The sequence below is a fragment of the Mastigoproctus giganteus genome, chromosome 12 (genome assembly GCF_048544385.1).
Source record: "Mastigoproctus giganteus isolate SK-2022 chromosome 12, ASM4854438v1, whole genome shotgun sequence".
In the NCBI taxonomy this organism is placed as follows: domain Eukaryota; kingdom Metazoa; phylum Arthropoda; class Arachnida; order Uropygi; family Thelyphonidae; genus Mastigoproctus; species Mastigoproctus giganteus.
Genome location: NC_143586.1, coordinates 147,037,388 through 147,161,642, shown reverse-complemented (window position 1 = coordinate 147,161,642; position 124,255 = coordinate 147,037,388). Strand labels below are relative to the sequence as shown.

At 38.3% G+C, this 124,255-nt stretch overlaps 1 protein-coding gene across 1 annotated transcript; it reads right to left on the bottom strand.

Annotated features, from left to right (window-relative positions):
* Positions 1 to 20,080: 20,080 nt before the first annotated feature.
* LOC150077493 (uncharacterized) lies at positions 20,081 to 73,552 on the bottom strand. The gene is made up of 2 exons (XM_090386982.1): positions 73,186 to 73,552; positions 20,081 to 20,833 (listed from the first exon to the last, which is right to left on the bottom strand). The coding sequence occupies exons 1-2, from the start codon at positions 73,424 to 73,426 to the stop codon at positions 20,577 to 20,579; spliced, it is 498 nt and encodes a 165-aa protein (XP_090243108.1). The 5' UTR covers positions 73,427 to 73,552; the 3' UTR covers positions 20,081 to 20,576.
* Between the last annotated feature and the right edge of the window lie 50,703 nt (positions 73,553 to 124,255).

Sequence of the window (124,255 nt, the reverse complement as noted above, 5' to 3'; positions counted from 1 at the left end):
CTCCAATTTGTACTGCAATCTTCCATGTGCAACAATATCAAAAGCTTTCTGAAATCCAATTATACAAATTTGTATTATATCAAAATTATTTTTTGCATCCAGTTCCTTTGTGACCACATTGTAATATCCAATCAAATTGGTCAAACAGGATTTCCCCCTTAAAAACCCATGCCATGTCTAAAGTATAATTGCGGCCTTGTCCATTATTTTTCCTGAGACAGAAGTTAAAATTAACAAATCTGTAATTACTCATGTCATCCTTGATTATCCCCTTTGTGAATTGGAGATGCAGTTCACACACTACAAGGCATTAGTATTATAACTACTGTTTCCACTAGTCGAGAGGGTGTAGAAAATTAGTACTGAATTAAAGTAAAACAATGTAACAAAGTAATTTCATTTGTCATAAAAGAAAAAGAATTCCAAGGTTCAGTTTTTATCAGGTTCTAGACCTTCCAAGTGGACGCAACCTTGAGATAATGGTTATAATCAGTGTCATTCCACACCAGGTGGAACAGCCTGAGTTCGAATCCCCTATATAGCCCCAGTAATTTTTATGGGCCTTTTCACAACATGGCTGAATTAGTTGGGCTCAGGCAAGGGTAACATAGTTAGATGTGGGTTCAGCGCAAAAGCAATTGAGGCTACGAGACAAACCTGGGTTTTTCATCCAATAAATCGAGCAAAAAATGAATGCAATTATATACTGGTGTGCAAAATTTAAGGACCAGTCAGGTTTTCACCTGTAGCTTCTAATAGAAGCCTGGATATGGGAAAAGCATACCAAAGGAACCTGGTGAGGTACAGAAATGATGAAGGAAACAACATCGACACAACAACAGAAACAAAACTGTACAGAGGGACTTCATTCAAAAATGGCAACATAGCACTGGTTGCCATGATACAGATGCATCACTGCCAAAGATGGAACAAAGGGAAGAGATGGTCCTCAGTAGGAGATATGGCCACCCCTAATGTCGATGCAGGCTTTTCACCGCCTGTCCAATGTTGTTGATAAGTTCTTGCAGTAACGTCGTCCATTCCTTTGTCAGCGCCATCTTCAGCTGGTGAAAATTTTCTGGTGGGTGTGGACGTGCCGCTAGGCGCCCCATATGTCTTCGATGGGATTTAGATCATGAGAACGGGCAGGCCAATCCATACGAACAATCCAAAAGCATATCACAGCTGCAGTGCGATGGGGTGTGGCGTTATCATTCATAAACACGAACTCGGGGTCAATGACACCTCGGAACAGACGCGCTTGAGGAAGGATTACCTCAGTACAGTAGCCTGCACTGGTTACAGTACCGCCTTCCAGTACCTGGAGCGGTGTGCGTCCATCCAAGACAACGCCTTCCCAGACGAGAACACCTCGACCGCCATATCGATTCCTTTCAGTGATGCTTGCGGGGTGATACCGTGTGCCAACCTCTCGCCAGATTAGCTGACGTCCAGAATCGCTGGTGAGACTGAATCTGCTCTCATCAGTAAAGAGTACCTTAAGTAAAGATTTTATGGTTATAACCTTTAGAAACAGTGTTGGTCCTTAAGTTTTGCACACACCAGAGTAGAAACAATAAATTTACATCTAGTAGCCTTATTTCTTTTGTACTTAACACACACCTGTGTTGTTGATGTTTATGGGTTTTAGTTTAGTAGTATCAGCGACTAAGGCTATGCTGTTCCGTATGTTTTTTTCGGCTCGTGACTGGTACTGGAACCAAGTCCATGAGGTGGTTGGGTGTGTCTTGTTACTATTATTATTGTTATATTACTGTTGATTGAGTAACTCTCTTACTATTGTTATTATTATAAAAAAATAAATAAAAGCCTTTTTCTCCTTTACGAAGTTTTTTTTCTAGTCACTCGACGGGAACTTGTACCAAAAAAAAAAAAAAAAACTTTTTCTCCTTTTACCGGATTTTTCCGCCTTATGTTGTGATGAAATTTAATGACATATAGGCTGCTAGCCCTATGTCGGGTACTGGCAACAAATGCATGAGGTGATTGACTATGTCCTTTGGTTCCTATTATTTTTGTTATTACTGTTGGTCGAGGAACTTTCTTACTGTCATATAGGTGTTCAGGATCGCTACATTCTAGAGTTTCATGTAATGTTTTGTGGGAGACCTATTTCCACTAGGTTCTTATGGAGGCTCTTTGGCACCACTCTTTGACAGGGTGATCGGATTGGTCATTATTTGTTCCATATGCCACATAGCTTTGGGATGCTGCCTTAAGTCTGAGTACATTCTGATCTTTTTCGTGTAGTCTGCGTGGGTAGCACAGTGGTATCGTCACCGTCCTCCCCACACCGGGTGGAAAAGGCCCGGGTTCGAATCCCGTCGATGACGCGAGGAACTTTAGTGGGCTTTTTTCACTCCGTGGCTGAGTTAGTCGGTCTCAGGCGTAGATAGCAAGGTTTTTTTTCCCTCAGAAACTGAGGTTTTTTTCGTCCAGCAAAACAGGCAAATCGACCAGAGAACACACGCAATTTACAGACACGAATACGGGTTAATGTAATCATTTACGGGTAACCCTAATATAATAATAGTAATAGGTGATCTTTTTCGTGTATGTTTTCTGGAAGTTGCTGATGTTGGGCACTGCTATGTCGCTCAGGTAGCCATTTATTTGCTGCCGATGAGGATTATGTCTGGTCTGTTGTTTGGGGATCGTCTGTTCCGTTATTAATGATAAGCTGGTAATTTTGTGCTATCTTCTGATGTATTATTTTTGCAACCTGGTCGTATCTGTGAGCATACTCCATCTGGGTGATCACTTGCATACTGCGGTGATGAGCTGGATTGTTTCTGTGGCCAGCTGTCATCGACAACATGTGTCATTTGTTAATCCGGAGTCTTTGCGATGTATTCCCTGTAGTTCCTGGTTTGTCTGCGAGGTAGCACAGTGGTATCGTCACCGTTCACCCCTCACCGGGTGGAAAAGGCCCGTGTTCGAATACCGTCGATAACGAGAGGAATTTTAATGGGCTTTTTTCACTCCGTGGCTGAGTTAGTCTCAAGCGTAGATAGCAAGGTTTTTCTCCCTAGAAACTGGGGATTATTCGTCCAGCAAAACAGGCAAATCGACCAGAGAAAACACGCAATTTACAGACAAAAATACGGGTTAATGTATTCAACTACGGGCAACCCTAAAAAAATAATAATTTTATTTTGTAGTTCCCGGTTTGGATTACCTGATATTGAACGGCTATCATGAATCCTTCGGTCTTCGGCCTTCCTTTCATGAGACAAGTGTTTGAAGTTATCCTATCTATGTATCCTTGATGGAGGTCATGCAGTGTCTGCCGTAGAGTGTCCTTATTGCCCATCTTCTTTCGTTGTTTCTTCTATCTGTGTGGATTGTGGTCTCCATGTTGAGGTTGAGTGTTGTGTGCCATTGGTACATTTTTCTTATGGCTTGGTATATTGATGTCGTGTTTTCCTAGAAGTAATCCTGCAAGTTCTAAATTGTCTTCTTCTCTTGTTCAATGAGGCTGGTCTGTCCTTCCCTCCTTCTTTACGGGCTATGGTCAATCTCACGATGGTCAACTTAGCATTACCATTATCAGAGGCATACGATGCAAGAAAGCAAGCTTACGCAGCATCAGCCAAAAAAAACCCTCCCATTTCACCCATCCATTCGTTTCAAATGCTTGTCAAGCTCAGCCTTAAATTTATTTAGCCTACCAACTTAAACAACAAAAGATGGAAGTCTCTTCCACCGATCAATCACCCGCTGACTAAAGGCAAATTTCCGCACATCTATTCTACAACTGTCTTTCCTCAATTTCCCACTCAGGTTCTTAATCTGAGTAGGAGGACGAATCCCATCAGCATTCAGCTTGCTCAACCCATTCAAGGCCTTATACATCTTAATCAGATCACCTCATAGGTGCCTACTCTCCAGGCGCTGCAATTTGCAGAACTTAAGCCTTTCTTGGCAAAAGTACCCCTTTGTTCCCCTCAACAATCTTGTTGCCTTTCTTTATACTTGTTCTAGCAACTCTACATTCTTCCTAAAATGAGGCCTCCAGACCTGTACACAGTACTCTAGGTGTGGCCTGACGACTGTCTTGTAAAACGGGATAATCACCTCCCTGTCCCTGCTAGCAAAATTCCTATATATCATTGACAAGACTCCATGACCTCCCTGGCAGCTCGTCTGCACTGCTCAGCGAACTTCATATTTGACTGCACAATTACTCCCAGCTATTTTGCACTTTCCACTTCCTTGAGTGTAGTATCACAGAGTTGGTACGTTTCCTTCAGTTATCGCTACCCATATGCAGTACTTTGCATTTGTCAATGTTAAACTTCAGTTGCCACTTCTCAGCCCATTTTCCCAACTTACCTAGATCCAATTGGAGTAGCATACTGTCTTTACTGTCGTTAACAACCCTGTCAACCTTTGTATCATCTGCAAACTTGGACATTAATCCTCATATACCTTCATCAATATCATTGATGAATTGTTTTGTGTATTCATCAATATCATTGATGAATACACAAAATACCACAACACAATGGACGCAGCACCGAACCCTGGGTAACTTCATTAATAACATTACTCCACGAAGAGCAGTGTCCATTTATTATCACTCTCTGTCGTCTTCCACTCAACCATCTCTTTATCCATTGTAGAAATTTACCCTTAATGCCATACTGCTTAATGCCAATTTGCACAGCAATCTTCCATTTGCAAAAGTATCAAAAGTTTTTCTGAAATCCAAGTATATGACATCAAAATTATTTTTGAAGTTCATTTCCTTTGTGACCACGTCATAGTGTCCAATCAAATTGGTCAGACAAGACCTCCCTTCAACAAACCCATGCTGTGTCTTAACTATTACTGCAGTCTTGTCTAGATGATCCTGCAGTGCTTCTTTAAACAGTTACCCCATTATTTTCCCCGGAACACGTTAAACTAACAGGTCTATAGTTACTTGTACAAATGTATCACTTTTTGAACTCTCTTTGTGAATTGGTGATACCTTTCACACCTCCAGTCCATGGAGACCTCTCCTGACTAGCACTTCAAGCTCTGATAATTATGGCTAACGGTTTGCTTACTTCCTTTGCTGCCTCCCTTAATATAACTGGACAGATCCCGTCCCCCCCAGGTGCTTTCCTTATGTTTTACTTCAACAATTGCTCCTCCAATTTGCTCTCAGTTATTACAAAATCACTTAGCTCCTTGTTAGAGTTTGATAAACTTATTAGCGTTCCCCTCTTTAAATAACTCTCCATGTATGAATGTAAATGCAAAATACTCATTCAGTTTATCAGCTAAATGAGCATGATTATCAATAGTCAACCCATCAATGTTAAGTGGTCCAATCTGATTCATCCCTTTCCTTCTAGAGTTTACATAAGTAAAGACCTCTTTGCTGTTTTTCTTTGCATCCTTTGCCAAGGATTTCTCGCAATCTGCCTTTGCCTGCCTAACCTCCTTTGTGACTTCATTACAGACGAGTTCATATCTGCCATAGACTTCTGTGTCACCACCTGATACTTTATATGCATCCCATACATTTTTCTTCTCTGCTACGAGCCTCATTTGACATCCATTTAGGCCTATATCTTGAACAGTATTTCTTAGTTGGAATGAAAAGCCTAGTAGCCTCCAAAATTAAGTCCCTGAAGGTTTCCCATTTAGAATTCAACTGATGATTCAATGAATCATCAGTTGATCCCACTGTACAGAATTTAAAAACTGTCTGAGGACCCCTTTAGTCACCTTTAAGAAAGGAAAAGCCCTTCTCTTTAGCCTTGATGGTAGTTACATCTTTAAGTAATTCCCATATCAGTACATTGTGATCACTGTCATCCAGTGGTTCCTTTATCTGCAAATTCTTAATGTATGGATAATCATTGCTGATAATCAGATCAAGAGTATTACTTCCTCTGGTTGCCTCTCAAACGTGTTGCTGTAAAAAATTATCATCCAATAAATTCACAAAAGTCGTGCTAGTGTGCGAGTGACCACCACGAGTTCCAATCAATATCTGGAAAGTTAAAATCCCCCATTATAAGACATTCTCATTTACTGACCCACTCTATTTCTCTCCACAATTCCTCATTATTTCTCTGTATTTCTCAGTCAGTCAGGCCACCTTGAGCGTCTGGGCGGTAGCACAGTGGTATCATCACCGTCATCCCCAGTCGGGTGGAAAAGGCCCGGGTTCGAATCCCGTCGATGACGCAAGGAACTTTAATGGGCTTTTTTCATTCCGTAGCTGAGTTAGGCGGTCTCAGCTGTAGATAGCAAGGTTTTCCCCTCAGAAACTGGGGCTTTCGTCTAGCAAAACAGGCAAATCGACAAGAGAAGAGGACACTCAATTAACAGACATAAGATACACTGCACGGCAGATGAATTTAATTATTGGGGTGGCCTAAAAATAATAGTTTGTTTGTCAAGGCCACCTTGACCTTCTTGTGTTCTAACTGGTGGGCCGCATCATCCCTAGATAATTTCATGTCTCTCTCTCTGTCGTGGCTTCAATCTCCTCACTGGTCTTCAGCTGGTGGTTTTGTCCAACTGGATGTTCTTGATGCAATCCATGGGTCTTGCATTTGTCAAGGAAATATTACATCCTGATGTCAGTGCTTTTTGTTTGGAGATGTTTTCTTTCTTAAGGATGGTTTCACTTTTCTGGTAAGCTTCTTACTTCTTCTTTCTGTTATTCTGTTACACAGTTGGCACTAGGTCAGTTGGTCTATCTTTACTCTTATCTCTGTCTTCTGTTGTAGTCTTCTTTGCCAGGCTGGTAGTTCCTTGTCTTTGCGTTTTAAGTTATTTTGGTCCCTAGTTTCCCTTCCGTTCATCATGGTGGCTATTACAGCGGCACAGTATTAGCATTAGCAGAGGCATAGGATGCAAGAAGGCAAGCTTATGCAGCATCAGCCAAAAAAAAAAAAAAAAACCACTTCCACTTACCCCTCCGTTCGTTCGAAATACCTGTCCAGCTGAGTCTTAAATTTATTTAGGTTATCAACTTCCACGACAAGGGATGGAAGTCTATTCCACCAACCAAATACCCGCTGGCTAAAGGCAAATTTCCGCACGTCTATCCTACATCTGTCTTTCCTCAATTTGAATTTATGCCCTCTCAGGTGATTATTCTGAGCAAGAGGAAGAATTCCATCAGCACTGAGCATGATCAAACCATTCAAGGCTTTATACACCTCTATCAGATCACCTCGCTGGTGCCTAGTCTCCAGACACTGTAATTTGCAAAATTTAAGCCTTTGTTCGTAAGAGTACCCCTTTGTTCCTTCAATAATCTTGTTGCCCTTCTCTGTACTCGTTTCAGCATCTCTACATCCTTCTTGAAATGAGGCCTCAAGGCCTGTATACAGTACTCAAAGTGTGGCCTGACCATTGCCTTATACAAGGGAATAATCACCTTCTTATCCCTGCTAGAAAAATTCATGTATATCATTGACAAGACACCATGAGCTACTCTTACAGCCCGTCTGCACTGCTCAGAGAACTTCATATCTGCCTGCACAATTACGCCCAGGTCCTTTTCATTCTCTACCACTGTCAGTGTAGTACCACAGAGTTGATACGTTGCTCTGGGGTTGCTGTTTCCCATATGTAGTACTTTACATTTGTTAATGTTAAACTTCATTTGCCACCTCTCAGCCCATCTGCTCAACCTTTCCCGATTCTGTTGCAGAAGCATAGTGTCAGTAGTGTCCTTGACAACCCTGTCAACCTTTGTATCGTCTGCAAACTTGGACATTAAGCTTGATTTACCATCATCAATATCATTTATAAATACAGAAAACAATAATGGACCCAACACTGAACCCTGAGGGAATCCACTAATTACATTAGTCCACAATGAGCAGTGTCCATTGATTTCCACTCTCTGTCTTCTCCCCCTCAACCACCCTTTTATCCATAACAGCAGATTGCCTCCAATGCCACACTGCTCCAATTTGTGCAGCAGTCTTCCATGTGCAACAGTATCAAAAGCCTTTCTAAGATCCAAGTATATAATATCAAAGTTATTCCCTGCATTCAGTTCTTTTGTGACTGCATCATAGTATCCAATCAAAATGGTCAGGAAAGACTTCCCCTTAACAAAACCATGCTGTGTCCGAGCTATAACTGAAGTCTTGTCTAGATGATCCTGCAGTGCTTCTTTAACCAGTGCCTCCATTAATTTTCCTGGAACGGAAGTTAAACTCACAGGTCTATAATTACTTGTGTCGGCCTTTGATCCTCCTTTGTGAATTGGGGTCACATTTGCTCATCTCCAGTCTGTGGGTATCTCCCCTGAGTCCAAGGAACTCTCATAATTATGGCTAAGGGTTTGCTTATTTCCTTTGCTGCCTCCTTTAATATAACTGGATAGATGCAATCCATCCCAGGTGCCTTTCTTATGTTTATCTTCAACAATTTCTCCTCCACTTTACTTTCAGTTATTACAAAATTCTCTAGCTTACTGCCAGAGTTGAATATACCTCTGGCATTCCCCTCGCTGAATAACTCCTCATGTGTGAATGTCGATGCAAAATATTCATTTAGTTTGTTAGCTACCTGAGCAGGATCATCAACACTTGACCCATCAATATCAAGTGGACCAATCTGATTCATCCCCTTCCTTCTAGAGTTTACATAAGTAAAGAACTCTTTGCTGTTTTTCTTTGCATCCCTTGCCAAGGATTTCTCGTAATCTGCCTTCGCCCGCCTAACCTCCTTTGTAACTTGGTTGCATATCAACTTGTATCTATCATAGGCTTCTGTGTCAAGTGTTAATTTGTATGTATCCCATGCATTTTTCTTCTCTGCCATATGCCTCATTAGTTCATCTGACATCCATTTTGGCCTAAACTTGAACAATATTTCTTAGTTGGTATGTAAAGCCTAGTAGCTTCCATGTTAAGTTCTTTGACTGCTTCCCATTTTGAATTTGCTGTTGGTAACATCTTCAGTTGGTCCCACTGTATAGAATTTAAATACTGTCTAAGACCATCGTAGTCGCCTTTACGAAAGCAATAACCCTTCCCTTTACCTCTGATTGTAGTTACCTCTTTGAGTAAATCCCACTTCAGCACACTGTGATCACTGCCACCTAGTGGTTCCTTTATCTGCAGATTCTTAATGCATGAAAATCACTACTGATAATCAAATCAAGAGTATTACTCCCTCTAATTGCCTTCCGAACAGTAAATGGCTGTGCAGATGGCATCTAGTGGTACTTCGTTGTTGTTGAGATGATCTGGTATTATTCGCTTATTGAGGTGGTCTGTGACTTGCCACAGGATTCTGTTGGGTCTCTGTTTCGATATGGTGCGGGTCATTGTGGAGCTGATTCGCTTGATACTGCGATCTTGTCTGTTTCCACTTCAGCTGTAGTAATTGTAGTAGTAGGATTTTAGGAGCATCGGCGACTAAAGCCATTTTGCTCCTTGTATATTGTCTGTAAATTTCGTGTGTTCTGTGGTCGATTTTCTGTTTGCTGGATGAAAAACCACAGTTTCTGGGAGAAAAAACCATGCTGCCCTCATCTAAGACAGACTAACTCAGCCAAGCGAGAGTAGCATGGTTCTTCCCCCCCCCCCCGGAAAATCTGGTTTTTCGACCAGCAAACAGAAAATCGACCTCATATCACATGCAATTTACAGACAATATACACAGAGCAACGTGGCCTTCGTCGCCGATGCTCGTAAACCCTGTTTCCCTTGCGCCGAAAGGCCTACAACAAAGAAACAAACAAACTCCTTCTTCAAGAGGAGTGTTTCCATTTATAATGGGTTTCCTCAGCCTACAAGTTATTTCTTGTTAGAAATTTTTTCCCACCATAAAATACGGTTCTGGGTGTCTTGGTCGGTTAAGCCTTGGGCTGTCATGCACTCCCGTACTCCATCAATCCATGTCCTGCTAGGTCTTCCTCTTCTCCTTCTTCCAGGAGGTATCCATTCCAGGATAGCCTTTGGATATCTGTTTTGGATATCTACATGTCCATACCATGTTAGACGCTTTTCTTTGATGGTGTCAATAATAGTCTTTTTCACTTCCATTTTTATCCCTTATGTCTTCATTCCGTTTTCTGTCTCTTCTAGAAGTTCCTGCTGAGCGTCTCCAAAAATTCATTTCTATGGAGAGCAATTTGTTTTTTTCTGCTCGCCTATTCAATGTCCAGGTTTCCGCTTCATACAATAGAAGACTTTGTACAATTGTTTGAAATATGAGTTTCTTTGTTTTATTTAGGATATTTTTGCTCCACAGAACAGAGATTAACATGTCGATAGCCTTTCTGCCGTCTGCAATTCTCTTATTGATCTCTGCTTGGGATGATCCATCACTTTGTAAGATTGATCCCAAATATTTGAATTTATCGACTTGTTTGATTTTAAAACCTGCAATATTTAGAACGTGTCCTGGTCCTGAAGACAACATTTCAGTCTTGCTAAAATTGATTTTTAGACCCATTGTTTATATTCCTCAAACAATTGAAGAAATGCATACTTTGCATCTTCTAAGTCTTGTGCTATCACCACCTGATCGTCTGCAAAAAGTAAGTTGTGAATATAGGTATTCTTATTAATCGGCAATCCCATTTTATTGCATTTTTTTGACCAGGATCTTAGGCAGATGTCGATGTAAATTTTGAAAAGTGTTGGTGACATGCAACAACCTTGTAATAAGCCTTTTGAAGTGTGGAATTCAGGTGACTAAGCTGATCTCACTTTAATTCTGCATCTATTATTCCTGTAAATTGCCTTAATAATGTTAATCAGTTGGCCATCAATATTTGCCTCTTTCAGTGCTTCCCATAAGAGTTTTCTTGGAACACTGTCATATGCCTTTTCAAGGTCAATGAAAATCATAAAGATTTTTTTTCCTTTTGATTGGCATCTGTCGTACTGTTGAGATATGGTCTATACATGACCTCCCGGCTGAAAAATCACTTTGTTCTTCTGATATCTCAATTCGGGCTTCTAAATGGTTCCTGATCCATTTTCCAAGGATCTTTAACAGCGGGTTCAGGACGCATATTCCTCTGTAATTTGAACAACTTTTCCGATCGCCCTTCTTATAAATTGATGTAATATATCCTGTTATCATTTCTTTCGGTATTTCTTCTCCTCTCAGTATACTATTTAACAGACTTTGTATCAGAACAGCCACTCCTCTTCCTCCATATTTCAGAAGTTCCATGTAAACTCCTCTAGGTCCAGGTGATTTGCCATTTATTCCTTCCTTTAGCAGGAGTTCCACTTCCCTAACAGAAATTTTAAGCCCGAGTCTTCTACACCAAAATCCTCCATAGTCTTGAACTCTTCCCGGTCTTCTTTTAAAAGTCCTTCATAGTACTCCGTCCAGTCTTTCAAAGGTATTAATTGCAAACCAGCATTGTGTTTATTCTGTTTTCTCAAGTCTTTAAGGACCTTCCACGATTCCGCTGATTGCTTGAAGCCCAATTTGCTATTAATAGTTGCGCATTTCCTTTCCCATTCTTCATTTTTCGCTTCTACTACCAACCGATTGGCTATTTTCTTCTTTTCAACATAAATGTTCCTATATGCATCATTCCTATCACCCAGCCATTTCTGATATGCAAGTTTCTTTTCCTCTACAGCAGCTCTTACTTTCTCTGTAATCCAAGTCTTTTTTGGTCCTTGGCTGTTCTTTTTGCCTAGGATTTCATGAGCTATTTTTTTAACAGTATTTTTTTAAATATTCGTAGATTTCTTCAGTATTACCTTTTATCTCTATGTTAATTGCAGCATCCAGTCTCTGGGTGAAGTTGTTTCTAATGCTGTTGTCCTGGAGTAGGTCAACGTTAAATTGATCCACTTGTAGCATTTCTCCTTCCCTGCATTGTTGGTTGTCCACACATATTTTCTTAATCCAGTTTCACCTCAGTGTTGTTTTAACAAGAAAATGGTCAGATCCACATTCGGCTCCTCTATAAACTCTGACATCTTTCAATACATATGTCCCTGAATGTTTTGAAATAATGTAATCTATAACTGATCTAATTTGTCTTGTCTCCTGTGATCAAGTATATTTATGGATATCCTTGTGTTGGAAAAATGTGTTGTTTATTCTCAAGTTGAACTGTTCACAAAGGTTGCATAGTCTATCTCCGTTGTCGTTCCCCTCTTTCTCTCCAAATCTTCCAATAACTTTGCTATGTTGTTCAGTTCCTACTCTTGCCTTGAAATCTCCCATTAGAAATATCTCTTTGTTCTTAGGGATTTTTTCTATTAGTTCTCTCAGATCCTCCCAAAATTCATCCTTCAAGGTATCGGCGGTGTCATTAGTCGGAGCATATATTCCCAAAATACATATTTCTCTCCCATACATTTTCAGTTCCAATGAGATCATTCTTTCATTAATAAACTGCCAGTTTTTGATGTTGTGTCTCAATTTCTTTTTAACAGCAATAGAAATTCCTGTTATTGCTCTTTCACTCTTATCGACTCCACTCCAAAAATGGTAGTATTCTCCCATTATTTCCTCTCCACATCCCTTTTTCTTTGTCTCTGATAACACGATGATGTCTAATTTGAATTTTTGCAGGTCATCCGGAAGAAAGTTTCTTTTAGTTGAAAGGCCTTGAATATTCCAGCTTCCCAAAATCATAGTCCTTTTCCGTTTGCCGAGTCGTTTCTGAAAACAAACAAATAAGCTCCTAAAACTCAATAACAGCCAACCAGTCAACCATGCACTTGATACCATTACTTGTTACAGGGTATGAAAATCCCACAAGGCTTTTAGTCTTAATAATAATAATAATAATCAGTACTTTTGTATGAAAGGCATGTATAATAATAATAATAATTACTAATTTTTGTTTGTGTACTAATGAAGTGTATTACATTGTACACTCACTGGCCAAAAATTAGACATATTTTGCAATTGGCATTAACAGCTAATTACACATACTATATGCAAATGTAAGTTGTCACATTCTATGATCACAAGTCTTTGGTATCAGATAAATACTGTGCACTGTCCTGGGAATTCTTAGTCGATTTGGTCATGGGAATAACTGGTGATCTTTCAGATTTTCAGAAAGGTGTTATTGTTCAAAGACGTTTAGCAGGAGCTGCAATTGAGTAAAACAAAAGAAATCACCGGTGTGTTGAAAGAAGCCTCTCAGAAGTACGTAATGAATGGATGACGAAAGAAGAATGAAGCTCTAAAAGGAAGAAATGCAGCAGAAAGTCAGTACTCCGAGAAGGAAAGCGTACGAATTTAAAGCTAATCGTGTTTTAGAACAGAAAGTCCAGTGTGCAGCAAATGACTGAAAAATTCAATTTAGGCAAAGAAAGACCCATTTTCAACCAAACCATGCGGTGGAAGTTGGAGAATCTAGGATTTGGTAGCCATGGGCCTCTACGAAAGTCACTCTTTTCTGTTAAAAAAAATCGAAAGATTCGATTGGGTTGTGGAAAAAGATCACATGATCTTTTTCTACTACCATGTGTGGCACAAATATCATAAAGCCAGAATCTCATAAATCTCACAAATCTTATATGTCCAGACTGTCCTGTGTCCATGCTTAGGTGGTTGGATGCGGTATCATGGTATGGAGTATGTTCTTTTGGTACGGACCCTCGTGAGTAGTACAGTTTGTAGAATCGCTGGCCTATTCACACTGGGTGAAAAGACCTCCCGTCGATGACGTGGGGAATTTTTATGGCACTTTTTTCATAAAGTTCCTGAGTTAGTCGGTCTCAGGCGAAGGAGCATGGTTTTCCTCCCGGAAACTCGGGTTTTTTGTCCGTCAAGCAGAAAATTGACCACAGAACACACGCAATTTTTTTTACAGACAGTGTATACGGAGCAATATGGCCTTAGTTGTCAATGCTCCTAAAATTCTGTTACAGCAACAACTTTTAGTATGGACTGACTACGCTCATACCGGTAGAAGGTTTTTTTTTTTTTTTTTTTGATTTGGTAGTTGTTGGCGCATCGGCTTCTGTGGCCATATTGCACCTCCCAAGGTTTTTGCAGTACTTTGATCCAAGCCCGAGGCGGGAATCGAACCCGCGACCTTTGGGTTGCCGGGCAGGTACTTTACCCACTCGGCTAGCCCGGTCGGCCAATCCGGTAGAAGGTGTATTACCTCCAATGAAACTAAAAAATCCAAATTAAAACATAATTAGCACATTTCGGTTGAAGGGCCTCCGTAGTAGAGTGCATCTCTGATGCACTTTTGCTTGTTTTAATTATATTTCAATTCAAATTTTTTGCTTTAATCATTTTTTGGTTCCTCACTTGTTTTAAATTTAAATTTCATAATGTTTTCAAAATAATAATAGGAAGTTTATAAGGTAAGTTTAGACCTATAGAGTTTTGAATGTTGCCGTTTATTAGTAATATTTCTAAACTTGTGGAATTTTCCAAAAGTCAGATAGTTGTACAGTATATGAATACAAAAACCGAGGATATTGAGATAATGAAAGATATTACCCATCTTGATTGGCCTCCAAATTCGCCTGACCTAAATCCAATTGAACCCCTGTGGGATGTTTTGAAACGAAAGGTGAGGTATTTGAACACGCAACCGCCATCTATTCTGACAATGTTTAAAGCCTTGCGGGCAGCATGGCTCCAGATCCCTATGGACTTCTTCAGACATCTAATTGAGTCAATGCCTAGGCGAATAACGGCTGTTATCGGTGCGAACGGCGACCCATCACGATGTTAGATTGGTGGTCACAATTCAGTGATTACAGAGGGTAAACTCACAGCCTCAATTTATTTATAATCTATCTCAGAAGAGCCCAGTGTTGCCTTTCAATACAGCAACTCGCCTTGAGAACGCGGAACTGCAACGTTGACAGAGGTGGTCCCAAGTAGGTGTCAAAAGGGCTGTAGTCCCCTTTATGATCAAAATAAAGCAATTTTTTTTTTCCTGCTACAAAATGATTAAAGCTTAATGATTCCTAAGAACATTGCTTTAGTCCTCCCTCCTCTACAAGATCCTGGGACTGCCCCTAAATATATGATGCCGCTTTATGCAAACTTTGTTTGCTTATATAATTTAGCTATGTTTTAAAAGCCCTAAATTTTTATGGATTTAAAATGACACATCTGGTAGTATCGCTCATATATTGTGGAAATAATACATTGTATCAGTTCGTCCATTTTTCATGAAGAAACTGGTAAAATAAACAGTAGATTTTTTTTTTAAATTTCATATTACTTTTCATTTTATATCTTTCTTTATGTAAAAGTGATGAATTGATGATACTGTCATTCGCTTTTTGGCTTGGAATAGAATTCAACACTGAGTTCAAAATCGCCCGCGAATTTTTCACTTTTTATTTTTTAAATTTTCTACTCATAAAAGATTACAAGTGATAACATAAATATTTATTTTTTTTAAATATATATTGCATGCTTTTATATTGTTACATTGGACAAAATCAGACAGTGACAGAAACGAGCAGGGCGTATTAATACATTATGCCATTTCCTGTGTGATGAGACCCAGCACCTTTTTCAGTAGTCTCGGCTTAGGTTGAAATGGAGTATAGGTGAAATAAAATAAATTTTCTGTTTATACTTCGGAACGACTACACGATCACAGGAGTTCAGAAGATATGATATTAGGGTCCCCTGTAAATGTTACATCTTCCCATATATTTATTTTGTCTGTAAATTGCATGTGTTCTCTGGTCGATTTGCCTGTTTGCTGGACGGAAAAACCCCAGTTTTTGGGGGGGAAAAACCTTGCTATCTACGCTTGAAACCGACTAACTCAGCCATGGAGTGAAAAAGGCCCACTAAGGTTCCTCGTGTAATCGACGGGATTCGAACCCGGGCCTTTTCCATCCCGTGTGGACGGTGACGATACCACTGTGCTACCGCGCAGACAGTTCATAAGATAGAGAGAGTAAAAGAAACAGCCCCGTATTTAGCAGTCGCGGGTTTGAACCTCATTCACTCAAAGCACATGTAGTTATGTACCCTCGCGCCTGACCATTCGGCTACAGTGGCCTTAGAGCCCTGGCTCATCTATTTAGAAACCCTAAACCGTCGTCGACGTCTTGAACCAAAAACAAACGTATTGTTCCGTTGTCTACGAGTTCGAGTCCTGTCGATGACGTGGGGTATTTTTATGGACCTTTTTCAAAGGTGGCTCAGTTAGTCGGTCTCAGGCTAGGGTAGCATGGTTTTTTTCTCCCGGTAACTCGGATTTTTCGTTCAATAAATAGAAAATCGACCAGAGAATACACGCAATTCACAGACAGTACATACGGAGCAATATGGCCTTAGTTGCCGATGCTCCCCAAATCCTATTACACCAACAGCTCCGTGGTTTCAAGCGATCTTGAGAGGGTCCTGGAGAAACTGCGCCACTACATCTCATCAAATCCGACCATGTCCTGCAGTGTTGATTTCTGACTTATATACTTAAGCAAGCATTTGGGTATTCAAAATCTTGAATAAAGATTTTGAACACACAAATAATAAAACCTAAATATTCGTAAAAATAAAGCTGAATGACAAGCCTTCAAATTTGATCCAATGAAGATATAGTTTGAAATTGATTTGAATTTAGATATGTAGCCTTTTTAGTTTCTAAACGTATTTACATTTTCATCTACTGAATATTCATGTTGTAGCTTTGGACATCAGTTTACCTAAGAAAATTGTGAACTATGGTGATGATATTATCACGTTTCGTGAAAGGGTTTTATCAGTTTTTTTTTTTTTTTTGTAAGGTTTTCATAAGGTTGATAAATTTTTTTTTTATTGGTTTAGTGAAGGTCGTGGTGTGAACTAATGTTAAACATAGGGATTCCAGGAGCTTAATCATAAAACGTGTTTCACAAAAGCAATGGAACATCTATCTTGTGAAGCCTATACCCAAATTCGATTTCCTACTCTTCTTAAGCATTACCAACCAATCTTCAACGCCTCAAGTCTTCTAAAACTCCTTGAGAAGGTACTCCTCCTCATTCTAACTAAGCAACTTCTTCCACATCAGCCTCCCCAAATCCATTACTCCCTTCCTCATAGATCCACTGTGACTAACCCCTTAGCCACCACCAGTTCTATCCTCTGTGTTTGAATCTCAAGCGAAGTTTGCAATCACATATGTTGACCCTGAAGCAGCTTTCGACTCTATAAACCTTCCTGCAATGCTGAAGATACTTTCAGGCCATTATCAGGTCATGGGAGATACTCTACAGTTCCTAACATCACTCATTCAAAATAGAATAATCCGTCTTACTGTCCATGGGTACATATATGAACGATGTCTTCTGGCGTCCTACAGGGTGGTGTCTTATCTGGGCCCTTGTTTACAACGGTTATTTCTCCACTTGTTGAGTCCAGGCATGATACTTTGTGTTATGAAGCTCCTCACACCGATTTCTCCACATAATGATCTTCTTGTGATAACAGTATCAATTAATAATGCACCCATGGAATTTGCAAACTACCTCAACCAGTTCGGATTAAAAATAAACTCAGAAAAGTCTGAATTCATGATATTCTCCTTAAAGAAAACGCCTTCCTATATTCAGCCAACGCTGTGTAATTCTCCTATTTCCATCGTCAATAAGCATACTGATCTTGGGGTTTTCTTTGATCCTAAGCTCTGCTTCAGTTAACTACACGGACAAACTGCTCACTCTGGCAACTCGACTCCGATGGATAGCCAAACATTTACATTTTATTAATGAAGTTACAACTACTAGAAAAAAATATAAAAACCACAATATACCCTCCGCTTTTACATGTTGCAGAGGTATGGACATCCGCTGCCCATAGCACAATTAGGCCACTTTTTCTGCTGAGTTTTGGCTCTTAAAACGGACAACTGAAATGGCCAGTTTGATACATATTCACAGGCTCCCCAATGCCTTACCACAACTGTCAAAATAATCATTGGCAAAATTTCGGCACCATCATTCTGGGATTTGTGCGGTTGGAGAGTCCCTCAGCCTTCTCTCAGAGAGACTCCATTTCTGTGCCCACACCTCAGCCGTTTCCACGTATTCGATCGGTTTCTGCCTTTTCAGTACTCTCATGTGCCCAGATGCTGACTTTAATAAGTTTGTTTGTGACAGGGAATGCAGATACCGCATCCTTGAATTGTACTTCCGTTTCTGATCCTTCTCCTCGAAGCTCATCTTAATGCCGCAAGCCAACAATACCATCTGATATGAAGATGACTTAGTAAAGTTTCAGTACTACAGTGAGTAATAATGAACTAACTAAAAACTATTATTTTTAGGCCACCCGAATAATTAAATTCATCTGCCATGCTGTGTGTCTTATGTCTATTAATTGCGTGTGTTCTATGGTAGATTTGTCTTTTTTACTGGACGAAAATCTTACTGTCTACGCCTGAGACCGATTAACTCAGCCACGGAGCGAAAAAAGCCCATTAAACTTCCTCGCGTCATCGACGGGATTCGAACCCAGGCCTTTTCCACCCGGTGTGGGAGGACGGTGACGATACCACTGTACTACCGCGCAGACTCTGTTCAATGCAAAGAATATTGCCTGTTTTATATTACTCATCATCATCAACAGTCATCGTTCCTCTATTCCAAGGATCGACATATGAAGCCTCGCCACCATGCCCTATCCATGTACTTTTCTCCGTCGTTGATTTCACTCCAGTTTCCTCCTCTCTTTATGACCTCAGTCTTATCATCATGTTTTGCTACCTCATTCTTGGTCTTTTGTCCCTTAATTGTAAATCAAATATTCATCTTGGCAAAAGCCTCTCATTCATCCTCTTGACATGTCCAAAACATTTCAAACGGGACCTTTGAATCCTATTCTGGTGTTTTTCAACCTAAATTCTCTCCCTAATCACATCATTTCCGATTTTGTCGCGTCTTGTCTTTCCAGCTGTGCCCCTCACAAATCTTATTTCTGTCCCCTGCATTCTGCTTTCATCCTTTTTTCCTCATAGTCCAAATTTCAGAAGCATATGCCACAATTGGTACGTAATGGATCTGGTATATAGCCTTCTTACACTTCAGTGGTACGTTCCTGTTCCATATTTCTATAGGCAGATCTCTTGTCTGCCTATAGAAATTCCCACCCGCTTGTATCCTACTTGTTTCTCCGTCTATCACTCCAGTCTTTTTAATGGTGCTTCCTTGATACTTGAAGTTGTTAACCATTTTTAGCTCTTTCCCTACCATCGTCACTCCTCTTTAGAACCATTACTTCAGTTTTCTGACTGAAAACTAGTCCAAATTCATTGGCCATACTAGCCCACATATCAACTTGCCGTTGCACTTGTTTCCGGCTGTCTCCCCATATCCAGAATTCATCTGCGAAGAGCATGAGTTTCATTTGGTCTTGTTCAAGTTATTCCGCCACTCTACATTGCACATCATTCATGACAGCTATAAATAGTAGTGGTGACAGGACGCCTCCTTGCCTCAAACCTGATGTTATTTTGAAACTCTCCATCAACCCCATCACTGTTCTTACTTTGCTCACCGTGTTGGTGTACATATTCTCAATTCTCTCCACAAGATGTTTCTCTATCCCCAAGTTTTTCAAACCCACCCACACTTTCTCTCTCTCTCTCTCTCTCTTCAAAAAGCTTTCTTTATGTCCAAAAACGCCATCCATAATTCTTTATTGTGTTCATAAAATTTTCCCATCAGTTTCCTGATGCAGAAAATTATATATTACTATATATAATTATTTGTTTCCATCTGTATCTTCTCTGTGTATTGTGATGTATATAACTGTATTATACTTTGAGTTTTGAGCTGTATTTCCTTTTATGCGCCCAAATACCTTATGTTTGATTTATCAATGTTCTCTATTTATTATTATATTGTATTATCACTGTTAACCCCTGGCCTGGTAGCCGTGAAGGGCAATATTGCAATGTATCGATATTTATTATTATTGCAATAAAGATTTCTTAAATGAGTCCGAAAAAAAAAAAATAAATAAATGCAGTAGTAGTAATAACTTAAAAAAATATTCTAAGTCTATTATGTTCAAGATACCCTTACTATTGCCAGTAACGTAACAAGCAATGATTAAAGGTATATATATTTATTTGTTTTATTTTATTTCTATTAATTAATTCTATAAACGATGAAAATCATGCTGTATTCATTTTTATTGTTTCTTTTACAGTTTTAAAACAGGTACAAAAACGGATTTCAAAAACTCGCGTACTATGAATAAATAAAGTTCTATTAAATTCAACTATCTCACAACCTTATAATTTCGAATTGTGTGGTTACAAAAATTGTACTCACACAGAAATTGTTCTGCAGTTTGTAATAACCGTTACTTTATATACAGTATTACCAATATTTTGGACACTTTTTTTACAGGAAGATTGTTTACTGATTTGTTTTAGTATGTCTTCTGTAGCTGCCCTTTTTAAAAATCGCCCGATTATTTTGATAATTTTACAGCTAGATATCAGGAATCGTCCAATACAAGATTGTACTATACAATTAGAATATTATTATTTACGTTTTTTCTTGCTTTTTTTGACATTTGAATGTACACTGCAGTACACGATCCGTTATTCTAACCGACTGTTATGAACAGTACGTATTTTCCTAAGTTCAGTCATTTACACTGAATCACAGAACCTGCGTCTTTAAAACTCCGTTTTTTTTCGCGTCTGAATTTGCAGGGAAAATAAAATCATCTTCGGCCACATCCGTTGAATCGCTATGGTGATCACTAAACATTTCCAGAGTCCAAATGGCCCGTCGACGGTTTTCCAAAATCTCATCCAAAGTCAGACGTCTGTCAACAGTTGCAAGACTTCCCATGAATTCGGTGGAATCAAAGCGATCACATGAGCCAGAACGACATCTGTTGGAAAGATCCAAACCTATAAATGAAAAATAATAATTCGAAATTTATAATACCCAAAATTTTCATATTTATTTTGAAAAGCATGCTATCAAAATAATGGAAATTACTGAAATATTGAAATTCAGAAACTGAAAGAACGTTCTTTTGCTAAATTTCTCGTACTACCTTGGTATGGCACTTCTATTTGCTTGGTATAAGCGTTATGAGAGTCAGCTAGACACTTCTCAAAAGAAATAAATGAGTTCCTTTTTTTCATACGGGAGTCATGCTGTTTTGAAGGTCATTGCCAGTTCCTCATAGGGTGTGTTAGGTAGGGTTGCTGAGATTAGTGCGATGCAATTCAGGAGATGATGCGTGTCAGCAAATTGCATGTATTCTAAAGATCAGTTAAGGCAGTAAATTACCACTTTCAAACATAGTTGTGGACTACCGATAATTGCATTTTATAAGGATATAATTACCAGAAACTCTGCTCTGTAATTGTAGGGAAATTGAAAAATAAAAAAATAATAAAAAAAAGGTAACCACCATACAAATTCTATATCACCTGTATACAAAGTTTCTCACACATGAGAAATGTTATTTACCAGACAATCTGTAGAAAAGAGAGAAAAAATTGGAGATATATTCAAAGTCCGTAAAAACATTCAGATGTCCATAAAAATGTAGCACTTAAATATGGTGTTTAGATATATTCTTTAAACGACGGTTTAAAGAAATATTCGTGAAGGGAAACACTTTACTGCCTAAGGGGAAATATTTTTTATTAGATATCCGTACTTTTAATCCCATCTGGAGGGGTTTCAACAGTGGGTAGCCAACAACAGCTACATAACATGTAACTGTAAGGCATGTGCAGTAACAAAATATTAAAGTACAATCAGGGCCTATCTCAGGCCTAGGCAAACTCGACATGTGCCTAGGGCCCGTTCTAATATTTATTTTTATATACAAATAAATATTTATTACTAATATATATTTTTTTTATTTATGTGATCATTTTATTTATGATCGTGGAAATCATATTTCAAAATTTCTGGTTCAGTTTCACTGAGGTAATATCATTTAAATTATCTCGAAGTCGCTTTTAAATAAATATTATGATAAAAATCTGAATTTATCATAATCGGCGTGCTACGCCATGCCTTTCATGACAAAAGAAAGGATGTTTATAGGTTATCTGGGGTTCTGTTTAACAATTTCCCTATCATCAATCCAAATCTTCAGATCTTGGTATTCAGCGTGACAGAATAAGAATGAAAACATTAAGTCGTTTAGTTGTACTGTATATTTTAGGCAGATTTTTCCCTTTCTAGAGAATTAGCAGGAAATGGGAGAGCTATAGACTATTGGGCAACATAAGCATTCAACTACACCTGGAGACAACAAATGTGGCATAAAATGATGAAAGTACATGCGTGGAAAGAGGTGTCCTAAATACCGTTTGGTTGATTTTGTTCTTTGTGTGCATTCGTATATCGAGATTAGTATAACCAGCACGTCTGCTGTGAGAGCACAGATGATAATTAATGCAGTGATTAGCATCAGTGCTAATAAAAATAGATCGCCTAATTAATTCTTTTTTCTATTCTGCCACAGAGCTGCTATCAATGATTTTTAACCTCTTGATATCTGTCATCAGCATAAAATCAGAAGCATAAATAGGTCGGCAGATGATTTCTTAACATTCGGTACAAGTTCGTTTGCTAAGCCGATCAACCAATTAAATTAGTTTATTTTATCAAAAATCATAATTCGAACTAAAAGTTGGAATTTAAATATCGCATCAGGAAAGCACTATCGGGCAGCATAAAATGCAGTGTATTTAGGATACCTACTCGAGTACTATATAATTCATGGAATGTAATGTATGTACGAGTAAAATCATAATTATATATTACTGTATTCATAACAAACCGTCGTAAAAAGAGTTCATTGTATTTTTAAAGAACAACTCAAAGTTTTCATATAGAAATTAATAGGTTTTCATGTGGGTTCTATTTGTGGTGAGCAGAATGTAGAAACGATATTTAATTTCTCGGGAAGCGTTGTCCAACATCTGTTGTGTCACAGAAGCAGGTTATTATGTGCAAGGAGTTATTTGCGCTCTGAACTCGTTTATACTTCGGTATCGACCATATAAGTCGGAAGAGTTTAGAACTAATCATTTTTACAAGAATGCAATCATTAACCGTATTTAGCAGTCATGTGGCTCAAACCACGGTCAACTCAAATGTTTCCGCTAATGCATTTTTGCTAGACTACTCGAATAAGTGTAATACACTTTCTCTTTAATATAACTTCAGGAGAAAAAATATTCAGGGGTTATATCTTGGGAGCGAGAGGTCAAGAAATGGGTACTCCTCGTCCAATCGATCAGTCTGGAAGTATGTTATCCTACAGTTTTCTTGAAACTGTTTCAATTACCGGATTGTCTTCAGGTGCTTTCTCTTCATGTTCCAACTGATAACGTCTTTGCACTTGAGCACTCTAATGAAATATTAAAACTCCCAGTCACGCACACACAACACATCACACAAATTGCAGAAAACACCATTTTCAGATTGCGCGTTTTCAGCCATTCGTATATTACAGGGAGATCACTTTTCGAGGGTGTGGAAGCCGAGGCGCTTTGAGTGGAACGTAGTTCAAGCCCGTGAAGCTGCCAAATACGGTTAATGAATGGGTTCATTGTCAAAATAATTAATGTAAACGCTTCTGACATAGTGGTCGTACTGGAAGATAAACAAGACAATTTTTTTTCTACAGAGTCCCATAAAACGAAGTCTAATGGCGACAATCTTGCCATCATGGTAGCCATATTCCTTTTTAAATCATTCCATCTCCGAACAAAAGGATATAAACACACGTGAAGTAATAGTATTTGCCATAAGAAATTGCAAATTATGTGCTTCCCTCCTCACATAGTTTACCTTTGACTTTATTCAAACTGTCAGCTTCAACTACCCGCGAAGGTAACTTGTTCCAGCAATCAACGACTCCCCGGCTAAAGAAAACTTCCTACAGTCTACTCTAACCCTCATCCCCTGAAGTTTAATTTATAGTCCCTGGAATTCTTTATAACAGTGAAAATTCCAAATTCATTCATATTACTGACTCCTCTCAGTAAGTGTGATGTGTTGCGTTGTCCTACTGAAACAATTTCATTCACGTTAATTCAGCTTCACGCTGTTGACAAATGGCGACACTATGACAGAATAAATTTCATTAAATTTATTTCATGTCCTAGTACTCTTTTATTCGAAAGTTATTTCCAGTTTCATGGGTTCTGATTTAAAACGACCGTCCTGCATTATATGTTTTCAACACTACAACACGCTACAAAACAAATTGTATTACGTGGGCCCTATTAACTGTTATAGGGCTCACGAACTAACTGCTCCACGAAAAATGCATGAGAATGAAATGCTTTGAATATTTCTGTAGTTAATTTATACTGTACATACTATACTGTATATAACAATATAAATTAACTACAGAAATATTGAAAGCATTTCATTCTCATGCAATTTTCGTGGAGCAGTTAGTACGTGGGCCCTATTAACTCGGCCATCAGTTGAGATTTTCCCAGTTAAATTTTGTCGCCAATCCAATTCTTGGGTTTTACACATAATAATTAGAGTAGCACGCGTCCCGAAAAGATTAGGCACCGCTGGTGGTACATCGTGATAATCTGACACAGTACTGTACTAGTTTTTGTACATCCAACCAGTTGGTCGTAGGAAATGAAGTCATAGAAGCTGCCTGTTATTATAGGTGTTTTCGGTAGAGGTCGCTCCTCTCCCAATGTACAAAATGACTATCTATGTTTGAAAGTATACATTTATTTATTTATTTAATATTCACTGATTTTTCATAGAATCTAGAATTAGAAAGAGTGGGGTGGGAGGAGTAACTGTTTCTTATTTATATTCAGGCATTTAAAAATCGTGATCATAAAACTGATTAATTTCATGTTTTAATGTTTATGAACAGCTGAAAAAAAAAAAAGAATTTGGGAAAAACCAAGTTTAAAGAAAAAAAAAACAAAAACCAGACGTTATTCACAAGCTCAAACTAATCCTTCAAAGGTATAAGTGTTAGGAAAACTAACTGCAGACAGTACTGAAACGGAAACAAAAGAACAACATAGGGCTGGTTTGAGTGCTATCCTTTACTTTCTTCACTTGACAAGCAATTTTACGCAGGTGTTGGTGTTCACTCCACCCTAGCCAACCGGAAAAGCACGTTTTCCCTCAGCAAGTTTGTGTGAACAGACTTACAACATTTACTTCTTCTTCACTGTCCTAGTTTGGTACCACCTTGAAACTTGAATGTCTCAGCATTATTTATATACCTTTTGATCGTAGGAACATGGCTGGGTGGAGGTATTTATTTTAAAATTCCCAAGAGGATCCAGACAGAAGTTCTTAGGTTGTTCGGTAGATGGCGCTACAAAGACAAAAATTGTACCTCAGGCTAATAAACACGGTAAGTACTGGACTGTATATACAGTATATATATATATATTGACATTGAAGAAGATGACAGCAGATCTTCAAACATTTTGCATGTTGAAATAAGATACAAATTGGCACTAAAATCTCCATGAAAACTAAACTTGATATTTAAAGTCAAACTCTCATTTTAAAATTTTGAGCAACTATCTAAAACCACGCAAGTTTTGATGGAACTTTCAATTTATAACGATGCAACACGTATTATAATTATGTTGCAGTGTTCCTTTTCTAAAAGATAAATAAATGAATACATTTTCTGTTTATATAACCTGGGACAGCAGCAGCATAGGGCCAGAGGAGTTCACAAGGTGGAGAGAACACTACAACATAATTATAATACGTGCATCATACAATAACGTGACTGCTAAATACGATATTTTGCAGTCACGCGACTTGAACCACGGCCAACTCAAACACGTGTAGAAATCTATTCTTGCATTTGATCACCCGGTGGCCTTATAATGGAAGGCAACATACTAATTTCAACAATAAAAACGTATGAAGTATGAATGTAGATTAGATGATATTATCTTTACTAAGCTACAAAATCGAATCTGGGCCTCTATCGCGCATGCGACTGCTTTTGAAGATAAAAGATTCTGCACCAATGATAAAGGCACTTTTCGATACAATATACTTGTGAGAAAATGAGACGCTTTGAGTTTCCTGTTGTTTTCTTCCCTACTTTAGAAATTATTTGCACTTTCTTTAGTTTCAGGATAAACAGAGTTTGTAAATTAGAGGAATCTCATTAAAAAGAAAAAAGTTCTGTTTACACTCCGACGCTACCACGTTTGGTCAGAGGAGTCTATAACTAACCATTTCGAGAGGAATTATTGGCCCTCGTGGATAGCACAGTTGGTAGAATCGCCGTCCTCCCAACACCGGGTGGAAAAGACCTAAGTTACAGTCCCGTTGATGACGGGAGGGATTTTTTTGGGCCTTTTCACAATGTGGGTGAGTTAGTCAGTCTCAGGCGAGAATTTTTTATCCCCGGAAACTCTGGTTTTTCATCCAGCAAACAGAAAATCGACCACATAACACACGCATTTTACAGACAGTATACACGGATGCTCTTAAAACCTAACAATAGCAGGAATTACTGCACTTTATTTGACCACTCGGCTAAATCAGTCTTATAAAAACACTTTAAAGATTTTGGAAAGCAGTTATCTGATCCTATCTTCCTCATCAGACACCGAAGGAAACAAAGAATATGGATTTCAGAGAGTGAAATTAAATATCTGACCCATCATACGGATTTTATTACGCTGTGGGAGCACATGCTCATCATGATTTGTGCGAGATAACTGGTATTTTGCATCATATCCCTAGGGAAAACGGCTACTTCATCCATAGTACTTGAAGTTCTTAGACTACTTTTTGTTTCTACTCGAAAACATTTGAGAGGTTCAAGTCGATAAAAACTTTCACTCTAGGATAGCCAAAGAAATTTTGGCTATCCTAGAGTTAAATCCGAGTTAGTTGGTCTGTGGAGATGGATGCGTGGTTCTAAATTCTGTAAGCTAACTCCAAAAAGAGAGAACACCAACCACAGAAATATTTAATTTAAGTAGGACCTTCCTACCTTTACCTGCCTCGGCTCTTAATATTTCATCCCTCACTCTCTGATTTATTTATTATTTAATGGACGTATTTCATTTAAGAAGAATATAGACTTTTGAGACGTACACTGCAGTTATGCAAGATGTTACGAGGTTTGGCATGTTTATTTGGTAAAAGAAGGCATGCTAATTGTTAAAAGCATAATTGTGGACAGGTAATATGTTACCAAGCAGATATCAGCACTGTCCTGGTAACAGTAACGAAATAACCCATTTCTCGAATCTTGTGTCTCAAATTATCGATGTCCACACTAAACACAGATCTGTTCTTTGACAGATGTTATTAACAGTGTTTAATAAGCAAATACAGGAAGTTTGCTCTGCTATTAACCTATATGCAACTTGTTTCTTTATGTTATTTTACAAGGTATGGCTAAAATGAAACGAGAATCGTTGCTTACCAACGCTTTACTATTGCGCATGTCAACACCATTCATATCTTCCTGCAGCTTGTTTTTTTTTCACGTATAGATCAGTTTTTGTTTCTTTGCAATTGGTTAAGTTTTGATTGACCTGTGCCTCTTTAAGTGAATCAGTGTTTTAATCTTTCGGCGAAAAAATAAGTGATCGTAATTTAGAGCGTAGAATTTTTATTGAATTTTTGGATTCAGTGATAACAGGGGATGAATCCTGGGTATTTCAATATGATCCACAAACCAAGCGTTAAAGCATGCAGTGGCAAATTCCCTCTTCTCCCCGTTTAAAGAAAGCAAGAATGCCTCGATCGAAGATCAAGTCCCTGCCTGTCGTTTTCTTTGATTGTCGTGGTGTTGTGCATCATGAATTTGTCCTGCCAAATCAGACTGTTAATCACACACTCTACATTGAGATTTTAGGAAGACTTCGTAAAAAAATCGAAAGACACGGCGCAGTTTATGGACGGACAAATGGTTTTTGCATCATGACAATGCGCCTTATCATTCCTCAGTCACAGTGAGAGTTTTTAACAAAAAAACAAGATCACAGCATCAGAGCACCCACCTTATTCTGCGACGTGCAATTTTTTTCTGTTCCAAAAAATTAAAATCCATCTCAAAGGAAAACGATTTGAGGACTTATCAGCCATTCAGAAGAACACAATACATCAATTAAAGATGGTATCTTCCGAGGACTTCCGCTGTTGTTTTAGATCCTGGAAATCGCGAATGGAGCGCTACATAGGCGCGGCTAGAGAGTACTTTGAAGGGGAAAAACATCGAAATTGATGTATTTAAAATAATAAATGATTTAAAAATATATTTCTCGTTTTTATTTAGCCGCACCTTGGACAATAAGAAAAAAATGTTTGCAAGAACAAATTTTAAGCAAGTTTCTTTGAATCTCAAAATGACCAAAAGAAACAAAGTTGCTGTTTTTAGCTCGTGCAGTTCACAGTTCATGAAAATTTACTCTTCCGGCAACCGTAGATTCCTTAGGTTTAAAGTCCACTAAGCGATCGCCTGGGGTGGAAAGACCAGATGTGATTCACAGAAGAACTGTACCTAAATATGGTTACAACTTCAAAGTACTTTTCAATTAAAGAAGAACTATTTTCGACCACTCACACATGGTCGAAAATAGCCTTCTGTTCTCCCATGGAATTCTATTTAAATGGCACATTACCGTTGTATTGTAGACGCCTGTTTAATGTTTTACTTTAAGGAATTTTAAGAAAGTATTGTTTCTGTCTCCTAGTGATTCTAAATACATTTTGTAGACTGTATTCCCTGCAAAAATCAGAAGTAAGAGGAAAAGAATCTTAGAGGACATCTAAAAATCTTAGTAGGGCATCTTGATTTTCGAATGTAAAACAGAAGGAAATAAAGGCGGCCAGAAGTTGAGATCAAAGGCTTTAGCAAGGGACCAGAAAACCCTCCTACCATTTGGAAAACAGGCAAGTGTCCTATTCTTGGAATTTTCAAAATAGAATTTAAATTTATTAATAATTTAGTTACAGTTATTATTGGAAGCATTACAGTGGATTTTGGTGCGAGCCAAATGCCATATTCCCCTCCCCCACCCAGTTGAAGATGTTTTTAGAAATTTCTCCAGTCTATGACAAAACTGCAATCTAAACTTTTCCAGTTGAGCGACAGATGGCAAAACCACTATGTAGTAACGGAAAATATTTGATTACTGTTTTTTAGCCGAACCTTAAAAAACAAAAAGACAATTGGAATGCTGAAGACGAACGTGTATAATTTGAAACCGAATTTCAAATTATACACGTTAATTTGAAAGGATATTTTATGGCATTTATTAGAAAATATATGCTTGTAATAAAAATGTAAATTGAGATTATTACGCAAATCTCAACGTATAATGTTGTTTCCCCTGGAAGAAACAATGAAATGTGCTAAAGATAGCAATAAGGACTTGTTGAAAAGGGATAGGGGAGTAGGGTGGCAGTAGCTAACAGGCAGATGGATGTTATTCGTGCCAAAGGTAGAAACTTGTGCAGCTACAGGGTAGTTAACAAGGGTGTAAAGGTAACAAAAACACTCAGTGAAAAGTGGGTTCACAACGAGGAAGAAACAGAAAACCTTAATATCAAAAGAATGGCGAATTCGGAAATTAGGACAGAAAAACACGAAGAAGATTTAAAAGGTAAGATTTCAGTTGTTAGTAATGAAATAATAAATGCCAATAGTCAAGACAACTTAAATTTTTAACGACTGGAACTAAATGATGTTACATGAGTAGCGGTTCCTGGAAGTAATGGTATTTTGTTTCTAGATTGAAACCTAGTGCTACAGGGTGATTAAAGTCACACAACCCATAATACATTTCAGCTTTATTCCAATTATTATAAATTAAATTATAAGAGGTTACAAAAAATGTTGAAAGTGTCGTCTTTTCTTTCTAGCACAGTGGCTTGGGTCCCGTCTAGAAGGGAGGAACTTTATCGGTTTTTTATCTCACATCATGACTGAATTAGTCACTCTGGGGAAGAGATCTGGAAATTCGAGATTTTCATCCAACGAAGAGGCATTCTGTATTTTATAGTAGCAACGACAATAGAATGAATGATTTAGATACAATACACCTACGCCTCGTGTCCTCGGTTACTTTTGTGCAAAGTCAGAACGTCAACTTTTTTTCTTGACACTCAAACTTGAACGTTTGAAGAGTTATTTTTGATCCTACATCGATACTGGCTTTTAATTCTTCCAATGCGTCAGAGTTGCTAATATATACTACTCCATCTAAGGAGCCCCGAAATAAAAATTGCATATTTTAACGGAAAGATATGCTATGATTTTATTTACAAAGACATGGTTACATGACGATATTTACAGAATTAAGTTCAGTAAGGTTACACTGGAATGAGGAAAGGCAGAACTTTGGACTGTACAATAGAACCTCACAAACCTGGACCTGATCGATGCTAGATCTTGGAGTTGTATTGTTCAGATTTCAGATGGTCATATTATAATTTATAAAAAAAATCGCAAGAAGAATTGCATTTTTATACTGCGTAGAACTGTAAAATTGTAGCCGATTATTATTATTTTTTTTTTAGAGAGAGAGAGAGAGAGAGAGAGAGAGAGAGAGAAGTAACTTATAATATATGGAATAGTGCAGTAAATATATTATACAAATACAGTCAAAATAAAATTGTTTTCTTTTCGAAAATGTAATATTTGTTATGTTTTGGAAGTGTAGAAGAGAAAAGTTTCACAAAATCGCTCCACCGAAGTCCTAACATTGACTCTTTGGCAAAACAACAGTTTCCGCAATGTGTTTTGCAAAGACACTGCCATCTGGGCTACTTAATTTTATTTTAGGTGGTATGTGGATAATTACAGGTGGATGAAATTCATTGTATCAATGCTGTTTACAAACAACTGTCCAAAAGTTCTAAAATATCTATGTACTTATAGTGAAACTTGGAACACCATTTATTATGAATATTAATAAACCGTTTATTATGTCTAATATTTATTAGACAACTCTATAATGGAAGAAATTTATCGATATCGAGACAAAACATGGATTTGAGGTAAATCTCCGTCCTACACAATCAGCCCTGATCCACTGCTTTGGTGAGTGCCTAATCCAAGAATCAATTTGTCCCTTGTCGGATGGTTTGCTGAATTCACCCATTTTCTTAATCGTCGTCGGAAAGCAGGTGGTCCAGATTCATCGGGTGCATTATACTGTCTTGTAATGCTCCCGATGAATTGTGAGGACCATCTTGACGATATTTATAATACGATTAATATAAATTATTGCGGATAGCCTTTATAAACAAGAATAGGCAAGGCATTCACAATAAATGCATGCGTCCAGTCTTAAAATCACTTTAATTTGTCCAGTTAGAAGCATTTGGGTATCGAATTATGCCAAATAGTAGTAAAAGATATCTCCAGTTGGGTGCAGCAATTAAAGGTCAGGCGAAACATTATTCTGTTATCAGTAACAACTGCCTACATATGAATGCATGACGTGAGCCTGTCTAGAAGTAGTTTTCCTTAAGAAAAATCCGATATCTCATTCACACCACGATGATAACAGAGGATTCTTGAATTTCTTCTGGAGTTTTCTTATTTTGTGGTCGGTGTCCTTCTGTATCTGCATCAAACACGCAAGCAAACTCACTGTTCACGCCTTTTCGCTTCTGTGGAGTAGTCTGCCTAGCGAAACAGAATTGCGATACCAGCATCCGGTTCCAGGATGTTTTCTTTCCTAATGAATTCGACACAATTCTCACCGGATTGGATTTCTGTCTACGTTCGTAGAATGTCACACACGTGAGTGTATGTGTGGGTAAGATTAAAGTATTTATTCGTCCCTGAAATAAATCTCCTTCGGATCTCTTCCCTACACTGCAGAAAAACTCGTTAGTAGGTCACTCAGATCCGGTACACGCCCATTAATACTGCAGAGTGTTCTAGTCGTGTTGTGGAATAATAGATCTTGCCTATGAATCTAACTCGTGCAACGGTGGTTTAATCCAGCCAGTGACCGTAAAACATTCACTTCCTGCTTTTCGCTTGGTAAAAATATAAGGAAGTTTTCGGTTTTTATCAGAGTACTCCGGTGAAAGTGGTTTATATTTTTTATTCCCTCTTAAGGACAGCTATTAACTGTTTTATTGGGGATTTTTCAATGTACACGAGCTACCATCAACAAAAGTTATATAAAGCGTCCTCAATTATAACCCCAAAATTTAAAACTAATAAAAATTAATCAATCGAGATTTAATGATATAGTTCGCTGTGTGGAATTTTTTTTTTTTTTAATTACATTCCCAGTTGATTTTATTCTTTAAGGTTCTCTTCAATGGCGGCTGTATTTAGCCGATTTAAACATTACAGCGAGGTCGTAGACTCTTCTGGATGCTGATGAATGTACCGAGATTAAAACAAAACAAGATGGTTAATGTACGCATGTGTTGCATTTTATGCGCCTTAGCAAATAGTAATAATTCATGAGTTATAACAAAATAAGTCAACTCATCGACATGAAAATTTGTTACAAAGTTGCTAAAATATTCTAATTAGATAGTATGAATCAGAGCTGTAATACTCAGTATGTTCTACGTTGATAATGATATTAGTAAATTAATAAGAGGAGTTTACCTCAATATAGTACGTGGAACACTTCCGTATGATACCCTCCAGAAATTAAAACGGAAAAAACGAAAAAATCGACAACTTACCGGTACATTAAAGTAAAATATAAATAATTAAAGTAAATTATAAATAATTAAATAATCAATTTAACACAATTCAAAATCAATTCAAAACAATTAAAATTCAAATTAACGCAATTAAAAGAAGCTAACGAAAATATTCAAAACGATTTTCCTTCCTCGGAAGGAAGGAAAATCGTTTTGAATATTTTCGTTAGCTTCTTTTAATTGCGTTAATTTGAATTTTAATTGTTTTGAATTGATTTTGAATTGTGTTAAATGTGTTAAATTGATTATTTAATTATTTATAATTTACTTTAATTATTTATATTTTACTTTAATGTACCGGTAAGTTGTCGATTTTTTCGTTTTTTCCGTTTTAATTTCTGGAGGGTATCATACGGAAGTGTTCCACGTACTATATTGAGGTAAACTCCTCTTATTAATTTACTAATAAAATATTCTAAGTAAGCATTCAAATTTTTTTACAAATTTATAGTAATAAATCTATAGGGAAAACGGGGGAGGGAATACTGTGAAATCGGAATTGAACTTAGGACTATATCATGAATCAAAAGAATATACGTTTAAAATTTAGTAGCAATCCGCATTCTTTTTTCTTTTTCAGTCAATCAACGCAAAAAACATGCTTTCATTTTTGCAGGTGGGAAAACGAGGGACCTGAAATTGTAATTGGACCCTAAAATTTTTCCAAGGAATAACAGAAGAACATGGGTTGAAAATTTGGCTCCGATCCGACTTTTCGTTCCAGAATAATACCCAAAATATACTTTCATATACACGAATTGATTTCTGTGCTCGAAGGCTCTCCCGGATGGTACGTGGGCATGGCTCCTTTAGAAGAAAGCTACACGAATTTGGTCTCACAGACACCCCCTATTCTGTGCCTGTGGACAAGAAGAATCCTGGGAGCACCTCCTTCATGAGTGCGACCTCTTCGAGGACCTGCGTGGACAACTATATACGACTATCCGCTCACTACTCAGGAATGAAGAGCACTTCATTTTACAGGAGCAGGACAACTACTGGGCCTTCACCCACTTTGCCCAGCTGCTGTTTACAAGACGAAGAACCCTTTTATCTCTCTAAAGAAAAATGACACACCATAATAGGAATAGAGCCCATCTTTTTGACCCAAATACTGGACATGACACTATCAAGTTAACATCTTGCCACGTATAGAAGGCCATTTGGCGCTCTCTACCCCGCACTAGCGAGGTATGTTTTAACTCCTTCCCCCGGCGGGGGGAGAGGAACTTGTTCCCATCCCCCTGTCTCTCCCATTTCCCTTCTGGTGGGGCACGGGCATGGTCCACTGCTAGCGGGGACCATATACTCTATCGGCCCTTACTTTCTTTTCCTCCCTCTCAGCCTTCAATCTCCTTACCCTTCTTCTGCTCCACCCGTCCAAATTTAATTAACACCAAAATTCTTGCCCGACCTTATTAGACCTCAAAGCATAATATTTCCAGCTTTGTTTGAACTTGTTCCCCATCCCCCTGTCTTTCCCATTTTCCTTCTGGTGGGGCACGGGCATAGTCCACTGTTAGCAGGGACCATCTACTCTATCGGCCCCTTACTGCTTTTTCCTATCTCCCAGCCTTCAGTCTCCCTACCCTTCTTTCACTTCACACCGCGTCTGCCCCATTCGTCCAAATTTAATTAACACCAAAATTCTTGCCCGACCTATTAGACCTCAAAGCTTGATATTTCCAGCGCATAACCCCATCTAGAGAAATTTCTAAAGTTATTGGCATAATAGACTGCATTCATCTTTTACTTCTTAGGTCTTAGCCACTGAAATCTCAGGAGAGTAGGTGGTAGGACCTGCCAGAGTAGATTTGTCTTAATGGTACAACCGGTCGACCTCCCCGTGGCTGGGTATGGTAACATTGGGTCCCACCAGGGGCCCGGCGGCTAACAGACCAGATGAACAATGGGCACAACACACTACATATCACATGATCCATACACTTTTAAAATCTCTGGCTTTGACAGGGTACTGTCACTCGACATAGAACATATGCTGAGTTTGGAGAAATCCCAGGAGCCATTAGACCCTCAACATACCTATACCTATACCCCCGGACGGGACTCAGTCTCATGAGTGACTTTCTATTCAGCTGAATTCCAACCAGCCGAATGAGACCGCAGAACTTTCTGCATATGCCAGCCATGATGGCAATCGGTGCTGGCTCTCTCCATCTTTCTTTCCCCCTCCCTCAGCGGCAGGGGAGGAGGCGGTCCCTTCTGCCTTCTCGCCAACCCAGATTTCCTCGTAGTGGGGCATGGGCATGCCCCACTGACTTCTAATGGGGTCGTCTCCTCTATTGACCCCATTTCTTCTATCTTTCTCCTCCCAGTCTTCAGTCTCCTCTCCCTCTCTATCTGCACGCCAGCGTATACCCCACAGGTCAAAATTTACTATCATCCAAATTAAATTCGCCCACATTTCGGTCTTTAAATCTAGCGTTCAACACACACAAACGTAAATTTTTTTTAGGTCCTAGCCACTGAAATCTCAGGAAACTAGGTGGCAGGACCTGCCAGAGTAAACTAAAACTACTGGGTATCTGGTCTGCCTCGACGGGGCGAAGTGTGGGCAACGTCGGGCCTCAGCAGGGGTCTGCCGGCTAAATGGCTAGAGGAACAACGGTACATGACATCACACACCTCAAGATCCATATACTTTTAAATCTCTGGCCTTTACAGCGAATTGTATCACAGAACAATGTAAACTATGTGGAGTTGGGGGGAAACTCCTGGTGCCGTTTGACCCTAAACACACTTTACCTAAACATCATTGCTGACCAGGCGCCATTACACCCTTTCATGGCAACGGTCTTTCCCTCTGGCGGTGCCGTCTTTCAGCAGGATAATGCGCCATGCCACACCACCGCCCGGATTACTCGAGACTGGTTCGCGGAACACGAGAAAGACTTCCAGGTATTGCCCTGGTGGCCTCCAAATTCCCCAGACATCAATCCCATCGAGCATATGTGGTTTGTGTTGGAACAGCAACTCCGATCTGCGACGTCTCAACCACGAACCTTTCAGGAGTTAAAGGATCTGCTGGTTACGTGTTGGTACCAGATACAACAAGACACGTTTAGAAATCTTGTAGCGTCCATACCTCGCCGGGTACGAGCTGTTCTGGCTGCACGTTGAGGACCAACGTGCAGCCAGATAGGTGGTCATAATGTTTTGGCTCATCGGTGTACATCTATGCTAACACGCCTAAAAAAATAATATTTATCTATCTGAAGCTGTAAACGCACTTGAAGAAATATTTCCCTCCTTTCTAGTAAGTTCCATTTGTTATTTTAGTGCACCCGATTATAGTTTTTATAAGGTCAAAAAGGAAACAGGAATTATTACTAGGATGGTGATTTAAATAAAATAATACCGATAGATGGAGCGAATATCACACTAGGCTGTTTAAATCACTTGACAGCTGCTATGGTTTTATTGCTACTTTCGTTCGTCCTCTGAGGGTTATCGAATAGGTCAACATTAAGCTAGTTGGCCACAGATGAACCTCTGTTCAGCGAAGTGTAGTTCCTGTCTCTGTGAAAAGCTGTGCGTAGAACGCAAGATGAACGATGCTCCTGGGAGGGAAGGTTGAAAGTGAACGTCTTTCAGAATTTCCAGAATGATTATCATTCTGGAAATGGAGAGAATTCTCAAAAGGAATTTAATGCTTGCTCGAGTTCTTTGTGTGTTGAGGTTAACTGAAGTACTCGTAGAATTATTAATAATGACATGAATGATAAAAAGCGGGTTCCTGTATGCTAGATATCTAACAGAGTTTTTCCTCAAACAGATTCAATTTGTTGAAGTGCTCCTACAAGTATATTCCAGAAAAGGTAAAGTAGGGCGTTTACTCGGTCGCTGATCAGTGGAAAAAGGGAATTAATATGGTACTGATGGTCTAATAAATTTTATGGTTTAGAAGTTCGGAAGGAAATTACTGGTCCGTTGCCAGTTAGCTACTGATTGCTTTTTTTTTTTTTTTTTTTTGACCATGACTGTTGAAGTAGACGTTGATCTAAGAGGTGGGGGGGCAAAGAGGATAACAAAAATGTTGTTATCATCAGAGAAACATGGTTAGTTTCTAACTTGGGTCTTTTCAGTAGTAGTTGAGAGGATATTGATGATGTATTGAACAATGGTAGTCCCAAGGTAGATTCTCGAGGAACACGCTTGTCGATATGAGCGGTTTATATTGTTTAATCAATGATGACTGAATGTATTCATTGAGAGAATTTTGAAGTCCTCAGAGCCTGATCATTAAACGTCAGTGAAGTGGATGCTGGATACCATAGACCAAAGAAGGCCATTAAGGACTTCGTCAAATGCCTTCGAAATGTTTCAGTTTGAATAGCCGTAGGGGTTTATGGTAATATGAGGGATACTTACACTCACCCTAAAAGTTTGGAATCACAGCGTATGTGACAATGTAAGGTCTAATATTAAAAAAATATATATAAATAAAAAAACAAAAAACACGCACACTACAAAGTACTTTAAGGTTTTCTGTTAAGCGCTGAAAAATTTAGAGCAAAAAATATTCAAATGGTTAATATTAACAACTACATTTTTTCATCAAAATATCCTCCACGAGATTTTATTATCGCCTTACACAGACGTGATATTCTGGAAATTAATTTTGCAATAGTGTCTTGACTAACATTATTCCAAACTATCCGCAAGATTTCCCATAATTTTTGTGAAGATGGGTAGACTTCATGGACTTGACGGTCTGTATGATCCCATAAAAGCTCTGCTGGATTTAAGTCAGGCGATTGGGGTTGCCACACCGTAATTTGCAATACCTCCTCCTGTTGTTTAGTTGCTAGAATTCCTGCACATCTTAGAGCTGTGCAGGCATTCCTATTTTAATAAAATCTTTAAAAATTAAGAAAAATGAAACGTGATTCCAAACTTTTAGGCAGGAGTGTATATGCCTTATACTGTCAAGATTTTAGCAGTGCTGCGATTGGTCTTTAGTTGCGTGCTGGGTCTTGAGGACCTTCTATGAATATACATATGATGTTGATCTGTGTGAAAATAAGAAGACCAAATAAATACGTCTTACGTTCCGTTCTAAAAGTTGCAATCCTTGCTGCTACTGTATCTGATATCGGATGCGCATGCGTTTAGAATCAACACGATGCCCCAAACTATTGAATATTAAATAAAACTGTGTGCGGGTGGAACAGCATTGTATTTTTAGTGCATCAGTACTAGTGTCGGCTCGTGACTCTGATGTTTGGGGGTTCTGCGTCTTAAAGTTACATTAAATTGCCTTGGTTATAAGACATACACAGTAATAATAATAAGCAAGTTAAAAATACTACAAAACATTAACAAGACATTTACCATTAACAGACCTGAACTTTTATTTAAAAACAAAAGCCATTCTTCGGTTTTTATTTGTTGAAAATAGATTAATAACTTTTTCATTCAAGTTTGGTGCACTGTTGACCAAGCTTCTTCAATTAAAAGCATTGCTTGAGCATTTAGCCTTTCCTGATTCATAATGCTCCTTAAAAATGTTTTTATTCTTTTTAATGTCAAATGGCAGCGTTCGGGCTCTGAAGTAGTCATCGGAATGGTCAAAAGAACTTTAGAGTTTTGTAAGTTCACCAAGAACTTCAGATAGATTATTTTCTGAGATAAATTTCAGCAAGTCAGTTAATTTGCAATAATTGTGTAGATCATGTCTGCTATAGAAAACTTGTAATTCCGTAAGAAGTTTTTCTCTTTCAATCATGGGATATGCCTCAGTAGTCTCCCGTACCTCTTCCATGGGCATTTTCTTAAGAAAAATAACAAAGTTCTCCTTGTCAAACAATTTAGCAGCAATTAATTGCTTAGTAAAAGAATATCTCTCACCTATGTCAACACTTATATAGTCGCATACTTCCTTCGCTTCAATCATGAGTATTTTTGAAGGATTTTCACAGTACATTGAATTCCTGATTTTTAGAATGGCATTCTTAAAGTTTCCTATATATTCATGTATTTTAGCTGCCTCAATTTCTCGAGATTGCATTTGATTATAAATAACTTCCACGTGAGGCCATTATCTGATGGAAAAGTTCTAACCAGAATTCGAATTTTTCATTACTCAAGATGTGCAAAATTCCAGTTGTTTCTGAAATCGACCTATCTGGGTTTGCTGTCTCTTGTAGTTCCTCCATGCACTTTAAGGATTCAAAATTTTCATAAACGGTGTTCACGGTGCGTATATTGAAGTTCCATTTTGTAGGGGAAGGTCGGGCAACACGGCTGTCCATATGCTCTCTGAGAACATAGAGACGCTGTGGTGATCTCGAGAAAAATGTTGGTATCGACATGAGGTTCGAAAAGAATATTCTTGAATCCCTGGTACTACTTGCTGCATTTCTCATCATTAGATTCAGTTGGTGTGCATAGCAGTGAATAAAATGTGCAGTTTTGTACACTTCTTTTATTTTAGCTTGAACTTCCCCTTTCTTGTCTTTCATCACACTTGCGCCATCAAATGTCTGAACAACCAGTTTTTGAATATTTCCTTCGAGGATTATGTCTAACTGATCTAGAATGCACTTCGATATTCCGTCCGCCATTTGGTTTTCCGGAGTGAAAAAACCCCCAAAAACTCTCAAAAAAGTCTCCATTCAGTTCATATCTCAGAACAATAACCATTTGTATATGTTCTGAAACATCTGTTGCGTCATCAGCCATGACAGCTACGAATGAAGCTTCTTTAATTTCTCTTTTTATTTCATCCCGGCATATTTGCAGCAAACAGTCAAGAATATCATTCCGAATAGTTTTTGAAATGCCTCTTAAATGCTGCATTACTTTCTAAATGGTTCTTTAAATTGGAATCTAAGTACAAGCGAAATTTATTAATCCTCTGAATACTCCTGGATTTTTAGAATCGTATTTTTCTTCATGTCCACGTAAAAGGAATTTCAAACTGTCCACAAAATTTAATGCAGTCTATTATTTTTTATAATTAACCCCGGGGGTTCACATCTGGTGAGTATGGGCTTGGCACACCCAGGGTCCTGAGCTGGATATCATCATTCTTCTCTTTCTTGGTGATTCCCTTCTTCTTTTGACTCTCTCTCTCTCTCTCTCTCTCTCTCTCTCTCTCTCTCTCTCTCTCTCTCTCTCTCTCTCTCTCTCTCTCTCAGAGTAACTCGGGAACTTTTTTTTTTCCTGGTGCAGCATAAGCCTCAGGATTCCTTGCACCATATGGCTATTAATAATAATAAAAATAATAATAAATAATACCTCACGATTCTTGGTAACTTTTCTGTTATGTTTGCAGATCGAAAGTCTGTAGGCCTCACTAAGCTGTTCTTTAATATTTACGCTTTCTAACAGCGATAGTGAAATCACATTATCAATATGATTCTTCGAACTCTCATGTTTTAGAGGTTTTTATTTTTTTTTATTTTGTTGTTTGTAAACCCACTTTTTGTCCACGTTAAGTCACTTCCGAACAGTAAATATGGAAAACAAAATGCATTTTTAACTTCACAACCACAAAGCCAACTTTTCCTTTGGTACCATTCAGTTTTAAAACTGCGAATATATTTCTTATTATTACTTATTCCCCGCTGAGAAATTTGAATCTTTGGTGTGAGGCGGCCTTCTTTTTCAATCGCATTTTTTTCTTGGAGAGATAATTGTGAAAAACAAAGTTGCTGAAGTTTATTCACTGTCAGGCGATTTATTTCACGGAGAAGCATGGAGGCCACGATCGAATCAAATTTCACAAAATCGTGTGTCGTAGAAATAATGTTTTACTTATATAACTTCAACTTACCAAGTTCAAGCTCAATTCGCAATTAAGCTGTAATCACATAATTACACTTTTCAACGTTGAGTATTGACTTAACACTGATATTACTTAGTTACTTAATTAATAAGAATTCCAGCGAATAACAAAAAGACACCGACATTGTGGCTACACACCCATCATGGTCAACGATGAAATCTGCACTGCGCGTTTTACAGTGACTTGGATTCGTTTCACCTATAAAAAATGTATATTGGCAAGTTGGCAATATGCTGGTTGCCTATGGCAACCAACTACCAGATATTCACTGGAATGCAAAATGCACTGCCTGGCGCACAGTGAGGCCTACGGTTAATTAAACTTCAATGTTGGAAACGATTTCGTGTTTTTATTCGTTTATCATTGAAATGATTACAGGAAATAGGGGATGCGCATACTATATGCGGGTTCTGTTAATAAAAATATTCATTGCATTGCATTGTTCTTCACAAAATTTCATATAATTCCGTTCATTGTATATCTAGATGATTTAAATAGCTGGGGGTGCTGCAGTGCCTATGGACGAGCCGCCCCTGATCAGTACGTATTCAGGGAAACCAACCACTTCAGTTTCATCTACGAGCGGTTCTTCAAAATTTTAAACTATCGCACAGTACCTGGTCAGAATAAAACGAACACCTAGTCAATTATAGTGACATAGTTGGTGTGGGCATGCTGGAGAAGTAGGGATAAATGATTTGACACAAAGGACTACAAAAGCTTAAGATCATCAGTGTATCGTGGAACCGATATTATGCCACTGTGTCTATAGGACTGTTTGTTCACTGGCCAGGTTTCATGTTATGTGGGCTGAAAGTCCTGGAATAACTCACGGGATAAAATCCCAGTCCCTCCTCCTGAGATCGGCTAACTCTAACTAGATTGAAGAGATGCTTAAATTCCTCCAGTAATCAACCCCAAACTAGTCAAAAGTGGCGAAACCACTATACTGTCATGGAGGACGGCAAACTCTCCATCGAGTGAAGGTCGAAGACAAGTTGATTGGTAGCAGTAGTTACTAACAATGACAAATATTAAACATCACCTAGCATCGGCTGAGTTGAGGCACTGTGGACAGTTTGCAATTTTCACTGATGAGTTTTTTAAACATAAAAATACATGGATGTCTTTGACTTGCTAAAATTTAAGTACTCCTGAAATAAATGAACATAGCGATAGAAATCTTTACATGAGTGCTACTAATAAAATGGAAAGTGTGTATATTTTGCAACTTTTTTAAAGAAACCACGCACTATCTCATTAATTTACCAAACGTTCAAGAGAGTGGTTGGAACGTAGCACCCTCTGGTGGCAGTGTTCAAACATAATAAAGAAAAGGTGAAAATATGGGGGTTATTAGATGGGTAAGCACGCTATAGGAGAGGACACACGTGATTTGCTTACAGCGATTGAGGTAATTACAGAGATGGTTATCACTCCTAGAAAAGAAGTCACAGTTACGTCTGCAGACCGCTCGAGGGCAGAAGATTTTCTCAGACGCATTTATTTCGCGAAACAGCCCACAGTCACGGTACCAAAGTATATGCTGGAAGAGGATCCGGACGAATAGTTCATCATTTGTAAAGTAACGAGAAGAGTACCTTTAATGTCTTCGAAGACACCACTATGGGCGAAATGGCATAAAGTAATTGCATAAAAACGTTCAAGTTATAAAATGCTGGTTGAGAATTTGGGAATAAATTACAGTCATTTAAGTATGCAGATGATAATGTAAGAAAGGATGTAAGTAATGCTTAATAATGATAGCAGTGAGTCAAGAGACGTTTCTTATCACTTACTTGCTTCAGGACCAAGGTCACAATGATTAGAGTGAAATCGTTAAGATCGCAGAGGAGACAAGTGTCCCAAGGGAAGGAACACGCGGTTTATTTAATCACAGAAGATGGTTTGCTACAGTGCTTTTCTGTGTAACTGGAACTACAAAAAAAGAGACTTTTTTGCTTTATGATACCTGGTTGAAAAGTCATGTATGTATTGCTGTGCTGGCAGGAGGCGGTTGCATGGATTAGTGTCATGTCTTTGGAAACGAGTAAAGTAAGAGAAAACTTAAGATTCTTCAGTGCTATTAATAAACATTATTACCACTTCCACTATCTGACTATTTACATGAAATCATTGGAGTGGAATTGAAGAAGGAAATATTCATAGCAATTGTGATGAGCAGATTTCGCTCATGGTCAATAATATGTGGTCTTCAAACTTCTTCCCCCTCCCTCATCAATGACTGAAATAGTTTCTAGATGAGACTTTCAAGGAAATGGCTGCATCTCTATCAGTAACAATATAATAAATTTTATTTTTATGTTTTTCTCCTCGTTGGTACCATCGGAAGTCTTATTAGATTCATTTGATTTTTCTCAAGGCAATGGCGGTGACTTCACCGCTGGTACTTAGTCTGCAGCAAAAAGTTGGATGCATTTTAGGAATCAGTTTATCCGATTGGAGAGGTGAAAAATCGTAGTTTCTTGATAGAGTAAAAAAATCCTACCCGCTCTCCAGAAATCGATATAATCGGGTAATCGTAATCACACTGCAGGAGGGAGGGAGGGAGAGAGAGAGAGAGAGAGAGAGAGAGAGAGAGAGAGAGAGAGAATTCATGTATCAAGCATCGATTTATCACAGAAGTTTAATGATGACAGTTACCTGTCCAGAAGTTAGCAAATTAATCATCAGTAAGGAAAGTGATCATTCGGAAGCTGATGTTGGAGACCAAAGTACTGGTATATCTGGAACCTTCAGTTAGTGAACTTATTAAAAGTGAATGGTACCAACGATACAGAAAAGGAATGCTGATTTCTGCTGATTAAGAGAGTACGATATTCCAACTGATCTTATACAGAGAATAAGCGAAATTTTCTAAGTTAAAAGGCAATTATACAGTGATTCATAATTGTACGTCATAACTTCTGCAGTGGATTCCTAACAACAAAAAGAATCTTAAACGTTTATAGGAGAGTCGATGAAATCCGAAGTTAATGCGCTGTTGGGGGTGTTGTTTAATCGATTCCTTTCAAGAAAAGAAAAGAAAAAGTCAAGCTGTATGAATTAAGGCAGCAATTGAAACTTTAATTTTTGACAGGCAATTTTCAATCACCCTGTATAATTTAGTTTTTCCAATAAAATTTTTTTTCTGTATTTATGATTTAAAATGACAACGGATTAAACATATTCATCACTGAGCACGACAATAATCTAACTTCATAATACGTACAGTAAATTAAGTCATCAAAGTCATACGCCCGTTGTGTTATACCACTTTAAAAAAGCAAAGGATGTAAAAAAGCTTTTTTTAACCCACTGTTGTAATGATCCTTTTTAATTAGCAGCAGTCTTAAATTACTGATCTTTATTTAAAAAAAAAAAAATGAGCAAAGCAGCGTGATAAAAATTCCCACTAAGTTTATCCATTCTTCTGGAAACTCATCTGCTGCGCATCGCGGAGGGCCAACTTCAACCTGATAACCTTAATTAAGCGTGACACCCGCAATAAAAAACATTCATTTAATAGAGGTGCTTTGTATTTCTTCAAACATATCCTCCAAGGATGAAAACCAACCTTTTGCATGTATTTTTCAAGTTAAATTCGGAAGAAACTGATTTCAGCTTGTTCGAGGAGAAAAAAATAAATAAAAAAATCGATTGATATAATTATTTTCAGGAATAATGACGTTTAGATAAACGTCTTAATTAATTTACAGTGCTTTCGACTCTCTTGATCATTAAGAGAAGATCAGCTGGGACTGATTGCCAAGGGTGATTTTTGACATGTTTAGATAAACGATTTTTTCGATTTCGATTTTTAAAGTCCCCACTTGTCTTTGTGTCCGATTCTACATTCTACCCAATGGCGTAGCGGAGGTCCTGCCATTTGAGGCCTCCCCCAAGGTAGTTTAATAAATATGACAAAATAAAACATCTCAAAAATGATACTGAAATATAAAATATTCATATAGATTCCGTTTAAGGGTAAGAATATACGAGTGTATTTTTATATCCATATTTGTTATGTGATTAGCGAGAGTTTTAGCTTTTTTTGTCTTTAAAGAGAAACATATTGCCCTCTGGGGTAGCACAGTTGGTAGAAGTGATGTCCTCCCCGCACGGGGTGGAAAGATAATATAATAATAATATTCGATGCCTCAGCTAAAATGCACAATATAGTAATAGTATTTGCCATATAGAACAAGGAAGCTACAGAAGCTCACAGAAGTAACTATCCAATCGACCTTTGGTCAGCGCCAACTACCTGCGAGGGCAATTTGTTCCAGCAATCAACGACTCACTGGTTGGTTAAAAAAAAACTTCCTACAATTGAATCTAAATCTCAACCTCTGTAATTCGAATTTATGTCCCCTAGTTCTGGAATTCTTTACAACAGTGAAAACTATACCTTCATTCATTTTACTAATCCCTCTCAGAGCCTTGTAAACCTCAATCAGTTCGCCTCTGAGGTGCCCGGTTGCCAAGCTGTGTAGCCCACATAATCGGAGTCTTTGCTCATACGGTCGTCCTTTTGTCGATCTCACCATTTGAGTTGCCCATCTTTGGACCCTTTCGAGAAACTCAGTCTTTTTTCAGATCTGAGTTCGAATCCAGCTGATGACAGGATGAATTTTTATGGGTCTTTTTCACAACGTTGTTCAGTTAGTCGGTTTCAGGCGAGGATATTGTGGTTTTTTCTCCCGGAAACTCAGGTTTCCGTACAGCAAATCGACCACAGAAATATGGCTTAAGTCGCTGATGCACCTAAAACCCTACAACAAACAAACCAAACATTGACCCACAGGCATAGGCCTATACAGAGTGAGGAATCTGCGTTTCCTTTAGTACCCCGTGTGAGATGGCACATGCTATGCGCGAAAAGAAACAGGGCAAAGCAATCTGTAGTTTCCACAGAGAAAGTGACCTACTTTAACTAAAATAGGTAGGAAGTGGTAATTGTCTAAGCATAGCCTACAATATCCCCCTCCCACCCTCCTCTCTCGCATACCTGCACCTGTCACATTTAAGTGTTCCATTGTTTTTTTTTACATACACTACTTTTCCGAAGTGAAGAGCGATTCGGGTAAAAAGTAAGAAAGAAGAAAATGTGATCAAAATTAAAGGAAAGTCCAAGGTTTGACGTAATACAGCCATAGTACGATCGGAATGGGCTCCTGAGAACTTTAAACGTTACTTTAATCGCATGGTTGAGTTGGGCCAAAAGTTATTTTTTTATTCTTATATTTTCTACTTTGGAATTGATTATTTAATGTTTAGCCTCTTGCGTCTACTCTATTTACCAAGAAAACTTCGAACATTGCCCAGGAGCAACTACTGGCTATTGATAGTCTAACATGGTGTTAGTTTGTAAAGTTTTTTTTTTCAATATTTTTCCATCTTCCTGTTGTGTGGGTTTGTTTTCATTACGCGATTCTTAAATTAAATATAGATCTAAGCTTCACGCTTATTGAAATCGATAAATCATTCCTTGATATCAGTTCTGAATTTTGACATTTTAAGTGACTGCAAAGTGAGATGGATATAGCGCTAAACATAAAGCTTTAAATTCAATATCCCAAAGGCCATCACAACTGAATCATACAGACTTTAACCTAATGACTTTTAAAAAAAAAAGTGAAAAAGAAACTTGTATTTTGAGAGGTGTGCAATCTACCTTAATTACTCAAAATATACACTAAGTTGAATTTGCGTTAGCCCCCCCCCCTTTCCTGTGTAGGAATGGAATAGTACGTAACGCTGGTGAAGGCCCAAAGTCGGGATCGGCTGATTGTAGTTCGCACAAGTGGCGATCAATATTTGATGGTCCGTGTCGAGATCTTTCCGATTTCGAACGTGGAATGATTGTGAGGACAAAACGTACAGGTGCATATTTTTCGACAACATGGTTACGTGCTTCTGTGTGCAGTGTCACGAGTTTATCGTGGCTGGATGAAAAGCGGCCGAACAACAACCGAAGGTCACACGTGGAACAACCACGTGTTGTTGACACCCAGGGTGAGCGGCGCGTGTCTCGTATCGTAATACAGCAGCGACGCATATAACCACTCAGTACAACATATTAGTGTTACAGTTCAAGCGACACCAGGGTTTTCTCCTAATTGCTTATATCCACATGGAATATATGGCCGGACATTACTTCGTATAAGCTATGGCAGTTAATGGCCGTCACAGGCCATGCTTACCACAAGACACAAGAAACTGCGCCCTGAATGGGCACATCATCATCAATACTGCATCATCGCCATGTGTAAATCTACCGCTCGCTTAGTCTGATGAATCCCATTTCCAGCTCTATCATGCTGATGGACATATTCACATTTGGAGAAAGCAGCAATATGAGGCGGGGTACCTGGATGCATTGTTAGTGTTCGGCAGGCCGGAGGTCATGGTGTTATGATTTGGGCTCTGTTGTTGTGAAATGCTCTGGGTCATCTAATCACTGTTAGTAAGCAGCTCGATGGGACGCCTACCTTTCCATCGTCCGCGACCAAGTACTGTACACCCCTTATTCATGAGAGTGTATCCAGACAACTCCCACGTCTGTCAACAAGGCTTGGCAGATTGCTAACTGGTTTCAAGAATATGACAATGAATTCTCCATCCTCCCATGGCCGCCATACATTGGCGGCGATGGGAGGATGGAGAATTCATCTAACAATGCATCCAGGTACCCAACCTTAACCCAATTGAACATATTTGGGACTTACTGGTAAAGAACATTCGCTGCTATGTCCATTGATCCGACAATGTGCCGGCATTACTGGACACATTGCGCAATGCATGGGTAGCACTACTACAGGACACCCGCGCCAAGACCTGTACGGGTTGTATTACGAGAAAATGGTAGCCCACGAGGTGTTGCTAATGCAAACCCAACTCAGTATAAATATTGAATGTTTGCAGACTCTGAACTCAACAACTAAAGGCGAAAATTTTTAGTCATTAACAAAAATTAAAGCAAAATTATTGTATCTTTATATTTCTCTAAACAAAAAACTTCAGACACTGCTTAAATGGACATTGAGTTCTACTCTACATTTTTCTCTCTTTCTCAAATTCACAGATATATGAATCTGCAGAGACTTTGTGTACACACATTTCGATTGATTTAATAGCAGGCTCAGGAGCAGTTTACCCTACAGGCTAATAAGGTCTTCGACCTTCCACTCCATATTGATGTACTAACACTCTTAAATATTCATAGATTAAATAATAGGTTCATTAGCTTTAGACCCTCATAATTATGACCCATCACTAACAAGATTTCATAGTTTCATGTCTGAGGATTGAAGCACAGGTGGTTTCTTTCAGCATATATCCTTCAGAAATCTAATGGCCTAAAGCCTGAAGAAAGCGCTTGGCGGAAGGAGCAACCGGGAGGGAGCTCCCATTTTAATGGGCGCACATGTCATTCTCCTAAAGATAAATAGCAAGCAGATGGATTAATTAAGACAATTTCACAACCTCGTACCACATCAAGAGTTAAAATGAATTTCCTAGTTATACTCTTCTACTCCTAGGTGGCCACATAGGAGTTCACAAGATATAGTTTATACTAGTTATTTTTAACATAAGATCACATAATTTATTGCTAGAAATATGTATGTATAACAGGTAATATATTCAGCAGTTTGGTCCTTAATGGCCAAAAATCCGGGGATTTTACAAGAAATGAACTGGTAAGGTGGAACCCAACATCAAATTAAAGGAGTCCACAAAAATGTTTATTGTTATTTCATTATAAATAGCTTCATTAGAGCAACAAGTGCAAGAAATATCACAGTTGACCTCGTTCTCTCCTACGATAGACCATTAAGTCCCATAAAGAATTTATTAAAAATAAAATGGCTATTTGGGCTGCTTGGAGATCATGCTGGCTACTCAAGATCGCTCTGAGCCTGCTTTATATGACATCTATTTAACCTTGAACAAATGTACACGGAAAACGAGTTATACTTGTTGCTTATAAGTGGAACCCTCATTAATAAACGAACCAAATGTTTACTTTCAAGATTAAAGTACATAAATTTAAATCAGCTACTGACATTATTTATCTTTACAGAATGCGTCCAAACAAAAAAAAAAAAAAAAAAACAAACAAACAAAAAAAACAATCGCGCTTAACCCACATCCAAAAAGAAGTGCAAAGTTCAATCACTTGAAGTGTAACAGTGCTTGTGAAGAATTGCTAAGCATTGGTCCCTCTCGGGCAGTGCAGTGGATAGTGTCGCTGTTCTGAAAGCGTATGAGAAGCCTTGGAATCGATTCCCTTCGCCAGCCGAAGTCCAGAAGTACAGGGTGTTAAAATTAAAGTATCCCTATGTAGAGGGCTCTGGAGCGAGTTCTAAGGCTCGTACTGAAGAAAAATTTAGATAACAGGTACAATAAAGAATGCCCTCGCCATTTATTGGGAAAAAAAAAATTAATTATAAAATTTGACACTATATGGCGCTGTGGCAATACAAATCACTTGAACAGTGCTACAATTGTTCAATGTGTCCTCCATTTTGGTCAACAACAGTTTCCATTCGAAGAACAGCATTTTCTACAGCAGAACGTAACATGTCAACTGGAATAGTGTTGTTCTTCAGATCTGCCAGAGTTTGACATCCTTTCCGATACACCTGGTTCTTCAAAAAACCCCCACAACAAGAAGTCGCATGGGGTGAGGTCCGGTGATCGGGGTGGCCAAGATGTCTGGAAACAACGGCTGATGACCCGTTCGTCTAATAAAGTGTTGCCTTAACAATCTTTGGACACAACGGTGGATGTGGGGTGGCACATCATCTTGCATGAATCCACCATCTATCCTGAAGATACCCATGTTGTTGCAGCTCTGGTATTGCGAAATTTTCGAACATTTCATAATATCGCCATCCAGTGACGGAACAGGTGTGGCGTTACCTGTTCAAAAAAATATGGCCTAATCAGGAATGTGGCCGCAAATCCACACCACACTGTCACTTTTGGAGAATGCAACTGAACTTGGATAACGGAGGGGTTTCTGTTGCCCAAAGCGACAGTTGTGTATATTCACTAGTCCATTTAAGAAGTGGGCTTCATCACTCCAAAGGATGTTCCATGACCAAGTGATATCCACTGTCATTCGCACCAGAAACTGAAGTGCGTATGTGAAACGAATATCTGCATAATCATACTTTAACATGTGCATCTTGTAAGAAGAGCACCGCAACACCTGACGCATTACTAGCCTTACAGTGGAATACGGCATGTCCACTTCACGAGAAACAGCTGGCACACTTGCGCTACCACATGGAGATTGACTTGACAAATCCACGACAGCCATACCACATCTTCAACACGAGAGGAGCCCACTCGTTTTCGACCTCTATCTGGTCGAACACCAAGATGTCCTGTCGTTTCAACTTTCGCAATCATTTTGCAGACAGCACAAACAGTCACAGGTCCACGCCTTCTAACGCCGGAATTCTCTGATAGCCGCAGCTGCATTGTTGCTGTTCTGATAATACAGCTTCACTAATAGCGCCTTTTCCTGAAACGTTGTTGGCATTGCTGCTGCAGTGCAGGCAAACATCTACTGTATGATTTTGAAGAGACTGCTTTGCTTTTATACAGTACAGTAGAGCTGAGTAGTGGCGCTGTGGCAATAACTTACTATTATGCAAATAACGTAAGTTACGCGCCAAGTAACGTAAGTAACAATAGTTACGCGCAACACAGTGACAAATTTTGCAACTAATTTTTTTCCCAATAAATGGCGAGCGCATTCTTTATTGTACCTGTTGTTCAAATTTCTCTTCAGTACGAGCCTTAGAACTCGCTCCAGAGTCCTCTATATAGGGATACTTTAATTTTAACAACCCTGTACTTCCACCGGTACGGTCGGAACTTTTATTGGCTTTTTTTCGCGTAATGGCTGAGTTAATTGTCTTGGGGGGTTTCTTCCGGGAACCCCCTTTTTATCACGCAATACCAGGGAAAAGGAACCGTAGAATACAAGCAATTTGCAGACAAGCTATACTGATTCCTGATGGCCTTAGTTACCTCGGCTTAGTAGACAAAAATACCCATCCGATGTGAAAACGACGGATTATTATATCCTTCCTTCTATCTGAACCAACCAATTAGCAAAACCATAGTCCTCTCCAGATTGATAAGAAAGGTGAACCGCTACCCCTTTTATAATCTATGATAGCAATAGATTTCCCAGTTATTGTCCTGTCTTCTTAAAGACAAACAATGGCAATTTCTGTGTATACAGTATGTTCCAAAACGAAGTATACCGAAATATAACAGTGCTTCCATTGACAATCTCATGCGTGATGAAACAGGTTAAAAGCTGTCAGCTGTAACCCGTTCGATTACTATGCAAGTAGACCAAGTGCTGAGTAAATCCGATGTGATCCCACATGAACTCTATTGCGAACAGATAGAAAATTAGCCACCAGTACGTGACTCATTCCGGTTTTCTGAATGTCATGTTATGCTATGGAGATTGATTAACATAGAAATGTAAGACTGCTTGTGTTTGAACGATTATACTTCACAGTTAAAAATAACGTTTTCAGTTAATTAGACGCTTCAGTCGCTCTCGTAACTCAACTTTTGGAGTGCTCCCTACGAGCACAATGGTTGAATGTGTGAGAAATCACATCCAAGATCGTAAAATGCGCATTCGAATCCACGTAATACCACAAAATACGGCAATGATCTTATGTTCTAAAAACCCCAGACTTCCTACGCTGAGAGGCTAACTGCTGCCCAATTGAACAGACTTTTAGAAATCCCTCCAACCTATAACAAGACTCGGACTGAGACCTCTCAAAGCGAATGACAAGTAGCAAAACTACCATACGCTGGTGGGGGACTTTGAGCTTTGTCTCAATCCACGTGTGATGCACCCATTGAAAGATTTCAAGCTGTGGCATTGATTATCAATAAACTTATTAATTTTTTGCAACATGCTGAAACTTCCTGTAATGCTGAAATGCGTTTCAAGAAACTGTGTTTAAGAACACCACGTTGGGGATATCAGACACTAAATATTCGTCAATATCCACATTGTCCGTTGTTAATTTTTTCTGGCCAAATAGATCCATTATCTTACCAAAAAACTGCGCAGTAATTAATGAAGTAGTTAAATTGGAATGTGATAAATGATTTCAGATGCAGAACAGCGCACAATCGCCGGACTAAGTGTAATAATTTGTTTCTCCACTCTTCGTTCATGCTATCATTTATTACCACTCTCTGGTTTTCCTTTTTTCATTATTCTTGACATCCCTCGCATTATAAACAAATTACTGAAGCTGGATGTCACCAAATCAATCATTAATTGCGAATATCTCATTAAATAAGCGTCAGATCAAAAATATGTTCAGAATATTTTCGATTTATTTGAGGCCAAATAATCATTTTCTGGGCCGGTTATGTGCCATTAACGACACATCTAAAAGAACTGCATTTTTGATCAGAAAATCTTATAACTGTACCTAATGTCCTGGATATTGATATCAAATACCTCATTATTTTTCATAACATAAAATCAGAATAATAATCGTGGACTGCGAGCAGTTATTTTGCACTCAATCTGGCAAATCCTGAATGAATAATATTCAAGAAGAGAGAGGAAGATAACGGGTGTTTCTTTCTGGAAATAACGCGCACACGCACCTTCTGGCGATCAATTCACACAAGCTATGCAACATTGTCAACTGATGATGTCTTTTCTGATTTTAATCGCGTCATCGAGAGAAGAAAGTCTGAAAGACACCAGGCGTTTCCTTTTCCGTGATCATATTTGGCTTTTGACATATTCGAAAACATCTGTCAGAAACAAATTATTGAGCAATGCGGACGTTCACTTCCGATTGTACACCTACAAGTCTCATTCTCTGAAGCACCATCTGCGTTATTTCCGTTGGACAGAAATAAATTTGAATACTGCAGTTGAACGCTGACCTTGGTTTTATGGAATAGATCCTTTGACTTTGAACTGGATATGTTCAAAGAGGCAGCGTTTATTGCTCTGCGATGAACTTATAATTTCATACCCAACAGTAACGAATATTCTCCAATTTCAACAAATAGTTTTATTTATCAATGAACTGAATTTCAAATATCATTTGAAACTTGTGAAATATCGTGTCCGATTTATGTGAATTTATAAGCTTCTTAGTATTTAAAAGTTTGTAATTTGCTAAAATTGAGAACAAAATCGACAGATTCAGATCAATGGATAATAATTGACAAATTTCAAATCGGATTAACTCGGACTTCTTAATTGGTAAAATATGACACTTTATTAAGAAAGAAATATTTATTATTTTCCAAGTGACGTGATTCAGTATCAGATATTTATGGTAAAAAGGAGAATTTATTTTTATTTAAGAATGTCAGCAAGAACAAGTATTGTACGTGAAAAAATCATATATTCAAAGCAATACCTACTGCATTTATTCATTTTTTTTAGAGAAATGGTTTAAGAATGGAACACGTCCATTGGCGCACTGATCCAGCCTTCTTCACTCTTCTGGTCCTCGTAGATTTCTTTATGGATCTTCAAATATTCCATAGCATGCAGAAAGAGCTTAGTGCAGAAAGGCACAAAGTAACATTGGCCGCATATTTCAAGTTTCAAACGTGGCTGCCAAAAAGTGATTCGCAGGCAGTTCTAAAAGCGAATTATGGCTAACCTCGGTCTTGTTAATCCGTTTATCGGTTGCTCATGGAAAAGAAGAGAATTGTCATTGGATATCACGTCCAAAATCCACCAACCTAGAAAGTGTTAAGAAAATCTCTATATCCATACCACCTTATTGAAAAATGCAATCCACGAGTGTCATCTACAGTTACAAATAGCCTTCCCACATATTCTAACGCCCACTCATCACCGAAACCAAATGTTGAAGAATGCTATCGTCTTCTTCCATCTAAAAATATACACTTACGTTTCGTCTTACATTCTATAGTTATGAATTGCAAATCTGTAGTTTGTAAGGCTTAAGAAGTAAACGTTGACTGTTTATCGCCTTCTACTTCTGTGCCACTAATACTCTAAAAGTTTCCTTAGAGAATTTATACCAAATTGGACTTCGTTTCTTCCAACCGAGAGGCGAAACAAACTTAAAATAACAGCTAAATTTACCATCTTCAAACATAGCTTCAAAAACCAATTCACCCACAGAACTTCAAAAGAAAAAAGTTCACCAATATACAAGTTGATAAAGTCGGAAGTTATTATGAATTCAAGTCTCAAAAAAAGTAGGTTCAGTACACAGCCAGCTATTATTATTTCAAAGGTACAAGGAAGAAATCGGCGGAACGATATTTAATCATCTTGGATCCACAAGCTGATATTTTGTCAACTAATGAACCATAAATTATAAGGAAATGCTCAGTACGCTCTGCCATTATTTCCTTCCTTTAAATTGCGACCTCAAATTCCATTTTCTTGATTAAAATTTCTTTCTCGGTTCAACACGTGCTAAACGAACCACTAATTTCTTTGGAGATCTGACTTAATCTTTGCCGATGGTTAATTATCGCTTAGATAGGAGATGACAGAAAGTGCTAAGACGTATTCGAGCGGATCTGCGCTTTAGAAGATAACAAGATGTTTTGATTAAGTCAGTTACTTTTTAAGTAGAATTTTTTTCGTTTAAGAATTCCCCAAGTTAGTCAATAAAGGCAGCTGATGACCAGCCTGGAATACAAAAGAATTATGAAGGCTTTCATACGCTTGCGGAAGCAGGAAAATTGCAAAGTACCATAATTATTTATCTTTACACAACAGTTCAGTGGAAATTAAAGTAGTTGCATTTACAACTGTTGCAGATTAAAGTATACAATAATGGCTGTTTTGATTTAATCTCCGTGGTGGTCGTGATGGACATTGACTGTTCGGGGGTACATTCAAATAAAACGGACAAATTATCCTATTAACTTTACGACCGACTTCCAGTGTTTTGTTCCAAATCCTCTATAGATTAGTGGTTGTTAACCGGGATTAATGACCTGGGTACTTCGTTTCAATTACTGTATTCCCTAAGAGGATACGCTGAGCAAATAAGGATTTCATTCTATCACAATTGTTCATAAATCCTTTTGACTTGTTCGTCCCATGGTGCTTTTTTTTTTTTTTTTAATTTAGGCAATAAAGGAAATTATATACGCATATATATACAGTGCAACCTCAATATAACGCGCCTCTTCATACCGTGGTTTCGGATGTGACGCGGATATGATCATGTCCCCCAAAACGAATTATGAAAAAGAAAAGCAGTGTTCAAAGAACTAGCAATTTCATATTGGAAAGTGGAAAAATGAACAGCATAGGCATTTAAAGTTCATAAGCTACTTGGTGATGATGACACATTTAGGGCTTCTGAAAGGGGGAGGGGGCTTTAGAGATGGAAGGCTTGTCATGGGATATCCCAGATTACTCTTGTTGGCGAATCTGCATTTGGTGATATTACAGTAGCAGAAGCGTTTCTTGAATTTCTGCTTAATGTGATTCAAGACAGTGAATTCACAGATGAACAGTTGTACAATTGTGACGAAACAGCGCTGTACTTCTCCTTGACAAGTCACTGGATATTGAAAATGCACCCAATAAAGAGGGCACGAAAACTAACAACAAAGAGAATTACTGCGTTACTGTGTGCAAACAAGACTGGAAATCACATGCTAAAGCCACTGTGCATCGATAAAAATCGAAATTCCCTGTGTTTTAAGCAGTTAGTATGAAATCCTAACTGTGATTTATAAAAATAGTGAGTTTTAACTATCGCTGAGACACCACTTGCTTTCCAAAAAAAAGCTTGAAGAGGCTCTGTTACTGTTGGATCTCTGCCCAGCTCATCCTTCTGCTGATGTCCTGAAATCGAAAGGTGGCAAGTCTAGTTTCTGCCGAGGAACACAACACAACTGTACTAATTCAGCCCATGGGTCAGGGCATTATTCCAGCCTTCAATGCCTAATGGTAATTTTTTTTTCGGATATAATGAGAGTATTTGTCGCCTGACACTCGAGTTGTGCCGAGGTTGCACTGTATATATAAGTGGCTCGACTTTTCATGCTGAGAGCGAGATTACTAATTGCAGCATCCTAGGCTCTTTTGATTAAGCTCTAGAGATCTGTCTCTTCCATGTCAACTACTCCTCCCCTGAAAATCTGTGAGGACACGCATTATCGTCCATTAAAAGAAAGTCGGGGAAAAGTATACCACTGGGGTTGATATACTCCTCACCAGACGTACCATAGGTGTTCGTAAGTTTCAGATCAGCAATCTCTGCCGGCCATTCCACCTTTTGTACTTTCATGACAAAACGATTCTCGAACTGGTGGTACGACATGAGGTATTATCCTGTTGAAACGAACCTGGGTCTGTACTAAAGACCTGCCACATCGTAGGGAGGAGCATGAATTGTTCAAAATGTTAAGATAAGACGTTGGTGTTCCTGCACAACAATCAAACATCGTAAGATGTACCATGAAAAAACAGCGCCACATCATAACCTACCTCCTCAGAAAACTTCAACTTCATCGTTGACAGCAGGCGTTCTCCGTTCATCCTCCATACCTACATGCCTAATCGGAGGGTGTAGCGATAGAACTAATTTTGACAGCTCTGTAGACCAATCACGGCGAGACCGCTAATTGCGGTTGGTGATGTTCGGCTAATGGGCTGCCGCTCTTCCATGACAACTGAGGTTGGGACATCCGTGCACTGTGTGTTCATACAGATCTCAATCCCTATTGGCGCCTTAAACTCCTAATTGTTGTTCTGAAGAGATGCTGACGACATTGTCATACTACCCTTCAGAGTAATCTCTGGTCACGTGGAGCGAGAGTCCCTGGTCTTCCTGTGCTTTTCTGGACAGTGGTGGTACCGTCACACTTCCATACCATGATAATATCTCCTGCGGTTGACTTTGGATGGTGTAGGCTGTTGGCAGAGTTACATGAATCGACAAGCCAACAGTATGACATTCGACAATAACCCCAAAGGAAGTGAGTTAGCTCAGCTATACATTCAATGACGAGAACAAATGACTTGTGGGGTTCATTACGCCTCCCTTATATACTGCTCTCATTCACTTGTTTACCTGAATGAGTCAATGGAACTATGAAAACAATGGTGTTCCAAACCTTTTTGGAGAGTGATGTATATAGCAATATAATCCCATTTCTATAAGTGACTAATATTTCTCCTCTTCCTTAAATAATTTCGGTACACCTATCGCCTAATAGCCCATGTTCTAACCGGCGTCACAAATCAGAACAGCAGAGGAATTCGAGTTTCTCAACTGTTCCAAGGCATGTTTACTCGGTTCCAAGTTAGCTTCTCTGGCAAATCATGAGATTCTTCCTTAAGACCTTTGTAGTAACAAAGGTCTGAAGTAATGATTAGTCATAGTAATAATCATAATTATTACCATAGTTATAATCATAATAATTAAGTCATAATAATGATTAGAGGCTGTCTTTATCAAATCTGTACTCCCGGGCACACGGATAGAAAGAAGCCCCTGTTGTTTGTAATTAATATTTGTAACATGATTTATAAAGAGTTCTCTTTGTTAACGTGTATGATTTTTAATTTATAATCGTGATTATATAAAATATATAATCATTATGAAACTGCATTCAGGGCTAACGCTAGCGTTTGTGGCGCCTGAGGCAAAACCTTGTGACGGCACCAAAATCATACTGTATCTTAACACGCATATTTATGCAGTAGGGCATTTATCAGCGCCTACTTTAGGCGACGCCTATGGCAAGTGCCTCATTTCCAGACCCCTATTGTCGGCCCTGCTTGCATTCTATTCCAGGAATTTAGAATCGTCGGATTATTCAAATTAGCAAAGGTGGCTACCATCAGTTATACATGACCTATTATGATGGTTGAGTTCAAAACAGAATGAATGAATGAAGGAATTAAGAGGTCAGGGCCACGAGGCTACGACCTTAATTCACGTGAAAATAGGTTTTACACATTTTAGTACCTAAATGAACTCCAAACATGTTATTATGCGGTCACATGCACATCAATAACCCAACAATGTTGCCTTGGTACACCTGGTATGGTTTTATAATTATGAGCATATTTTCAAAAAAGTTTAAGATGGTGGTCGCAAAGGAAGGTGGGTCTATTACAAGCCCTTATATTCGGCAATTGCAAATACGGCCTTCGATTGTTGAAGTCACCAAATTCCTCAGAGGTAAGTGCAAAGAATAATCGTGCAGTGCACTCATTTATTTCAAGTATAGGAAGATACATAAATTAATAAAAATGCTCAATGTACATATCTTTAATTCGTCTTTGGATTAAAGTCAAATTAAACTATAATCTTAATCACACTATTCGACGTTGAAACTGGCTCATCTAGAGTAAGTTGAAAATCACGTTTTTCAAAACAGTTGGCACATTAACAGTGGAGCCATACGATTAGAGATCTTGTTCGTATGGTAGCTGTTGGTGCTTGTTACAGATGTTTGAGAAAAGAACCTGCAAGAAAAGCACATGTACTCTCTCAATGGTTGCCAAGAGAGAGAGAGAGAGAGAGAGCGCAGGTGCTTGGATAGCAAAATTTAAAGTACTGTGCAGCAAGCGTGACGTAGCCTGTATCAATGAACATTATCAACAGACATCAGGAGTTGGTACTAATTTCTTAACTGTCCATCGCTCTATGTGTTTCTTATGCTACCATCGTCAGAGTCATGATATTTCCACAGTGAGAGTATAATGGTTTCGCCACTTGTTACTCGTTTGGAGAGGTCTGGGTTCGAATCCCTTCGATGACTGGAGGAATTTCTAAAGGTCTTTTCAATCGGGACTGTTATTAGCCAATATCAGCGAGTAGAGTTTTCTCCCATTGAGCTGTTCCCAGTTTTTCATTCCACACAACATAAAAATCGGCCCGAACACACACACTTGTAGGGACATAAACAAGGGAATTTTGAGATGGAGAGCATCGTCTAGGATAACAATAGGTCATCACCAAAGGCATGATCACAGTCCATTGTTATGCTGATGCCACCCTGTGATCTGTTCTTCTACTGTCCAGACTTTCCAGCTCAAACACCATTTTTTTCGCATGGTTCGCCCATGTGGGAATACGGATAAAGACCCTCCCCCCTCTTTTGTTTACTTCTCCACCTTACATATCGTTTAATATAAATAAAAATCAACAAAACAGCTTCTGCGCTCTCAATGTGTTGACGAACCTGTATACGTCATCTGCTATATCTAAACGAACGTAACAAGATTTCTACACATCTTAACTTTCCTTTGAACTTCTGATGTGAAACCGTATGCGCAGGCACGTTTGACAAGTCACTGACACGCGAAGAATGAGCGCGCGGTCAGTAAGGACACTGTGCTACTTTGCATCAGTCTCTAGAAGGAAGCGAATCCATCTCTTCTCAGCACGTGTCACGCGAAAAATACTCGAAGTAAATGCGCTGGAGGCATCGATAATCTTTGAGCGACCTTCCCGGCAGCCTTTGAATATCCTACTTTTTCTCGCCTTCGAACACGAAAATAACGAGCCGAAACGATAATAAATACGCAAAGAAAGTTCAACCGCTATGTAGGTTAGATCCAGCCCTTTACGTAAGTACAGCTAAAAACGCTCTGACGAAATAACCACGTTTGTTCGCAGTTGGTTCAGCGCGTGCAGTACGGCATGACTCGGTCTAGTTTTCGTTTTTGCAGCCTTTGAAGTGTGAAGGTGGTTGGTGCTTGTTTACAGTTGTTACTTGCAATTAAAACTGGTTTTTAATCACCCTTGAAAGCCTCTTTCATATGGACTCACGAAGAACGTGTCTTCTGCTGTTGGAAACGGATAGACGTAGGGATAAGGGAGGGTGGAGGGGGTTTACTGAAGCAAAGACCATTGAAACCAAGACGAATTGTTGCCAATTACTTTGCAGACTTATCTGCAAAATATACAATGGATATATAAAGCATTCCTGTAGAGCGGCAAAACATGATGATGCAATAGTAAACTCGTTTGAATTTACGTGGTTCACGATCTCATGGCTGCTAAATACGGTGCTGTTCTTGTAATCGATCTTGTGAACTCCTCTAACCAGCTTCGGAATATACTGGGCGGTTGCTTCATTGATTAAAATAATGGTTTTATTTTTATTCGAAGTAATCACCATCCGATTGAGTGCAATTATTACACCGTTTTTAAAGTTTCTGAAAAGAGTCAGCGAAGGCGTCCAAAGGGATTACGTTCAGTTCGACGGTAACGTTTTTCTTTATCCTCAAAATCTGGAAATCTTCTTCTTTCGAGGGCACTTTTCACCTTGGGAAAGAGGAATAAGTCCTATGGTGCTGTATCGGTAGAGTACGGTGGATGGCTAATCTACACAATGCCATGTTTCGTCACAAATGTATTCACAACAAGAACCAGCTGCCTTTTTTTCGAAATTGCAACTTTACCCCTGGAAATGAGCTTCAATAGTCTTTGAAGCAACTGTACGTAGAACGCAGAATTTACTTCTTCCTACTTCAGGTAAAAATTCCTTGTGAATCATATTATGTTTGTCGAAAAATATGATCAGCGTTGTCCTGGTCCTGAACTTTTGTAAACCAAACTCTTTGGGCCTTGGTGATGATTTTGAAGTAAACTGCATGCTCTAACGCTTCATTTCCGGATCGTACTAAAACACCCAATACTCATCTCCAGTGACAATACAGTCGAGAAAATTAGGACTGTCTTGATAATTCTGGATGAAGTCTTTGCATGATGACACTCTTCATTGCTTCGTCTCATAGGCCAGGCTGTGTGGCATAAATTTTACAGACCTTCCTTTCCCTTAAATCTTCATGCAGAATTTGACGAATCGTTCCTTATTCATATCCAAGTCATCAGCCACCATTCTGAGAGTCAAACAACGATTAAAATGTTGCCAGAGTTTCCCGAACTTTTGCGACTCTCTCCTCATTTCGAGACGTTGACAGATGCTTATTTCTTGGGTCATCGCGAATATCGTCATGCCCGTCTTTGAAGCGCTTACACCAATCGAAAACACTGGTACGATTTAGCGTTTCATCACCATAAACAGTGTTTAACATTTCATACGTTTCTATTGCTAATTTTTCCAGTTTAAAGCAAAATTAGATATCGCTACTACTCGCAACCTGTCAGCCTATTGGACAATCTCTGTTACCACCATCTGTTGGAGGAAGTTTCAACTACAACGTTGCACTTCCGTTTATTTTCAAACTTATCGAACATGACCGCGACAGCACCAGTCCGGGAACTTTATTACAACACCTCGTACACACAAACACACACAACATGTAGCGAGGGGTTTGATATTAAAAACAATCACATGACATTAAAGGAAAGGAAGAGATTGAGAGACTCCCTAAGTAACACCAGGGCAACACAGGCCGTGAGGAATTGGCATCTGTCAGTAACTTGCGTACGTCATGTCTCGAGGCTGATTTGACTGTTTTTTGAGATGGGACAATGGAATGAGGTAGCTTACCTTGGGCTATTTTCAGTCCCTGCTTAAATTCAAAAAATAAATATATTTCCAGGGCGCTGTTACCGGGAAAGTAAATATCACCAACGCTTTACATATTTACTGTCATCACCCAATCAGCCATAAGAAAATTCAAATCTATGATGTGATTATCGTCGAATTCTGATGGCATTAGTAAACGATTTCATTGTTCAAGACTGAAATATTTTAAAAAATGTAAATCAATTCTTCATTTAAGAAAAAGCCATTATTAAAAAATGGAAAAGGAAAAATCCTATTATATTAACATCTTGATTGTTTCGTATTTCTTCTTGCTGCTTTCCGATTTTCAAGAGTGAATAAATGTGCAAGAGCTTCAAAATTAAGGCCTAGGCATTTGTTAAAAAAAAAAAAAAAAGTAGAAATTTCAGTTATTTTTTGAGATGAGCCAACCCTCTTCTTCTTTGTCAGCATCTGAAAACATCAAACTTTTCCTGTTTATTTAGATTCTCCAGATCATGTGCAAACCAGATCCTTTTAATAATTGTAACAGCTTTCCGAAGTCAACCAATCCCCTAATTCACATCGTACCCAACCTCTTTTCAAGAGATTGTCATTGACCACTATGCCCACACCGTAATTTAAAATACCAAACACTAAATTTTAAAACCTACTCCATCTTCCCACGTTTAGTTCGCTGCAGTTCAAGGTTATTCGTGTTCCAGCCTCTCACACCCCACACTTTATGCATTTGGCATGGAGATTTTCGAATATATTAAGTACGGTATAAAGTCCAAGACGGGTCAAAACACCTACTGCCGATAACACTGAGCAATCGGTCATAGAACTTTTCTAGGAAGACAAAATTATACGATCTATGAACAGCAGATGACGTAGTAGTAGCAGTATGGATTTTTAGGAGTATCAGCGACAAAGCAATATTGCTCCTTATATATATATATACACAGTATATGTATTGTCAGTAAATTGCACATGTTCTATGGTCGATTTTCTGTTTCCTGGATGAAAAATCCTGAGTTTCCAGGAGAAAAACCATGCTATCCTCGCCTGAGACCAAGTAACTCAGCCACATTGTGAAAAAGACCCATAAAAATTCCTTCTGTCATCGATTGGGGTTGAATTCAGGTCTTTTCCACCCGGTGTGGGCAGGACAGCTGTTTACCAACGGTGATATCCACGAGGGCTAGCAGATTACGTAATTGCAAAGTGCGAGCTTTAGTAATCTTTGAGCAAAATTTTAGGAGTTATTTAAAATATTTCCATTAGTGGATTAGTATTGCATTTCAACGAATATTGGCGTCTTCGTTTAGTATTGAGTTAATGACAATTTCATATTTGCTCGAGATGAAAATAAATTGATAATTGCACAGCCATCTTTTTTTGAGAATATTCGCAATATAAAATAGTTTTCAGATGTATATTCAAAAGCTGAACAAAACTACTTGCGATTTTATTGTGCGCACATAACTGAACAAATAATGAGCAGCAGATCTAATAATAGTGAAAGACATTGTATGCACTTAATACTACCATAGGCAACAACTTCAGGATGGGGAGGGGACAGGAATGGAAGTGAAAGAGGCCCAACTTAACCCGCCACCTCTTCATAACCAATCCCCTCAAGGCAGGACAACAATTATTCTGAAGTTTCAGTCACGTCAGCCCTCTCCCGACAAGAAATGTTTGCGTTGATAAGCCTAATTCGCCAAGACATCTGTGGTCTTCAGTTATTGATCTTTGTGGGTATTGTCGGAACGCGTTGCTACTAAATTCTTATAGCGTTGAACTCAATACAGTTAGGGGCTAAAAAAGAAATTGTGAACAATAAATAGCATTGCCTATCAAAATCACGCACTGAACAAAGGGGTATTATTTAAGGGAAGCAGACAAAGATGGATGAGGCATTCTCTAAGCCAGCAGCTCAGTCATGTATGACTGCGTAGATAACCTCCCTGGAGCAAGTTCGCAGAAAGGCGAGTAATTGAAATAGCCTGAATGTTTTATGTCGGTCACTGATACGGGCGGATATTAATGTGGCTAATCACAGAGAAATTTCCTGGTGGTTTTGACTTGCGGGTCAGGAGGTCGTCTGGAAGATCTGCTGATGTCAATGAATTGGGTGTCCAAGGTCATTCTTTCGACCACATCTACTCTTTCCCATAACTCCTACTTCCATCGTGGCTATGAGTCATAAAAACGCACGATTATCATTTATAATAAATACTTGGGAGCTATCTTATCTTTGTGACAGAAGGGTCTTCATTAAAAACGTGTACACATAGTCCGTGAAGCCATGGAGTCAAGTCACCGCCACATGTACTGAGTCAATGGATTTTCGTAGTTCACTTGCTTTTCAGAGATTCACGTTATAGACATTAGAAGAAAAGATGCGTGTTTCTGTGTGGGGTTGGAAAAAATATTATTCTGAAGCCAAAGAGGTTCTTAACCATTCGAAAGATAGGCAGCCCATGGCTGGAAAAATAACGATACACTTTAAAATATAATTTATTCAGATTATTGTTTCTCGCGAGTTGAGTTCGAATCCTTTGTGAGCAATAGGAGTTATGTACTTTTTTCGCATCATGGCCGATGTTACTTTGAGAGTTGCACGATTTGTTGTTTTACTCGAGAGTGGAGTTTTTCATCCAGCGAACAATTAACCAATAATAAAACACAGCATTTTATAGATACAATAAATATTGATACGTCATGTCCTCAGCTGATTATAAATATACAAGATAACTAGCAATAGCTTTTATATCATTTCTTAATTTCAGCGTTTGATGCATTAAGAAATGAAATTTCGGTTAAAAATAAAGTTGAAATAGAAATTAATAGTTCTGCATCCCTATAAAATAAAAATAAAGAACTCAAGAGATGAATTTTTCGATTTGTTTACGTGGACAGACGTGAAATTCAACATTTGTGTATACATAGATTGCTGTTTTCTTCTATATACAGTGTATATTAATTACATTGAAATGATATAGAAAGTAAATAATTTTAACCCATTTTCCACTTCCTGTTTATTCTACTACATTCTCACAATGTCCTTTATAAAGAACAATACTTTTTTCCTTGATTAACCATCGATTGTTCCGATAACACATTTTGGCACTTCGTGAAAAGAGGCTATCTAAAGTTATCAGCATTATGTTATCTCAATGGTATCCTTGGAATTCATTGCTTTCTACCTGCTTTTTTGTAATTAAAAATAACAGCGTAACGTCTTTGATTTAATGAGGAAACCGTTTGCGAATGGCAAAGGAGGTCAGCGCTGTATTATAGTCTTGGAAAGTAAATATCCCCAAAGCCATTTCTTTTTTAAGGCTGTGCCACCCCCGAGGCAAGAATTATCGGCCAATAGAGATAGATACGTGCAGACATGGCGAAGAACGAAGAACTCTGAGTCAAATTGATTTCTGATTGGTACGTTCTAGTGTTAAGATCCTCGGGAGATATAAAAGTAAACAGTGGCAGGATTTTCGTAAGCTAAAAGTAAATCTAAAACAATGACCTATTTGATGATGTGTCAAACAAAAACACTTGTCGAGGAAGATTTTATTTCTAATGGTACATTGACCCTGAGATGCGATTTGATGCCTAACATTTCGACTATTAAAGAGTTTAAAAAATATATATTTGAGATGGAAATTATAAAGTTGTTGCAAAGTGATTCTAAATGTAAGATGACAAAGGAAGCAAAAGGCTGTAAAAATTTAGAAATGTATAAAGGTCGAAGAAGGTGGAAAGAAAAAAAGAATCACTTTGACATAAAGACCTTGACACTACCCAAACAAAGGGGTTACAAAACATCTGGATCACATCCGAATAAGCCATACGGAACAGCTATGCCATATGTACATGTGTCTTGCTTTTCCTGGAAGAAGTACATGAGTGGCAGAAAAAGAGAAAGGAACGATTTCTTGGACTGGAGAAGACGAATTTGAGACGTAGACATGTTACAGCAAAGCCACATGAGCAGTAACTGTGAGTTGATAGACGGTGCTAGTTAGTTTCTAGTTGTGAAAAGATGGCAGACAATTTCGAGTTAATCTACCAAGGCGATCGACTATCTTTGAACACGATAACCTTGCACGGATGCTAGCACTATCCAATCAGTATTCGTTAGACCTAAAAGCAATTTCTTTGTCAGAAAGGATATAAAAACCTGTTGGAGGTGCAGGAACCTTCTGCTCTAGAAGCAGAAGGTTCCTGCACCTCATTATATCAAATAATGTCTTAACTTTAGACATTGACCCCGAGATTGCTAAAAAAAAAAAAAAAATCGATGTGAGAAGATGAGAAAGGAGGTGAAACTCAGTAGGAATTGCTGCAGAATCAGTGATGTAGCGATTACCATAATGGTATTTCGAATTAATATCGTAAATGATCATGTCTGCGACCGTGGCACGTGACTGGACTTTATTCCGGCCGATCCCAGCAGTCGTGGCGCATACATTGTCGACTACACAATGGGGAAACGAAGGGCCTCACATTTGGGAGCCTTGCAGGTGATCGGAGGGTAGTTTTCAGCATTTCCGCTACGGCTGAAATGGTGAGGTCTGCTTGGACGGTTCGGTGGGCGTGGACTGAGCGGACAGGCGAATTTACGACTGTCCGCTCTAGTGTTGCTCTACTAGAACAAATAACTTTAACTATACAGTATTACGACTTTGATTTCGCATACTTTACCTTACTTTCGCATACTGAAGAGACAAAAAAAATACCTTTTGGTGAGGCCATCAGTTTGAAAGCAGCGCAATACAGGGACAAATCGTTGCAAAGGCAAGTTTGCTCTGCTGTGAGAACAAAGGCCGTTGCATTATTTGTGCTGTTTAAATTCTGCTGGCCGCAAAAACAAAGAAAGAAATGCCACTTCTTTTGCATGGATTCTTAAAGACGAATGTGATCGTTCATAAGGGTGTCCAATTGCTTTCTTATATTTCCGGATTGTAAAATATTGATTTTTTTTCTTTTTTGGAAAATATGTCGGATTTTAAAGAATCAAAATAGATAGCACTTCAGAAAGAAGCAGTGTTTTAGACAAAAGGATGAACACCATGCTAAAGAATCACAGACCCAGTGTTTCCTCTCATTAGCGAATGACCACAGGTTCCACTGACGTTATTGCAATTCTGGGGAGAAAATTTTAATTTTAGGATTTTATTGAGTGAAAATTTATATTAAATTATATATTTTTTGCTTTTTGATACACACTGCCCTACCTATTAATATCCGGACACCCCTCCATGGATGGGAAATAGATCCTGTGCATGCAACACGTCACAGAACCTGTTATAAATATGCACACTGGGCTTCGAACAGACAGTTGCAAAAGTGGGCATGAGAGAGATGACAGGTTCAAATGAATTGATCACCTCAACAAATGCTAGACGCCGATTAACATGGTGTAAGAAGCGCGAATCCTGGACTTTAGAGCAGTGGAAAACACTCCTATGGACAGACTAGTCGAGGTTCGCCCTTTACCAGTCTAATGGCCGTTCCTAGGTGTGGCGAATGCCAGGGGAACAGTTCCTTCCTGATTGTATCCTCCCAACAATGAAGTTTGGTGGAGACAGTGTCATGGTATGGGGCTCCTTTCATGGTTTGGCTTGCGCCCATTAGTCGTTATCGACAAACCTATGAATGCTGCGCAATACCAGGACAATTATGCACGTCCAACGAATGGCAATACTTCGGTGTAGCCCCATACCTGTATCAGCAAGACAACGCCACATGACATACTGCTCGGGTCGTAACAGAGTGGTTTGAGACATGGGTGTGGAAACGTTGGATTGGCCAGCCCAGTGTCTGATGTGAACCCTATCCAGCATCTTTAGGATGTATACGATCGTCGGTACGTGCACGTCGAGATCGCCCAATGAACAAGGCCGAATTGGTGGCTGCGTTAAAGGCTGAGTGGAGGAACATATGACATTTATGAAAATCTGGTTGAGATTATGCCGCGAAGATTGAAGGCCGTCATAAAAGCAAAAGGTTTCAGCACAAAATATTAAATGACACAATAAAAGCTCTTTTTGTTTGTCTAAAGGCAGGTGTCCGGATATTAATGGTAGGGCAGTGTATTTATTGTATCACTGTTTTTTTTTTTTCTTTTTCTTGCACCGCAGTCGTTTAAATAATTTTTCTGAGAATTCATTATGAATCAATATTAAAATCTATTAACTACATCACATTTGCTAAATAAACTTGTCTGAGAGTTTTTCTGAGAATTCATTATGAATCAGTATTAAAATCTATTAACTACATCACATTTGCTAAATAAAATACAAAAAAAAAAAAAAAACACTTTAAACACCCAACTAGATAATTAAAGTTTTATTTTAATTCCCGTATTTAGTCAGTTGTCAAAAAAAGTCCGACACTCAAGGCCTTTTATCAATCAATTTTATCTTCCTTTATACCAATATTTCCCATCGTTGCCGAATGATTTCCAGTTTAATTTCCAGAAAAATCCAGTCTATTATTATTATTGCTTCTTCACTAACTAAAATCTGTAAATGATTATTCGAACCCAATGAATGAGAGTTCTGTAATTGAAGGTCGACTGAAAAGTCTATAAGCTCCGCATCGTTTCCCAATACGTTCTGTTTATGGATGCGTTTTCCCTGAGTCTGCTACTGAAACCAAACAAGTTGGGTAAGTCTAAATGCTACGTAATCATATGGCAAAGTTCAACTCTCAGCCTGTAGTCAACACGGCACCTGCAGTCAGAAGGGCTGGAAGTTGTGCGGTTGAAATAGGATTAAATGAAGCAATCATTAAATAGGATTATGTGACTTGGATTTCAGAATGGTGCATTTTGAAATTCTAGTGGCAACGATTTGTTTTGATGTTTCGTTGCTAACGAAGGCAGTTCTTATAACTATTGAGCAGCGTTGTCTATCCTTCTGATTATGATCAAATTAGTTATATTTTAACTATTATTTTCGTAGGTCTGGAACTCTTCAATTTGTACACAGTTCATTTAAAACAAGGTGATTAGAACTTTCTGAGTCCACTGCAATGTGCTTTGACCCATTTGTACGAAGAACGGAGGTTAATGATAAACTAATATTGTTTTATCCCCGAAGCATTGTGACACTTCCTTATGGCGACCACCCCGGATGATGGCTGAAAAACAGAAAAACACGTTTTGTTGATGGCGAGTAGAAATGTTTAAGTATGAATTTGTATAATAAGAATACGAAGAAGGCGGTAAGTAAACACAAATTGGGAGTCCATTCAGAACTGTAATTTAAGCAGTTATTGGACACATGACTCCCTGGTACTCTCTAGTCTAATTAGTACCGTTACGCAAGTGGTCCAAATCCCACACAAAACACTGAAATCGTAGCTGTATTTTCAAGTTACATGTAACGTAAACTGTAGAACTTCAGTTAGAGGATTTTGCAAGTTAGAGAATACAAGAAATTACTGTATTCAGCAGTCGCGTGAGATGACATCGCCTATCTTATAATAGCAATTTTCTTGGTTTTCTAAGTGTGTGTATACAGGAAACATTTGACAACGAGAACAAGAAGCGAATTTGGATTTTGAGTTGGGAACGAGGCTTCTACTTTAATGTGCTTCATTAAATGCGAGGGGAGATCAATAAATATTCCCCTTCACCTGGAAATAATTGAGTTGAGGATTTGAAACTAGGCTGGCAATTTCATCCTTCTTTATGTAGATACCTTCTGGAGCTACACATTTCTCCCATCCATGACTAAGCTCTTTCAGGAGAAAACCAGACTTCCATTTCATTAAGTACCTCCTCATCAGTCTGAAATCTGTGGCCTCGTAATGGTTTCTTCATTTTAGGAAAGAGTAAGAAGCAAGAAGGTCGGATGTATAAGGTGGGTACTGCAGATTTTCAGATCCACACCTGATTGCAAAGTTCACTGTGAGAGCAGCTTTATGAATAGGAGCACTATCAGCCAAGCATCTTTAGATAGTTTCTCGCTTCTTTTCGACTTGATACTTCTCTTAACTTTCTCAGGAGGCTTTTGTAGTACCTTCAGTGATAATGTTGCCTTTTAGGAGGAAATCTGTAAGGATGATACCTTTTTAGATTCCCAGAAGACGGACAACATGACCTTGCCGGTAGACGATTGCAGCTTGACTTTTTGGTAATAGTGATGTACCTACCATTCATCCATCGTCGCAGTTCGGTACAGAAATCATCAATACCCTCTCTACAAAGCTCCAACAATTGTATGGAACACTCTTTCCAGTGGAGCTTTTGAGGGGGTGTCAATAATCTGGGAACTCATCGGGTTACCACTTTAGACATGTGCGGGGAACTTGCATATAGGACATATGGCTAATGTTCACTTCATATGCTGCAAAATTTTATAGCCACACACCTGTCCTCAAGGACTAGCTCTTCCACTTTAGCCACGATGGCAGGTCTGTGGCTGAGAGGGGTCTTTCTTTCCCCTGGTCATCCTGCACACTGCTTGGCCCACACCTGAACTATCTTTTCTAATTTTTCACATGGGCAGTCCTCTACACATATCGGTGCCATTTCATCAAGGATGTGTTTAGCTTCTTTGACTTGCAAATGAAGAAATTTTATAACGAATCGCATCAACCTTCTCCAGCACACCAACTCGCTGTATTCATTGCTCTGGTTCAGTAACCGATGGATCTAGAAAAACAAATAAATATACATTAACTTATGAAACTTATTATCAAATCCCCAACTCAAACATTTCTAGGTGAGGGTAAATACTTATTGACTGCTTCTCGTGTTATTTCCAATTTCTTTCGTTTTGGTAACACCCCCTCTGAAGTATGCTTTTAACAATTGTGTTATTTTTTCACCAGAACGTAAACAGTTTTAATGTACAGTATAATGCGTCAGATAATTCTCTTTCGTTTGCCTTCACATCTGTGAGAAAGATTCTGTTCACTGTATAGACAGGCAATGGTTTACATCACGTGACTGACTATCGCAAGCGATAAAACTGCTCATCATTAGTGCCTAGGCACTGTTGACAATGATGAGCTGTAGATCAACAAACTCGTACACAGGTTTATAGGATAGCAATACGGTATTTCTCAATTTCATGCCTGACTTCTCGAAGAGTAATTGGTTTCTTACTGCACTCCTGTCTTCAAATTATCCCATAAGTAGAACGGTAGCAGTGTTGACCAAAAGGTTACTCCCTAATTCCTTTTCACCCTCTCGTTGCTGGACTCACTTGCAAATTTACTTCTCCAGCCACTTTGCATTTCTCTTGTATTCTAAGGGGTTCAGCATCACTTCAGTTGGTTCTACTCTATGGCAGAGGTTTCTCAACCTTTTTCAACTAGACATCACGTGCGGAAAGTTAGTAAAATATGGATATTTTTGGAACAGTAGTACTCACAAAACTCTCCTCCTATGGGTGGTGGTCATGCATCGGGAGGGCCGTATAGGCAGAGCAATTAGCATGAATGGAGAATAAAAGAACACCACTGTTTAGCGCACATGAGCTAGAACCACGGCCAATTCAAACGCGTGAACAGTCAGCTATGCCATGCCCCTCCCCTTTCATATTAGGATATCTTTCTGTCCGATATAACAAACGCTTTTCGTACAATGGAATCGTCAGGCCCACAGTAATAATGCTTTGTTGTATGGCAAGCGTTTTACATCAGTGATAGAAAGTATTGCGTTGTCCAGCATTCATCGGCTTGCTCATTATTTTCCACTAGCCAGTTTCTTCATTGATAACGTAACTGTAAAATAAATAAATAATGACCGCTGGTGTACGTGTACAACGTCCAAAGAAAGATCACTGTTGCGTAACTCGATCCTAGTAGTTCAGCTGAGGGACCTAGTTCGTATATGAAGCATGTCCGTTGGCAATAAAGCATGGAATTAACAACAATCAGTTCATTAAGAAAGTCATTCTTCTGTGCCATCGTGTACATGCACAAAAAGAGGGACAATGCCTGCTTTTTCTGAAGAAAGATTCAAGTAGTACAACGTTGTTAGTGTGGCATTAACCAAAATCAATTACAATCACTGCAACGCGCCTTATAATGGAGTTTGGCTCTATAAAATGTATCATTCTCTTTGTCTACACTAGAAGTTTGTCATCCCAGCCTAAGAAGAATATAATCCTAGGTGAATACTAGCGTTTAGGGTGGGTGAACCACCTAAGCTATGTTTCGTATGTTAAATGATTGAACATAAATAAATATTTTTTTATACTCCAGAACAGCCACAAGAGCCAAAGGAGTACGCAAGATAAGAACACAAATATTATCGTATTTAGTCGTTTCGTGGATTCGGACCAAGGACTTATTCAATCTTAACAAGGTTAAAATGCGAGTATACGAAATCAAATAGAAAACAATTTTCATGAAACCAAAGGTTGCAGTACTAGACTAGTCCATCGGGACATTTTGTTGCGTAGTAACTGGGTAATTTTCCCTCCCGAAAACTGGGGTTTTCCAACTCTAAAAACAAGTAAGTCCACTGAGGAATACAAGCAACTTACAAAACAATACACTAACGCCTGGTGGCCTCAATTATTTCCCTTCCAAAGTTGCTCGTTTTAGATTGTGTTCATTTGAACCCTTTCACCCCGGATACCGAGAACACACACTCAAAAGACAATGGAAATGTGGTTTTAAAAATTAAAACACGTTTAGCTCTACACGAAGAGTATAGAGCTAAACTACGCTGTTGCTATCTTGCTGGAGAAGCAGACTCCTGAAATTCTGTTTCTGTGAATCCGCTCCCCACGACATGCTCATGTCAGGGAGTTGGCAACATATTTTTGCAGAAGGACAACTCTCTTCAAATTGGGTTGACGGACGTCTATAAATTAAGTTTTGACAAACAAGTTGTAAGAGGGTTGTGTGTGTGGGTTTGGCAAATAAATTATGGTAAGTGCCAGAGTATTATTTTTTAAATTATTTTTATAAAACTTTGCAATGTTATCTGTAGGCCTAGTGATGTCCAAGGTGTTCTTGCACTAATCTGTACAGGTGAATTAAGAATGTTACTTTCTGGGTCTTAATGATTTGAACTATAGTATTTCAAAGATCAAAGTTGTTGTTACTATGAGAGGGGAATTTAGAGTTGAAAAATAAAATTAAATATCACTTATGTACAGCCCCATGCGACCTTTAATCTGATTAATGATCATCAATATGGAGTCTCCCCCACGGGATGGAAAAGACCTCAGCTCGAGTCCCATCGATGACGAGGAATTTTTATGGGCCTTTTTCACAACGTGGCTGAGTTAGTCGGTCTCAGGCGTCGATAGCAAGGTTTTCCCTCCCGGAAACTCGGTTTTTCGTCCAGCAAAACAGCCAAATCGACCAGGGAACTCAGCAATTTACAGACACAATACACATGGGCAGATGAAGAACTTTCCGGGTGACCCAAATGAAATAGTTTTTCACGTGGGCAGCAAAAGCAGAACACCACATACATAATTGAACCTCATGTGATAAAACATGAACCAAAATAAATTTACATAAATGCTATTATATAAACTAGTTTGACACAGAATAATACTGCGCTAATAACCACTTATGCCACAAAAAATAAATAAAAAACAATCGCAAATAATAACATAAAAAGCCAGTAAAAATAATGACATAAATAAATTTGCGATTATTTCCATAATTACATACAACACTGGCATACGTATATAATAATGGTGGTGGTATCTTAGACTCCATAAAAAGGCCTTTGAAAAATAAAGAACACAACAAAAATATCCTTAAAAGATCATTGACTTATACTAGTGGCCCAATAAGTATCGTTCAAACTCTTAAATACTTGTTTCTTTCTGTTAAAAACAAGAAACGAGTTGATAAGATCACGTGCTGTTATGAAACTGTGTTAAAGAAATTGTTCCATTTATTTCTTCACTTTTATTTTGTGTCTTTGTTTCACTAAGTATTTTATTCCAACAACGAAAAATGTCACTTCCGGGAGTAGACTTCCGGCAAAGTTAGAAATTTATGTTCTGCTGGGGGAAACCGTGCTTTTATGGAGGGGAAAAACCATAAGCGAAAAATGAAAATAAGGATGCTAATAGAATATAAATTATGTCATTAATATGATTATATTAACGAAAAAAATTAAGGAAAGAAATAGCATTTGGTTTTAGGTGGTATTAAAGGAAATTATTGAAATAAGAAATTCAATTTATGTAATCTCTCGACGTTAGCAGAATTTCCCTCATAATTTTTTTCCTCTAAAGAAAGACTCACCGTTTTTATCCTTCGCTTTTTGTCTCCTTCGTACCTGCCGGGCAGCCACCACCACCACAATTGTGAGCAGCACGGCCAAGGTCAATCCAAACATGGCCATTCCGGTAGCACCGAGAGTGGAAGTCAACTGTTGCACGTGTTCTGGCATCTTCGCTCCTTCTGACAGCGAGTGGACGTTCGACTGCTGTTCTCGAAATTGTACCGAACGCAGCAACACGTGTTCAGGTGATGAGGGGGACATTGTCGGTTCGATAAGCAACAGTGACGATTATTCCTCACTCCCTCCGAACCAACCAGCGTTTAGTTTCCTTCTGCACGTAATATTCCTTCCTCGACTGTCATCTGCCAGCTGGTGAAGGAATTTCCCCTCAGGTGCACAGGAAACGAGAACAGAGCCGACCGGTTTTTAAGCTCAAGAAATATTCCCCCTTGGCTATTGTGACGCCATCTGCTGCCACTTTTAAAAACTCACCACAAGCAAGTTTATGTATTCAGCCGATAAAATTCGAGGAATCTTTTTAAGAACATCGCGCATCTTAAAATTGATTAATTTTTTTATATAAAAGGGAAACGATGATTAAGGTGATAAAGAAACGTTCAGTATCGACTACATATCCGAACTTCAGGCAGGTAAATTTATTTCGGAAGAAACCCACAGGCAACACACAAATTAAACCAAAGCTTTGATATCATTCTCGTTCTCACCAGTTCCTAAGAATTATAGTTGGCTATTTAACCGTAATTATGACAAATATTTTAATTAAACTACTCCGAATTATATTTCGGGCGAGGTAGTATCTCTGTCGCTTGTTAACCCCTGGAACGATTCCGTGAAGGCACGGCCAGATTTAAGCTTGTTGTGGCCCCAAGGTATAACATGTATGAGGCCCTTCTCTCTTACTGTTCACCTGTGACAATATTTAAAAAAGGATTTTTTAAGATGGAGTGAAACCCTAAGCTGTACCTTGTTTAGCTTATATAGAAATCCAGCCCTGCGTGAAGGGTTCTGTAAAGTCGTGGTATCTGCATGTGCCTGTGCACCTTACAATAAAGATCATATTTATTTATCCCCAGTCCGGTATTAAAGTAAACAAAAATGCAACAAGAGGTTGAAGGTCGCTCACCAGGCGTTCTGTTCTGTAGCTTAGCATCAAGTGAGTGACTCTGAGCTGCTTGTTGTTTTTCTCCATACCTATTATTATTGGTATTAGTAGTAGTTGTGGTATATGATGCGAGAACGTAAGACTATAAAGCCAGAGCCAAAAACAAAAAAAACTTCCCTCATCAGCTGTTCATTTCCTTCAACAATTTCCCTAGTTCCTCCTTGAATTTATTCAAACTACCCACTTCCACAACAACAGATGGAAGTTTGTTCCAGCAATGAGCCACCGGCTGAAGGAAAATCTCCGCACATCTATCCTGCAACCATCCTTCCTCAATTTGAATTTATGTCCCTTGCTCAATCCATTCAAAGCCTTAAGCACCTCAATCAGATCACCTCGCGGAATTCTAATCTTCAGACGCTGCAATTTGCAGAACTGAAGCCTTTCTTGGTAAGAGCACCTTTTGTTCTCCTCACCAATCTCATTGCCTTTATCTTCACCTGTTCCAACAGCTCTAAGTCCTTCCTAAAATGAGGCCTCCAAACTTGTATGCAGTACTGAAGATGCGGCTTAAGCCATTGCCTTATATATGGGATAATCACCGCCTTATCCTTTATAGCAACGTTCCTATACATCAGCGACAAAACACCATGAGTTATCCTGGCAGCCTGTCTGCACTGCTCAGAGAAATTCGTATTTGACTGCACAGTTGCCTATTTGGTTATATTATTTGGTAGTAGGACCAATCTCTATACTCCCGACATAATCACACCGGATAATCCCAGCAGGACTGCAGTTTCCGAGATGCTATACCGGTACGACTGGCTCCAACTACCATGCCACGTTCAAGGTCACTCAAATCTTTCATATTGACCATTCTCGCACTAAATTATACATATAAGCATCCCTATACATCTGCCCACCTTCTTTATATTGCATGGTACGAACATAATGATGTTATCGCAGGAATGCTCCATTTCATGGAAGGATAGTTTCATCTAATAATGTGATCACTCAGTATATGGTTTACTGTATTTAGTACCGTGTATGCCCTCCTTGATTACGGGCTCACCAAAGAGTTGTAGTAAGCTGATTTTACGCTGAAGGAACAGATCCCCCCCCCCACCTCCACAAATTAGTTCGAGTTTTAAGCCTGCTCCAAACTTGCAAACTGGGTTGCGAACGAGCAATTTGTTCCTATGATTTGACGCACTATCAGTCTCCAAAACAGTAATACCCCTCATTTGGAACACATTTTGGATCTTCTTGTATCTGAATTTGGCTCAGGTTGCATTACTTTGTTTACTTTCACTGTAATGCGTATTTCGCAGCAGTTCCCTTCCACCCTAATGCGCATGAGAGGTGTAAATCAGGGACACACTACTACGCATGTAAGTACAGTATCAAGATACAGTATTGTGTCTCTTACTTGTTCTTTAGGTTAAAGAGCAAGACTTCCTGATAACAAATATGCGCATTAATTATTTGCAGATGTGCAAAAAGAGTTGGCGGATTAATAATAAGCAGATGTAAGCGGGTGAGAGATAAATTTCGTGGAAGGTTAAGGCCAGGCTTAAACTGCCATTTATTTATTTTTCAAGCAGAATATAATGTGATTATAGAGATACACACGCATCGGTGAAAGAGAAGTCAAATTACATGGAGAAAGAAAGAAAGAAAACCAAAACAAAATGTTTAGCGGAACTGTGAAAGGTGGCTCATGAAATGCGTCCTCACGTTCATCCTGTCCGGTTAAATTACTGCGCGGATAAAATTTCATCAGCGAAAACTTCAAAGATCGATTAACAGTATACAGAAGATTTGAGCCAATCAGGGAACCGCACTAAATGCAGTGTTGAAGCTAAGCTGGGCCAAGGCCATCTCATAACGGGAAAAATATCTCACACCTCATACCCTTAATTGCCTTGGCGCTTAACACAAACACACCGTACTACATATTTAAACTTAAATGAAAAAAAAAAGGAAATTTAATATCGAGGGAATGAAAATATGTACACCAATGCAACTGATACTATGAGGCATCATTATAATATAATTCTTCAGTTGATTTGCATGTTTTCTGGACTAAGAACCCAGAAAGATAAAACCATGCACCAACTCGTCTAACTCGGCTACATTGTAGGAGGTTCATCTTTTGTACTTCCGTCAATTATTCTTGATTAGCACAGGGGTATGACATGGGGCATAGATCTGCTCCATGCTTTCCTTTGCTCCCCTCTCAGTTGCCAAAGAACTTCCTCATTGGCGTTTATGGTTCCTAGCATCACTCAGAATAGGGTGTAGCGAGATTTGTCAGTTCGTACAACCGATTGCCAATGCTTTGGATCAATTATGGCGTTCGTTTACCATGCAAGGAGACTGCTGATTGAGGCTGACGATGTTTGGCTTATGCATCGTCGCTGTCCATGAAAGCTGAGTCTATGAAGCTCCATTTTGTTTTAGGATTGTTTGACGAGATTGTCGTGCTACCCTTCTGAGCGTGTTCGAATTTACGGTATACTATGAAATTCTTCCACTTATTATGTATTATAGACTCCACTTCGAGTTTTTATAAACTAATTCTTTGATCTATCAGAAAACGATTTCTTAAAATTTTAATCTATATATGCAGGCTTAAGATTTTAATCTGTATATGAGAATTAAATGATCATTTAATTCTCAAAATGGCAACAGCTTGCAACCACTCAAGTTTCGACGAGCTGCCGGCAGTTGGCAGGACAGTGTATGGCAAGAATGCGTTGACACAGGTGCAAGTTCCTACATGTTGTCTGGTAGTTGCAAAATTGCTTTTAGTTACGTGCTCTCAGTATGAACCTTTTCGTGTGCTACATACTGGAAGATTGAGCAAATTTTGTTGTACCAAACGAAAGTATCGGAATCTCAACCAACTGGATTTGTGTGACTAGAAAACGGAAGTCAGCTGGAGTTGTGAATATTAAAATCACATCACCATGGAAAATTACCTCAGTGTTAGGAAAGTTGGATTGGAGAAAGTCGAGTCTCAAAGAAAGGAAGCGAAAGAGTTCCGAGTGATTAGTGGAGATGAAAGAACGATAGAGGCAACCTATCATTCTTTCATCAATAGATGAATTTTAAGCCAGGGAAGATCAAGAAGAGAAGATTCCAAATTAGGAAGTCTCTGACAAGGAATATCAGACCAGACATATGCACAAGCACCACCTTTGAAGCGAAAGGATGGAATGAATAGTTCAAGCAGTCGAGATGAGTAAAGTTGATCATCCGATTACTGAGACTGTCAGAAAAAGTGAGATTGTAGCTTGGAAATATCCAATCTAATTAATTTAATTTTTTAATCAGTAATTAATCATTACTAATGATTTTACACAGCTTGTATGTTTACCTACCAGAATACCAGACAATCCTAACCAAAACCCTTGATCCTTTTCTTACCAATACTCCTTTAAAGTACACGGTGATTGTTAGTGGTGTTCTATGCACTTCAGATCACAACTTGGTGAAAGTCTCTTCTACAATGGAGCCTTTCTCTCGTGGCCATTCTCAACCTCTTGTTGTTTGGCATTACAAGAATGCAAAATGGGATGACCTGCGAGATGTTATTTCTTCATTTCCTTGCTTTAATTATTGTTTAAATCCTCCGATTCTAATCTTTTCTCAGCACGCGCGAGTAGCACACCTGGGTTTATAATCACCTGGGTTTTAAATGGAGATGATCCAGTTTAGAGTCCTGTCAATGACATGAGGAATGTTTATGGGCTTTTTTCACTCTATGGCTGACTTAGTCAGTCTCAGGTATAGATAGCAAGGTTTCACCTCCGAATACTCAGGTTTTTCGTCTAGCAAAAGAGGCAAATCAACAACAGAATATACCCAATTACAGTCATAATACACCTCAGCAGATGAATTAGTTTTCGGATGGCTCTAATATGGCACTTTACTAATCTTTTCTCAGATTGTGTCAGTGAAATCATTCTTGTGGAGATGAAAACCTTTATTTCTCATTCTATCCGAAAATCTAAACTTTGATTTTTCAATAAATGTGCTAAGGCTGCTCAAGGTACGATTGTAACATATCGCAATTGGCTTATATCGAAATCTCCAGATTCATATTCTGCCTACACCAAAGCTATCAACAATTGTAAAGCTGTTATTAATCAATCCAAATTAGATTTTGAACAGTGGAAGCGTAGAAACTTGTTCTTGTCCGAATGGTGGTCAACCATTCTAGTGTCTTGCCAAAGCTATTGGCTACAATTTCGGTGTTAAAACTTGATGGTTCTATTGCATTCTCAGCCAAATATAAAACCGACGTGCTATCTTTCTACTTTTCTTCTAACTGTTGTATCTACGGTCTTGGTAAACGACCTCTACCATTCCTAGTACACTCCACTCAATGCCTCTTGCGATGCTCCGTCAAAAGGATGTCAGAAGAATTTTGAACAATCTTGATGCAAAGAATCTTCCTGACTCTGATGACATTTCTTCCTTTATTCTCAAAACCTGTACTCCTGAGCTTGCTTATGTTCTGTATCTTATTTTACACTTTCTAATTCCACTGGAGTTTTTCATTCTCCTTGGAATTTTTTTTAATATCTAGCCAGTTCCTAAAAAGGCAACAAATCCCTCTCATCCAATTATCGCCCGATTGCGCTTATAGCTACTCTAGCCAAAGGAATGGAGAAATCCATTAATCGGCAACTCCTGACATATCTGGAAACCTTCAATCTGATTAATGATCGCCAGTATGAATTCCGTCAGTGTCGATCCACTGGGAATATGTGTTGGTTTACGTTACCCATATTTTAACCAATTCAATGGAAAAATCTGATGAATCTCAAGCAGTTGCTCCTTGACATTTCTAAGGCTTTTAATTGAGTTTGGCATAACGGTTTTCTATATAAACTGTTATCTCATGGATTGTGTTTTGAAATTGAGTATACAGTTTCCTCTCTAAGTGCTCTCTACAAGTGATGGTGGATGGCTCTGGCTTCTAACTAATGCAGGTATGTTCCTCAAATTTCTATTTCTTCAGCCAATCTTTTCCTTCTCTATATTAATGATCTTCCTTCACGGATTGGAAATGCCGTCAGCTATTTAGCCAATAATAGCATCGTATTACACTTTACAGTATGAGAGACATTTGCTTGCACAACTTTGATTTTTCGAATATATCTATCATCAATTCTTTAAAGTTCAGGTAATTAGCATTAGCAGAGTCATGTGATTGAAGAAAGCAAGCATATATAACATCAGCCAAAGTTTGTCTAGTTCTGCCTTAAATTTATTTAAGCTATCAACTTCCACAACAACAGAAGGAAGCTAGTTCCAGAAATCAACTACCCGCTGACTAAAGGTAAATTTCCGCACATCTATTCTACAACTGTCTTTCCTCAATTTGAATTTGTCTCCTCAGATGCGTAATCTGAGCAAGAGGAAGAATCCCATCAGCATTGAGCTTTCTCAATCCATTCAAGGCCTTATACACATCAATCAGATCATCTCGCAGGTGCCCAGTCTCCAGTCACTGCAATTTGATTTAGGCTGAGTTAGCCTTTCTCTTTGCCCTCCTCTCTACTCGTTCCAGCAGCTCTACATCCATTTTAAAATGAGGCCTCTACACCTGCATGCAGTACTTACTCAAGGTTTGGCCTGACCATTGCCGTATACAAGGGGACAATCACCTCCTTATCCATGCTAGCAAAATTCCTGTACATCATTGACAAGATCCCATGAGCTACTCTTGCAGCCTGTCTGTACTGCTTAGAAAATTTCATATTTGACTGCCCAATTACCCACAGGTCTTTTTCATACTTAACTTCCTGTGCATAGTACTGCACAGTTGGTAGGTTACTCTGGGGTCACTGGTATCCATATGCAGTACTTTGCATTTGTAAAAGTTAAACTTCAATTGTCACCTCTCAACCCCTCTGCTCAACTTTTCTAGATCCTGTTACAGCAGCGTAGTCATTTCTATCATTATCAACATTCGGATCATCTGCAAACTTGGCTAAGGGTTTTTCTTACTTCCTGTGCTGCTTCCTTTAATATAATTGCATAAATCCCATCCACCCCAAGTGCCTTTCTTATGTTTAACTTTAACAATTTCTTCTCCACTTTTCTTTTAGTTATTACAAAATCATTTAGCTCCCTGCCAGAGTTTGATATACTTCTGGCATTCTCCTCCCTCATGTGTGATTTATCAATATTACCGATAAATATACAAAACAACAATGGGCCCAACACAGAACCCTGGTGGACTCCACTAATAACATTAATCCACGAAGAGCAGTGTCAATTGATTACCACTCTCTGTCTTCTCCCACTGGCCCTTTATCCATAGCAGCAACTTTCCCTTAATGCCATACTGCTCAAATTTGTACAGTAGTCTTTCATGCGCAACAGTCTCAGAAGCTTTCTTGAAATCCAAGTATATGATTCCAGTTCTTTTTGACCATATCAAAGTATCCAATCGAATTGGTCAGATATGACTTCCCCTTAACAAACCCATGTTTTGTCTGAACTATAAATGCAGTCTTGTCTAGATGATTCTGTATTGTTTCTTTAACCAGTGACTCCATTAATTTTCCTGGAACAGAAGTTAAACTAACAGGTCTGTATTTACTTGCATCACCCTTTGATCCCCTTTGTGAAGTGGGTGTCACATTTGCACATCTCCAGTCCATGGGGATTTCCCTTGATTCCAAGGAAGCTCATAATTATTGCTGCCTCCTTTAATATAATTGCATTGATTAATCCACCCCAGGTGCCTTTCTTATGTTTAACTTTAACAATTTATTCTTCACTTTTCTCTTAGTTATTACAAAATCATTTAACTCCCTGCCAGAGTTTGATATACTTCTGGCATTCTCCTCCCTCACGTGTGAGTAGATGCGAAATACTCATTGAGTTTGTCAGCTACCTGAGCAGGATCATCAACAGCCGAACCATCGATATCAAGTGGACCAATCTGATTCATCCTCTTCCTTCTAGAGTTTGCATAAGTAAAGAAGTGTATGTTGTTTTTTCTTTGTATCCTTTGCCAAAGATTTCTGCGAAAGATAATCTGCCTTCGGTTGCTAACCTCCTTTGTGACTTGATTACAGACTAGCTTATATCTGCCATAGTCCTCTTTGTCACTTGATAATTTATATGCCTCGCATGCACTTTTCTTCTCTGCCATGCACGAGACTCATTAGTTTATCTGACATATATTTCTTTGATGGAATGAAGAAAACTTTGTTATGTTGAATCCGTCTATAAAACAGTCCTCTCTTATGTCTAGCAAAATAAGAGATATTTTAGAAGACTCTCAGATTTCTAGATCCAGATCACATATCTCTATTAGGGATTACCCTGATTTTTAATCTCTCTCTCTCTTGGTATAAACGCCCTCATGAGTAGCACAGTGGGTAGAATCTCCCTCCTCCCCACACTAGGTAGAAAGACCTGAGTTCCATCCCCATCGTGAGGAATTTTTAGGCGTATTTTTCACAACGTGGCTGAGTTAGTCGGTCTTAGGAGAGAGCAGCACGGTTTTTTCACCTGGAAACTCGGCTTTTTCGTCCAGCAAACAGAAAATCGACCACAGAACACCCGCAATTTAGAGGAAGTATATGCGGAGCAATATGACCTTAGAAACCGATGCTCCTAAATCCTTACTACAACTTGGTATAAACATCATGATGGTTCCTCTGCATCTACAAAACTGGACTTTCTCTTTCGCTCTCGGCGTTCCTTTTATTCTCAATAGCTACTCATTCTGTACAAATCTCCCCCTACCATGGAATATTATTCCCACATCTGGGGTGGTGCCCAAAAACTTCTCTCAAGCTTCTAGACTGCTTCAAAAGAGGACACTCAGGTTAATTAATAACTCGCCTCTTACAAATTCTCTTCTCTTCTTCTCACAGAAGTTTTGTTTTTGCTGCATGCCTTTTTATTGATACTTCCATGGGTACTTCTTCTGAATTGACCTCTATAATTTCCCCCTCTTTCTTCCAAACCAGTTCGAACACGTGCCGCAACCAATCAACATCATTTTACTGTCCAACTTCAAACCCACAGAGCCAACTTTTCTTCTTTCTTTTATTCCTTGAACCCCGTTTTCTGGAACAACCTTCCTTCACACGTATTTCCTGGAAATTAGTCTGCAGAAATTCAACTCCAATGTCAACAAGTATCTGCCCTTTTCTCAACCTTCAACTCACGCACGGTTCTAATTACTACAGGTTCTAATTCCTTTCTATTTTGGGTTTCATAAAAAATCTTTGTTTCTAGGTATGAGATTAATCATTTTGGTAACGTCTTTCTAATTAAATGATCAGCTTCAGCCTTGTTTCTCAATCTCACTGTCCACCGCTGGTGGATAGTGGGACGAGTGGCTTGCTTGACACTCGTTTGGAAAGGCTAGATTCGATTTCTTCCATAACTGCAGTAATTTCTATAGCCGAGGTTGTAGTTAGTCGTTGTCAAACGGATGAGGTGGTATTTTTCTCGTGAGTTAGTCTTATGAGCCCGCATAATGCAAAATTTGGCCTATGAACACACTTCTATGGACGACAAAATATAGCAAGTGGTTACTTCATTAGGTCGCTTCCATTTTGACGGAATGGTGTGCTCCCTCAGTAACAACATCACGTGGACTGTTTCATGGACACAACACCACGTGGACACCACTGTTTCATGTACATCAAAATTGGCCCAATAACCAAAAATATTCAGCCAATGGCGATCTTGTAGTCTAAAAGATCTGACTGTTGGGTGAGGCCACTGGAGACTCGGAAGAATTCGTGCGGGGTAGCAGAAAGGCAACAATTAGTCATATAACACTCCAGCACAACAATAGTACCCAAAGTAGCATTTTCGAACGCATAGGCTCCTTGTTGTCCTACATTGTCACGGATGTGGTATCGCAGACAACAACAGAACCATGTTTCACTCTCTCACTAAAATACTGACACTGGATAGTGGATGACTGGAAAACGTCGCCTGACCTGACGAATCCCTGGTCCTCGTACTGATTCACCCTGATACAATGACCAAACTACAGCCAAAACAGCACTGAATCCATGGCCCACCCTGTCACGTTAGTAATGCAAGAATTTAGTGTAATGGTTGGGTGTACGTTGGGCTCCTTGATACCACTAGAGTAACATTTGGATTCAACAGTTCTGGAAATTGTTTTCAATTTGGCACATTCCTTCTGCGGGTTCTTTCAGTAGGGATAATGCGACATATCACAAGATATGGTATAGAAATGATACCAGAAACATGGGCGTGAATTCATCCTACTGTAATGGCCTCCCCAGTCACCAGACCTCATTCCAATCTGTAGGTTGAGGTGGAACGGCCTCTTCGAAGTTGAGAGATCCGCAATCATCTACGAAAGATAAAAAGCTAGTCATAAATCACGTTCAAAGATGCATCTTTCCCATATTCTCATATGCTTTCGAAATCTGGTCTGGAGTCCTCAAGTAACCATTGAGAAGTTCCTTTCCCTAGAGTATTGGGTTTTAAGATGGCTAAATACCAAACGTGGTTTTCCCCATATCCAGGAAACAGTTTTATGCCAGCTTGAACAATGAAGCCTCTGCACAGATCATCAACGGGTCTGGAATCATGTCTCTTGCAAAGTTGAAAACTTCTGCAAGCGATTTACCAAATATAGCCAGCATAAAAACAGAAAATTCAAGAAACCAGCAAAAATTCAAATGTAACCTCTCCAGACTCAAGCAAATGGACACAATGTTTCCAAATGCATCCCTTCAATTCATAAATCCTCACAATGATTGCCAAAGATTTCTCAACTCTCCAGCCTGCAGGAGTAAGATTTCCAATCAGAAGGACTGACAGAAGGTTAAGGGACGAACAGTGGGAACAGTGGTATTTCTGTGAGTTTGCGTCCTCGCGATCTCGTGGCTGTGGAACAACTGTGCCACTCTTGCTCAGTAAATCTGGCTTTGGCCTAGTATATTGATTAAACCTTTACATCAGAACAGAATACAAAAAATCTCTTCTTGAAGTGGAAGGAAACGAATCCCAGATATATACCTAGATTAGTTTTCAAACTTGTCAGTAGATGGAAGCACTATACACTAATATGTGAAATATATTTTCGAAGTTCGTTATTTGAGCAGGTGAATTGAAGAAAGAATTTATTTGGTAAAATTTATGTAAAAGAGAATTTGTTATTCTCCTTTAAAATATTTTTAAATAAATAATATCTCATTTCGGTAAACTTTTTTATCTATTCGTTACAAATGATGTAATATTTCAAAGTAGAAACCAAGTTGAGAAATTCAACTCTTAATATTTCTGAAACAAATTATTAATTACAAACATAAATTAAAAATATATTTCAGTAATAAAAATAATTTATTAATATGTCTAATTTCGGATGTGATTCGAGATAGATAAAAAAAAAAAAAAAATCACTGAATGAATTAGTTATGGAATTAGTTATGGAACATATCACTAGATGGCAGCAGTATAACGCAGTAGTTCATGCACTTCTGAATCTTTCTTTTCTAATCCCCTTCGTCTCCAGGCACCATTATATCATGACAATTGGTCATGATGAAATTTGTTTGGCTACAACCAAAGGATTTAATTCAATACAGGATTCAATTAACTAAATAAAACATTTTAGAAAAAAAAATTTAAATTGTTACTTTAAAAGTTGTTCCTTCGCTTAGTTCGTTATTTTTCACATTGGTTTTTTAGCGGGATTTATAGGGATTTATGAACCTATGGGTTCGGATTTTATTACTTTGTTTCCTTATTCGCTAACTCTCATATTTTTTTTTCTTTTATTAAAATCTAGGAAGAAATAAGTAAAATGCATTACGAAAGCGTTGACAGCATACTGCGATCTGAGGTACGGGTTGTTATTCGTTTAATTTATTAAATAGCAGAGCGTGATAATTGAGTTATTAATTGGTAATAAGCTAGTTGGGTATTTACTTTATACTTCTATTAGTCACAGATAAAGAAAATATTTAATTAAATTAAAAAATAAAAATCTAACGCTCCTGAAATGTAACGAACTGCATACATTAAATAATTTTTCTCTTCCGTGCGTTAACCCATTTGTTTTTAATTTAATAGATAAAAATTGTCTATAGCACTAAAAACTATAGATCAATTACCCCCACTCTGGTGGGACACCTTGTGCAATCCTTCGTAATGTTAATTTTTTGGATTACTTTTTTTTGTTAATGTTTTCAAGTAATGTCAATAAGTAACTTCTTTATCTTCACAACCTTCAACCGATGCACCGTGTACTACATAGAGACTCTAATACGTTTCGTGTTCGAGTTTTCATAAAACATTCAGATGTTTATATTCTGATTAAATATCATTTATGAAAATACGTGAACTTTGAATAAACAACGATGATTTCCATTAATAATTAATGGGCCAAAATTACGAAGAATTGTGAAAATTATAATTAAATTCAATTTTTCAGATTTTAAAGTCTGGATTATTTCAGTACCCTCCACGAGATGGCGCGACGCTTCATGTACTTCCAGAAGAAGCCAATTGCATTTCTTAATACACTCAGAAAGCGATTAATAGTCCAAGATATTGGCGACATCTGTCGGGGATACTGTGAACAACCAGGAGACACTGGTTAGCCAATTGTGTCAACAACAAATTGGTGCCAAGGCAACCTAAGGTCATGAGAAAACAGTGCGTCGTGGTGTATACTAAGCGAATTCCAATTGACATGAAATATTGGAGTGGATTCCATGATGTAATTCGTAGTTGCCTCTAAGTGAAGATTGAGAGAGCCGAACCTTTCTGTTGTCACTTCCTATAAAATGATTAACAAATTTAAATAATTTATTTAATTTTATATGAGAAGGTGATCGAATTGAAGCCATCGGTCGGATTATTAGATTTAATTTCTTCAAAATAATCACAGATAAATTACCTATATATTTGGGGAGTCATAGCAGTTTGTACTGACGTTTAGAAAAATTACGTTATCGATGTGCCCTAATCCTCATCTTTTATATTTGTCACTCTTCGCAGTCACAATTGACCCTTACATTGGCCAAGGGTGTGCTACCATAATTCCTTCTGGCCCTCAAGAACCCGTTTTCAGATTTTGAATGGTTGCTCAGCCTTTTGAAACAGTGTGCTTTTCAGTCACATGAAGTCTAGAATCAAGCAAGCGCTTTGGTACTTCTCATCAGATAAAAAAATATGAGGACTGTTTGAAAATTAAGGTACCAGATGTTTTGGTGAAAAGACAGATAAAGGCACATTTGAACACTATGTTTTAACAGCCTACCATCACGTTTAGGCACTTGTCTCTCTATTTTGGTGAGACAAGTGCCTAAACATGATGGCAGCCATTTTGGTCAATTCAACTAACGTCTACAAATGGTTACAGCTCTTAAAACGAGAAGAAAGACAAATGGCGTGTCTTTATTCATGAAAGTCATTGGGAAAAACACGTTTTCTCTCCCCCCTCCACCCAAATAACTGTTATCTTATTTTTCAAACAATCCGCTTTCGAAGACCGAATTTCCTTCCATTATAAACTCACCGGCCAAATAATTATAAATCCTCTGCATTTGCCGCCAACAGATAATTAAGTCCACAATATGCAAATATAAGTTATCCCCTAGTATGATCACAAGTTCCACTCTATCGGATGAATACTGTACGTTTTCCTGGGACTCTTAGTGGATGCTGTCATGGGGAAGTCAAATGATCTTTCCGATTTTTAGAAAGATGTTATTGTTGGGGCACGTTTAGTAGTAGCCACAACTGAGAAAACAAAGGAAACCAATGGTTTGTCGAAAGCAACCATTTCAAATGCTTATACAAGACGCCCGTTTATTTGGTATATGTATATATATATTAGTGTCAAGATAAATCCAGCAATTTTTACTTTCCTTTTATTAAAGCGGCTTCCACCCTTTTGGAGCCACAGGAGGATAATTTAAAACAAAATACAATTCTGGCTGCTTATCTTTCAGAACTCCCGGCTCTAGGGTACGTACATGAAACGGTTATCACCATTAAGGGATCAACAACCCCATGTTAATACTAATACAACAAACAAACAAATCACAAAGTTACGTAAATTATTTCACATTTCTCTTCATTATAATTCTCTCTTACAGTTGTACAGCAGTTAACACATACTCTATGGTGAATTATATCTCATCAATATTCATGCATTAAAAAAAAGTTTCCTGACAGTTTTGATAGTAAAGTCTTGTGCAATTTTCTTATTGGCTCTTTCACTCCAAATCTAAACTGCTTATATTTCTCATATAGATAATTATGTGTATATATAAATAATGGACAATCCAATCACAGTGTACTTCTATCGTCAGGCTTTTGCTTCACAACTGTTCAGAAAATATTTAATGCGCTTTACCATTATAAACAACGACTGACCAGACTCCTAAACCTCAAAATATAATCAAGTATAACTTTAACATTAAACCTACAGTTCTTTTTTCTCATTTACAATCAAAATTATGCATGTAAAAATTCAGATATACAGTCATATGTACCGTTTGCAAATGTAATTTCAATATCTTTCTGTTCCAATGTTCGTTATGTCTTTTATCCTAAATTAATGATATTAATTCTAATAAATCCCTTTTGTTTCAGACCGCTTAAATTATGTGGGAAAGAATCAGCAGTTAACACATACTCCACTTCCACATAATCCAATTCACTATGCATATGGGATTTTATCTAATCCAATACATTCCCTATAAAACAATTCAATAATATTAAAATTTATAAATTACAATTTACAAGTTTTATTACTTTTCTGAATTCTGAAAGTAATTCTACTGCTTTATTTTTAAATAATAATAAAATATATTTTAAATTTTAATGTTCTTTTCAAAGCGAGACTATGTTTCATACTCTCACAACTCGAAGAAAGATACCGCAGGAATTTAAAGAGAATTGTGTGTCAGAATAAAAGGTCCAATTCAGTTTCCGCACAGAAAGATCGTTTTAAACCGAATTATGTGGCGTGAATTGAATAATATAGGATTTAGTAGTCGGTGCCTACACGAAAGACATTTCTTTTTATTAGAAATCGAAAGATTCGACTAGTGGTGCCACAAACACCAAGACTGGACTGTGGAAAAAGATCGCGTGGGCTGAAGAGTCACGATTCACAATATTTTTGCACCAATGGTGGGGTGAAAGCGTGGCATGAACCTCAAGAAGCCATGCATCCAGACTGTTTCGTGTCCACCACCCAAACAGTCGCAGGCGCTATCCTGGTATGAGGTATGTTCTGTTGGTACGCACCAGGTCTGCCATTAGAAGGTCGTGTTACGTCCAATGAATATCTTTCTGTCATATTGAACCAACTTCACCCTGCAGTGCTTCATTTTTACCCTTATGGATATGGAATCCTTCAAGGCGGCAATTTGGGAATGTTCCTTTTTAGTTGTAGTACAGTTGTTATAATCAGCGCCCTCCCCATGTCGGGTGGAAAAGACTTGAGTTTGAATCCACTCAATGATGGGCCTTTTTCACAACCTGGCTGAGTTAGATGGTCTCAGGCGAGGATAGCATGTTTTTTCTCCCGGAAACCAAGTTTATCGTCGAGAAAACAGCAAATGGACCACAGAACACACGCAATTTACAGACATATACGGCACAATATGGCCTAAGTTGCTGATGCTCCTAAACCCTACAACAACCACATTTCCAATGTTCACCCTATCCACCTAATTTCCCAGATCTGAATCCAATTGAGAATGTCTGCAATGTGTTGGAGAGGGCAGTTCTTCGTAGTGAGTCCCTCGGGCACCTAATTGGATCCATGCCAAGACGTGTATGGGCTGTAATTCAAGCAAAAGGTGGTCGTACTAGGTATTGAACAAAGGTTTCTAATTTTTGGCCAGTGAATGTATAATGTAATTTAGCCGGTGATTTAACTTTAATCAGAAATTATAACAGCTAAAATCCATGCAAATATGAGTTCAACATCGACCTGGACCATTATCATTCCTTTACTGTTTAATACAGGTTGCTCTGAACCATTCCCTGAACTATTCAAACATAAACCGACCTAGCAGAGCCAATTGCAGTATGGATGAGCATATTAGCGACATTTGGGCCCCGCACGCTAAATTCATACAACGTATATGTAAGAAAAGTAGAAAGATAAACTTTTCTCGATAAAACCGTGGCTGTTAGGAAGAGTTTATTTCCATCACATGAGAGAGAGAGAGAGAGAGTGTGTGTGCGCGCGCGTGAAGATACTTTAGGGAACCATTACAATACAGCACCATTACTGGAAACTGGATAGTCGTTGTTGGGGATCGCACTTTGCACTCGCTTACACAACTGCACGAGCGTTTCTAATGGCAACTGCAATTGTTACGTAAATCACCGCGCGCGCGCGCGTGCGTCTGTTTGTGCGTGCGTACGTGTGTGCGCGCGTTAAGAAGCGGATATCTGTGACTTCTGCAGTTTTTCCGAGCTCGCGCTTCGCGGCCAACTTACTCCTGTACGTGGAATGGTAACAATGATGCAGCTGCTTCGCCAGGCATTCTCGAGTCATTGTTACGATCGCAATAACGTGTAGGTACGTATGAATGATTCAAGAGAGCGGTGGTCAGGAAAGAACATTTACGGCAACATCTGAACTGAAAAGTAATGCCGACTTGCCAGTTTTAGTCACAGATGGCATGTTCGGATCGAGAACGGGATGATCTCGTGCAGCGAGCGTATTAGAGATGCTGAAAGGCACAAGTGACTAACAGAGGAGGGTGGGCGGATGGATGGGGGAAGAGAAGGGAGCGCAAGGGGCGTCTATGGTAGGGAGAGAGAGATTAGGGTTACTTGGGCGGTGTGAATATGTTCTGTGAATTTCGAATTCCAGCAGACCAGCGAATAGTTGATGTACTTTTTATTACAATTCCTATAAGTGCTCCAATCTCTGTCCCTTTTATGCCTACACATCCGAAACAAATCCCTTACCATTTAAGACAATGGATTTGTCCAGGTCAGCTGAATGGTTTCCAAATAAACGGCGATATACAATCTCAAAGGATTTTTTCTTTTCATTGGACGCGCATGCAGTAATTCGAAGCTTAAATACGATTATTTTGAATATACAATACATTTCGAATTTACTTGTTTTTCAGAGTTGGAAGACTGCATCGAAATCGTAAAAGTGCGAATATTATATACTGTAATTACCATATATAATATTATTGGAATTCTTGTTTTATTTATAGTCAAAGAGTTATATTTTAATATAGCTTTTTAAGATTATAAAAACATTTTAAAAATGTTTTTATAATCTTATAAAAATTCAAAATTAAATAGTAAACCAATTTAATAAAAGCTGAATGATCGTGTATGTACAACTAAATAATATTCATTTGCAATTATTTATCTTTGCTGTAAGTTGAAAACAATCCTTGGGTGGCGCTGCTGTGTTTGCTTTATTTAGAATTTTAATTTATATTAAGACAATTAAATTAAACAATCTTTGGGTGGCGCTGCTGTGTTTGCTTTATATAGAATTTAAAATTACATTAAGAGTATAAAGCAAACACAAGAAGCGCCACCCAATGATTGTTTAATTAATTGTCTTAATGTAAATTTAAATTCTATATTAAGCAAACACAGCAGCGCCACTCAACGATTGTTTTCAACTAGCTAGCTAATTGCAAACGAATATATATTCTTTATTTGTACATTACGCACATTCAGCACTTATTAAATTGGTTTACAATTTATTTTTGAATTTTTATAAGATTATAAAAACATTTTTAAAAGATTTTACACAGTCTTTAAAGTTATATTAAAATTCCAATAATCACAGAAATTGTGGCAGTCCATACTGCTTTGATTGATTAGTTGAAGTGAGGATTTCGGGAACAGCACGTCCATTTATTGGAATTTGTTCAATTTTGAGGTGTAAAATTCACTGGATATTGTGGTGGAAGTATTCGGGAGGGAGTTGCATTGATTATAGTTGAGATAATTGGAGAAATAGTTACTTCAGTGGGTAGTTTTGATAGGAGAGTTATCTTTGCCTGCTTTATCATTAGGTACAATGGCTATTCCGATGGAGACTTGATTTATTTAAAGTCAAAGTAGTTCTAGTAATCGTTAAGAGCTTTATGCGGGGCAGCGATTTTTACGTGCGTTCTTTTGTGATTTGAAGTACTGTATATTAAAAAAGAAGTTCTTATTGTTTAAAATGGATGCAGCGAAAATTCAATTTTACGTTTTTCAAAGAACACAAAAGTGAACGCAATATCGAGGAAAATATAAAGCTGAGGAAATTTCAATCACATTTTTTACCAAAGAAGAGAGAAATGCTAAAAAAAAAAAATCCATGAAAGAATGATTAGTGTTTGGGAAAGTATCACTCAGTTATGCAACTGTTGCAAGGTGATCGTCAGAATTCAAAAGAGGATGGGTGTTAGTTGAGGATGATCCAAGGTCCGGTCGGCCATCTGAAGCTGAAACAGTTGCCATTGTTGAAGAAAAAAATTTTAGAAAACAGAAGAACTAAATTGGTTGAACTTGAAAAAGTACTTAACCTCTCCCATGGAAAAGTTTTAATAATAACAAATGAGCATTTGAGGAATGTCCAAAGTTTATGCAAGGTGCGTTACCATACCAGAAACCTTTCCACCCATGACAAACATCAGAGGATGGAGTCATCAAGAGAGAATTTAAAATTAATTATCCCTAATCCAAATAGATTTTATTCAGTTTGGTGATGGGTAATGAAACTTGGCTGCATTTTTATGATCCTGAATCCAAATTAGAAAGCATTCAGTGGAAGCACAAGAGATTTCCAACCCCGAAAAAATTTCGGACCCAACCATTAGCATGAAAAGCGTTAGCCTCAATATTGTCAGACACAAAAGGAAGCACTAGTGAGTAGCACAGTTGGTAGGATCGGTATCCTCCCAACACCGAGTAGAAAAGACATGATTTCGAGTACCGTCGATTATGGGAGGAAGTTTTATGGGCTTTTTTCACAATGTGGCTGAGTTAGTTGGTCTCAGACGAGGGCTGCATGGGTTTTTAGTCCAGCAAACAGAAAAACGATCTCAGAACATACGCAATTTACAGACAGTATACACGGTGCAATATGGCCTTAGTCGCTGATGCTCCTAAAACCCTACTATTACAACAACGCAAAAGGATTGTTGCTAATTGATTACCTTGTACCCACAATAACAATGGAATATCATGCCAGCCTTAAGTTAAAAGCTGCAATTCGCCACAAAAGACGAGGAAAGTTGAATAATCAGGTTTTGCTTCTCCATGACAATGCACCAGAGCATAAAGCCCGAGTTGCACAGGCTAAAATTCACGATTATGAACTTGAGTTATTGAACTCTCGTACAGTTCAGATCGGGCCAAAATGACTATTATTTATTAAGAAACCTCGAGTCTCATGTTGTGGAACTCGTTTTAAAGATGATGAAGAGTTAAAAGCAGCTGTGGAAGCCTAGTCTGATGCCAGACCAGAAGATTTTTTTTAAGTATTAAACTCTTTCCAAATACAAAAAGTGTATTGAACTTCGAGGTGTACACATTGAAAAACAAAACAAAACAGAAATTTCTACCAATGTCTTTTATATTATTCTGAGAACTTTTCGAAATCCCCTCTCGTATACACACGAGATTACAAGCGACTAGCAAGCAGTTTCCACCAATTTACGCGAAATATTTACACGTTTCTTGTAAAGCGGTCATGTGACTGATTTTGACCGATGGGGTAGTAAGCGAATAATTACGTCACGATTTCAATTATCCACCGGAAGAAAGAAATAGTTATAAATATTAATGGCTCTTTGATATTGAGCCCGGCACGCGTGTGTTGGTGGAAATGGTATCCCTTTCTTCGGTGTACACGTCTAATAATGGCTGTGAGTTGTATTAGTGTTCCACACATCATCAATAGGAGATCATTCCCTCAGTGCGGCGTCACGGGCTGTTCTCTTCTTTCTCCGCCACATCGTTCGTGTAGCACAGCACCCATGCTCCGTAATCCACCCCTCATCCTCCAATCAACTCTGCGGTCTATGATTCAAAGTCCTTTAATCTTGTCCTGATGGCACGTCACTGGCAAGCAGACTCGGTAACGAGCATCCTCATACCTGTCATGTGCACGTGACACAAGCGGCGCGTTCTGGGGGGGACTTCTAATGTTTTCATGGCAGCCCCGAAGGCGGAGCTCTCCTAGTAGCGTTTAGTTTCGTTGCTGTCCACAAAAGTCGTTTACCCCCTTGGAAATGGACGTGGTTCTTTTCTTTTTTTTTCTTCTTTTTCTCTCCCCTAACGTTTCCACCGCTTTTTTTTTTTTATTTATTATTTTTTCTTTTTCATTTTAGCTCTGACTCTATTGTCGGCCGCGTTATAATAGGATTGTTGCTCCCGACGCGTTCGTGAGAGGAACAGCATAAGGCGTGTTGTCGATTCCATAATGGAAAGTTTCGGGATGTCATTCAAATGAGATCGGACAAAACACATATGCGGAAACCAAGGTAAATACGGAACAAGAAAAGCCAAAGTGACTCTAAAAAGTTAGCGAAGATGATGAAGAGAAAGAGAAAAAGAAAAAAACGTTGAGCCGAGGGGGAAATATGATCGAAGTTCTATCTTAGTGCTTCTTCGATTATTCGTATCTTAAAACTGCTCTCGACTTACAAATTTCGGGAATGGGAAGGGGGCGCTGATTACTCCCGCTGTTCAGAGAGATACATTATTAGGAGCAGAGGAGAGAACGTGCAGATTTTTTTTTTTTTTGCGCCTTCGACCAAAGTAATCTGTGTTTATGCATACAATGGAATTCTGATAATACGTACCATCGGAAGATCAGAAAGAGACCGGTAAATTATCAGTCGTAAAAACTTTTGCGGGGATGTGTATTTGCATAAATGTCTCCGCTTCGAAATGACTCATAGTTCGCACGTGCATTACGTTTATCTCCGGGATAAAAGAATTTTACGCTGAAAATTTTATTGCGTTTTGAGAAATGCGTTCATCTAATTGCCATCGAAATATTTAGTTTCATAAATTAGCCGATTGGCGTCGCTTTTTGCTAAAGTTTAATTTTATGCCGCTCTTTTAGCTTCAACGGAGTTATATTTTTCAACGTGTTCGTCCGTCCGCATGTAATAATTCGGTTTCTAATAGATGCATTTTTATGAAATTTTATATTTGGACCTTGCAGAAAGATTTGTCGAAACATCAAATTTTGTTGAAATAGGACCACTCTAACAAGTCTTCTTCTTTGTATGTCCGGCCACGTGTAATAACTCGACTTCCAGTGGATAAATTTTCACACAATTTTACAGTTCGCTCTGTTACAATGATTTGTCGAGCCTAACCCAAATTCCAGTAAAATCTGACCAATAAAAATTCGACAGTTAGCAATTTATTTTTATTTTTTTTTTTCATATACAGGGATTCAGAATTAAGTAGAAACTCTTTAACAATCCATAATTTGTGAATCTTATTACTTTAAATACATTTTTTTAACAGCTGAATTACGTGTTTGGCATCTATTTAGAAGGTAAGTAGGAGTGTTTAAAACTTTTCAAAACTGTTACATATAATTCCTTAACATTTCAAGATAACTCTTCCCAGTGACAGTACCATTGAATCTGTGAGGTCCGATAATCCTGCGTGTTGAGATTTCCATCCATATGGATATCCCTGGCAGATTAGCATCTTTCTGTGAGGTGAGGACTGTCACTAGCCCAGTAAACACAGTTGTGACGATTCTAATGTCCATTCTGACCATACAATTGCATCTTGAAAAGCGCCGATTCCACCATTTTTGACAATACCACTCACAAACTGGTGTCAGTCGATCTAGATCATCTTCCTGTATTGCATGCAGTAATCGAGGTCTAAATGGGTTCAGATTTATGTCGTTTAACCTGGCAGTGGTGGCGCCCCTAATTGTTACAACAACGGTGGCGCTACACCTGACAGGTGGAAACTTTTTATTTTATTTTATTTTTAATTTCTGCAAAAAGTTTATGATCTTTTCAATTTTGCTTGGCGTGTACCAATATTTCATCTTTTCTTAATCGATTACAAATTATTAGTTATTGGTTAGTGTATGGTTATCACTTAGTGTGTAAGTTGTTAGTTGTATGATTTTTAAAGTTTTTTCCTAAAATATTTTGTCACTCAAGGCTCGTGTGCTTATGCACCCTCGTAGCTGACCACTCAGTATCTTCATAAAGATATATCTTTAATATATCTTCATAAAGATATATAAAAAAACAACAATTTGGAATTCAAAAGTACATCATCAAGGGTGTCAAGACTACCACTGAAAATTTCCAAGAGGAACAAACTAAAGGTTATGATGATATATGCATCAACATTGAGCCACGATGAAGAAGAGGTTGAAGAAATGAACACTGAAACTGATAGACTTGTAGATGAACAGAAAACGCACTACACCATCATTATGGGGACTTCAATGCTAAGGTTGGAAAGACAAAACAGCGCAGAAAGGGAAACTATAGGAAATTTTGGAATTGGTGAAAGAAATGAAAGAGGCGAAAGACTTGTCGAATTTGCAGAATCTGGAGGAATGTCAGTAATGAACACTTTTTTCAGAAAAGGGTGAACAGAAAGTGGACATGGAAGAGTCCAAATGGATTAACAACTAATGAAATCGACTTCATTCTCACTAACAGAAGATATATTATGAACGATGTTACTGTCCCGAACAAGGTAAATGTTGGAAGTGATCATAGAATGGTAGTAAGATGCACACTTGATATAGATGTAAGAAAAGAAAGGAAAAAAACTGACTCGAGTAAATAATACGAAGGTCTTTGAGATAACAGAACAGGAGAAAGAGCAGTATGTATTGGAACTTAAGAACAAGTTCGAGCTTCTGCAGACTGCTCAGGACCAAGATATCGACGAGGAATACAACAGCTTTCTGAAAGTGATAAAGCACAAGAAACTATAGGTAAAAAGAAATCTAAAGAAGAAAAAATTAGTCAAGGAACACTTGTCGTGATGAACCGAAGACGACAAATGAAGATCAAGATAAATACTGACAAGGGCAAAATTGAGTATACTGAGTTATGCAAAACCATTAGAAAGAGTCTCATAGAGGACATAAGAAAATTTTAACACAAGAAAAGTAAAACATGCATTAAGGAAAAACAAAGGACTTAAATCAGCAGTCATGAGCAGTAATACAGAAGGACAAATGATACTCAATCTGAAGAATAGTGATGGTGTACTTATAAATAGTAGAAATGCACTGAATAAAATGAAGAATCAGAAAGCCCCAGGTGAAGATGAAGTTACTGTACAGTTGTTAAAATTGGCAGGAAGAAACATGACACAGAAACTGGCAAGACTCTTCACAACACACATTAGGAAAGGCGTGTGACGCCTACGGAGTGGAATAATGCAATGATAATTTTTCTACATAAGAAAGGAGAGAAATCAGAAATTATAGACCAATTTGTTTGATGTCCCACATCTACAAGTTGTTCACAAGGGTCATTACTAATGCATTAGAAAGAATACTTGATGATAATCAACTGAATGAGCATGATGGATTTAGGACAGAATTCTAAACTGTGGATCTCCTTCACGTAATATCACAGCTAATGGAGAAAGCAAATGAATATAAAACACCATTATGCCTGGCATTTGTGGATTATGAAAAGGCATCTGACTCCATACAGAGGCAATGTTTCGGGCACTCGAAAGACAAGGCAAGAAACCCCATATATTATGATTTTGAAGAAAATATATGAGAACGCTACCTCCTTTATAAGACTACGCGAAGACGGTAGCAAATTTAAAATTGAGAAAGGAGTTCGAAAATGAGGCACAATATCTCCAAAGTTGTTTACTGTTGTCCTTGAGGAAGATTTCAGAAGATTAGACTAGTCGCAGAAAGGAGTCAATGTGAATGGAGAGTACCTAAACCATTTAACATTTGTAGATGACATTGTGGTCATAAGACATAATCTCAAAGAATTAGAGGAAAATTCTAATCAGTTATGCAGAGTTAGTAAGGATTCCCGACTAAAGATGAATATGGCTAAAACAAAAGTAAGGATGAACAAGTATGCCACAGGAAGGGATATAACCATTGAAGATCAGAAGAGGTTGACAAGTCATTAGCTGTAATAATGATAAATGGGTGCAAGTCGAGAAAACAATAAATTTCAGATGGATAACATTCAGGAAATATAATCACATACTGAGGAGCAATATCCCTTGTCTGAACCGTAAAATAATGAACCAATGTATATTACCCACCATGACTTATGGAAGCGAAACTTGGGCACTCACCAAAAGAATGGAAGAGAAGCTGAGAACTACACAGCAAAGAATGGAATGAAACAGTCTGATTGGGAATCAGACTTACATAAGAAGAGAAACACATGGATTAGGCAGCAAACTCAAGTAAAGGACATTCTTATCAAAACTAAAGAACTAAAATGGTCTTGGGCAGGACACATAGCTCGAAGACATGATGACAGATGGACTAAGAAAATAACAGAATGGTACCCAAGAGGAGCTAGAAGAAAACCTGGAAAACAACTACGAAGATGGATAGATGAAATTCAAGAGTTCGTGGGTAGTAAATGGATGGCCGTTGCAGTAAACAGAAGAAACTAGAAAGTTGCTGGAGAAGCCTTCATCCTGCAGTTGGTTGAAAATGGTTGCTGCTGATGATGACCCTACTGGCTCATTTTTGCAGTTCTGTCTTGTCGACCATGTTGGCAGCTTCAACATTTTCGATAGTATTTGATATCCTTTCCCTCCATTTTAATTTATTTTAAATAAATTAATATTTAATTTAAATCAACCGCGCGTTTAATTAAATTAATTTTATTTCATATATTTTATAAATAAATTTTTAAATTTATTTTAAATCAACGCTCGTTTCTCATTTCTCATTGTCTCATAACAATCACGTGATACGTCAGAGGAAGCCATAGAAATAAAGAAATCATTTATTCTACGTGACAGCGCATCACTCCTTTTGACGGATGTTCCTTCACGATATAAAGTCCCTGTCAGATAATCAATAACTATAAAATACGTCTCATCCTTCTAATCACATTTTACAAACCGTTTAAGCTCTTACTTCCAAGTAAAAATTTCATAGCAATTATGTTTTTTATTATTATTAAATCCTGTGTATCCTGTCTGTAAAATGAATGAATTCTGTGGATGAATGAATAACACATCTTTGCAGGCAGTGAAAAGTTGTCATAAAGCACATTTTTGAAAAATAGTCTTACGATGTGTACTTCTTAAAGTACATTTTTATTAAAATGTACATTTAGTGTAAAAGTACATTTTTATCTCAAATATAAGTTTCGAAGTACTTTTCTTAATCCAAAATTCTAAAATGTACTTTCCAAAGTATACTTTGGAAAGTTACATTTAAAATTTTTAAAATTTAAAAATTCTAAATATACTTTTGGAAGTATCTGTTTTTTTAATCTAAAATATACTTTTCAAAGTAGTTTTTATGTGTAATTCTAAGGTGTACTTTAAAAAGTAGATCTTAGAATTTTAGATAAAAAACGGCTGAAATTTAGTATCCGGTACCTCTCGTGTACGTGACGAACAAAAGGTTGCGTGATGGACGTCAACAGAGAAAAATAGTTGTAATTAGAAGGAGAGGAAAAAAAAAACACTTATAAGAGAGGTCATGTTTTTAATACTCTCATTTTTGTGTAGTGAAAAAAAGGTTATGTTTTTACGCGACTTCGAGAAGGATTCAAGCAAAAATCGGTCGTTGGCCACGGCCAGGGGTCATCATCATCAGCCATTTTCAATCCACTGCAAGATAAAGGCCTGTCCAGAAACTTTCCAGTTCCTTTAGTGCAATGACCATCCATTTACTACCCACGAACTCGTGAATTTGATCTGTCCCTCTCCGTTATTATCTTCCAGGATTTCTTTTACCTCCTCTTAGGTTCCATTCTGTTATTTTCTTAGTCCATCTGTCATCATGTCTTCAAGCTATGTGTCCTGCTCAAGTCCATTTCAGTTCTTTACTTTTGATAAGAATGTTCTGGCCGCCATACCCGAGTGTCAAGCGCGCGGATGCATAAGTACACTTGACTCGAGTGACCGGGGTTGAAGTCTGTGACTGCTAAATAGTGTGCTGTTCCTTGTATTCTGTATATCTTGTGAACTCCTCTGACCGTTTGGTCGTCCTGGAGTATAAACTGAAAATTTATTTTATTTATTTATCCGGCCAGGCGTACCGGATACTAAACTTTTACCAAAACTACTTTGAAAAGTACATTTTTTAGTTCTAAATTGCACTTTCAAAAGTACTTTTTTAATCTGAAATTCTAAAATGTACTTTTTAAAAGTAGTTAAACAGCGAATGTTTTTATTAAAGCTTTTATCTTCTTAAAATCATAGATCGAATGAATATATTTATTAAGCTTTGTGCTATTTGTTAATTGATTTAGTTTTATTTATTAACAATAAATTTAAACTTTCCAATTTCAGTCCATTTATTAATTATGTTATTTAACTTAATTACAACAACACTTCTCACAAAATAAGGCCTTCAGTTCTAGGCGCTAATAAACACGCAGGATTATAAAAACAGAAAAAAAAAATCATAGAACTACAACGAAGTACTGAAAAGATCTTGGTAGGCCCAAGTGGCAGGTGGAGCGGTGCTGATATGAATTCGGGCATGAACACAGAAAAATGCCATCCTTCGCGTCCATGTGAAACTATTTATTCCGCACTCCCTTACATTACTTCAAGTTGTCTTCCGCAGGTCTTTTCATCTCTAAGTGTTCTTTCCTTGGTCGGTGTCGTGATTCATACACCATTTAAGAAATCTCTCATTTATCACTCCTGTCGCTCGCTCTGACGATGTCGATTGTAATCGTGCACTCCTGGTTCGTACGCGGTGAGGATTTAACGCCTATATGTCAAGTACGGAAATGTCATCAGAGGGGTTAAACTTCGTAACTGGTTTTAATTTAAATCTTCAATTTGATCTCAGCATCGCGTCGGAGTCGTTTAATTTTTATTAACTACACGTTTCCAGATTGATGGATCTCATTTTCCATCTTTGTCGTCTTTTTATTGATGGCGAGGGATTCATTGTGCCCACGAAGAGATCTTTTCTAAGAAGAGTAAATCTTATCGCGAGAATATTTAAGTTTTTCTTAAAGACTCGTTTGTTTTCAGGGCTCTTTTTTCCCCCTCAATATGTCTAACGGCTTTAATTGCGCTTTTGTGGATAAAATAAACTATAAAATATTCTTTGTATCTGATGAAAGCATTCCATCTGTTGAATTTAAATGCTAATTATAAATGAGAATAGGTAACTTCACAAGTAAATTTTCGCAGATGTCCTGTTTTTATGGCCAAATTTTGGGTTAGGCTTGAACTGCTTTATTAGTGAAAAAGAATTTCCCGAATCCCAAATGGATAATGAATTGAACAATAATTTAATATCAGGAACTTACCACTTTGTGATGAAACTGGATAGGGTACTATGTGTGTCTCAGTTTGCATAACATAACTCCAAGGTTGAAGTCCTAAAGATATGCAAATAGACCTTGAGATATAGGAGTTGCTAAGCCACTCCAGCATCCGATATTCTGTAGCCAACGTCTTAAATACCCGTTGCTGGTGTGGAGGACCAGAGCAGTACCATACATGGATATGGGAATAAGGCATCTGGAAATGTAACAGGTAATGAAGCTTATGTGGGAAAGATTCATTATCCCTTGTTAATATTTGTTTAGTGTTGTTCTCTTATTCAATAAATTTTGTAACTTACCGCGAACTGCTCTTGCGAATTATAGCAGCGTGGCTGGTCATACAGCGCTTGCATGAGCTGATGACCAATTTGACGTCTAGAAAAAAAAAATAAATAAATAAACTTAGAGAGGTGTACATACTTCTTGAGGTTGTCTGATTTTAAGCTGTTTATGTATGGTATTTCCAAATCCAAATTTTTTTCAGTCCGAAACAAGTACCGCACGTGCTGGCAATTGAAAAAGCATAAATTTCGAGCATTTATGCTCGAAATTTATTACATTACAGAATAGTTTTATACATGATACTGTTATATAAGGTTATAAATATCATCTTATAAAAACAAAGAGGCGTATTAATAAATTTTCGTTCAATAACTAAAAACATAACAAAATAAATTTACACTTATCTCAATTAGTTAATTAAAAGAATTAAAACTTTTTTCTTTAAGAAAAAAAAGGAAATGATAAATAACAGCTGTATTAATGTTTTTTTATTTAAAACAGACTTGGTGTTACAGAGCGTTAGAATGGCAAACACTTGACAGTATTTTATTTATTTTAATAGGTCCTTGTTATAACAGATTAATGATACTGACTATAGCTGGATGAAAAACATTAAGTAATTTATAATATAATGGTAAACCAACAAGATAACAAGTACGGCAGTATTTTATTTAGAGCAATAAATTATAAATGCAACTACTATTTCTATTTTAAACTGAATATTAACGAATTATATAAAATAGATAATTCCCAATAATTTTGGGGCTTTTTCTAAAGTTGGAATTAGCAGAACATAGCTTGGTTCCAAAAGGGTCAATGTCAGTTTTTTAGGCATACTTTATTTATAGTATGACCAAAATATTATTTTGTAGTATATTTTTTATGCTAAAACGGACGGCCAATGTAACGGAAGAGACCCTTTAAGAAACCCTTTGACGTTTGAGGAAAGGAGCCACAGAAATATTTCTGTTGTGGTAGAGTGGATCAAAATAACACCTTTCAAATCCAATCGAATTACTGCAGCCCTTGATGCAGACAACTCACTTCGAAATAAATAATAACTCCCAGTGGATTAATTGTATTTTATTGATGAAATAACCAAGGTCCATCAGGTTTTGTGTTTTGCCTTTGTTCTAAACGCTTAACCATCATATTCTTTTTTTGTTCTCCATCTTTTAAGAAGAGTTCGTATTGATGTTTTAATTGCTTAAAACCCTTTAGCCGGACGTCACCATACAAAAGATTGGTAAAGAAAGTTACAAAGTTTAACATCCACCATTTATCGTTGCTTCAAGAAATTTTCCAAAAGTTGCTCTGATAATAGTTTGCTATGACGATACTGTCAATACATAATGTACAGGCACAAGAAAATTCCTTGTAGTTAATGTTTGACGACAAAATGAGAAGCAACCGATTTTCGTTTTTCTTTTTAAATACCGCTACGAAATCCTTAACAGCACCATTCTACCCTCTATTGATTCATTACCGTTGTAATTAAAGTTTTTATAAAAAAACCATCATGTCTAGGCACCCATCATCAGTCTGTAATTAGCCTATCGCCAGGTTTTTTGCATGCCAATACAGCAATTTGTGGGCGTCTTTTAATACTCTCTGTGTTTTACTAAGTTATCCAAGATCTGCTCCGGTCACCATGGTGACATGTGCGTCATTGATAAATGACAGCTTAATAATAACCGCTTCCTGATTGGAGGACGATAGAAGCAGGGGCTCATTACTTACCGCCTAGTCTTGTGTGTTACAACTACTTAACGTAGTTATAAATATAATTAAGGCTCTTTTTTTTCTCTTATTTCCATCTTCTTTCGGGGATGTTTGAAATAAAAAAAAATGCTAATAAAGGTGGTGGTGGAGGAAACTTAAGATTGTGTTAAATATATATTAGATTAGAAAAAAAATAGACTTGGGAAGAGGGGGAAATTTTTCTTCCACTTTTATAAGATTCCCAGCATTAAAGTTTGATAAATATTTATATTAAAAAGGAGGGAGAAAAAACACGGCCAACTGGAGAATAAGGGGGCTGTTGGTTGATTAAAAAATCTTAATTAGTATTAATTAAAGTTATTAATGCGCTATCGGTGTGGTTATGCGTATAATGATCGAGAATTATATGTTTTTATGAACCTGGTGAGGCCTTCTAATTTCTCAAATTACTTATTTTAACGAAGGGAAAAAATGTGGGGTTAAAACCATTTCTGAGGGGAGATATATGTAGGAAAATAAATCCTCATCTGCACATTATAGAGTAGATAAAAGTGTATTTATATTCCAGGTGTACTTTCATCAAATCAATTTCGATGTAATGAAGAACCAAAATGGATGTACCCATTTTGATTAGATAAAGAACCACAGAAGCCACCTACTGTTTTCTCCAACGAATAATTGGCCTGACAAGGTTGATGTTGGTAATTAGAGTTGCTTAATTGCTTTGCCTACTCCTGACTTATCTCAGAAAGGTCACAAAAACAATATTAAATAAATTCCAGTTAATTCCTGAAAGGGAAAAGCGAGATGTAGAATTATAGATGCTTGGAGATACGGATAAACATTATTTATTAAGTTTCTTTATTTGTCCCGAATTAATGATATCTTAACGAAATAAATAATGATATAACTACACTACTCGCAAAATTAACAGAACAAAATGTTTTTCATGAATATTTGATATAACAGGGATCCTGGCATGCAAATTCCGAGTATCTAATAGAAATCGATCTACCATCTTACCGAGCCACACATTATGTAAATTATTCATGCCTATTAAACATGAGTTGTCTGGCTCTAAAAGCAAGGCGGAATCTTACTATCTCCTACTACTAATGTCATCAACTGCCACGTGAGATTACTGCGGCCACAGGTGAAAACAGTTCCAACCGGACTGTTAAGAAAGCTCAATTCAAGTGGACAGGAAGGAAGCCAGTGGTTTGTATCCTATTAACCCCAAACCACCGCAGAGCTCATCGAAACTGCACCCATGAGCATGTGACACGGAGCCCTGACAAAATGGGGTATAGTTCTGTTCTCCGATGAGTCCCGTTTTAGCCTACGAACAGATTGCAGACGTTATTTCATCTGGAGACAACGAAGAATGCGATACCGTCCCTCCTTATGTCTTATGGCACAAGTGTCCCTCTCTGGTGGAGGCGTGTTCTCCTGAGGGGTGGAATAATGGTCAAAGGCCGCGCCTTTCTTTATGCTTTTGATAGCGGTACTATAACTGCGTACCGAGAACAAATCCTCGAACTCTCTGTGCGACTTTTTAGGAGTGTAGTTGGCCCAGATTTTCTTTTCATGCTCGACAAAGCCACTGGACACAGAACTCAAGTGATAGAGGAACATCTTAAAACTGAAGATATCCAACAACTTCCGTGGCCAGCACGATCATCGGACTTAAATCGATCGAACATGTGTAGGTTGCCGTTGGGCGTCGCACTGCACGCCGACAACGCCAACTTCTCTGTCACTTGGTGGTCTGATCTCTTCGCTATTGAAACAATGGGATTTGTTTCCACAAAATCTTATTGATACTCTTTTATCAGGCATGGTTCACTGCTGTCAGGCCTGTTTAGCCACTGGAGGGGATCATACGACGTACTGATGTCATGCGACCATATTGTATTGACATGTGTACCTTTTTGGTAATACAAATGTCCGAAGTTTCTCGCTGTCTCCTCATTTAATCGTTATTCTATGGTACACCACCATATCAAATTTTGACCCGCTTCATCGCAACCTGCACAAGTTACACCACGCTTTCTAGGTGTTTTGCTGACCTCGTGGGTAGCTCAGTTGGTAGGATCACCGCCCTCTCCAACATCGGCTGGAAAATACTCGAGTTCGAGTCTCGTCGATGAGTGGAGCAATTTTTATGGGTCTTTTTCACAACGTATATGAGTTAGTCGGCCTCAGGCGATGATAGAATGGTTTTTTCTCCCGGAAACTAGGATATTTTATCCAGAAAACAAAAACAGAAAATCAATGTCTTTTTTCCTGCAATCTCGGGGTTTTCATCCAGCAAACAAAAAAATCATCCTCAGAATATACAACGAGCAACATGGCCTTAATCACTTACGATCTTAAAAGGTGTGTCGGTTGCACATTTGACAACCAAATTTTTCGTCGTATCAAATTTACCATTGAATATTATACATATATGAGATTTAAAGTCGTGTCTATCATTATTAATCATAAAAAAACTGACTACCTTTTTACACTTTATTGTGATTCATAAAATGAACTTTAATTTATCATTTGTCATATACGCAAACATTTACAATATTTATAATCATGTATCATATTCATGGGATTTGCATGAGTCACATTAATCCTGGAAAGACGTGAAATCTTAGTCAGGATATGTACAAAGATGGTTTCCACAGATACCAAAAAAAATAAAAATCTTAAAGGAAAAAAGGTGTCTGAATAAGGTGTTTTTCATTTATAAACTATTTAATTAAAGAAATTAACTTATATCTTTATTAATTCACAATTAACTTAAAGAATCAAAATTTTCTTATAAAAAATTGATCACTGAGATACCTCTTATTAAAAACAAAATTTTTATTGTCTGTGCAGAAGTCTGTCACAACCACTTTCTTGTATCTGTAACGATAAAAGGGAAGATAAAGAACCTAATGATTTTAAGGGAAATATGGGAGATATTAATAATAAGAAAGTTAGACAGCGTCTGATTTCAAAACGATACGTAAGAGATGAGAAAATTGTGCTTGGACGAAGTAGTTATGGGCATTTATTAAACAGCCTCAACTGGGTTTTAAATAATATTATTTGTGCAGTTTTAAGGGTGTTCTTAATAAAAGATATTTATAATGACGTAGTAATGAAACATTGAATGAAACTTTATGAAGACACAGTTTTAGAAAGTAGAAAATAAAATTCTGGTTTTGGATTAAAAAAAAGAGAAAGTTTAGAAGGTTTTTTAAATTATTCCTGCTTTGCCTGTAAGGCATCATACAAATGTATTCTATAAATGTTGCTTTGAGAAGTTAGATTAGATTGTCCATGAGTTAAAGTTCAATCTCCAGCCAAATATAATTTTCCATCCCTTCTTTAAGTGTACACCAGCAAAGCATCATACTTGGCAAGTCCTTCTCTTTTATCTAGGGTAAGGTGTAGAATTATGTTTTGATCTAAAATTGAGACTTCTCGACGGGAAGGAATTTATGAAAATTTGATCAAAGAATTTGTTGATAGAATTGTGTTCTTGAGCAGTCGTGAGGTCTCTTATGGATGGCCGAGAGCGGATGCTGTTATTCTCTCTCTCTCTCTCTCTCTCTCTCTCTCTCTCTCTCTCTCTCTCTCTCTCTCTCTCTCTCTCTCTCCTCCACACACACACACACACACACGCTAAGAGCTGTGTATGGTTCAAGGCACATCAAATAAACACGCCAGGTTTTCATACAGTAAGTTTTAACATGGTCGAACGAATCTGCCAATCGTGATATTTCAATCACGAGAGTGATTGCTGTGTTTATGAACTAAATTGTGCGCTGAAACTGGATTAAATGGTAATGTCCCTGATCACAACAAGAGATTTATGACTTCTTGTGACACATAGGTCATGCTCCAGAATGTGATGGGTGACTACGCGGAAGAGTGGTGACTGGTGTGCCTGCCTTTATTTACACGTTGTGATTAAATATCTATTAAAGAAAATATCCGTTGCATTTCCAAATATCCCTTTAATATAGTAATTAATCTTCCTGCAAACATACGTCGTCATATTTTTAATACACTCTTGTTATAATAACTATAGTACATGTGGATGCATACATAGAATCATGTTTATTCCAAAATTCAATCACTCTTTAGCTAAAAGAAAAATTTCGGACATTTGTTATCCCTTTAAATTTAAATTTATGCCCCCGTTGTATAAGTCCCGAGACTTACTGTAAAGATGCCCTCACCATTTAATTTACTGTACCCTTTTATTGCTTCAAACACTGATTTACAGGACTGAAATCTATCTTGATAATAAGAATGTCCCTTTATACTCTTAACCAATCTTGTCGCTCTTGGCACAGGTCTTTCCTGATTTTCTACATCTTTCCTGAAATAGGATCTCCAAACCGATGTACAATATTGAAGAGGTGGCCTAACCATTGGTTTAAGCAGGATGTCTCTCCTGGGACACTGTATAATCTGCCAAAATTCAGGGCTTGATTCCTTGAGTGATTTTAAAATAAGTCGGAAAATCAATTATTTTAAGAAATGAATGTCAAAGCTCTAGTTGTTTGTCTACCTGAGTTCGAGGGAGAAATATTTATGAGCCTTTTTCGCAAAGTGGTTGAGATAGTCCGTCTCAGGCGAGGGCAGATGGTTTTTTGTCTAGCAAACAGAAAATCGACTTCAGGACACACGCAATTTACAGACAATATACACGAAGCAATATGGCCTTAGTTGGTGATGCTCCTAAAACCCAACAACAACAACCTTCTACTCGGTTACACATTTCTGCTAGTCGAACTAATGTTAGGCGCCTTAGCATATATGTGTAAAGCGCCTATTTTCTTAACCATGTCCATCTGACCGTCTCTGTTTAATAACTCAATTCCTACTTGGATAGATTTTGATAAAAATTTATATATTTGGCTCTTTTAGAGGATGATCAAACTGTTCCAAATTTCATTAAAATTGGACCAATAGAAAACAGGTAATTATTATTTCCTTTTTTCGTGCCTGTCACATAGGCTATCCATATACTATTTATTGTAGCTGAAGCACTGGAAGTTATGTTTGTTGCCATGCGCTGAGTGGAGGAATGAATACGGTGGATGAGTAGAAATGAACTGTTCTCAGTCCAAACGAACTGCTCTCACATGTTCATGGCATCAGTTTCGACGAGCAGCGTTGTGGTTACTGGGATAGAGCCCACTGGCTCCCTTGCGTAGAGTCCACTTGAATTGAGCCTTCTCAACACAATCCGGTTATGGGCCTTTTTCGCAACGTGGCTGAGTTAGTCGGTCTCAGGCAAGGGCGGCATGTGTTTTCTTCAGGAAACTCCTGTTTGTCGTCCAATAAACAGAAAATCAATCACAGGACATACACAAATTGCAGACAGTATACACGGAGCAATACGGCCTTAGTCGCCGATGCTCATTAAACAAACCCTACTACTTATTCATTCACACAGTCCGGTTGGAAATGTTTTCACCCGTGGCCACAGCAACCTCAAGACACAGTTGATGACAGAACATCGTAGGGATCCGTCTTGCTCTTAGAATGTGGACGCCAGAGAAGATGATGGAAGTCCGTTTCATGTTCTTCGAACCACTCTTGCATGATGCACTGTTTGACTGTCATCCATAAAATAACATTGCAGTGTTCAGGAGATCTATTATAAAATACATCTACTTTCTGGATGACATTCGATCTTCCACCAGTATCAACGGACCAAGTCTATACCAAAAAAAAAAATATTCCCTATACCATGATACCACCTTCAGATGTGGTTTTCTTAACAAGGCAAAGAGGATTCATTGCTTCGCGAGGTTCTCGCAATACTCTCTGCTTACCATGAGTTCAAAACAAAGTGTATCGTGATTGGTCTGACCACATGACTTTCTTCCATTGTTCCACTGTCCAATCAAGACGTTCTCAGCACCACTTCAAGAGGATTTTTTTTTTGTTTTTCTCTGAAACAAATGGCTTCCGAATAGGCAAGGGACTGCCAATACCCAATTTCTTCAATTCCATGCTTATGATACTGGTTAAAATTTGGCAGTTCTGGACCTGGCCGAATTTAGATGTTATATGCTGCACACCAGATGTCCTATTGTTTCTTAAATTCCTCCTTAGAGTACGACAGCTTCGCTCTCGAAGTATTGTTTTTTGCCACATCTACGCCTTTTTGAGGTGTGAAAGAACCGCTTGCTTTCCACCCATTAAAAACTTTTGAGTGGATGCTTTTGAGAAACCAGTTATGTCTTTCATTTCTTGATTCATGTCTCCTTCTGAACGTGCACCCACGATAAGACCTTTTTCAAAGACTGATAGATCACGCGTTTTCCCTTTTCTTGCTTCCGATTACTGCAACCGAACACCCTGTGCAGTCTTTGTAATCAACGAGGCACAGATTTCTTTGTCACAGATTCAACGTCACAGATTTCTTTGCATCTGTTTGCAATTATTCGTATGTCTTTGCATTTCTGTCTGTGATTCTCTTAGTACAAAGGTTCCTTTTTTTTGGTCAGTGGGTGTATATCTATACGTGGCTATCAGATAGCTGTGTATCGTACAGCACGCATGCATACTGATGAATATCTTTTGCAGCCTGTATCGAAAATAGGATCATCATTTGTTCTATTATTTATCCCATTCCTAACACATTGAAACTAAATAAATAAGGAATTAGCAGCTGGGATAAACCGTTTTGCTGTATAACTGCATAGTGCTACGCCCTACTGTTTAAACTTCGAAATATTGAAATTTTATGTGCGCTCATTAGGAGGATTGTACACACACACACACACACACAAACGAGAGGTTAAACACAGCATTCCTCTGCAAATATTGTTCAACTTTGATCTTGCGGTCCGGTTTGGGCCTGTGCAGGTGATGATATGACTGCAATATCGGTGCTCACCCTCTGTTTAATGAGATGATTGATGGCAGTGTTAATGTTTGGGGCATGTCTAACCCTCACCACCTCACTGACTGTTTGTGGTGGTAATCGGCTAATGGCTCTGTGGTAGTCGATGAAGCCACAGATTCCCGAGGAGAGTGGGATATATCGAACACAATTTTAATCACTCTTTTTGGAAAGTCGAGACGCATTCCGATATGCTCAGTAATTAACTGCGCTCGTTCATTATAAATCAGAAAGCACAAGCACGCGCAGTACAAGCAGAAATCAATTTGGTGCTGAACAGAAAGCTGCTTCTTGGCGCTGCTCGTATTTATCATATTCGATAAATATCAATTTCGGTGATAAAGTTAAAAAGTCCGTGGCTTTAGATTATAATTTTAAGAAAATGCACACCAGGGAGGATTGCTTCAAAAAGCGGATCAGAAGGGATCACCGAGGGCGTAAGTTTGGTGAATTTTGAATGGCTAGTTCTGTGTTATAAAAGTTTTAGAAGAAATTGGAAATGTCTGAATGGTTGTACAATTGGGAGTGGAGCGAAGGGTGAGGGGTTCGTTGATTAAGGGAAATTGTTCTTGTAATAGGGTTTTAAGAGCATCAGCGATTAAGGCTGTATTGCTCCATGTATATTGTCTGTAAATTTGTGTGTTCTGTGGCCTATTTTGTGTTTGCTGGACGAAAAACCAGAATTTCTGGGAGGGAAAACCATGCTATCCTCACCGGAGACCGACTAATTCAGCCACGTTGCGAAAAAGACCCATAAAAAATTCATCGATGGGACTCGAACTGAGGTCTTTTCCACTCGGTTTGGGGAGGACGGCAATTCCACCAACTGTTCTACCCAGGAGGGCGACAAGTTGTATGATAATAATCCAGAAATGGGAAAGGTTTGTGGGAAGGCAGATGTAAAGTCCCTATCAAGACTAATTTGTTCAAAGATAACAGAATGCTGGATTAGGTTCGGAAGGATTTTTTTTAGAAATTTATGCCGAGATATCTAAGATCATTGGACATCAGTATATAATCCTTGAAAGTTGTGTACTGCAGAATGGCCTACAAGTATACCACTGGAAACCCCCATCGGCATTATTACTATACACATGCCATCAGCCTGCAATCACCAGTGCTAACCTGTTCTATAATGCTCATCGCAGCTTGAGTCACAAATTGACAAACTCGAGCACTGAATGGGATAGAATTAGTAGTGGTACTACCCTTAAAGGATCTCTAGAGATTGCATTGTTAGAATCGGCCACGATGTGAGAAAAAAAACAAGAAAAAGAAAAAGAGACATTCAAAATTCATCCATTATTTGTTAAATAAACAGAGGTGAATATTCTGAAACTGTTTCTGTTTGTGCAGAGTAAGGTGTGTCCAAAAGGACGAGGAGAACTTCAATATTGCGTCTGTGAATTGTTTGTATTCTATGGTCAATTTTTCTTGTTTTCTAGACGAAAACCCCAGTTTCCAAGAGGAAAAGACATGCAATCCCTCTCCTCAGATCGACCAAATCAGTCGATTTGTGTAAAAAAAAGGCCACAACACTTCCTCGTGTCATTGACAGGATTCCAACCCAGGCCTTTTCCACTCAGTCTGGGGATGACTGTGATTATGTCTATTATGCCACCCGCAAGCTCCCCAAAAGGACGAAAAGCATAGTGTACTATCATTAGGAAAACTATGGGAAATATTTGCAACCAAAAGAGGGCTATTGACCGAAAAGAGGTAATTAAGGCCATGAGGCGTCAGTTTATTATGCCTGCAAATTGTAAGCATTTCCTGTGTACTGTGGTCGGTACGCGAAAGTCAAATTTGGGCCCCTTTGACAGCATTAATTATTTTAACTCGTGATTTTCCTAACGTGATGGTGTTCGAATATTTTTGATAGGGGAGCGTATCTTGTATAATGCTATATTTTAAAAAAATTAAAAAAATATATATATGCAAACATTTCAGAATATATAATTTATTATATATAGTTTTATGAAACAGATGAAGGGTAGTTAATTTCTTTATATTTTCTATTGTTTGTTGTTTATGTTTATCTAGCTAATTAGTATATTTATTTTTAGAGTTTAATTTCGCCTTACCGTGCTCTTAGAATCCTGTGAATTTGCATCAGAAAGTTGGGGTGCATAATCCAAAATAAGAATAACTAAAGAAAATTATAAGATCCCTTATAAGGATGGAGATCGTGATGGTACAATCGCTAAGTAATTTTTGGGCTTCATAAGTATTTTTAATTGTGGTTTGGATATGGACGATGAAAGATCCATTAGATGGAAGCGTTAAGCCCTGATCTTTAACGATGGCAAACGTCGACACTGGTATTATTAATTGCATAATTAATTTGTGATTTTTTGGATCTCGGGTCAGGGAATGTCACCACGCGGTACTTTATAGTATTAATTGAGAGATTATTCTGCTTTATTCAAGGTGTGAAATTTGTCTCCGAATCATTAAAGGTCCTCAGTCTGCGTTACAGAATTAACCAGAAAAGAAATCGCACCATCGGCACAAGTTAGTATTAGGCTCTTTAACGATCATTAAGATAGCTATAAGTTTGAGACCGTCTCAGACGTGTTCCAAAGCCATGTTGGGATTTCCCACACTCACATTATCTGAGTTCACTTTGTTAGCTGGTGATGTGGAACATTTAAAACTTCAAAAGTGGTGAAGCTACTGTTGACATATCCATTATATTAAATAAATAACTTTTAATCCATGCCAATTTCGGATTCATGATATCGTAGGAAAATCATTTATTTAGCAATAAATTGGGAGACATGGGATCAGTGTAGCGCAGTGGACAGCCTCATTACTCTTTCACACCACGTGGAAAAGGGTTGAATTTCATTTCTGTCGCTGGTGGCATTTCTACAGTTCTGAAAGGAAGTATAAAAATTTCTACATTTCATTCAATTTATCCTGGAAATTTAAGTTTTTCTTCCCTCAAAACTGAAACCTCACGATCGCCATCCTCCCACACCGGGTGGAAAAGATCTCAGTTCGAGTTCCATCGATAACGGGAGGAATTTTTATGCGCGTTTTACACAACGTGTTTGAATTAGTCGGTGTCAGGAGAGGGCAGCATGGTTTTTCATCCTGAAAACAGAAATCGACCACAGAACACACGTAGTTTACAGACAGTATACACGAAGCAATATGGTTTTAGTCGCTGATGCTCATAAAATCCTATTATAACAACAACATCAACAAGATAAGTAATGCCGCTTGGCCATAAAAGTACAAATTTTGTATAAAGACAACAGACGCAAAGTTGAAATTTATATAATTCATTAAAAAACAATGGGCGTGTATACGTTATTCTATGTATCCACCTTGCTTCCTTGTTTATCAGTACAGTTTTGCCATTGTTCCTTTCCAACTCACATATTGGACTCTGCTGTTAAAACCAGCCTATCAGTGTCATTTTAAGATTCTCTTCACTCAAAAGGCGTTTTTCACGAAGATATCTCGTCAAATGTCCAAACACAAAACATCAGACGGAGACAAGTCCAAACTGTATGTACGATGATACAAAAACTCTCCGCCCTGGATCATCTGCAGTTTTGATCTCAATAGGCAATTGATCTCATTACACCACGATGATGCCAGGCATCATCATCATCATGGTGTAATGTGATTCAATGTCCTATTAGAGCCTTTCTTTTTGTTTTATAGCTGTCTTAAACTTATCAGAAAAATCAACCAAAATTAGGCATTCTCTGTCCCAAAACGCTGTGGCCATAATTTTTTTGTGACGACCTGGAAATTATTTTTTCTTTTGCTGGAGATGGTAGATGTGTCCTTCCCATAGACTAGCGTTTAGATTAGTGATTATGGAAGATTCCATCACTAGTTATCAGTCCTTTTTTAAAATCTCCTTGAAAGTTATTGCAGTCCTGCAACAGGTCTTGGCAAATCTGCCTGGAGAATTTCATTTCTCTTGTTTAACAGCTTGGGTTTCAATTTTCAGCATATTTTCCTATAATCTAATGTGTTTAAAATTTGTTCATCAATTTGGTTCTATCTGACCGGTTTAATAAAAAGTTTGTTAACTATTTTAAAGCTTATCCTTGGATACCATAATACTGTACTTTTTGCTAATAAAATATAGTAGTGGATTGAGTCAAATTCTTTGTTAATATCTAACTAGATGCCATTTTGTTGTTGTCCATTATCCGACGCCATTGTAAGAACCATGTCAAAAATTAGATGATTGGAAGGAGTTGACTTTCCTCGTGTAAAACCACGATGTTCCTGATACAGATTGGATGATAATTTCCGAATTCTAATTGATCTCCTTTTTCATAGACTGTAACTCGAAACTGTTGAATAGTCCAACAGGAGTAGTCCCTTTTCTAAATGAAAAAATTATAAAATGTAAGAGTTGGTCAAAGAGTTGGTATAAGAGGGTTTCCAAGAGGATCCAAGAATGTTGTCTGGTCTGCTGCCAAAGCACATAGGTGATTTAGAAATAATTAGTTTAAATTTTTCAAAATATAATTCTCAATTGGAAAGAGTATCTGGTTTTCCTAAAGGAAAAGATAGCTTTGTAATTTTCCTTTCCCTGAATTAAGGTTCAAATTGGATTTAATAGATCAGTATCATAGGAGATACTGTAGGATTCGATTTCGTCTGATACTTGACAAGTTGAAATCTTCTTCAAGTAACAGGTACGAGTTAAAAAGTAACTGTTTGCAAGTTTGCTCTAAATTCAACTGTGGTATTTCTAAATGAGTTTTCTTAGCAGATGGAAATTTATTTAGTTTGTATAATTGTATGGGTCATCGTGAATGTTTCAAGCTATTTTAGATCTCTAAAATAAGAAGATTTGCATTCACTCAGAAGTAGTTGTAACAGTAAGATAAATTTTATTTGCTTGATACCTTGAATTCTCTAAAGCACCCACACAAATTTTGGTTTCGATCTGACAGTTCAATTTTTTGCTTTGCGCATTGAAGTGAAGTCACGATGGATAAAGTTCAATGATTCGGTTCCTCTTTCTTCAAGGGAAAACACCCAAAACGATCCACGAAGAGATGGTCGCTGTTTATGGAAAAGACTGCCCAGGTTACAGCGTTGTTGCACATTGGCATAAACAATTGAAATGTGGAAGAACTTCAATGCCTGTTGAAGAAATCCCAGAAACTGCTGTAACAGAAGAGTGTTGCAAAAATTGAGGCATTAATCCTGGAAGTTTGTATTTGCATCAAAGAACTAGCTGCAGAGCTCCAAATTAATGTAAGGTCTGTGAAGAACATCATCCATCAACAGTTCTTATGAGTAAAGTGTCTATTAGATGGGTTCCCAGGCTTCTGACCCCTTATCAACAGAAGGAAAGGGCACAATATGCATGAAATGTTGTCGGTGTGCCAGGAAAATCAAGAGAAGTTTTTTCACGGCTGGTCACAATGGATGAAACTCTGATCCATCTCTAGGATACCGAAACTAAACAAATGTCAAAACAAGGAAGCGTGCAGAATCTTTGCATCCTCGTATTTCCTCCTTTTGCCTCTCCCGAATACGAGTATTATGTGAGAACTTGAAAAACAATTCATTTTTTTCCCAAAATCGTTTTCGTATTTCATAAATGGTATAGACTGAAGGCAAACGGTATAAACTTCTTAAAGAGAGAGAGAGAGAGGTGTTCGTGATTGGTGAAGAATTAAGTAAGAAAAAGTCGGCGCAAACTTAATACGTTCAATTAACATCACGCACACTTAGATGAGTGTGTAGATGCTTAACGTCTTTATTTAGAGCGTTCAGAAAAATGCGTTTAATCGCCGACTTCATACGTAAAGGGACGTCAAAATTCGCATTTGGAGGGGTTAAATAATTATCGCAATAAAAAGTGAAAAGACCCGAGGCAGTTTCATCAAAGTGTAGTCGCACCTTAACTCTAGATAAATAGGAGAAATTTTATTAAAAATCTCGGTCATAATAGGCTTGAAGCGAGCGTTTATTAATTTCTAAAAACCCCCAGAAGGACAATTATGTAAAACACAAGAAAGCAGCATTTCATGCTCACCCATCCAATAATAACGTGCTTAGCTCGTCCATCACACGCTAAATCCGTGCCAACGACATCTGGTGGAGAACAGAGAAGAATTAATTGTTGCTTTCTGCCGTAATCCGTTCCACGGAGCCCCTTGCTTCATTTTGACGTCAAGCGTGAAAACGCGTCACTTCCAGGCAATTATTGTAACCGCGCTCCGACATACATGGGCTGTGATGGATATAATCTTTTATCTTTGCAAGCTTTTATCTGTTTATGTTAAAGTGAATGAATAAATAAATAAAGAAGCAAAAAACCGGCCCTATTAAGCGCTTAACTTTTGCGTTTTAAGCCTAAGCTGTAAGCTAGTCGCGTTGGAAATAAATCGCGGGCCATCTTTTTTATTTATTTATTATTTTATTATTTTTTTTAAGGCAGCGTCTTAATTTGTGGTGCGCGAAAACAATATTGCCTACTGACAAAAGAGACTGAACATTTTAAACAAAGTTTAAATTGAATGCAAACGATGCGCTTCTGGTAGAATTAAGGGCCGTGTTTCCGGCAACGGACGTTTGACTTTTCACCACGGACTGTCCGCTGTATCGAATAGTCTGAAGGGAAGTGAGATACGTCTCATATTTGGCTGTTGAAAGATGGATGAATCGCGAACACCATCTCCACGATTTTGATGGTAATTAATCAATTTTTGTCCTCTTTCCCAGAAAACTACACTGCCTTGTCAAAATAAAACGAGTGCCCATAACTCATTGAAAATGTAGCTTTGCTTTCTGATCTCTGACTTGTATTATTATTTCAATTTTTTACCAGGATACTACGGTTTTTCATCCCGGAAAAAGAACAGGCAATTTACAGATATTAATACCGACACCTCACTACTTTAGTTGCCTTTGCTAGTAACAAAACGACAGTAACAAACCCTATCAGTAAAAGGTCAACCGTATCCCATTTAGACTCTATGAACACATCGATTTTTGTTCTGAATTTGGAGTTGATTATAGGAGAGGGCAGGAAAATTTTATGATGAGATTCAGGCTACGCTGTAGTTCACATTTTAATATTCTTTGAGAAAACCAGTGCTCTGTGGAGAGGTGATGACGTTAAGTGACTCGATATCGGGCGGGAGTTGTTTTTGTGTATTTCTTTTTCTAGGATACTATGAATTTTCATCCCACAAATACAACAAAAATTTACAGATATGATATACCGACACATGACTGCTTTAATTGCCTTGGTTAATAACAAAATAACAGTAACAAAATCCTACGTCAAAGTCAATCCTAGTCTACTCTCGACTCTCACTATTTGTTTTGAATTTGGAGTTGATAGTACAAGATATCAAAATTTTAGGACGAAATTCAGGCTGTATTCTTGAAGAAAAACAGTACTTTGTGGGAGTTGATGGCGTTGTAGTTGATTTTTCCAGTTGTGGGTGAGGATCTTGTTTTCTTAATGATTCTGAGGGGAAACTGATTGGAACTGAAGCAGATTAAAAAGTTCCTTCTTCTTCTGGCGTTATAACCCAGAGTGCATCTAAATCTTCTCGACGATGTTCCACCAATAAGCCCTCCCAGAAGTCAAACTTCTCCAACTTCCTATTCTTATTGTCTTTAAGTGCTCTTCTATGTCATCCATCTTTTCCATGGTCTTCCTCCTCTCGGTAGGTTTCCATTTCATTATACTCTTAAGTGTTCTGTTATCATCCATTCTCATAACATGTCCCAACCAGGCAAGTCTCTGGCTCTTCACAAATCTGATGATGTCCGCACCCCTGAAAAAAGATGGTCAAATTCATGGTTCATTCTGATCCTCCAGGATCCATCAACATTTAAAAGTTTACGGAACCAAAATGTAGCTAAGTCGTTTCGGGTTTTGGGTAAGAAATCTGACATACCTGTTCCATCACCAATGTAAAAGGAAAATATAAAAAATGATATACCAAAATATTAATGATGATATTTATAGAAATTAACAAAATGCATAGATAGAACATACAACATTCTACAGAAAATTGTCGGAAATTCGGTTTTTCGTCTAGCAAACCGACCACAGAACACACGTAGCCCTCAAAAATATTATATACGACTCAATATGTCCAAAGATGCTGATGCGCTTAAAACTCTATAGCAACCTAGAAACTCCTGTACATATTTGCATACATTTCTTCTTAAAGTATTTCATAAATTAACTTAATACTATAACTAGATTCAATATTAGACAAGAAAACCGATATTGAGTCAATTAACTAGTTTAACTGTAGCGTTTTGGATGAGTCATTCAAGAGCCACAAATCCATTATGCGTACTTCGACAGCAGGAGACAGAATTTCGTGGTATGAGGAATCTGCTAGCCGACCACTTCCAGACTTCCACATCCCACAGTACCGTTTATAGAAAGTAATCAAGGACAGATCTTTTTTATTCATGGCCATATTTGAGATCAACTTACCTGTTACTAAATATCCTGCCGAACGTGGTGAAGTACATAATCCTCCTATGATGTTTCCTATGACAATTGACATATTTTAGGAGAATGGACTGATCGGACCATTGTAAGTTTTGTCTTAGAAGCCACATTTATGGTGTACCATAGAAGAACGATGAAATGAAGAGACAGAGAGAAACTTCGGAGAGGTATAAGGGACATTTATAAGGGTTATATAAGAAATACCAAAGAGGTCGCATTAGAGAAGTGGATACAAGATGCTAGAAAATGTGGTCACATGATTTTGTGATAACTAAGAAGAAAGTGGAAGAGAAATTGTTGAAGCTTAACATAAAAACGGCGCCGGGGCAGATGGAATATATCCAATTATATTAAGGGAGGCAGCACAGGAGGATTCGGAGGATTATTATTACAGCACGAGAGGATTCGGGGAGGAACCTGTGGGCTGGAGATGCGCGAATGTATCCCTAATTCACAAAGGGGGATCAAAAGGTGACATGAATAATTACAGACCTGTTAGCTTAACTGCTGTTCCAGGGAAATCATGGAATCGCTGGTTAAAGAAGTAATGCAGGACCATCTGGGCAGGAATGCAATTATACTGCATTCCTGTGCAGATGTTAAAATTTGTTAAGGAGCGATCTTGTCTGACCAATCTTACTTGGACACCGTAATGCAGCAACAGAGGAATTGGATGCAAAAAATTATTTTGATATCATACAAGATGCGTCTAAAAAGAAACGAGAAATACGTTTAAATCATTTTATTATTTTAAATGCAACAATTGCAATGTTTATCCTCTTCAAAATATTCTCCAGCCGCACTTATGCAGCGCTCCATTGGCGATTTTCAGGATCTAAAACAACACCGGAATTCCTCGGAAGATACCAGCATTAATTCCTGCATTGTGTTCTACTGAATGTTTACTAAGGCCTGAAATCGTTTTCCTTTGAGGTAGAATTTAATTGTCAGGAACAGGAAAAAGTCGCACGGCGCGAGATCTGCAGACTAAGGTGGATGCTTCAATGTTGTGGTTTTGTTTATCGTTAAAATCTCTCGCTGCAACAGAGGAATTAGTATTAGTATTAGTAATGGCCGCATGGTGCAAGAAAGCCTATGGCTTATGCTGCACCAGCCAAAAAAAAAAAAAAAAAAAAAAAACCCCAATAAAACAACGATAAAAAAATTAAATAATAATAATAAAAGAAAAGGAAATTAAACCTATCATCCTATGCGTTTCCCTCACCCGAAGGTACTGTCCAGATGACCTTTGAATTTCCCCAAACTGTCAGCCTCTGCCACCCATGTAGGCAAGCAACTTATTCCAGTAATTTATAACTCGCTGGCTAAAATAAAACTTCCTGCAGTCCAATCTAAACATTTCCCCCTCTAACTCGAATTTATGTCCCCTAATTCTAGCATCATTTATAATCTTGAAAATTTTGTCCTCATTCATTTTACTGATGCCTCTCAGAGCCTTAAACACCTAATCAAATCTCCTCTAGTTTCCAAACTCTGCAACCCACATATTCGAAGTCATTCTTCATAAGGACGCCCTTTTGTCGATCTCACCAGGCGAGTTACCCTTCTTTGCACCCTTTCAAGAAGCTCGATGTCTTTCTTTAGGTGCGGTCTCCATACTTGAACACAGTATTCCAAGTGTGGTCTAACATAGGCCTTATATAATGGGATTATCACGTCCCTATCTCTACTTGCAAAAGTTCGATAGATCATCGATAGGACACCATGGGCCTTCCTTGCAACCTGTTTACAATGCTCAGAGAATTTCATGTCTGACCGTATCGTAACACCCAAGTCCCTTTCCTCCAGTACTGGGTTTAGTTGAACTCCACGAACTGAATAAGTTATTTTGGGATTACTGTTTCCCAGGTGTAATACCTTACACACTTTGTTGGATTAAAGCACAGCTGCCATTTTTCTGACCATTCCTGAAGTCTATCTAGGTCTCTCTGAAGAAGCTCAGCTTGACAGTGATCATTAACTACTCTGCCAATTTTAACATCATCTGCAAATTTAGACATCACGCCCTCTATCCCTTCATCGATGTCGTTTATGAAAATTAAAAACAACAGTGGTCCTAATACTGATCCTTGGGGAACCCCACTTCTTACATCAACCCAATCTGAGGAATAGCCATTTATCACAACCCTCTGCCTCCTGCCCTGAAGCCATCCTTCTATCCGTCTATTCCAACCTGTTCCAGCTTGTAAAACAACCGCTCACGTGGGACTGAGTCAAAAGCTTTGCTGAAATCTAAATAAACAATGTCGAAATTATTCCCTAAATCCAGCTCGTGAGTGACCCTTTCGAAATAGCGAACCAGATTTGTTAAACATGATTTTCCCTTTACAAAACCATGCTTGAGAATTTAAATTCTATCCAAATGATCCTGAATTCCACCCTTGATCATTGCCTGCATGATTTTCCCTACCACTGAAATCAGACTGACAGGTCGATAATTTCCCACTTCACTCTTAGAACCACCCTTATGTATGGGAGATACATTTGCACTTTTCCAATCCAACGGAATCTCCCCAGAGTCTAGTGATGCTCGCATAATTAGCCTCAATGGTTCAATGCACTCACTTGCCGCCTCCCTTAAGATTATAGGGTATATTCCATCAACTCCAGGAGCCTTACTGGCCTGTAGGCTCGAAAGTTTTTTCATTAAATAATCTTGCGAAATTTCAATATCATCAACCACATATTTTTCAACTTCACTCCCACAATTTCCCTTTGCCACAAAAGGCTTTTCATTTGTAAATATCGATGCAAAATAACTGTTGAGTTCATCTGCAACGGCAGCTGGTGTATTTATTACTATCCCCTTTCCCTTACGTAAAGGTCTGATCTGGTTTGTCCTGCTCTTCTTGGCATTTATACAGGGTGTTTCAGTTAAACGTTTCAGAACTTCTAAGAGGGGTAGGGTACATCCTGACAACTCGAAATCATATAGCAATGTGGGGTCGGAAATGCTTTCCTGAAGCGGTGTTGTACACAGAAGCACCATAAAGAAAAGAGACCGTAAGTGAGAAATCGTTTTAATAATACATGAAAAGAAGCAAAAGGTACATGGATTAAAGTAAGTGTTCGAAGTTTCTTCCACGGGCTACAATGCACGCCTCACATCTCCGACGCATGGACATCCGAACATTCTGGAATACTCCAGGCGAATTTCGAATTTCTTGAACAAGAACGCCAAGTTAGTAGGATGGATGATTACACGAACGCAGAGTTAGCCGATATGCATTTGGCGTACGGGTCTGCAAATTGTAGTGGGCCAGCCGCACAGCGTTTGTACGCTGAACGATATCCGACGAGGCGTATTCCCAGTCATAATTTCTTTGCAAGACTGCACCAGAGGTTAGCTGAGAGAGGTTCATTTGAAAGAGCTGACAGGGACAGGGTAAGAACAGCACGGACTCCAGCCGTCGAACAGAATGTGCTGCAGCATGTACAGGGGAATCCAAGAACGAGTACACGAAGTCTAGCAAACGCAGTCGGGGTTTCCCATTGCAGCGTCTGGAGGATTCTCCGAGAACAAGACATGCATCCGTTTCACGTGCAGCGTGTCCAGACACAGCAACCGGAGGATTATGCACCTCGTATTGCTTTCGCACAGTGGTACCTTGGAAAATGTGCTACAAATCCCCTTTTTCCTGCTGAAGTGTTGTTTTCCGATGAGGCATCCTTCACAAGGGAAGGAATTTTCAACACGCATAACGACCATATCTGGGCGGTCGAGAACCCGCATGAAATACGACGTCGTGCAGCACAGATTCGATTTTCGGTCAATGTATGGGCCGGTATTATGGGAGATCACCTCATCGGACCTTACCTGTTACCGTGTCGTCTAACCGGACCTATCTACTTGATCTTTCTGCAGCAAGTATTGCCACAACCTTTGAGAGATGATCAGATTTCTGCATCGACGCAACAGACAATGTGGTTCCAACACGATGGAGCCCCTCCCCATTATAGCGGAGATGTTCGTAACTACCTGGATGTCACATTTGGTCAACAGTGGATCGGACGTGGTGGTCCCGTGCGTTGGCCTGCTCGGTCACTCGACCTATCATGTCTTGATTTTTATTTCTGGGGTCATATGAAATCGCTAGTTTATGACACCCCTGTTGACAATGCTGAGGAGCTGGTTGCAAGAATCGCAGTAGCTGCCGAAGAAATTCGAAATTCGCCTGGAGTATTCCAGAATGTTCGGATGTCCATGCGTCGGAGATGTGAGGCGTGCATTGTAGCCCGTGGAAGAAACTTCGAACACTTACTTTAATCCATGTACCTTTTGCTTCTTTTCATGTATTATTAAAACGATTTCTCACTTACGGTCTCTTTTCTTTATGGTGCTTCTGTGTACAACACCGCTTCAGGAAAGCATTTCCGACCCCACATTGCTATATGATTTCGAGTTGTCAGGATGTACCCTACCCCTCTTAGAAGTTCTGAAACGTTTAACTGAAACACCCTGTATATGTGAAGAATTCTTTATCCCCCCTCTTTGCTCTGTTTGCTAGTGATTTCTCATAAACTCCCTTTGCCTGTCGAACCTTTTCTGGTTCGACAGGCAAAGATTACAGATCATCTTCTAGCTGTTATAGGCTTCAGTCCTTTTTATTGCTCTGTAACCTTTCCATGCCACCTTTTTCTGCTCAAGTAATGTGGCAACTCCATTATTCATCCAACTTGGAACCCTCCTCGTGGAGTATTTTTTTAATGGTATATACGCATTCAAGATATCTGTGATTAATGTTTTAAAAGCATACCACAGTTGAATTGTATTCATTCTCTGCTAGATATGTACCCAGTTAATAGAGGCCATATAGTACCTTAAGGCATCGTAATTTCCTTTTCTGAAATTAAAACCCATTCCTTTGGTTTTTACTGCTGCTACCTCTCTCGTCATCATCCACCTTAGAACTCCGTGATCACTTCTTGCTACCGGTTCCTCTACTGTCAGCCCTGTTATGTCATCTGGTTCATGGGTGATGATGAGGTCTAGAATATTCTTTTCTCTAGTACTTTCCCTGACATGTCGATACAAATAACAGTCATCTAGTTGATTAAAAAATTTTGTTCCCCATGTCGAATTTCTTTCCCATTTACTCCAATCAATTAGAGGCAAATTGAAATCACCCATAATAAGGCATTGACGCTTACTTGCCCATTCCATTTGAATGTAGAGACTTTCGTCATAATCTTTACAATCACCTGGTCTGTAGATTACTCCTACTCGCATTGTACCTTTGTTTCCAACTATCTCACACCATACAGACTCTATACTAGCATGTGAAATATCTGAATCCGGGAAAGCTATCGTCGCACTCAGGCTGCTTCTGATAAGAAGCATTACCCCACCACCCCTTCTATCTAACCTATCCTTCCTAAATACATTATACAAGCCGTACTGAAACTCATCATCCCCAATTTCCGGGTGGCACCACGTCTCTGTAAGCCCTATTATGTCCGCGTTACTTGTTTTAACCAGCAGTTCGAATTCGCTCATTTTATTGACGACACTTCTAACGTTACTGTATAAACAATTAAGATTTACTGTTCTTGTATATTTAACAACCCTAACACAACCCTTGAAGTTTTTAGGCTCTCTTCCCTGGCATTAGCTACCCGCTCACTTGAAACGTTTCTGCCCCCAGAACATCTAGATAATACGTTCAGTTGGACATATTACAAACGTTCTGGGGGCAGAAATGACACGAATGACACGGTGCATTGACACGATGAAAAACCGTCTGTCGAAATTGTTCTTACTGTTTCTTTATCAATGCATAACTGGTCTGCGATTACTCGAATGCTCATCCGACGATCTCTTAAATTTTTTTTTCAACATTCTCATCTGTCGTTGAAGTTTGCGGTCTTCTTGTCGTGTCTGCGCGCGTAGGACAGTGGTATCGTCACCGTCCTCCCCAAACCGGGTGGAAAAGGCCTGGGTTCGAATCCCGTCAATGACGCGAGGAACTTTAATGGGCTTTTTTCACTCCGTGGCTGAGTTCGTCGGTCTCAAGCTTAAATAGCAAGGTTTTTCCCCCCC

Bases quoted from the DNA above. Each gene is read 5' to 3' on its own strand.
- LOC150077493 (XM_090386982.1), bottom strand. From the start codon at position 73,426: ATGTCCCCCTCATCACCTGAACACGTGTTGCTGCGTTCGGTACAATTT. The intron at 20,834-73,185 runs GTGAGTCTTTCT...TTTCATTTATAG, and splicing joins AAAAGCGAAGGATAAAAACG to GTTTGGATCTTTCCAACAGA.